This window comes from Apodemus sylvaticus, chromosome 17 (genome assembly GCF_947179515.1).
Source record: "Apodemus sylvaticus chromosome 17, mApoSyl1.1, whole genome shotgun sequence".
Taxonomy (NCBI): Eukaryota; Metazoa; Chordata; class Mammalia; order Rodentia; family Muridae; genus Apodemus; species Apodemus sylvaticus.
The window spans coordinates 6,365,082-6,509,260 of record NC_067488.1 but is presented as its reverse complement, the minus strand read 5'-3'; the positions used below and the strand labels follow the sequence as shown (position 1 = coordinate 6,509,260).

The following is a 144,179-nucleotide window of genomic DNA, read 5'->3' as shown; positions in this document are numbered from 1 at the left end:
AAACAGACACTGAGAGTGGGGTGCAAGGTCTTTGAGAGAGGCATGAGAGCTATGTTTGTGTAGCACCCAGCCTGAAAGGACAAAATGAAGAGAAAGGGGGCTTAAAGAGAGAGGATGGTGGTTAAGGGAGTGTGGCACGGCGGTGTGGGGGAAGGGGGTGTCCAGGCGGGCCCTTGTCAGGGCACCTCTTCCCCCTGAGGGACCACACACACACAGGCATGGTATAGAATAGAGCTTATTCAGGGTAGAGGCTGGGAGTTGGGAGTTAGTTGTATAGTGGAAGTAGAGAAAGGCAGAGAGAGAGAGAGAGACGAGAGAGAGAGAGAGAGAGAGAGAGAGAGAGAGAGAGAGAGAGAGAGAGAGGTGGAGGCTGGCCATGACCATGTGGAGAGAGGGGGAAGGGGAGGAGAGCCCAAGAGGGGCAGGAGAGGTGAGAGTGGAATGAGAGGGAGTGGAGAGAGAGAGAGAGAGAGAGAGAGAGAGAGAGAGAGAGAGAGAGGAGGGGCAAGTAGCCCCTTTTATAGTGGGCCAGATCTATGGGGCAGGGCATACTTGGCTGTTGCCAGGTAGGTGTGGGGTGGAGCTTAGACAGAATACCAACACAGCCCACATACTTAACAGGGAAGTTTACTGCTTCTCCATATTCCCCAAGAAATCTTCACAGAACAAGCACTCAATCTTTCAGAATAGTAGAAAGATTCCAGGCAGAGTATGTGTGGGATAAGGGTATAACTCAGTGGTAGACTTGCCTGGCACGCATATACAAGGTCTTGAGTCCAATGCCCCAAGACAAAAATTAACAGTGATAAGATTGTCCGCATTTGCCAGCATCTATGGTGGAAACACCTCTCCCGGGGCAGATTTCAGGCCACCAACATGACGTCCCTGAGCCCTGGGACCAGCTGAGCACGAGCTGGTTAAGCAGCGTCACCCACCACATCAGTCGAGGCACAGCCAAAGGCGCAGATGGCTGGAGGAGTCTGCAGACAGGTTGACTGCTGCCCTGCAGAGCGTGAGGCAGCGACTGGAAGATGTGGGACGTGGAGAAATAGGCACAGCGTGAGAGACATGGAAGAGCTTGTGACAGGAGCCGTGTGTGGTGAAAGTATCTGGAGACCAGGAGGGGAAGAGATGGCAGAACAATGGATACGAGCAATTCTGTCTCTTGTGCAGTCGATAATGTTCTAAACCGTTGCTGCTTTAGAGAAATAACTCGGGAGACAGTGTAGGGAAGTGGCTAGTGCTCGGGGAGACAAGGGTCCCCTGTGGATGGTAGGGTGACTGACACATCATTTCAACAGTCTCGCAGTGAGCTCTAAGCTAATAGTTGGTCTGTGAGTCATAACCAAGACATTTCAGTGCAACTTGTGCCTACCTCACCTCAGGGGCTCTTTAACTCAGACTTTCAGAATGAAAGGAAGTAATAAAAATAATATCGCTTTTTAATGTGGCTAAATAGAAACCATAGAGTATCCTGCACACTTCATCCAACATAAAAGTGTGTCTGTACATTTTGATGTGGATAACTGGTTTCTGAGTCCCTGCTCGTACACTACAGAGCTGCTTCCTCTGCCCTGCCTATCTGATTGTGAATTCTCATTGCCTCTTCCTGAGTGTCCCATTGGTCCTGTTTAGCACTGGACTCTGTTATCTGTCTGCTTTTCTGTTACAGCGGGGCTGAGCCCCTTCACCAGGGACGTTGTTTTCCACGCTGCAGCTTGCCCGTGGCCTGCTCACAGCCTTTCCCTTGCTAAGCCAGATTTCCAAGGAAGAAAGCATTGGAGCCAAAAAGCTTCATCCCAGCAGCCACCCCAGAGATGCTCTGTCTCCTTGGGCTTCTTACTTCCCTAGTGATACTCTGGTCACAGGGCCACCTGGATGAATAGGAGCCCACAAGATGCTCACAGGACTGCAGCTGCTGCAGTTATGTCATGTGGTTCTGGGATGGCTTTGTGGGCAGCCACCTGGCCTGGTTTCCTTTCTATGGCTGTGATAAAATACCCTAGTGAAAGCAACTTGAAAAAAAGTGTTTTAGCAGGGCATGGGGGGGGGGGGTACACATCTTTAATTCCAGCACTGGGGAGGTGGAAGCTGGTGGATTTCTGAATTCTGGGACAGTCAGGGAAACCCTGTCTCAAACTCCTCCTGTCACCTCAAAAAAGGGAAATCTTTTACGTTGCTTACAGTTCTATATTGTAGTCCACCACTGTGGAGAAGTCAAGGCAGGAAGTCAGCCCATGTTTAGTTGGGCCTTTCTTCATCCATTAACATAATCAACACAACCTCCCACAGGCTAACTTGAACCAGACAATCCTCCACTGAGACTCTCTTCTGAGGTGACTACAAGCTGTGTCCAGTTGACAATTAAAACTGCATGTCACAGTGGCACTGTCCACACCTGCAAGAGATCCTGCCATTTTCCAAAACCCACTCACTCTCCTCTCTCCCTTTCATCTCCTTCTCTTTCTGTTCTGAGCATCAACACCCAAGGTTTGTTACTGAAGTCTGTGTAGCCCGGCATCTTTAACTGTTTTATGCCAGCAGGTAGGACAGCAGGAGAGCGGTAAGGAGACCCACCCCTAGCTCTCTCTTCAACGTAAGCGTGGGTAGAAAGCTACTGTCCACTCTTTTCCTCCCACACCGCTGCCACTCCCTGGCCAGCATCTGTCAAATTGGGATAACTGATAGATGGACAGGACATTGTAAGTTCCCACAAGTCACCTGCAACTTCTACTGCCTTTCCATCTATAGATTTCGGTGACAAGATCTAGAAGTTGGGTCTGGCCTGGTGGTTTGTAATTTTAGGCTGGCAGAGGGTAGAAAACAAGAGGATTTCAAGTTCAAGGCTTCCTTGGGCTACAGATCAAATTAAAGGACAACTCGACAAGATGTAGTGTGTGTGTCCTAACCAGGTTCAACGACCTGGTTAAACCTCAGGGATGCTTATGCCAACAAAATGGCCAAATGGAGCAAACTCAGATGCAAATAAGGAATCTCGTTTAAGCATGAATGTCAGATAAATAATGAGTATCGTATGTGCTCCATATTTGTCATAAAGCCCAATAATAGTTTTAAATAATCATAATAGTTAACAATTAGTGAGCCAAGGAATCGCAGCCTCAAGGTGAGGGGAGAATTAGAACAGTCCTGTCTGTTCCTGTCTAGGGAGACCTAGCAAGGCGTTACAAAGTAACAGCTGTTGGGACTAGAATAAGCTTGCCGTGTTGGAAGAGCAGGTTCTCACCCTCTGCTGCTGTCACAGGGGAAATCCACCAAGGGGAAAGTATTTCTTTCTGGACAGGAGAATGAAACCTCTGGTCTAGATGGAGACCTAGCCTTCTAGTTTGGCAGGGCAATAGCCTGGCTAAGGGCGCATGCTTCAGGAAGGTGGGGGCCATCTTTCCTTCTCTTCTGTCTCTTTCTTTTGGGCGCTGTCCAGAGCCCAGATACACTTCTGGTACCCTGGGCTTCTGTGTTCCATGCTTTCTCTGAAGCTCCCTTCCTGCCATGTGGCTCATCTCCAATGATGTGGCGCTCTCTCTCTCTCTCTCTCTCTCTCTCTCTCTCTCTCTCTCTCTCTCTCTCTCTCTCTGTTAAGTTTGCATCCATGAATCTATAAGAAACTTTCCTCTAAAACTAACTCGCTCAAACATGCCCCAATATTCCTGTACATTGTCTCCTTGAGTTTGTATCAGATAAAATATTACTGATGTCTATGATCTTGTCTAAGTTATATTAACTATAGGCCCATATGCGAACTTGCCATCATTTATCATTTATGAATCAAAGGGGCTGTAGACAAATTAGAAGCAAGACAGAGCAGAAACTCCGAGAATGGCTGTGCCCTGAATCCTGGAAGAGATGGTGGACTAGAAGCTGCCTCTGTGCCGTCTCCATGAGGAGGAGAGTCAGTACAAGACAAAAACAGACTGTTCCAAAGACAGGAAGGGACGAGCTCACAAATTCAGAGGCAGAGCCGGGGCGGTGGTGGCGCACGCCTGTAATCCCAGCACTCGGGAGGCAGAGGCAGGCGGATTTCTGAGTTCGAGGCCAGCCTGGTCTACACAGTGAGCTCCAGGACAGCCAGGGCTACACAGGGAAACCCTGTCTCAAAAAAAAAAAAAAAGGTATACAGGAGGGGCTGGAGCGATGGCTCAGTGATTGAAAGTAAACACAACCCCTGAAGAGGCCCTGAGTTTAGTTCCCAGCACCCACATCAGGAAGCTCACAGCTACCTGTGACTCTGACTCCAGGGGATGCCCTTTTCTGTCCTCCTCAGTCAACTGCACCCACATGTACATTCCCTGACACACACACACACACACCACACAAACACACATACCACACACACAGACACACATACACTCACACACACATACATACCACATACACACACACAGACACACTCACACACACCACACACACACTCATACACACATACACTCATACACACTCACACACATACCACATACTCACACACAGACACACTCACACACACACACACACATACCACACACTCACACATACACCACACACACACATACCACATACTCTCACACACACACCACACACTCACACACACACTCACACACACAGACACACTCATACACACACAGACACACACAGTCATACACACTCACACACACAGACACACACATACACACACACACACACACACACAGAATTTAACAACGTAGAGTAAATCTTTAAAAATCTGTAAGGGAAAGCTGTAACCCCTGCCCTTGAGAGATAGAGTCACTAGAATTGGGGGTTCAAGGCCTACCAGGGTGACATGAGACCCTGTCAAAATGAAAAAGGAAAACAAAAATGTGCTTAGTGCTGCCATACTTGTCTAGCATGTGAGGCCCTAAGTTCAATCCCAATACTAGAAAGGAAATAGTTAAAAGGTGCACTGTAAGACCAAACGATGGCACGCAGGTAACCCTTGCCGCCAAGCCGCATCTGAGTGCTGCCCCTGTGGCCCTGTGCCAACTCGAGGACACAAGCTGGAACCATCAAAAAGGAGGAGAGGACCTCAGCTGACAGGCTGACTCCTTAAGACCGGACTACACAGCCCAGACTCTCCAAACAAACAGAGAGGACACAACGGACAAGCAGGGCTCATATTGTGAACTTCTCAAGGGACCTCCATGAGTTGGAAGCGACCCTGAATGCTTCTGAAAGGGATTTTGATCCTTCTCCAGAAAACAAATGGGTTTGAATGCCTGTCCCAACATCAATCCACGAAGACAGGCCATGTTCCAGGCGCAATGAAAGGGTAATCACAGCCCTCGGCTTCCACGGTCTCACTCCCCGGAGAAACCTGGAGGAGGGAGGATACAGCAACCCTCTGCTAGTGAACAGCCTTGAATTTGTGCGTGGATTAACAATTAGCCTGAGCCCAGCGTCTAGGAAGATGCCTCTCTGACTTGCTATGGTTGCATGTTAGGAATTAACTAGGAAGAATAAAATGTTCTTCCAGAAGGAATGTTCTGGAACCCAAGTCATCTTTACTTGTTTGAAATCCCTTCAGAAAAAGTTAAAAGGAGACATAATCAGATGTCACAGGGAGATTCTAGCCTTAATGTTTCCACCTTTGCTCTGAAGTGGATTAAGTCTGTGGATTTCAAAAATCCTCTTCCTTGATAGCATTATTAATTTGGTAGGTTAGACATAGAGTGGGCAAGAGCGATTCAGGGTTTGGGAGGTGGAGGCCAGAGCATCAGGAATTCAAGACTATGAGAAACTGTCTCAAAAACAAAAACAAACAAATAAATAAATAGAAAAACCAAAACAAAGCAGAACAAAATAAAACAAGATCCAGTGGGTTGGCTCGGCGGCTACAGCTGCTCACCCAGCAAACCTCATAGCCTCAGTTCCAGCCCTGGGGCTGCCATTGGTGGAAGGACAGAACTGAGTCCTGCATGTTGTTTTCTGACCTCCGTAGACATGCCATGGCAATATACAGTGCCCACCACCAAAACAAACAAGACAAAAACATAAAAAACAAAAACAAAATTAGCGTTCAAAATAATGGCTTTTAAATTTTTTTTTAAAATTTATTGTTATATAAGTACATTGTAGCTGTCTTCAGACACACCAGAAGGGGGCGTCATATCTCATTATGGATGGTTGTGAGCCACCATGTGGTTGCTGGGATTTGAACTCAGGACCTTTGGAAGTTCAGTCAGTGCTCTTACCCACTGAGCCATCTCTCCAGCCCTAAAATAATGGCTTTTAAAAATAAAAACTGACATTGTCCTTCAAATTTTAAATACTTTTGCCTCCCAGTCACATACAGACTGTTAAGCCTTGAACCTATTACTCTTATGATCTGCTTTATCTTACAAAATATGCATATTCATGAGCCTTAAATACATTCGATGTTCTAACAGGCTCTAAGGGGAACAGTTTAGCTTCTATTTTTCCACAAAGTGAAAAGTTACCTCAAAGAAATCCTCCAATTCTAGATCCGTTTGTTCTCTCACCCTTCAGCTCCAGAGTCCCTTAAAAGCTGTACGTCTGCCTTGGAGATTCACAAAGTGACAGAGACTGAAATTTTGGTGGTTCCGGCCGAAGCTGCTGGGACACACGGAGGACCAAACAGGATGAGCAGTCTTTCTGGGAGATGGAGTCGCTGTGGCAGTGGTGCACTGACCCCCGCTTGACGCCAGCTTCCGCATGTGCACCCCGACACACACCGTGAGCGCGCTCTTTTTCTCTCTCCAACACACACACACACACACACACACACACTCACACACACACTCACACACTGTGGCACCATGTAACCCAAGCTTCAAACGCACAGCCATCGACCATACTTGTTCCCTAAGTGCTGTGATATACGAGCCCCGCCCCCCCAAAAGATTTTAATTTTTTTTTAATTTTTAATTTTTTTAATGAGTGTGCCTCATTTGGTAGAGTGCTTGCCTGCTATGTGCAGGCCCGGGATTGGATCTCCATCATGACAAACAAGACACAAAAACAAAACGACAAAACAAACAAAAAACCAGCTGGGTATGTTAAAACTCCTTGCTGTAATCTCAGCATCCCAGAACCAAATTGTTCAAGACCAGCCTGGGTTGCGTAAGTCAAATTCTGTCTCTGAAAACCAAAACCAAAGAAAAATGATAGAATTCACGCGCCGTACAGCTCACACTTAAATTGCATTTCGTACACTCACAGGGTGTGAATCACCACCACTCTAAGTTTAGACGGCTCTCATCCCCCCTCAAAGAAACCCTCTGAGCGGTGGCTGCTCTGTTCTGCCTCCCCGCCCCCCTCCCCAGCCCCGTGCTTGGCAACCACGAATCTGCTTCCTGTCTGGGGAAGTCAGAGGACTTTTGCAGTCAGAAGCCGGGTGCTGGTTTCACAATGCGGGGTTCTCAGCCCGTTCTTTCACTCCCTCATCTTTCTGGCGCTGTTTCTTCATTTGGTAGACAACGGATGCTTCTCAGTCTCCGCTACAGACCAGGTAGAAACAGGGTGTAACTCAGAGGTGGAGCGCTTGCGTGAGATCTTCGTTCCACACTGGAAAGAAAGAAAGGAATGAAAAGGAAAAAAGCCAGGCAGTGGTGGCGGCGCACGCCTTTAATCCCAGCACTGAGGAGACAGAGTTACGCCGAGATCGTTTGAGGCCAACCTGCTCTACAGAGCGAGTCACAGAACAGCCAGGGCTACACAGAGAAATACCCTCCCCAAAGTAAACAAATGAGGTCTAAAATTTCGAAAATTTACTGATACTTAAACCCCAGCCTCAGAAATCTTAATTCATTTGATCGGGGGCAGGGCTTTGGAAATTTTAATGAATGTTTTTTTCTTTTTCTTTTTTCCTTTCCTTTTCTTTTTTTTTTTTTTTTTTTTTTTTTTTTTTTTTTTTTGAGACAGGGTTTCTCTGTGTAGCTCTGGCTGTCCTGGAATTCACTCTGTAGACCAGGCTGGCCTCGAACTCAGAAATCCGCCTGCCTCTGCCTCCCAAGTGCTGGGATTAAAGGCGTGTGCCACCACCGCCCGGCTAATTAATTTTTTAACATTAAAAAAATTACATTTATTTATCATCTGTCTATCTATCTGTGTGTGGCTTCTCGCCTTCCATCCTGTAGGTCCTAGCGATTGAGCATCAGGCTCGGCCGCTGGAGTCTCTACCCGATGAACCATCCTACCAGCTCCTCCTTGAACATTTACTTCTTTATTGTGTGAATGCGTGTGGAGGTCAGAGGACAATGTCCAAGACTTTTGCTCCGTGTCTACCTGCTGAAGCGAGTTCGTGGCCTTTTTCTTTCTAAGGGACGTGAAATGTTGGGCTGGAGAGCTTCCTCAGCAGTTGAGAGCGCTTACTCTTGCCGCGGACCTGAGGTCCGTTCCACATCTGAGAAGCCACATCTGGCAGCTCACAGCCATCTGTCGCCTCGGCCTCCGCCGGCATCTGCACTTACACGCGCGTACCTACACACCGACAAGTAATTCAGAATAAGAAAAATAAGTCTTAAAAACGGAATACGTGTCCGTAAGCCAGATGTTTTCCACACACGCTTTCTGATGCGAATGTAAGCCCTGGCCCAGCAGACCTCGCTCCCGCTCTGAGAAGGCGTCTTCCTTTTCCCCAGGTGTGCACACTAGATTCTAGAAAGTGTTACTTTCCGTTTCCTGTCAGTTCTAACAGTCCACAGTTGGGTCATCTCTGCTCTTGCCTTGGTGAGCCACCAGGTGACTTTAATAATCAGTTCCCACAGGCCAGGGTTTACCCACACTGGAAAACTGGCTTTGTCTACTTGCTGAACAGGATACGGCAATTGGCAGAGGCCTTCAGAAGTTTGTTCAGTGATAGCTCGTTACCCAGTGATTTGGAAGAACATCAAGTCATTTAAAGTTGTTTTATCTACTGTTCAAAAGGGAGAAATGCTGTGTGTGTGTGTGTGTGTGTGTGTGTGTGTGTGTGTGTGTGTGTGTGATTTAAATCTCAACCTGTAGGCAATTTTGGAGCATTTTATACACTTTGCAAAAAACTTGTATCAAGCAGGCTTACATTTAAAGTATAACGAGTGAACGGGCATGGTGACTTTAATCCCTGAGTTCAGAAGACAGAGAGAGGCAGATCTCTGTGAGTTCAAGGCCAGCCAGGATTACATACTGCTTAAAAGATAAAGTATAACCAGAGGTGTTCAACTCTGATTGCCAATTAGAATCATCTTATTTTACTTGTTTTTTCATTAATTTGTTTATTTATGAATTTTGTTATTTACATCCTGGTCTCAGCCTTCCTCCCTCCTTTCCTTTCAGCTCTAAGATCACAAATCCCTCCCCCTGTTACCTCTATTACCTTCTCTAAGGAGAAGGGGAACCGGTACCCGCCCCTTTGTGGGACACTAAGTAACAGCAGGATTAAGTGCATCCTTACTCACTGAGGCCTGACCAGGCAGTCCAGCTAGGGGAAGGGGATACAATGGCAGGCAACAGAGTCTGAGATAGCCAGTTATTAGGGACCCTCATGAAGACCAAGCTGCACATCTGCTACAAAGGTGTGGGAGGCCTAGGTCCATCCCTAGCATGCTCTTTGATTGATGGTTCAGGCTCTGTGAGCGCCCATGAGCCCAGCTTGGTTGGCTCTGTAGGTCTTCTTGTGCTGTCCTTGACCTTTCCAGCTAGCTCAATCCTGTCTGTCACTCTGCCACCCGTTCCCCATATTTGACTGTGTGTCTCTGCATCTTTATCCTTCAGGTTCTGGATGAAGTCTCTTAGGAGACCAACTCCTGTGGTGGTTTGAATATACTTGGCCCAGGGAGTGGCAGTTAGGAGGTGTGACCTTGTTGGAGTAGGTGTGGCCTTGTTGGAGTATTGTGTCATTGTGGGGTTGGGCTTTGGGACTCTCCTAGTTGCCTGAAAAACAGTCTGCTCTTGGCTTCCTTTGGGTGAAGATGTAGAACTCTCAGCTCCTCCAGCACCATGCCTGCCTGGATGCTGCCATGTTTCCACCATGGCCATGGACTCTGAAATGGACCTCTGAAACTGTAAGCCAGACCCAGTTAAATGTTTGCCTTTGTAAGAGTTGCCATGGTCATGGTATCTCTTCACAACAATGGAAACCCTAAGACAACTCCTGTCTGCAAGCAAGCATAACAGAGTAACATTAATAGTGTCAGGGGTTGGCTCTCTCCCATAGATGGGTCTCAAGTTGGGCCAGTCATTGGTTCGCTGTTCCCTCCGTCTCTGCTTGATCTTTATCCCTGTTCATTTCGTAGGCAGGATACATTTTGGGTCTAAGGTTATGTGGTTTTACTTACGTTTATTTATTTTATTTTATTTTATTTTTGGTGTTCTACAAGAGCATCAAATACTCTTTAAAAAAAAAAACACATTTTATTTATTTTATGAATGTGAGTACACTGTTGATCTCCTCAGATACACCAGAAGAGGGCATCAGATCCCATTGCAGATGGTTATGAGCCACCATGTGGTTGCTGGGAACTAGCAATATTTGTTATGTAGCCAAAGACTACCTTGGACTTGTGATTCTCCTTCTTCACCTGCCAAGCTCTGGGATTACAGGAATATATAACCACCATTCTCAGTATCGGTCAAGCATGGAACTCCGGGTTCTGTGCATGCTAGCTATTCCATTGGGCCATCTAGCTTTTAAAAAATTGAATAGTTCATTTATATTTTTCTCAGTAGTGCTGAGACTAAAGCCTCACAATGCTTGTGAGTATTCTTACCTTTTTCATCTCTCTCTCTCTCTCTCTCTCTCTCTCTCTCTCAAGAATTTACGTTTTGTTGCTTTGAGACAGGGCCTCATGTATCTCAGATCTGAACTCTCTATATAACTGTTGTGGTTTGAATATCCTTGGCCCACAGGAAGTGCTACTGTTGGAAGAAGTGTGTCACTGTGGGGGCAGGCTTTGAAGCTCTGCCCATTGTGGAATTGTCAGTTTTCTCCTGGATGCAGTCAGATCAAGATGCAGAATTCTCAGCTCCTCCTGTGCCATGCCTGCCTGGAAGCTACCACTGCCTTAATAATAATGGACTGAACCTCTGAACCTGTAAGTCAGCCCCAATTAAATGTTGTCCTTATAAGTATTGCCTTGGTAATGATGTCTCTTCAAAGCAATGGAAACCTTAACTGAGACAGAAGTTGGTATCAGGGACTGGAGTATTGTTGTGATAGGCCGTACCATGTTTTTGTTTGGAGGAATGTGATTTGGGGACTTTGGATTTGGAAAGCGATAGAATGCTTAAAGTGGGGCGTGATGGGCCATTCTCGTAGGAATATGGAAGGCATTGGTGTTGAGGGTGATGTGAACTGTGGGGGCCTGGCTCAAAAGTTTTCAAAGGAGAAGAATGTTAGTGTGTGACCTAAATAAAATGAAGAACATGGCTGCTTTTTGCCTTTGTCTGAAGAGGCTACGTGTGGATAAAGTGAAAAGATTCAGATTAATTGCATTGACAAAGGAAGTCTCAGAAAAGCCTAGTTTAGACTTTGTCCGTAGTTCAGTCTCATGAGGAGTGTTTTGATCAAGCTTAGCAAGCTTAGGAAGGAAAAATACAAAATGTATGTTCAAGTAATAAAAGGGCATCAGGAAGCTACATCCTAAATTTGAGGGGATAAACAGATTAAGAGAGTGGTAACATCTGGGCAAGATCCCACCCAGCTAAATGTATTGTTTACTTGGGTTATTGTAAAAACAATAAAATTTGGACTTTTAGTCTAGAATGAACTACACTCTAGAAATGGAAGACACAGACTTTTTTAACCAGATCTTGAGGATTTGTGACATGAAAAGCTTAGGCCCCAGTGTGGTGGTACACACCACCAGTCCCAGAAGACAGAGGCAAGCCAGTCTCTGAGTTCAAGGCCAGCCAGGTACCGAGCAAGTTCCAAATAGAAAAGGCTTAGTTCCAGAAATGGTGGTTCATGCCTTTAATCCAGGAGACGAGGCATGTAGACCTCTGAATTCAAGGTCAGTGTGCAGAACAAGTTCCAGGACAGTCGAACTTAGGTAGTGAAGGGTGCAATAGAACAAGAGGGCCCTGTTCCAGCTCCAGCAGCAGCAGAACTCTGCAGCTCTGGCTTTAGAATCAAAAATAGACCAGACTACTGGGACAGTTGATGCTGGTTATGTGGAGCTAAGAAATTAGCAGAGATTAAGAAGAGACCAGCATCACTGGTGAAATCTTCTGGGAAGTGTTTTCTGAGAGCACAAAGAAGCTGTGTTCCAGAGATAGCCAAGATTGTACCCAGTGCTGTAGCTGGACTTGGTAATGTGTAAGAATCACCCAAGTGGTACTTACTGGTTTTGAAGGTATGTAAGCCAGCTCCAACTAAATGTTGTCCTTTAGTAAGAGTTGCCTTGGTCATCATGTCTGTTCACAGCAATGAGAACACTAATACTCTCTGCATAACTGAGGATTTTTATAAATATCTCATCATTATGCCTCTGCATCCCAAGTGCTGGGATCACAGGTATACACAACCATACCTGACTCTCTAGACAGCTTCAGAACTCCTGATACCTGGATCCCAATTTATACCAAATAGATCAGAACCTTGGTTTTGTTTGCTTTTGGTTCCTTAGGTGATTCTAGTAGCCAAATTTGAAAATTGCTACTATATCTTACTATTGTTACCCTCTCTTTGATACAAAATAAATCCTTTCTTAAATGCCAAGGCTCTATTCCCCCTTTTGTTAATTTCCTTCAGAAGCCCCATACTGACCATCTTGGTGTCTTTATCAGCAGCAAGATTCCAGATAAGGGATGTTAACAGTGAAGGGACTTCGTAACTGACCAATTCAGCAGAGGCCACGCTGGCACCTGTCACCATGTTGTGAGACACAGGCTTTTCTGTCAGAGGCAGGTCACCTGACAGGGCCTCACATTTCTTGAGCCCACTTTCCTTCTCCTTTGCATCAGTTAGCCAATCCCATCAGGCTGAAGCTGAGCTCCCACCAATAGGCTGAGCTAGAGTCTTCTACCACCTACCTGAGGATAAAAGATGGAAGCCAGCCTGGTCAAATGTGCTTGCTAGACTAGTTTGAGTCGTGGCAGACTGTGTGCAAAAAGATTCGCCTTGCTGAGCTAATTTTGCTTTGTTCATGCCTTTCTTTGTGCAACCCCGAGGTCATTCTTTGGTTCTAACAATGTCTCTCCAGTTCCATGCACACTGCAAATCTACACAAACACTGCAGAGAGGGCCTTCCCTCTCTGCCTGTAGGTTTTAGGAATTATGTCATTGGCTGTGTAGCTTCGACTCACCTCTGGCTGACAAATGCATGAGGTTGGTGGTTATAGCCATGGTTAGATCTAGCCATGGAAGCGTGTTTGCTCCTGTGGTGCTGTTGGGACATGGAGTGACTTTTATGAAGTGGGACTTAGTGGAATGGAGTAGGTCATTAGAGGCATGCTCCTGAGGGGCGATACTGTGATCCTGGTCTTCGTCTCTCTGCTTTCTTTACTTTATAGTTTCGTTCAATATCTCTTGTCCTGGTGCTTGCTTCATGTCAACATACAACAGAGACGAAGGGAATCTTTTTGCCTTTTATGCTGTCTTGCTCCGGCAGTTTCTCCCAGCCCCAGAAAGCAAATACAATGAAACTAACCAGTTACTAAACATGCCGGCTAAAAATGGTTTGGGGCACTTGAGAAAGGGTAGAGAGGAAGACAGAGATATGATAGGTATAAATAGGAGAGCCAGCCACCAGTGCGGGGTAGCAGAGAACTGGAGGCTCTGTGAGTGGTAAAACCCAGAAGGACCTGGGAAGCTCGGAGGGAGAGAAATCAGTACGCACCACGATAGAGAAGCGTCACCGAGAAGGTTTGTTGTCCTTCTTGTTGTTGTTATTGTTTTGAGACTGTCTCCCTTTATATTTCCAAATGGTCTGGAGCTGGCTATGTAGACCAGGCTAGCCTCCAACTCACAGACCTCTGCCTGCCTCTACCTCCCCAGTGCTGGGATCAAAGGTGTGTGCCACCACAGCCAGCCAAAGCAATACACAAATTTTCAAAATTAAAACTATTTTTAAAGACTTGTTGAAGCCGAAAACTTGTGAAGTCCTGTCCCTAGCAGAGCAAAATAAACAAAACCCAATAAGACAAATCTAGCTCAGTGTGTGCAACAAGGGTGTTTCTCAGCACACAGTGAGGATGAAGGAACTGCCATCTATGAAGCAAATAGAGATCTCCACCTTCAGACAAGGGAGCAGACATGCAGAGGCTCAACGGAAGAGAGTGTGGTAAAATGGCTAAGAGCCATCCATACACAGGCTTGGCACTAGGGCACACACCTTTAATACCAGCAATGCTGAAGCAGAGGCAAGTGGATCTCTGTGAGTTCAAGGCTAGCCTGGTCTACAAAGAAAGTTCCAGGACAACCAGGGCTACATAGTGAAACCTTGTCTCGAAAAAACAAAAAAATAAAACAACAAACAAACATACAAACAAGAAAAAAGAAGTCATACACAGAGGGGGCAGTGTCCCGGGTCTTCATGAGTTTGAGATGAGCCTGGGCAGTGGTGATACAGTAAGACACCACCCCCCCTACCCATAACAACAGTCTTGTCCAACCCTGCCACTCAGCTGACCAGGGCGGAGCTAGCTAGGATTTGAACTCGCATCTGTTTCGCTTCAGAGTCTTGCATCTCCTGATCCTTTGCCTCTCAGAACCACGCCTTTCTGCAGCATAGGCACGCTGTGTTGTGATAACACATTTACGCATCTATATTACAGACTTACATATTACATCTATATTTTATTCTTTCTTTGAAAAATATTACAGTTATAGAGAATGGATCTTCCACACTTTAAAAAAAAAAAAGACTGTGTATTTCAGCCCAGTATATGTTCTCAGATAAAGAGACCAAGAAAAGGCTCACAAAACAGCAGTGTTGGGGGCCGCCCGAACGCTCCTATGATCTCCATTACAAGATGGCGCCTACTTCCTGTTCTTGCTGAGCCGTAAACAGGCCGAGTGCGCATGCCCAAGCGGAGTTTCCTGCCACTGAGTCTCCGCCTACCTCGTGGCGTCATATGGGGTAATGAGCCGCAGCCAACCAGGGTACGCCACGTCCAAGGCGGGAGGACTTGCCTATATAAGACTTGGGTTCGCGCTCCCTCGGGGTCTCCGCCATGTAAGCTTATGCTCTTCCTCTCAAGAGGCATAAAGCGTTCTACAGAAGGATCCTAAGTGTGCCGCGTCGTTCTTGCTGGCGAGACGGTAGCGCGGGACAACTGGTGCCGAAACCCGGGAAACACAACCAGACCATCGTCAGCACCACCGGAGACCCCTCGAACTCGGGGTGGATTCAGAACTGTAGGTGAAGTCGCCCAGAGAGGTATGTCTTTTTTGGACTTCGGGTTGAATCTCTCTCCACCTTGGGAAGGCAGTCTTGAGGCCTTGGTCATTGTCCTGAGAGCGCTCCTACTTTCTCTGATAGTTTCCTTTTGCATTCATAAAGGTTGGTGTTAGGTGTGGTAAGGCCGACGTAGATAAGCGGCCCGCACCTGAGCCCACGCCTCAGTCTCTCGTAGATAAGGGAGCAGTGTGCGGTCCTTTTACCTTCGGTTTCTCGTGCTGGTAAGACGGACGTAGATAAGCCGCGAGTGCACCCTCAACATTGGGTTCGTCCCAATCGGTTGTCGCCGCCTTAGAGGCTGTGCTGAAACAACGAGATATCAAGATTGCCAACCGAATGCTTAGGAACTTTGTACGAGAGATAGATCGAGTGGCTCCCTGGTATGTCTGCTCAGGGTCGCTGACATTGGCCTCATGGAACAAGTTAGGTAGCACAAAAGCAATATGGAAACTCATTAAAAACTGCTTGGAGGATAGGGACTGCCTGATTGCCATTGCCGAGGGCTGAAGTGTTCTCAAGAAGTCCAGGACAGCATATCAGAAACTGAGCGCAGTGAGAGGTTAGGTGCACTAAGAAGAAACGGGCCCAGAATAAGGAAAATGGACCTCCTGGAAAGTCTACGGACAAGGGAGAGTATTTTAAGGAACCTAGATATAAGGAAAATGGACCTCCTGGAAAGTCTACGGACAAGGGAGAGTATTTTAAGGAACCTAGATATAAGGAAAATGGACCTCCTGGAAAGTCTACGGACAAGGGAGAGTATTTTAAGGAACCTAGATATAAGGAAAATGGACCTCCTGGAAAGTCTATGGACAAGGGAGTGTATAAAAGAAAAGTTATCTGTGTTTGTCCCAGTGCACTGACTGTTTGTCTATGTGTACGTTTATGTCCTCTCTGTGTTTTTGTGTGAATGACTGTTTGTTTCATGTTAAAAAGAAAAATTGGTAAGGATTTCATCTGCTGGCAACCTCTTGAGCCAGCGGCAGTTTGTGTGAGGACTGATTTAAAGCTGTGCCACAGCAGCACAGTTCACTCACCCAAGAGGCAAACATAGCTGGGGAAAAAGCCACTTTTAAAAGCCCAGAAGCCTCAATTTTTGGGAAAAACTTTGGTTTGGCTTGTGAAATTCCTGTAATCGCCTTATACTTGTTTCTAATTGGTCTTAACGGTATAAGGTTTTACATAACATCTTGACTAAAGAGTTATAAATTAATTGGGTATGATTTAAAAGATACAGTGTTAGTAAGAAAAGGTTAGTTTAAAACTGGTGATTCAGTGTTAGAGCTATCTTAACTAGCTACATGTGGCCCAACGCAACTCATGCTTTGTTCTTGTTTATAATTGGATTTAAAGGTATATTTTGCATGTCTTGACTATAGAGTATTGGCTTAAGTCACTGGACATGATTTAAAGGGTTTATGTTATTAACAAAAAGTTAGATTAAAGCTGATAGTTTAGGGTAGTCGCCATTTTTAAACACGTGGCATGACGCAATTCAGGAAATACAGGCCTTTAAGACGCTCCTAAATTGGCATGGTGTTTTGTGTGAATCTTGGCCTGGAGATTGGATTAAGATGTAAATGTCTCTTTAATAAGTTACACTGGCAGACAAACCTTGTGCTGTAAAAATGTGTTTGTCATTGATTTTAAAGAAAATAGATTGTTTAAAATTGGGATTTGCTTCCAAAATTGCAATTGTGCTCTAATATTACAAGAAAACATTGAGTTACAATAAAAATCAGTGTCATTGGCTGCAGTTTTCAGCTTGCAGGCTCATAATTCTTAACATTTTGTAATTAAGATAATTTTGAGAGTGATACAGCTATGGGTTTTAGAGGCCCATTGCCACTTTTTCACAAGTTTATAGGCTACAATGGTAGGAGCAAAATTTAACCCTCCAAAATTAAAAAGGAGATCTCAGTGAAAATGTATTTGATATCAAGCAGGTTCCTTTGACCATGGAATTACTAGTTTCTTTTGTTTAATCCTCAAAACGTCCTTGTAGGTTTGGTTCTGGTCTTAGATAAAAGGCTCAGATTAGAAGATATTTACATTCTAGGAATCTCATACAATGTCCTTGCCAAGGACTCAAGGTGGATCCTAGGGCAGATAAAAAAATTTTACATTTGAGTTAATGCAAAACTTAGAGCTGCCTCAGGGGAAGCTAGTGAGGAAGTTTTGAGAAATTGTTTCTGCCTTACAGGCCCCACCTAGGGAGTGTTTGGCTTAAAAAAAAATTCTTGACTTATCCTGGTGTGGGTTAAAATGCAATTCAAGTCTATGAAAGGTCAAGGAGGCTATAAAGGCATTAACATTTGGCCTGTCTACTCCCTGCAAAATTATTGTAAATTTAAAGGGTTGGTTTTTTGCTTTACATTCTGATAATTATAAAAGCATTTGCTTCTAACTTTAAAGAAACAAAGCAAAACAATTTCATTAGAAAGTTTTTGCCTCAAGGAATGGCTAACAGCCTTACGTCCTGTGAGAAAAAATGTTTGTCTCTCTTTCAATACAAGAGTTAGGATCTTACATTTTTCAGTCTATAATCATAGAATGTTTGTTACAGGCCTTTGCTCTAACTATGGACTTTTAAAATTTTTTAGGTAAATGGTTTTCAAAGGTTGTTAAGATATATTAATTGGCTTTATCTTATATTTACCTTATTTTAAGCTTGCCACAGGAGGTCTTAAACCTCTGTTTTCAAGAAAACATTTGTTCCTTGCTTTAAGCAGCAATCAAATTAATTATTATTAATGGTTGATCTATTACATGGCAAGCCTTTTTAGGCAAAATTAATTGTTATCCAAAAGAATTTGTACTCTCAGATCACATGTTTATTCCTTTAAGTTTCTCCCTGCTTCAGCACAAATACTATAGCAGCTATTTTTGAGATGTTAATAATCAAGCTTTTAATAATAGTAAATATGTATGGGCGGAGTCGGAACCCTCACCTTGCCATGACCATTGCTAAGACACCCTCGGCGCCCCCTCCTTATGAGGCGCGCCATGGAACCTTCTCTTTCCTACCAGAGAGGGTAAGGAGAAAGCTCTGGATGTCCTTTCCCATCTTTGAAAGCCTGGAGAACACTGATCAGGCGTATGCCCCAGTGGAATATAGTAGGATTAAGGAACTGACTGAGGCCGTTAGAAAATATGGGGTCTCGGCCAATTTCACATTGGGCCAGTTAGACCAGCTGGCAGGGGACGCCATGACACCCACCAATTGGCAGACGGTGGCCAAGGCCATGCTTCTCAGCATGGGGCAGTACAGGATTCCGGTCCTCTCCACGTAGGGCCCCCATACGGGCGTGAATCCTAGGGGGATTTCTCCCCTACAGGTCTGGCAGATGGATGTCACCCACCTGCCCCTCATTTGGGAGACTCCAATAAGTTCATGTGTCTGTAGACACATGTTCTGGCATTCTCCATGCCACACCTCTGACCAGCGGAAAAAACCACACCCTGGTCATTCAACATTGCCTTGAGGCATGGAGCGCCTGGGGGAAACCTAAGTGTTTGAAAACTGATAATGGACCTGCTTACATCTCAAAAATTTAAACAATTCTGCTTACAAATGCAGGTTATCCATATCACAGGTCTGCCTTATAACCCTCAGGGACAAGGCATTATTGAGCGAGCCCACCATACGCTCAAATCCTATTTAATAAAACAAAAAGGGGGAATAGCAGAGGACTTACCCCCTGTACCAAGGGTTGCTATACCGGTAGCACTCTTTACTATGAATTTTTTAAATTTGGACGAGCATGACCAGACTGCAGCAGACCGACCCTGTTCAGAACCTGACAGGCCAAAAGAAATGGTCAAATGGAAAGATGTGTTGTCTGGTCAATGGAAAGGCCCGGATCCTATTTTAATAAGATCCAGGGGAGCTGTTTGTGTTTTCCCACAGGGGGAAAATAACCCATTCTGGCTGCCGAGCGACTGACATGGAGAATTCTGACTCCTGAAGATGACACCTGGACGGATCCCACAGAAACTACTCCTGGCCCTTGAAATTGGTCTGAAGGCTTCGATGAAACTCTCGAATCCTTGCAGGCAGCAGTGTTGGCTGTCAATTCGACTCGAGTGGACCTGTCGCTGACAGAGGGACTCTCTTCCTGGACCACTTCAACCTTTTCCTACTTCAAGGAATGGGTGGGGGTGGGAATGTTTGGCATGGCTGTCTGCTGCGGGCTGGTGTTACTGCTATGGTTGGTCTGTAGGCTCAGAACCCAAAGTAAACGAGACAAAGTGGTCATTGCGCAGGCACTTGCGGCTCTGGAGAATGGAACCTCCACAGAAGTATGGCTGTCAATCCTGAGGCAATAGAAAGCCAGCCCAAACAGCTCTTGCACGCCTGGAGTTAAGCTCATTGCACATGGTAGAGTGTTGGACTGGCGCCTGGGGAAGGTTGTTGAACGAGGTATCGCATGGAGGCTAAATCACCTCCAGGAGGCATATCGCCCAGCATAGGGGTTACCTGCCCAAGTTTCCCCTCCCAAAAAACGGCAGAGGACAGGTCGAGGATACCCCGGACGTAGCAAGGAGTCTAGGGGATATCCCCGTACATGGTCTGATTTCTCATCGTACATGGTCTGATTTCTCACAGGGAGGGACGATCTCTGTCTCCACCTTCTAACCAGGTTATCTGTTAGCCCTCATAGTAAATCAAAAAGGGTGAGATGTTGGGGGCCGCCCAAACGCTCCTATGATCTCCATTACAAGATGGCGCCTACTTCCTGTTCTTGCTGAGCCGTAAACAGGCCGAGTGCGCATGCCCAAGCGGAGTTTCCTGCCACTGAGTCTCCGCCTACCTCGTGGCGTCATATGGGGTAATGAGCCGCAGCCAACCAGGGTACGCCACGTCCAAGGCGGGAGGACTTGCCTATATAAGACTTGGGTTCGCGCTCCCTCGGGGTCTCCGCCATGTAAGCTTATGCTCTTCCTCTCAAGAGGCATAAAGCGTTCTACAGAAGGATCCTAAGTGTGCCGCGTCGTTCTTGCTGGCGAGACGGTAGCGCGGGACACAGCAGCATGCGATCTGCACTGCCAGATCTACTAAAAGAATTAATAAATAACATGTTGGGATTAGTTTTACAGACCACAGGCTGACTGAGATCCAAGTTTCAAGAACTGTTCTTTAGTAATGCCTGAATTATAGTCCATTTTAAGGCAGTTGACCAAGTACCTGTTTATTAATTCAGGAAGGAAACAGCCACATCAGGAGACTCTAATCCACACTGGGTGTCATGACTCAGACCTGTAATCCTAGCTCTAAAGTGTCTGACACAGGGGGCTGGCAAGTTCAAGGCCAGCCTGGACTCCCGAGAAAGGCTGTGTCTCAAAAACCAGCAAGTAGCAATGGTCTAGCCCTTGGTCTAAGGATGTAGTTTATGGGTACGTTGTTTTTCCAGCATGGGCAGGTCCTGAGTTTGACCTCCAGAAGTGTGGAGAAATCGTAAATCTAAGATTAAAAACCAAAATGCCTTTAGGAGACAAATGTAACATAGATATTTAAGATCACTGAGACTCCAGACTAGGAAAATCTCTGGCTACAGATGTGGAGCTACAATCCCAGTTCCTAGGGAAGCTGAGGCAAGAAAACTGACTAAATCCAGCCTGGGCCACACAGGAGATTCTATTTCAAAACAAAATCAAAACCCAAAGAAGCAATAGCATCAAACAAACATTAAAAGGATGCAGTAACATTTTGCTTTTTCCAAGACAAGCTCTTACTTGGCCCAAGCTGCCCTCAAAGTCAACTATGAGGACCTTGATTTCCTCTGGCCTCCGCCTTCCAAGTGCTGGGTTATAGCTGTACTGCCCTCACTGCTGGCTTCTGTGCACTTTCTCCCCTCCCTCCCTCCCTCCCTCCCTACCTACCTACCTTTCTTTCTACTTCTTCTCTTCTCTCCTCTCCTCTCCTCTCCTCTCCTCTCCTCTCTCTCTCTCTCTCTCTCTCTCTCTCTCTCTCTCTCTCTCTCTCTCTCTCTCTCCCTCCCTCCCTCCCTCTCTCTCTCTCTCTTTCCACAAATCTTATAATCTTATGTAGCCCAGGATAGCCTAGAACTTTCTGTGGTTTTGTGCAGAGGATGACCTTGAATTCCCACCTCCCTCCTGTTAGGATCTTGTTAGCCATGTGCATCATGGCTTCTTCTTCTTCTTCTTCTTCTTCTTCTTTGTTTTTGTTTTTGTTTTTGTTTTTTTCGAGACAGGGTTTCTCTGTGTAGCCCTGGCTGTCCTGGAGCTCACTCTGTAGACCAGGCTGGCCTCGAACTCAGAAATTCGCCTGCCTCTGCCTCCCAGAGTGCTGGGATTACAGGTTTGGGCCACCACACCCGGCTTGGCTACTTCTTCGATGTGCTGGGGAGTCAACCCCAGGGTTTCATTCATTCTCAGCAAGCAATCAGTCTCTCAACTGAGCTACAGCATCAGCTCAGCTTCTAGATTGCATGTCTTGAAGTTGGCCAAAGATGACTATTCTGGGATATGACTCAGACATGCTCTCAGAGACATCCCTGGCTCCTCATGTCATCTCTCAGGCCAGGCCCAAAGGTGGACTTTTAATCCTTTCAAGGGAAAAAAATGTGTGAGAGACTAGGCAAGAAACAGGACATCTTTTGCCACCACAGAGCTGGAAGGTGCACAATAACCCAAACCAGCCTGATCTTGCCAGGATTTGGTAACAGTGGAGATCTGTAGGTTACTCAATAGGGTGGTTGCAAGTTGAGCATGTACTGGCCAGTGAACTGGTCTTGGTACCTACAGTAGTAACTCAACCAGATTTCCACTGCACAGTAACCTTGACATGTCTCCCCTGCTCCTTGTGGGTTTGGTGCTGATGCTCTGACCCACTCATTAATTCTGTGCAGTGTGACAGTCTTCAAGTACACAGCAACAAGCACATTTTCAGGAGCCAGTTTCTATAGTAGATGCCCTGACAGATGCTCCTTGTTCCCCACCAAAACCCAAAGGACTTGTTTCCTCAGTGGCTGAGTGGGCTGCTGGCAGGCTGTCAGACCGCATGAGAATTACCTCTGTGGAGAAGAATGTGCTCCCTTAAGGTCAAGCGCAGCTACTGGAGAAGTCTGAACTCGGACACTGGCCAACGTGGCCCCCACATGCTGCTGCAAGACTTCTCACATGGTGCTTAGTTCATTTCAGATAAACGATAATATGTAAGTTGCTGTGAAGCATGGGGCACACGCTAAAAATTACTCATTGTTTGTATAAAGTTCAAGTCTGACTGCTTTTATTTGTTACGTCTGGGAACACCAAACTCAAGGCAACTGCCAGCCCTAGAGCCTTCCATGGTTTAGCTGAGGCTCATGCCAGGACATCCATCGCATGGTAGCTCCTCCCCTGTGACGCCCACTCCACCTCTCCTCCCTCCCCTCTTCAGCCCTCTCTCTCTTTCTCGTGTTTCTTTGTTTGGTTTGGTGAATTCTCGTTATGTAGCCTAGGCAGGACTGGAACCCACTATGTAGTCCAGGCTGGTGTGAGGCTTGTGGCTTTTTTTCCTCAGAGCCCCTGTTCCTTGGGATGATTGGCATGCACCACCTTGATCCATTTCGTTTTCTTCTTCCTGATCAATTTCTTTTTCTTCTTCTTGTCCTTTTCCTCATTCTTCTTTTGATAAGTCTCACTATGCCCCCTGTCTGGACTAAAACTCCATATGTAGATAAAGGATATCCTCCAACACGAAGAACTCTGCCTCTCGAGTGTAGGATGGAGGGTGTGCACCACCACGCCTAGCTTGTTTTTCTCATCTTTAATGGCAATCTCAAGAGCACTTCTTTTTATTGTTTTTAGCTTGATTTTATTTTATATGTATGGATGTTTCGTTTGCATGTGTATCTGTAACATCTGCATGCAGTGCCCCCGGAAGCCAGGAAAGTGTGTAGGATCTCCTGGAGCTGGAGTTACAGATGGTTGTGAGCCACCATGTGGGTGCTGGGAATCCTACCTAGGTCCTGTGGAAGAGCACTCAGTGTTCTTAGCCACTGAGCACTCACTCCAGCCCCTGGGAGCACGTAAACCCACTGTGAGCTAACCTCCACCTCAGAGCTGCTTCCTATACAACCCGACTGACTGGCTCTCTTCCTCACAATAGGATGACTAATGTGTTAGTTTGCCTGTGTCTGAGGGGATTCCTGGGTTGATGCATTTTTGATGTACTTTGCATTTTTTGAGGCCAGATCTAGAACTTGCTATGTAGACAAAGATGGCCTTGAACTTTGCATGCCCCTGCCTCTGCTCTCATGACCTGGGAGTCTAGGCATGCCCAGTTTTACAATCAATAATTCTAACAGATAAAACTCACATTAACCCTGGTGACCAAAATTCACCACTGTTTCTTGTTCTTGTGATGCACTCAAAGTATATTTGGGAACTAAGTATGGTAGGGTCTCAGTACTTGGTAGACTGAGACAGGAGTAACCTAAGTTCAACATTAGTCTGAACTAATAAGACCACGCACACACACACACACACACACACACACACACACCCTAGTATTCAGGAGACTGAGGCTATGAATTTGAGGCTAGTCTGGACAGCGTAATCAGTTCCTATTGCAGAGAAGGCTCATCTGTGGTAAATAGCCCATCTTCTTGGTCACTGCTATAGCTTTTACATTTAATTTGCAAAGTACCTACCACACAACTGGCAATCAGTGTGTTTTCCAAATGTGTGAGTGAATATCCTGCTGTAATATGAGGCACGTAGAACGTGATGGGACAATGCTAGAACAACCTCAGGACTTGTGTGGTTTTCACCCATACTGGACACCAGCTGAAACTCTGGGCCGCTTGTACTTCGACCAGCTCTCAGTAAAGGGATCCTCTTGATCCCTCTTCAAATTTGATGCTATGGTGTGGTTGAATGGAAATGGCTCCTAATGGTCATATATTTGAATAGTCTGTGGGAACTCTATGGTCAGGTGACAAGCCTGACCATAACCTTTTTGGAAGAATGTGGAAGACTTTAGGACTTTGGGCTAGGAAAGCAGTTGAATGTTATGAGCAGGGTTTAGCGGGCCATCCTGATTGGAGCTCGGAAGATACTATCCATGAGGAAAATATGGACTACAGAGGCCCAGCTCAAGAGATCTCAGTGGGGAACCATGTTAGCAACTGGGCTAGACACCATTCTGTTTTAGCAAAGAAAGTGGCTGCTTTCTTCCCTTTTCCTAAAAACTTGCCTGAGATAAAATTGAAGAGCAGTGGACTAATTTTGTTGGCAGCGGAGAGTTCAAGACAGCCAAGCATTGATTGTCGAGTGGTTATCAGAGCTCTCACTTATGCAGCTCCACAATGACAGTGAACACGTGGGGCAAAAAGAAGCGAAAAATGTACATTTTGAGGATAAAAAGAACACCAAGAAATGTGATGTTTGGACCCAGGTTTGTGCTGAAAGAGAGGAGACATGGAGCACAGAGAGTGGAGCCTCAGAGAAAGAGCCCACCCTGCTACTTGTGTAAGGAAAAGGCCAGGGGGGGGGGTTCTGGTTCTAAAAATCATTAACAGATCAAATCTTATGCAAATTAATTCCAGTAGAGAGCCAAGCATTCCGGTTGCAGCCACTTCTGGCTTTAAGAGTCTGTGGAATCTTCCTCCTAGACTAAGAACAGCTGCTGGGGTGAGGCATATGGAGGAGTGTCCTGTGTGGAGACCCAGAGGCCATTGCATGAAGCTGTGAAGGTGAAGCCTGTATTGAGTTGGAGCCCCCAGGATGCTGGAGGCTCCAGAGCCATGGGATACCTGACAAGGAGAGCTGTACACAGGAAGTGCTGCACACAGGAAGTGCTGCACACAGGGAGAGCTGTACACAGGAAGTGCTGCACACAGGGAGAGCTGCACACAGGAAGTGCTGCACACAGGAAGTGCTGCACACAGGGAGAGCTGCACACAGGGAGAGCTGCACACAGGAAGTGCTGCACACAGGGAGAGCTGCACACAGGGAGAGCTGCACACAGGAAGTGCTGCACACAGGAAGTGCTGCACACAGGAAGTGCTGCACACAGGAAGTGCTGCACACAGGGAGAGCTGCACACAGGAAGTGCTGCACACAGGAAGTGCTGCACACAGGAAGTGCTGCACACAGGGAGAGCTGCACACAGGGAGAGCTGCACACAGGGAGAGCTGCACACAGGGAGAGCTGCACACAGGAAGTGCTGCACACAGGGAGAGCTGCACACAGGAAGTGCTGCACACAGGGAGAGCTGCACACAGGAAGTGCTGCACACAGGGAGAGCTGCACACAGGAAGAGCTGCACACAGGGAGAGCTGCACACAGGAAGTGCTGCACACAGGGAGAGCTGCACACAGGAAGTGCTGCACACAGGGAGAGCTGCACACAGGAAGTGCTGCACACAGGGAGAGCTGCACACAGGAAGTGCTGCACATAGGAAGTGCTGCACACAGGGAGAGCTGTACACAGGAAGTGCTACACACAGGAAATGCTGCACACAGGAAGTGCTGCACACAGGGAGAGCTGCACACAGGAAGTGCTGCACACAGGAAGTGCTGCACACAGGGAGAGCTGCACACAGGAAGTGCTGCACACAGGGAGAGCTGCACACAGGAAGTGCTGCACACAGGGAGAGCTGCACACAGGAAGTGCTGCACACAGGGAGAGCTGCACACAGGAAGTGCTGCACACAGGAAGTGCTGCATACAGGGAGAGCTGCACACAGGGAGAGCTGCACACAGGAAGTGGAACCAGCCCAGGAAAGAGAAGCATGCTGTGGTCAGTGAAGCTGGAGGAGCAGAGCATGAGCCCTTTGACATCAGACAGGATTGGAGATGTGTCCTGCTGGGTTCCAGTCTTGCTTTGCTCCAGTACGTCCTCACTGTGCCCCCTTTCCTCCCTTTTGGAATGCCAATGTTTATTCTGTGTCACTGTATGTTAGACGTATGTAATTTGCTTTTTTATTTCACAAGAGGGTTACAATTAAGAGATTCCCTTGCTTCTCAGAAGAGACTTGGGACCTTGTATTGGGACTGTAGACTATGGGAACTTTTGAAGTTAGACTAAATGCATTTGCACTATGCTATGGCTACAAGCCCATGGGGGCTATGGAGTGGAATGTGGGGGTCTGAATGAGGATAGCCCTATAGGCTCATATAGTTAAATACTTTTGGTCCCATTTGATGAAAATATTTGGAAAGTATTAAGAGGCATGGCCTTCTTGGGGGGGGGTGGCACTGGGGGCAGGCCTTGAGTTTTCAAAAACTCATGCCTTTCCATCATCACCCCCTTGAGGCTGAAGATCAGGCTGTGAGCACTCAGCCACTGCCCCAGCACCACACTGCCAGCCTGCTGCCATGCTCCCTGCCGTGATGTCCATGGCCTCACCCAATAGAACGGTAAGCCCAATAAACTCTATCTTATGTAAGTTGTCTTGGTCCCAGTGTTTTAGCACTGCAATAAAAAAGTAACTCAGACAAATGATTACAGGATTCAAGTCTGGAAGTTTATCCCTCAGGAAAAAAACAAGATCAGTCTTGGGACTGAAGAAAGGCTCACTTCGGTGACCAAAAGTTGGAGGAGTGAGAGCTTCGCTCCTGCATCAGCTTCTCGATCCCAGAATGCACTGGGGGTGGGGGGGTTATTAGATGCCCATAGGAATAATGAGACAGGGAGACAGCAACAATAACCAGGCAGAATGTTCTTGTCTTTTCTGGGACTATGTGGAGATCTTCCAGAATGAGGTGTTCTTTCACTCCTGTGGACAGAAGTTTTCATGCACTTTGGCTGGTGATGTCTTTTTAAAAAGTTTTTTTTTTCATATGTATGGGTGTTTCTTCTGCATGTATGTTTGTGTACCATGTGTGTCCTTAGTGGGACATCAGGTCCCCCGAGACTATAGTTACAGACAATTGTGAGCCAGCATATAGGTGCTGGAAACTGAACCCCAATCCTCTGGAGGAACAGGCAGTGATCCTAACTGCTGAGCCATTCTCTCTCCAGTCCCAGATGATATCTTTAGCCTTGGCTGAGGGGGAGTGAGTCTAGGCACGTTTAGGTCAAACTAACCTGTGTTGTAGTTCCAACATGCCTACCTGCAGAGCTGAGCCGGAGCTGCCTCACGGGTTAGGGCAACAAACCAGAGATGCCAAAGAAGTTCATTCCTTTCTACTAGTCCATTGGAAGTCTGAAAGCTGGCCAGAGAAGTCTCTACGTGCATATCAAATAAGCAGGGAGGGGGCTGGAGAGATGGCTCAGTGGTTAAGAGTACTGACTGCTCTTTTGAAGGTCCTGAGTTCAATTCCCAGTAACCACATGGTGGCTCACAACCATCCTAATGAGATCTGACGCCCTCTTCTGGTGTGTCTGAAGACAGCTACAGTGTACTTAGATATAATAATAAATAAATCTTAAAAAAAAAAATAAGCAGAGCAGCTGTAAGCTTAACCTGTACAGCAGAGGTACTACCCCCTGCAGAGCCGGTGGGACAGGGAACGTGCGTTGCTCAGCTGTGGGACCCCCAAAGCCAGCAATATGTAAGTCAGCCGGAAGCTGGAGGAGTTAGGGCTCCACTTAACAACAGTAGCGGGGAGAGCTAGGCATGGTGGCGCATGCCTTTGATCTCAGTAGATCTCCAAATTTGTGACTATCCTGGTCTACAGAGTGAGCTTCAGAGTTCCAGAATGGGGATATTCAGGGAATACCCTGTCTCATGCCCCCAGCTCCCCCCCCCCTCAAAAATAGGAAGAGATCTGTTCCCCATAAAGTTTGGGAAGATAATTTACTGACCCTTATTCATTTATTATAAAGGAAGTAACTCAAGAACTGTCCCCTAGAAGAGAAGCTCAGGTCAGTGCAGGTCAGAGGGGTGTGCAGAGCTGCTGATGCTCCCGGAGGTTCATCACATTATAGTTTGGTGCTGGAGACTGACAGGGACCTTGGACATCCTAAGCCTGTGCTGTGTTGCTGATCTACACACCAGCGCCCCCAAAGGGTTACCTTGCTGTTGTATACAGGGTGTTGCCATATAACTAAGGAGAATTGTGGGACTGAAGAGATGGCTCAGCAGTTAGGGGTGCTTGCTGCCAAATCTTGAGAACTGGAGTTCAGGTTCTGTGCCCCACATAACAAGGCGGACGGACATCCCTTGGATGCCGGTAACCTCAGCTCCAAGGGTGGGGAATGGAAGACTCCCAGGCTTGCTGGCTTCCAGCGTAGCCAGCAAGCAGGAGCTCTAGGTTCAGGGAGACATCTCCAACCCAAAGCAGTAAGAGGGAAGTGACAGAGGAAGACACCTAACACCAATAGTCAGTGACAGGCATTTTCTCTTCCTCAGTGAAGCAGATACAGGCCAGGTTAGACCAGATTAAAAGGAGATAAAGGCGGGTTCATCCGGAGGCAGGTGTTGGGCGTGTTCACTGATCTCACTGGTGGAGGTCAGTGAAGTCACACAGGGAGGAGGTTAGGAGAGGAGTGACAATGTGCTACCCAGGAGCTGGGATTGTGACCACACACGGTCAAGAACTGAGCCCCTGGGAGCACTCTTGGGGGATTGCTGGAGGAGATGAGGAGTGGTGGCCTGTTAGACTGGAGTTTTCTCTGTGCTGGTGGGGTTTCCTGGCTTGTGCAGGGACAAGCAGGAGTTCTAGCCAAGCAGACAGGCTTGACAGGGCACTAGCCAGCCCAAGCACGGCAAACACGGCCCTGGCAGGCCTGGCCTTTCTCCCCCATTCCCTCGGCCTCCCTAAAAACTGCTAGATTGCATTCCTAAAGTAGCCACCAAGGTCCTTTCCCTTATTTGTCCAATGCCTCCTCCTGAGGCTGACTTCCAAGGTCCAGCTATCAAAGTGTTGAAGTCCAGCAATCAAAAGCCCACTTTGGCTCACCTGATTAACACACCCAATAAAAATTAAACACCTCATCCTAACACAAGGTTCCCCTTGCACCTTTGTGAACTGCGGGGTTTTCCTGTGGGCCAAATCTGTCTCCTCTCTATCCAGAGACAGGCCTTCATTGCCCTCCAGAACAAATGCCCCTCCCCCTCCCTGTTTCCCTTCCCCTTCTCCCTCATCCTTTATCTCCTATCTTAGTCTCTGAGTCCTTGCACTCTGTTCCTCTGGGGTAAATATACTACACCACCCTAGCCCATTCTAACACAGACTTCCCCTTTTTCGATCCCTCCCCCTCCTCCCCCTCCTCCTCCTCTTCTTCCTCTTCTTCCTTCTGTATTGGAAGACAGGGTTTCTGTGTTTTAGCTCTTGTCCTAGGACTCACCTTGTGGACCAGGCAGGCCCTGGATTCACAGAGGCCTGCCTGTTTCTCCCTCCTGGATGATAGGATTAAAGGAAGGCACAACCACTTGCCCGGCCCCTTTCCCCCTTCTTAAAAATTACACCTGCGAGGTCATTTGCTTTTGTTTTTCTGCCTGAGTCAGAAAGTACCTACTTCAACGTCTCTTCCCTGCTTTATAAAGGATCTCTCTGTGAAAACAGGTGTTTGGGTGTGGTTTGTGACTAATCCCCGGTCTGAGAAGGAGCCTGTCACCTTCGGTGCAAACATAGAAGGGGGCAAGTTCATGGGACCTCACCCCTAAACAAAGAACTGCAGGCAACTAAGGAATTCTGGGAGAAAGAGAGAGATGAGCCCCTTAACTGGCTATCCAATACCCACTGGGCAGCCCTGAAATTATACACATACAAGCAATACTAAGGGGATTGAGCATCTAATTTCAAAAATTCGGGGAAAAATAAAGAAGAAAATGTAACTGGTACTATCTTAGCTTTGTTATTTGTGGTCATTGTGCTGTTGAGCTGCATTTCCTCACATGGAACTTTCCAGAAGCCTGTTCTTGGGCAGCTGGAGGAAACTAGGAATGCTTGGGAGTTGTTCCCACCCTAACTGGGTTCCTCTGTCAAAGAGTCCTTCTGGTTTGGGATACACCCAGAGGCAGAGTTTAAACAGCAGGGCTTCCCCGTGGGCTGCGGTAATGAGTAGACTACACTTGAAACCCGCCCCACTCTTTTCCACGTTCTGGACCTGCACCTGCGAGTTGCCTTTTTGATATTGTCTCGATACCGTGTACCTGTCTCCTCATCTCAAGATCGTTCCCGAGAGAGCCAGGTGTAAGCAAGTAAACAAGGAGGAGCTGTGCTCAGTCCCTAAAGAAAGGAACATTGTGATCGAGAATCCTGTCGTAGGAAGCTACTCCAGGCTGGGAGGGCGAGCAAGGGGTTCTACGGAGAGGGGTTCAGTCAAGAAAGTCCCAGACACATGAAAAGGCAGGGGAGGGGACTCTACGGCAGAAGGAATGCAGTGGAGCCCAGCATCGTTCAGCCGGGATGAAGACACGAGGGTGCGTGGCAGGTGCTGACGCGGCATGGAAGTTAAGAGATGCTCGGCGGAGTCTTGCGAGCTGTGATAATGATTTTGGTGCTTTCCGCAAGTGACTGGAATACTGCGGGTCTTCAGCTGCGGTGTGATGTGAGATTTAACAAGTAGTTGTTCCGCCTAGTCCATGCAGGGTACGAGTGACAGGAGCCACAGCAAGAGTCACCTGAGCACCACGGTAGCCAAGGGAGAGGCAGAGGTGATGCCCACGGAAGCGGAAGTGAGGGAGAGAGGCGTATTCTGGGGGGATTGACGGGGTTCCATGCATATTAGCAAGGGGCGGCTAAGAAGGATGCATGGGTTTTCAGTTTGGCCACTGAGCTAGGTTTCCTGGATAGGAGCTTTGATTTGGAGACATAAGAGTCTATGTTCAATCTAATTCTCTCGAAACTGAGGCCCGGGGAAGCTGAATGGCCTGCTCCAGTTTATCACTAGTACACACAGTACTGGAAAATTGAAAAGCAGCAGTAAATACCGATCTAAACCAGTACAACGCACTGGGCGGTTAATGCTGAAGGACAGAGAAAAGCCTCTCAACCCTGTAAGTCTCGGCGGAGACCTCAGACTGGCGAGCTTCTTGCCTTGACCTCCCAAGTGCTGGCAGTGTAGACACCAGTCACCATGTCTGGCTTGGAAGTTACTTAACTCGCCTCGCACCAATATGGACTGCAGAGCACTGAATAGCCTCGCCCTGCCTGACAACCAGAAATGCCTCTTCAAAGCCATGGGGAGCTAGGGGAGAACCAGGGCCGGCCCAGGGACCCAGCAGCCTCTTTTCCTAGTTCCCCTTCAGTGTTAGCTCGCCAGGCCCCTCCTGCCCGTGCAGCCCTCACTCCAGCCAGGATCTCTTTGTGCCTTTTGCTGAACACAGCGCGCTCATTCTTTGTCAAAGGCACAGGCTGTTTCCAGTCTGGGGGACAGAGAGCGGGGTTCCTCAGCACCCCCTGCCTTCTGGCAACATCTCGCCTGCCTTCAGTACTCGGCTCTAAAATTAGCTTCCTGGTGGCATCTCTGCTCCCCGGAAGTGTCACTCACCTCCCCGGAAGTGTTCCTCACGCTCTGTTGAGACCCGTGCTAAGGACTTAGGTGGCCCCGCTTCACAGTTAAGGAAACTAGGAGCTTCTACAGTGTGCGTGCTGGGTGGAGACAACGATCCTTGCAGGGATGGAAGTACAGGTGGCAACCTGTACCGGAAGGGCCAGGTCAAGGCCACCTGGGTCACTTGAATTTAATTCTGAAACTTCTCCTTAGTGAGGGTCTTACCTGTGTCTTTTCTTTGGAACTTTAAAGAAGGACCACGACCATGAATGAGTGACTTGTCTGTCCCACCCTGACCCCCATTTTTATTTTTTTCAAAACAGGGTTTCTCTGTGTAGCCCTGGCTGTCCTGGAACTCACTCTGTAGACCAGGCAGGCGTTGAACTCACAGGGATCCGACCGCCTCTGCCTCCTGAGCACTGGGGTAAAAGGCCTGCGCCTCTGCCACCTGGCTTCACCCCCCACCCCCACCCCCACCCTTTTTTTTCTTTTTAAAGATAAGGCCTCACTATGTAGCCCTGGCTGGCCCGGAACTCATCATATTAGACGAGGCTAGTCTCAGTCTCACAACAGAGATTTGCCTGCCTCTGACTCCTCCAGTGCTGGGATTAAAGGCAAGTGCCACCATGCCCCGACTTTGTCTGCCCCTTTAAAAGATGCTCCTTTGTGTAGCTCTTTAGCAAAGTACCTCGCATTAGTGCGACTGAAAAGGTCCTGTGCAAAGCAGACGAAAGAGAACCGCCTCCTGCGTTAGTCGCCAGTGTCATGGAAACTGTGCAGTAGCCGCTCCCGCTTGCTTACACAACGCTTCACGACTCACACGCTATCAGACTGCTTCTTGTTTGTTTTGTGGTTTGTCTTAGCACGAGTTTTCAGTAGTACAGGCTACAAATTCCATATATAGCCAAAGCTAACGTTAACTCCTTATCCTGTCCCCAGCTCCTTCTTGCTGGAGTCACAGGCATGTGCCACTGTGCCCAGTTTGCAAATTCTTTTTTTTTTTAATTTTCAATGCTTATTTTTATTTGATGTGCATTCATATTTTGCCTGCATATGTGTCTGTGAGGGTATTGGATCCCTTGGAACTGGAGATCAGGCAGGTGTGAGCTGCCATGTCGGACCTGGAAATTGAACCGTGGTCCCTTGGAAAAGCAGCCAGTGCTCTTAACCACTGAACCATCTCTTCAACCCCCAAATTGTTGAATTTTTAATTTTCACACAATGGAGGAGATGTAGCTTCCTGGTTAAAGGTGCCTGTTGCCAAACCTAACAACCTGAGATCCATTCCTGGACAATTGGAGAGGATGACTCCTCTGAGTTAGCCTATGACACACACACAAACACACACACACTAATGAGTATACACACAAATATGAGCACACACAGTAAATACATGTTAAAACAAAAATTTCCCACAAAAATCAAGGCAGTTCTACTATAAACCTATGCTACAGATAAACTGAGGTAAGATGGCTGCCAGGTAGCAGAGTCAAGGCCAGATACCAGGAACACTCACCTGCTGCTGACAGTTGCTCCTGGAGACGCAGCTTTGTTTTCAGACTTCTAGTCCTCTAAAAGCTTGAGAAAGTTCCAGTTGCTTGACCTTCAGCACTCAGGAAGACCTTCTTGAGTGTGGTTTGTGTCCTGGCCAAAAAAAGCATTATTACAGGGACTTGCAATTACAGGGCAGTTTGCAGCATGCCCTGACCCAGCCAGGAAGGGTTCTGACCTCAGCTGATAAATAACCTTGTCTATAAAGGAGAGAAGATTCCAAAGAAAATAAACATACATAGCACATCACTCTGTGTATCAGGAAAGCTGTGTGGGAGCAGATGATTTTCTACATCAACTTATGATCTCCACATGCAAGTGTACACATCTACACATACACTCACATGCACCCACATGCATACAGGCAAAAACATATATATGTACACACATATGAAAAATGGAAAATGTATAACCCCATCTAATATACACAGACCTTGTAATATTTTACAGATGGTTTAGATGATAAGTTAAGACACAAGCGATTTAAATCTTTCCCAAGATCTCTCAGCCAGTCGATGCTAAAGGCAGGAGTGAACTCGTGCATTTCACTTTGTTATCTTCAGCCTTGACAGCTTTGACTTATAGAGGGAGCCCACCCCCAAACCTCACACACGCAAGGTTAAAGGTCAGGTCAACCTTTGCATCCAGTGAGTTCCACAGTGACCTTGACAAATGGACTCTGTGTTGCATTGATTAGGAAGGGACAGAAACTTAAGCTAGTTTGAAGGCAAAGGGGGAATAATATTTGATTGTGGTTGACCATAGGCTAAGGGCGGTCTCCTGGAGTCAAGGGTCAATCTGTCAGCTGAGCCTTTGGAGGTCAGCAGAGGAGGGTCCGGAGACTTTAGTCCTAATCATAGGTCCAGTAACCCCGTGACCTTCCCACTCCATGCCACCCTTCTGCTGATGTCATCACATGTGAAGGTTCCTTCCCTGGTGCTGTGAAAGACGGCTGCTGAGCCCCTGTGCTCCCAGACTGAACAACTCCTCGTGCAGACTGGAAGGCCTCTTTCCTTATGGCTGATTTCCCTCTCCTACCCTCTTTGTGTGTAGAAAGTTCTCAGGGGAAAACTGTTTGGTCCAGCCTGGGTTATGTGCCCAAAGGATCATACTAGGCTTGTGATTGTGTGTTAGGAATAAACCCAGGATAGACCCCCTGCATATTAAAGGCCCACTCTACCACGGTTATGTCTCCAGACTTCATGCTGGTCTGTAAGAGAGCTTTCTCCAGAAGGAAGCTACTGGGTAATTTTGTTCGGTTGTTTTTTATTGTTGTTGTTGTTTGAGAAAAGGTCTCATATCGGGCAGGCTGGCCTCAAACCCACTACGTAGCTGAGTTTGAACTTCTGATCCTACGAACTGTTTCTCAGTGCTGAGATGGTAGATGAGATGGCTCAGTCAGTAATGTGCTTGGTGTGAAAGAATAGAAAACACAGCCTAACTCCAGCCTTCTAAGGAGCCCCAAACACTTCATATTCCAGAGCCTGCACTTCGTGCTCTTTGTTAGAAACTAGGTAAAAGGTCACATTCCAGAGCCCGCCCTTTAAGAGCTAAGCAAAAAGGCCTTGAATAGGTGACCCTGGCTCCACAAGGTTACAGGAAATGAGCTAAGCTTATCTTGTTTCTGTAAACTGCTTACGCCATTACCTATCCAGGAGTTCAAGCAGCTATAGACTCCAAGAAAATAGGAAACCAATTGGTCCACTGAGCGCGGTTCTGATAATTTAAACTGATTGGCCTAAAAACTATGGAGTAGTACAAATCAGTTGGCTCACATTTCGCGGGCTCTCCATGCTAAGGAATGATTGGTTGGTGACTCTTGCGGGCTTTGTTGTGAATTTATAAAAGCTGTCCCAATTCTGCACTCGGGGTCCACAGTCTTCTAGCCCTGCACCATGTACGGCTGTGGAACCCAGAATTCTGGAATAAAGAAATCCTCATGTTATTGCATCGAGACCGATTCTCGTGAGTGATTTGGGTGTCGCCTTCCGAGGCGTGGGGTGCTGGGGCACCCTCGGTTTTGGGGGGGTCTTACAGGTGCATAGCATGAGGAAGAAACTTTACCCATGACAAAAGTGCATGGCACACCTATAACCATTTAAAAGGTACATAACACACCTGCAATCACAGAGCTGTGCAGGTTGGGACAGGAAAATTATTCCTAGGACTCACTGGGCAGCCAGCATGGCTGAGTTGGTGAGTTGCAGGATCAATGTGATACCTTGCCTCAAGGATGAAGGGCCAGGTAGGGTGGTGGACACCTTTAACCTTCACACTGCTGGAGCAGGTGGGTCTCTGTGAGCTTGCAGTCAGCCTGGCTTTCATGGCCAGCCAGGGCTACAGAGTGAGAGCCCCAACAAAACAAACAAAATGATAAGATGGGAAGCCTTGGAGGAAGATTCTCAGAGTCAGCCTCTGGCCTCTGTACACCTTCCTACACTCATGTATGTGCAGGGGCATAAACACAGATATATACTATGCACACCGCTCCACACGAGAGCAAGCAGAGCGTTCCAAAGGTAGACAGTATAGAAAGCGCCCACAAAGACAGACAGATAGAAAGCACCCTCAAAGACAGATAGAAAGCGCCCTCACAGACAGGCAGATAGAAAGCGCCCTCAAAGACAGACAGTATAGAAAGTGCCCTCACAGACAGACAGATAGAAAACACCCTCAAAGATAGACAGTATAGAAAGCGCACTCAAAAATGGAGCGTGGTGATGCAAGCCTGTGTTCCTAGCACTTGGGAGGTAGAGGCAGGGGAATCAGGAGTTGGAGGTAACATATAGTGGCTGCATAGTGAGTTTGAGGCCATCCTGAGCTACATGAAACCTGTTTCCGAAAACCAGGGAGGAGAGAGAGAGAGAGAGAGAGAGAGAGAGAGAGAGAGAGAGAGAGAGAGAGAGAGAGAGAGACTCACCATGTAATTTCCCCTAATGTCAGTATTCCATATCATCATGGCACATGTCTCATACTTAAGAAAATAGGAGCAGCTGGGCATGGTGGCTCATGCTTTTAATCCCAGCACACCAGAGGCATAGGCAGGCAGACTTCTGAGTTCGAGGCCAGCCTGGTCTACGAAGTGAATTCCAGAACAACCACGGCTACACAAAAAGCAAAACAAACAAACAAAAAACAAAGAGAAAATTAAAGAAAAGAAAAAGAAGGAAAGAAAAGAAAGAACGTAGGGGCTGAGAATGTAGCTCTGTTGGTGGAGGTCTTGCCCATGACCCACAGCATCCCGTGTTTAATCCCTGATACCACATGAACTGAAGACAGTAGTGCATACCTTTGCTACACAGGAGCGTTGGAAGCCTATCTCAACGCAAAACCAAGCCAGACAAAAACAGTAAGAACTAGCATTGCTAAAAGTCCTTGTAACTAAATCAGTCTTCATTCAAATTTTTATGACATTTTCCATGAAATTGTAAATCACTTTGAAGGCAAAAACACTTGCCTATAATCCTGGAAATTCAATAGCTGAAGAGGAAAGGCAAGAGTTGGTAGCCAGCTTGAGCAATACAGTGAGACCTGTCTCCACAATATAGAAATTATCAGCCATGCGAGGCGGAGCACTGGGGGATAAAGGCAAGAGGATCAGGAAGGAGTTCAAGGTCATCCTTGACTACATAGCAAGTTCAAGTCCAGCCTGGGCTGCAGGAGATGATGCCTCAAAAAGTCAAAAGATAAAACAAGGAAAAAATTACAATCAGCACATATGTCAGCAGAATACATATATAAAGTTCTGAAGAAATACAACCTATAATAATGCTGTTCAGAGCCGTGGGCTTATAATCACTCTCAAGGTGTGCACATAATTTCTCCACCTGTTAGCCAGTAATGGAATGGGTTCATTAGTTCCGGAGCAGAGCACGCTAGTGTCTCTGCCTAACACGGTGCCTTAGTTTAGTTTGCTGAGATTGTTAGTAGAGATGCTTTTCCTTTTCTTCTCTTTTCTCTCCTCTTCCCTCTCTCCTTGTCTGTGTGTGCACAATGTGGATCTAGCCCATGGCTTTATATCTGCTAAGGACACACTCTACCACAGGACAAGCCCCTCCTCAGTTCAAGACATCCCTTTTGGGCCAGAGAGATGGCTCAGTGGTTAAGAGCATGGACTGCTCTTCCAGAGGTTCTGAGTTCAATCCCCAGCAACCACATGGTGGCTCACAACCATCTGTAATGGAATCTGATGCCCTCTTCTGGTGTGTCTGAAGACAGCGACAGTCTACTTCCATAAAATAAATAAATATTAAAAAAAAAAAAGACATCCCTTTCTTTCTCCCTTCTCTCTCTCTCTCTCTCTCTCTCTCTCTCTCTCTCTCTCTCTCTCTCTCTCTCTCTCTTCTCCCCTCCGTCCCCTCCTTTCCTTCCTTCTTTCTAGCATTTTTTCTAAATATATATTTTATTTTAGCTTTATTTTTTTTGTTTTGTTTTTGTTTGTTTTTATTTTTGTTTTTTCGAGACAGGGTTTCTCTGTGTAGCCCTGGCTGTCCTGGAACTCACTCTGTAGACCAGGCTGGCCTCGAACTCAGAAATCCGCCTGCCTCTGCCTCTCAAGTGCTGGGATTAAAGGCGTGCTCCACCACCGCCCAGCCTTAGCTTTATTTTTTAATCATGTGCATGTGTGCCTGTGAATTTGTCTATGGATGTGCACATCACAACAGACACCCATGGAAGCTAGAGGTGTCAGATACCCTAAAGAGAACTAAACTGGAGGCTTCTGGAAGAACGGCAATGCTTTTAACTGCCGAGCCATTTTTTTTTCCAGCCCCGAAGTTTCTTACAGTCCAGGGTCGAGGTGACCAAGATCCCACTGCCTGTATATTCAATGTCCGCTCAGACCCCTTTTCTGTTTCCAGATGGGGACTTTTTCTTTCGTTTATCGCTCGTTAGTCTGGGCCACATGCAGCTGAGGCTAGCCTTGAACTGTTGATCCTCCTACCTTAGCCTCGTATGTGCTAGGATTACTGACATGCACCAGTCACAAATTCTGTGTGCGCGCGCGCATGTGTGTTTACACGCGCTGGCTCATAACTGCTTGGCAAGCATTCTCTCGCTGAGTTGCGTGCCTACGCCTTGATAGCGCCTTCTTGGTGTGTCCTCCCATGGCAGGAGCAAAGGAAGCCTGGATGCATATAAGGGCCCGAATCTCCTCGTGGGGGCTCCACGCTGAGATCTTATTAGCACCGGAGCCTCCGATCTTAGATGCGCTCAGCAAACAGTAGAGGAGAGAGAGCTGCAACCAAGTTGAGCCTGTGCTAGGGCCAGCAGCAGCGTCTCAGAGCCCTGGCTTCGGTGTCTCGGACCATCCCCAAATCAGTTCTACCTGCACCCTAGATCCCGCCGACTGAGCCACACCCCGGGCACCCGCGCCCCTCCTTTTGAAACCCTTCCTTAGAGGTCTGAGCTGGACAGAGCTTCTCTCAGAAAGCTGAGCCCCATCTCAGGAAGTTCTCAGGTCCCAGGAACACCTCCTGGCCCCGGGGCCAAGGCTGCTTCTCAAGGCTGTTAGCCTCGCCTCCTTTGCTCCACGCTGCCTGCTAACACAACCTCCGTGAGGACCACTCTTCAAGCTAAGCTCACTCTGTTTTCACACACTCAACAGTGCTTTGCTTCTGACTGGCTCTTGGCTAAAATGCGGGCCTCTTCCTCCTTTAGAGAAAACCCCACTCTGGAGTTCCAAGGTTGACATTACAGGAATATGCTATCACACCTAGCCTTCTAGTTTCTATATAGCAGCAATGTCTTTGTTCTGTTTGGTTTGACTTGACTTTTCTTGTACTGAATTTTTTTTCATACATTATCTTTCAATCCTATTTTTTCCTCGCCCAATTCCTCCCAGAGCCTCTCCTCTCCTCCTCTCCACCTCCTTACCCATCCAATCTCTCTCTCTCTCTCAAAAGCAAACAAAAACCCCAGAAACCACATATTAAAATGCTCACAAAATGGAAAATAAACAATTAATAGACCAACAAGACCAAAAAATACCCAAAATAAACCAAAGTGAGACAAAAAGTATACAAAAATATCCTAGACTTTGTTTTGTGTTGGTCAGCTACTCCTGGGCATGGAACCTGCTCTGAAGTATGCTTAGTATATCCAGTTAGACTCCATCAGAGGAAACTACTTTTTCTTTGACAGCAAGTAGCTTCTATAAATAGCTTCTTGGTTAGGGGCGGGAGCTCATGTCTACCTCTTCCTCTCAGTCTGGCTTGAACCTGTGCAGGTCCTGTGCATGCCATCACAGTCTCTGTCAGTTCACATGTGCATCAGCCCTGCTGAATGCCAAAGACACTGTTTCCTTAGAGTCCTCCATCACCTCTGGCTCCAACAATCTTTCTGCCTTCTCTTCCACATAGATCCCTGAGCCTTGTGGGGGTGGGGGTGGGGTGGGGTGTGGGGTTAAAGTGGGAGGTTGATGATGACATCATCTGGCTTAGGACTGGAGTCTCTCACTCTTTGCAGAGGGTGGCTCTCTGTGTTAGGAACTGTAGGAGAAAGTTTCTCTGAAGAGGGCTGAAGAGGCACTGACCTGAGCCCCAGCCCGGTGTGGTCACTCGGGGTCCCTGACAGAACGGTGGCTAACACACAAAAGTGTGTAGATCGGCTAGAAGATGAGGCTGAGAGGGTCCCTGTTTCATTTTTGAGATAAATTTTCACTATTTAGCCCAGGCTGGCCTCAAATGCTTAGCCAGCCTCTGATTGCTCAGACTACGGGCCGGCACTCCTATACTCCTATCTTATCTTTTCAAACTGTGACTCGTGTTCCTGTTGTATTGGTCTAGATGCTTGTTTTCAAACCACAGAAAACAACAGTAGTGAACTTTTCAATGGAAGAAGAATTTACTTAGGGTGACTCAGGAACTCAGAGAAGCAGGAGGAACACTGGGAAGGAGACTCAGGATGGCTTCAGCAGCAAACTCTAAACGACTTGCTATGGGCCCAGCCTTTCACCACCCAGATGTCAGCAGACGTCGGTCACTATATGTGGACTCTGTTGCTTGCAAACGCTCATCTCTCCATACTCCAGACTCTACCACAGTCATCCCAAGCACCTTTACATGATGCTGCCTCTCTAGGGTACACCCTCATGACTCAAAGTTCCAGGTCAGACAGAGCACCTGACTGTTGTTCTGAGTGCCGTGGGGGATGGAAAGGTGATTCTCCTTTTCTTCCCTCCTTAGTCTGTCTTTCCTTCCTTCCTTCCTTCCTTCCTTCTTTCTTTCTTTCTTTCTTTCTTTCTTTCTTTCTTTCTTTCTTTCTTTCTTTCTTTCTTTCTTTCTTTCTTTCTTTTTTTCTTTGTTTTGGAATTTCAAGACAGAGTTTCTCTGTGTAGCTTTGACTGTCCTGAACCCTCTCTGTAGACCATTTTCACCTACCCCTGCCTTCCAGGCGCTGGGATTGAAGGTGTGTCCCACCACTTAGCTCCCTCCTTGGTTTTTGCTGTTCTTTGGTTATTTTGAGAGAGTCTCAGATAGCCCAGACTGAGACTGCATTCTATATGTAGCCAAGGTTGGCCTTAATCCTGGTCCTCTGGTCTCTCGTTCCTAAGAGCAGGGTTTATAGTTCCACACTGCCTCAAATCTCTTCCCTTCTAAGCTTTAGTTCTCATCATGAGAACTGGGATCTGGCCTCCCATAAACTTTATCCAAGTAAGAAAGGCTTGGACAGGAGCTGGAGCGATGGTTCCGGAAGCTGGAGTACTCTCTGTTCTTGCAGAGAACTGGGACTTCATTCCCAGCAGCGTGTCAAGTGGCTTACAACCACCATAATCAACTCCAGGGGAGTCACCAAACTCTTCTAGACTCCAGAGGCATTGCATGCACATGTGCATGCACACACACACAGACACACAGACATACATGCACACATACACATACAGATGCATACACACACACACACTCTCTTACTTGCTCAATTGTCGAGCTCAGAGGATAACTCTCGGGAGTTCATTTCAGGAATTGAACCCAGGTCATGAGTCTTGGTGGCAAGCCCTTCTATACACTGAGCCACCTCACCTCCATCCCCCCACCTCACCCCACCCCACCCCCATCTAGCTTTTGAGGACATCTTGTGTCATTCTTCTGTGCTCATGTTCCCATCCTTTGATATTTTTGCCAGCTTTGGACAAAGATGCTCATTTTGGGTCCCGAGGATTGTCCTTTTAGCCTGGAAGACACTTCCATGTTCTCCCAAACTGTTTCCAGATTCCTCACTTCAGCTCTGTGCGAACAGCTCCCACTGAACTTTGCATGGGCGCCTCAGTCTTTCCTCTGAGGCTTAGTTTACAGTGGAAGCTTCCTTTTTCACTGTTTGTTTAAAGAAGTATGAGTGTGTGTGTGTGTGTGTGACTGTATCTGTGTCTGCGTCTGTAGGCACGTTCTCGCCTGTGTGTACCGTGCATGTGGAGATCAGAGAACAGATGCGGTGTCTGGGTGTCAGTTCATGACTTCCACCCTGTTCGAGTTGGTTTCACAGTTCAGTGATGTGCATGCCGGGGGAGCTGACCCGGGAGCTCTAAGATTGCTCCTGTTTCCCCTCTCATCACTAGGGTGCTGAGGTTACAGACAAGCGCTTACCGAATCTGGCTGCCCGTGAGTTCAGGACATCTGAAGTCCTCACACTTGTGAAAGAAGCACTTTAACCCACTGAGCCATCGACCTCATCCTGCACCCAATGCCTGAAGGATTATTTGCTAGCTGTCTGTCTGCTGCTGCAGTACAGACACACGGTACAGCCACCTAGGTCACGCGGCTCAGCGAGGGAGACCAAGTCTCTGCGCAGTCTCTGTACAGGCTCTGCCTCTGCGCAGGCTCTGTTCAGCTCCTCTGCGCAGGCTCTGTTCAGCTCCGCCACGCTCGCCCTGCCTTTTTCCTCTCTCCTCATCTGAACCTGCTCTCTGCTGACAGTGTTCCAACTTTGCATGTCACCCAACTGTGTCCGTACAAAGGGTCACTGTGAGAATAAGTGAGGTCAGACTCACTATTCTGACTCTACTTAATCTCTTCCTCCATCCAACTCCCAGCCTACTGTGCCCAATGTTCCAGAGCCGCAGTTCCTACGTGTTCTGACCTTACAACTCAAAAATCCAGACCCGGGGTTTCCATCGCCAGAATTAGCCCAGCTTGGGGTTCTCAAACTGAATGTTTCAGCCCAACAAATTCACCTTACATTTTCTTTTACTAATGACTCAACAGCTTGGTGTTTTCAGAGAACCTGTTTGTGAACTGGACACTACACACACACACACACACACACACACACACACACACACACACACACGGAATAGTACCAAGAAGTGCACTGTTCTCTTATCCACCATTTGTTATCATTCCTCTCTATTTAGTTCAAGAAACAGCCGCAGAGAGGATGAGGAACTTACTCAGAGGCACACAGCTAACAAAGGTGGGGCAGGTTCCAGCCTAGCCTCTCTGACTGCTGAAAGTTCGCCCTGTACCAGCCTGTACTCCAGACGGAACACTTACGTCAGTCCTATCACAGTTCAAAAGCCGCGTGAGCAGACTCCTTCCTGGTAGTTGTCAGTTGCTGGGTGAGGTGGCTCATGCCTGCAATCCCAGCTCTCTGGACATGAAGATAGGATGATTATTGAAAGTTGTGAGGCCAGCCTGGGCTACAATGAGATTCTGCCTCAACGACAGTAACTAAAAAGTGATCGTTTATTTTCCTAAGAACATTGTGGCACAGTAATTCTATCACGACATTATCAAGAGGCCCATGAAAATGATGTTGAAATTATATATGTATATAGATAATTTTTTATTGATTGATTTAGGTTGCTAGAGATTTGTTCATGTGACCACAAGGACCATGGAAACCAGTTTCCCTAGAGCTGAATTTACTCATGGCTGTGAATCACCAGACATGAGGGTTAGGAACTGAACTCGGTCCCCTACAAGGTGCTCCTAACCGTGGAGTCATCTCCTGACTGGAAACATGGGCTATATTTTAATAGTTTGATTTTTTGTTGTTTTTGGTCGTGGTAGTTTTTGGTTTTCCAAGACAGGGTTTTTCTGTGTAGCCCTGGATGTCCTGGAACTCACTCTGTAGACCAGGCTGGCCTCGAACTCAGAAATCCACCTGCCTCTGCCTCCCAAGTGCTGGGATTAAAGGTGTTCACCACCTCTGCCTGGCAGTTGTTTGATTTTTGCAGTGCTAAAGGTTAAACCTAGCATGTGCTACACAAGTGGTCTGCTGAGCTACATTCCCAGCCAAGGGTTTTTCTGTTTGTTTCTTTCTTTATTTTCTTTTGCTGGGAGACATTCGCTTGTGTATCTCACCTTAGCCTTGAACTTGCTGTGTAGCCAAGGATGACTTTGAACCCCTGATCGTCCGGCCTTTACCTCCCAAGTGTTGGCATGTGCTGCCACATCCAGATCATGTCGAAATCCTACTTGTTACTTATTTTTATTTTAAAATCTTTTATTTTATGGCTATATGTGTTGCCGTGCTATAGTGACGCCAGCAGACAACTTGGGGATCAGTTCTCAGTTCTTCGCTTCCACCATGTGGGTTCCTGGGCTGGGACTCAGGTCTCCATGTTTGTATAGAGTTTACCTCTCTAGTTGGTGGTGTGAATTTGGGAGAGTGGAGCCTAAAAATGAAATGGACTAAAGACTTAGCGATCGCTAATGTTCCTCAGAGCATCAGGCAATTAAGACTCTTAAGGTTAGGGAGATTCTTGTGAGTAAGGTGTGTAACCGGGACAAGCCACATGTGACTAAAGATTGTTCTTCCACAGAGGCGCATGGACAGCCACAGCTGAAGTAAGCGTACTCCTCTCTGCTATGCCTGGGAGGGGGGCAGAAAAACATTCCAAGAACAATTCTATGTTTCGAAGACACTGAGATCACAAGACTCTTGTTCTCTTGGAGTCTTCTCACAAGCGCTCAGAATTCCTCTTGCATGACACTGTGCCTGAACGATGTTCCGACAGCCAGCGAGGGCCTTCATCCACCGAGCCACACCCTCTTCCCCACTCCTGTCCCTGTCCATCTGAAATGTGACTTAAGTCCTGGTTTCATGGGAGCGTGTCGAGCATAAGCTATGGGTCTCAGGCTCCGATCGATGGTGGGCTTAACTCTGTCTTCAGCTAGGCATGGTGGTATGCAAGTGCCATTCCAACACCAGCAGGCAAGGACAGGATCCCCTACAAGTTCAAGTCCAGCTTGGTCTATGTACAGATCCCAAACTAATCAATGTTACATAATGAGATCCTGTCTATAAATAAATAACTAAATTCTGGCTATGGCACTCTGATAGACAAGTGACGAGCCAGGTTCCAGAGCCGCTCGGCCGCACTGGCACACTGTGTGTGGGAAGGTCCGGGGTCAGGCACTCAGCAGGCCTGGCCACGTGTATCCTGTACCTGACAGAAGGTGAGGGCTATGGTTGGCAAGACTCTGAGTCATTAAATGTCAGCCAGAAAACAGGCACCTTTTCTGGCTAATAAAAATTGTAAATAATTTACCAACTGGAGCTTGGCACCTACTCTCGGAGGAATGTGACGTTGGAGCAAGCCGGCGTGCTCCTGGATGGTCAGCTGAAGTTGGTCTAAGGCCCTGTTGCTTGTCAGAGCCCTCTTGCCTTCCAAGCTTTCTGTTTACCACACCCCCATCTCTTTCCCTCTCCCTCTCCCTCTCCCTCTCCCTCTCCCTCTCCCTCTCCCTCTCCCTCTCCCTCTCCCTCTCCCTCTCCCTCTCCCTCTCCCTCTCCCTCCCCCTCCCCCTCCCCCTCCCTCCCTCCCCTCCCCTCTCCCTCCCCCCTCCCCTCCCCCTCCCCCTCCCTCTCGGCTGTGGTTTGTTATCTATGTAGACTGTTGACCAGACCTTGGGTAAAGCATTATTCTGGTGTGACTGGGGATATCCTGATAAGATTAGTATTAGAACGCAGACGTGGTAAGCAGTGAGCTACTGAGAAGCCCTAACGTCTGTGGGCCTATTGGAATCAGTAAAGGTCGGGACAGCTAATGCAAGGGCCCTGCCTGATTAGTCATCTTCAGATTTCTTCTTGCCTTTGGACTCCAACTGAGACAGCAGTTCTTCCCTGTGCCTCTCATTCGGACTTGATCCCTTTCCTCTCCTGGGTCCAACATGCCTTCCTCCCCGTCTTGGCTCCATTTCTCTAGAGAGTCCTAATGACATCTCTGTTCTCTGTTGTCTCTGAGGCCTGCTGTCCACTTCCTGCCAACAGCCACGGCCACCTGTCTTCCATAATGGTGGCCCCTCTAAGGCCACCTTGCCTGGTTTCTGTCCCAGGTGGTGCTGCTGTAACCATGGCCTTGGAGGTCTGATTGCCCAAGTGCCTGGCTTTATCTTCCTGAACCTTGCTCTGCTAACCACCGCTCCGTGTCTCCAGGCGACTTTCTCTCTGCCTATAAATGTACCCTAATCTCCAAAAACTTCCTGTCACTCTCTAGCAAAGGTCACATTTCTGAAATCTCTTCTCCTTAGTGCTCAGTGGTTTGAATTTGGGAAACGCGTTTCTCGTTCTACCAGGTCTGTGTGACGTCTGCCAAGTGGCTTGACTTTCTTGTGCCTGTGTTCTCATCTGCCGGGGTTGTGTCTTCAGTTGCTTTGAGAGTCATGAAGACTGGACAGTAAAGTCAGCTCACACGCTCACCTCCTCCTCCTCCCTGGGTGTCTCAGAACCTGGCTCAGGCCCAGCCACTTTCTGAGAAGCTGCCTTGTGAGTGCCGAGTAGGTGTGTTCAGCCTTGGGTCTCTGCCCAAGTGCAGCACTCGACATTCTAGGGCACTGACTTCCCGGTGCCCGAGGCTCCTTCCCCCACGGCCGCTCGCTGCAGAGCACATCTGCCACCAGTCAAAGATCGAGATCACACACAGGTACTCACATGCTTACCAGGCAGGAACAATCGCACCTGGACGAGCTCGTACTCAGGACTATGGCCTTTTTCTTCCCATCAAGCCTTTGGTCTTGCAGACACTGCTGTTCCAGTCACCATAGAAGGCTTGTCTTGTTAATATCTACTCATTGTGTGAGACTTCTCTTAGGAACCCTTCCTTAACACCCTTTTCCTTCAGAAACTGGTTTAGTCCCTTCTTGGTTCTATGAATGTCCCACATTATCCTATAGTGTGTGTGTGTGTGTGTGTGTGTGTGTGTGTGTGTGTACACAAGACCCAGGGTATCGTGCATATTAGACAAGTGCTCTAATACCAATCCCCATGTCTTTGACATTTTATTTTGAAACAGTCACTAAGTTTCCCAGGTTGGCTCCGAACTTATGACCTCCTACTTGAGCTTTCCCAGAGGCTGGGATCACATGGGCTACCATGTGGTCCCTGTTCTATAAGTCTCTCTATCTGAAATGACTAAGAGACCTTTAAGATGAGGATCCCTTCTTCTTCCTTGAGTTTCTAACTCTTTTGGGGGGGGGGATTTGTTTTTTTTTTCAAGACAGGGTTTTTCTGTATAGCCCTGGCTGTCCTGGAACTCACTCTGTAGACCAGGCTGGCCTCGAACTTAGAAATCCGCCTGCCTCTGCCTTCTAGAGTGCTGGGATTACAGGCATGCGCCACCACAGCACTGAGAGTTTCTAACTCTTGAATCAGTGCCAGATTTGTATTTCAGAACACTGTGTCTAATGACCCTAAGTAACCAGTTGATGAAGTCAACCATCACTCCCATTCCCTGAGTCTTAGCTAGGAGGATGTAAGCCAGAGACTTTCAGGGAGCCAGAGGGTTAGAAGTAAATCAGAAGAAACCAAGCATGGTAGCAGACTACTGAAATTCCCAGCACTCTACAGGTGGAGGCAGGGGGATTTCTGCAAGCTTGAGGCCAACCTTAAGGCCACATAATGACCAACAGGTCAGCCATGTTATAGTGAGACACTATTTCAAACAAACAAACAAACAAACAAGAATTCTGTGCCTCTGTGTGTGTGTGTGTGTGTGTGTGTGTGTGTGTGTGTGTGTGTGTGTGTCAGAAAAAGGAAAACAGTCATGATATGATTGGAGGATGCATTGGACAATAGCCGGGAGAGATTATCAGAGTCTGGCAGGAGTTGGGCGGTTGCACGCATGTACAGAAACTCAGACCAGAGAGAAGGGGCTGCGGAGGCGGCTCAGTGGGAAAGAACACACTGTGAAAACAGGAGTTTGAAAACCCAGCACCCATGTAAAGCAAGGCAGAGCTGTGAGCACACGCATGGAGCATAAAGTCAGGCAGATCCTGGGGTCACCGGTCAGCCAGTCTTGCAGATATCACAAGCTCTCGAACTTCCAATTTATGAGAGACAATAAGGCAGAAAGCAATGCATGGATGCATGCATGCATGCATGCATCCTCATCCCACACAACACACAGACACACACACACACACACACACACACACATTAGAGAGAGCCTAAAAGGCAGTGTAAGTAGAAAGACCAGATTCACTTTTCTCAAAGTTTTGCTGAGGTTTGCTCACAGGGTTGCTATGTCAGATGCAGGAGAGATGGGAAGAAAATGCAACCCAGGGGCTGGGAGAGAGCTCTGCTCACCCAATAAGTGTGAGGATCTGAGTTGACCCCTCAGAGCCCATAGCAAAGCTAGAGTGGTGGCGCCCACTTGTAACCCTCCCCACCCCTGCACTGGATTTGTTGGCCAGTCAGGTGACGTTCAGGTAAAAGTGAGAGACTTTTTCTCAAAAAATAAAGTGAATGGTGCCTGAGTAACGACAGGGAGGCTGATGCTCTGGTCCATGCATGTGCACACACGAAAACCTGCACAAATATGTAAGCGCAGGTCTGAAAACCGACATCCACTATACCTCTTACCACTCCTTGTTGCTGCAACCCTGGTCAAAGCCCTGGGCTGGGGAGGTCATAGGCTCTCGAGGAACCTATGTTATCATTTTGCTATGGTTATGTTGTCAAATTGCCTTCTGACTATTTATGATTAAACCCATAGGTTTGTGCTTCTTTAAACCACAGTCAGAGAAGTTTCCTTTTGCAATGGGCAGCAACTAATGCAGAGACTCGGAACCATGCTGAGAAGTGACAGTATCACTCATCCCTAAAGAGCCGCCTGCGCCCAGGCTCAGGAGCCTCACAGAAGAGGAGGAAGGAGGGACGGAAGAGCTGGAGAGTGAGGAGTGCTGTGAATTTCTGCCTTCTGGATATGGCGTGACCATTGCATTCTCAAGTGTAAAAGCAGCTGTGGTTACCTGGGACAAGAACAGGCCGGTAGACATTCCGGAGAGCCTGCCTCTAGCTGAGGTAGTTTAACAGCTGCTGGCGGAAGGAGGATGGAGAGAGTAAGTCTTGTGTGTGTGAGTAAGTGTGTGTGTGTGTGTGTGTGTGTGTGTGTGTGTGTGTGTGTGTGTAGGGGGGCTGTATGCACTGGTAGGTTGCCTATGCTTCAGGAAATGGCTCCACATCTATGTACATATAGAAAAAAAACATATTGGACTTACTGGGTCATTAAAAGAGAGGGGGGAGGGGGAGAAAGGGGGAGGAAGGGAGGAAGGAAGGAAAGGAAGAAAGAAAGGAAAGAAGGAAGGAAAAGGGAAAGACAGTTTAAATAAAAAGAAAAGATTTGAAGTTGGGAAAACAAGACAGTTTAAGGGTTTAGGGGAGAGCTGGAGGAAAGGAGTGAGATATATATGTTGATATACTAACATATACTGGATACAAGTACAAAATCCTTAAAGAATAAATAAAAATGTATATACTAAAGAACATGGGCTGGCTGGTTTTTTGGGTTTTGTTGTTGTTGTTGTTGTTGTTTGTTTGTTTTGTCAACTTAACACAAGCTGGAGTTATCTGGAAAGAAGAAACCTCAAATAAGAAAATGTCTCCATAAAATTGGCCTATAGGCAAAAAACCAAAAAAAAAAAAAAAGAAAAAGAAAAGAAAAAAAGAAAAAAGAAAAAAAGAAAAAGAAAAAAGAAAAAAAGCCGGGTAGTGGTGGTGAACGCTTGTAATCCCAGCACTTGGGAGGCAGAGGCAGGCGGATTTCTGAGTTCGAGGCCAGCCTGGTCTACAAAGTGAGTTCCAGGATAGCCAGGACCACACAGAAAAACCCCGTCTCGAAAAACCAAAAAACCAAAAAAAAAAAAAAAAAAAAAAAAATTGGCCTATAAGCAAGTCTACCTCTAGATTAATGATTGGTGTGGGAAGACCCAGTCAACGGGGGAAGTTGTCCCCACAGGCAGGTGGTCCTGGGTTATACAAAAGAACATCCAGTAAGCCACACTCCTCCAAGGTCCAGCCCAGGCTTCCCTTCATGACGAACTGTAAACTCTAAGAAGAAACAAACCCTTTCCTCCCCAGATTGCTTCTGGCCACGGTGTTTGGTGTTTGTCACAGCAACAGAGAACAAAGTGGAGGGAACACATCTACCAAAGGCCACAGATCCACCTGCTAGAAAATTAACAACAGAACAGCTGTTGGGATCTTTATGGTTGTTTTGAGATAAGGTCTCTTTTATCTTGGGTTGGAATCAAACTCACTACACAGCCTAGGGTAACCTTGGACTCTTTGGCCTCCTCCTCCTCCCAAGTGATAGGACACTGGTTTGAGCCAGCACACTCAAGTTCTTCTGTTTGATTGGGGTTTTGTTGTTATTGTTTGGTTTGGTTTGGTTTTTGTTTGAAACAGGGTCTCTCTGTGTAATCCTGGCAGTCCTGGTACTTGTTGACCTTCAATTCATAGATATCCACCTGCCTCTGCTTCCCAAGTGCTGGGACTAAAGGGGAGCACTACCAGATGACTACATTCAGTTTCACATGTTGTTGGGGATTAAACCCAGGGCTTCTTCATACTAGGTAAGTACTCTGAACTGAACTACAAACCTGAATTGTCCCTATTTTGGTTAAAGTTTTATTTCATGATTTTTAGTTCCGTGTGTGTGTGTGTGTGTGTGTGTGTGTGTGTGTGTGTGCACATGCTCCAGCCTGTGAAGCTTGGTCTTCAGATCCCTTCAGAAGCTGGAGTTCCAGGTGGCTGTGAGCCACCTGACATGGATACTAGAATCCAACCTCTGGTCCTCTGGAAGAACAGCAACCATTCTTAACTCCTGTGTCCTCTCCAGGGGCCCCGTCTGCACAGTTCTTCTCTTGTAAACTCTGGGGAAGGTGAGCATGGTACTCCATGCTTGTAAGTTCAACACTGATGAGTTCAAAGCCAGCCTAGGATATATGGCAGAATCGTGTCTCAAAAAATAAAAACAAAAGGAGGAAAAAGATTAGAAACCTTCCTTGTTAAGAAGATAGTGATACACACCTTTAATCCCAGCACTTGGGAGGCAGAGACAGGAGGATCTCTGTGAATTCAAGGCCATCCTGGTCTACAGACCAGGATCCAGGACAGCCAGGGGTACACAGAGAAACTCTGTCTTGACCCACTACTAAAAAGAAGATAGTGAGAAGTTCTGTGAAGGTGACTCAGTTGGTAGTGTGCTTGCTGAGTAAACACGAGAGCTTGAGTTCAAACCCCAGCACCCATGTCCGTCTCTTTCTTCCACTGCAGTGATGGGATGCCAGGACCATGGAAGCTTACAGAGAAGACATTTAATCGGGCTCAGCGTCAGAGGGTTAGAGTCTATGATGACAATACAAAGGCACGGTGACAGGTTGGAGGGGGAGGTGGCAGAAAGAATTACATTGGGAATGGCATGAGTCTTTTCAACTCAATGGCCCCCTCCTTCAATAAAGCCACACCCCCAATCCTTCCCAAACAGTTCCACCAACTGGGGACCAAAGACTCAAACATATGAGCCTATGAGAAAAGAGGCATTCTCGTCCTCCTCCTCCTCTTCCTCCTCCTCCTCCTTGTCCTCCTCCTCCTCTTCCTCCTCCTCCTCCTTATCCTCCTCCTCTTCTTCTTCCTCTTCCCCTTCTTCCTCCTCCTCCTTCTTTTTAAAGATTTATTTATTTTATGTAAGTACACTGTAGCTGTCTTTAGACACACCAGAAGGGGGCATCAGATCCCATTACAGATGGTTGTGAGCCACCATGTGCTTGCTGGGAATTGAACTCAGGACCTCTGGAAGAGCAGTCAGTGCTCTTAACCGCTAAGCAGCCTCTCCAGCGGGGGAAGGGGGGCATTCTCATTCAAACCACCATACATGTTAAAGCCCAGTGTGGCTGTTCTTGTTTATAATCCCAGCTCCAGAGAGATGAAGACAAGAGTATCCCTGGGGCTCTCTAGTCAGCCAGCCTAAGTGAATGTCTGAACCATAGGTCTCCTCAGTAAGAGTCCCTAACTCAGAAAACATGCAGATGGCTCCTGAGAAGCAACAGCCTCTCTCCACCCGCAGGCACATGTGAACATGGACGGACACACACAAACACACACACACACACACACACACACACACACACACAGACCACAAACATCATACACACACAAAGAGAAATAATATGAAGCCCAATCCAGTAAAACGTACATGTAATCCCAGCACTTGAGAGGTGAGGACAGGAAGTTCAAGAGTTCAAGATAATTTTTGCAGCAGAGTTTAAGGCCAGCCAGAGATGCATGATACACCATTAAAGAACAGTGCATGGAGATGGGGGGGGGGTCTAAAAGGGCAGTGGGGGAGGGGCAGAATGGTGCTTAGCATTTAGCCTGGGGTCAATGCCTGGGATACAAATGGTAGAAGAAAACCAACTTCTGGAAGTTGTCTTCTGACTTCCACACGTGCATGCTCCAAAGCACAGACACACACACACAGACACACACACACACACACACACACACACACGCATGCACGCACTCACACATGCACTCACACACACACACGCACTCGTATTCACACACACACACACACACTCACACACAGACTCACACACACTCACACACACGCACTCACACACACATACACTCACACACACACATACACACATTTTTTAAAAACCTACTCACCAAAGCATATAATATAAACTCTCCTGTGTTTTCAACAATTCTTTAAACAAGGAAACAAACCTGAACCATGGTGCGTTTCTCTCTGCCTACTGTCCTGTCTGACAGCCCGGCTACTTCCCCTGTCTCCTGGCAGTCTGGATAGGAAGTGTTCTGAACCAAGGAGAAATGCTCTCACCCTGTCTGTTCTGTGCTAGCTCCCCTTCTGTCTGTCTGCTAGCCGCATTCCTATTGAGATTAGGCCCCGGGACTCCTCATGCTGTAGTGAAGATGGCACAGATGCCGTTCCTCACATGCACCAGGTCCAGTGTAACAGTTTCCTAGAAAAGCTGGCTGAGCTAATGGAATGCGCCTTTGTGACTTTGTTGGCTATTGCCAACAAGCTTCCCTCCCACCAGCATTCCTGTGTATACCAACAATAGCAGCGCTGTTGGTCTTTGCCAACTTGGAAGGTGAAAAATAACTTCGGGTTTTGTTTTCTTTTTGCTTCTTTGAGATGGGCTCCCCCCTCACATCAGTAGCCCAGGCTAGTCTGGAATTCACTATGTTGCAAGGTTTGTGGGGAGCTGGGGATTTACTCCAGGACCTCAAGCAAGTGTTCAACCAACTGAACTATATCTCCAGCTCTCTGGATAACATTTTAAAAGTAGTTACTCTGGCTACTAGGAGAGAACAGAGTACAGTGTGGTGAGAGAATGGCTAAGGGGGCAGCTGGGGGTTATCATGGCAGCTTGGACCAGAGACCATGCTGGCCTGTGTCAGAAGAGTGCTGTTCCAACTTTACTGCAGTCTCAATCTTCTGGAGAACCATTCCAGGGTGCTCATTTTCCAGCCCTAGACTGGTAGGCTTTATTCAGACAAAGCTTTGAGTGCACAGCAAGATATCTAGATGCCACCAACTACCAGTCTTACTGTAGAGCTCTGGTGCTGGTCAGAGGTCAGAGCCAGGAGACTTCGTTGTGGAGATAAAGCCAGGTGTAAGATATGCTAGCACACCCTGAGGATCCCAGGAGGTGTAAGGTGTACCAGCACACCCTGAGGATCCCAGGAGGTGGTTCAGACTCGCAGCTAACCATTGGACTGAGCACAGGGTCCCCAATAGAAGAGTAAGAGAAAGGATTGAAGGAGCTGAAGGGGTTTGCAGCCCCATAGAAGGAACAATAATATGAACCAACCAAACCCCTAGAGCTCCCAGGGACTAAGCCACCAACAAAAGGAGAGAAATATCCCCTTTCTAAATTTCCCCCCATGGAGGGACCCACGGCTCCAGCTGCATATGTAGCAGAGGACTTCCTTGTCAGGCATCAATGGGAGGAGTGGTCCTTGGTCCTATGAAGGCTTGATAGATGCTCCAGAGTAGGGGAATTGAGGGTGGGGAAGTGGGAGTGGGGTGGGTGAAGGAACATCCTCACAGAAGCAGGGGAGAGAGGATGGGATGGGAGTTTCCAGGAGTGGGGGGAACTTAGAAAGGGGATATTTCTCTCCCCATCTGCCTCTTAGAGTCTCACTATGCAGCTCTGGCTGTCCTGGAACTCACTCTGTAGATCATGCTGGTTTCGAACTCACAAAGTTCTGCCTGCCTCTGGGTCCTGAGTGGTAGGATTGAATGTGTGTGCCACCCCCACCTGGCCCTTCCTCTGCTCTTGTTTAATTCCCCTCCTCTAGGATGTTCCCTAAACCTTGAAAGGAGAATATGGATGCCCCAGTAGAGCTGAAAGGCAGACAGGATCTCTGAATGTAGCCCAGGCTTGCTTAAATCAGGGAGTCTCTGCCTCGGCCTCTCACGTCCTGGGATTCTTTTTTTTTTTTTTTGGATATTTTCTTTATTTACATTCACATACACTACTCTTAGACACACACCCACTTTCACACACACTCAGACACATATGCACACATACTCATATACACACACACATTCTCACAGGCACATACACACAGACACACACACACACACACACACAGGAAAGGAGAAGGATGACCTGTTAGAAAGAGGAAGTAGATCTGGGGTTATTGGTAGTTGGAGTGGAACAAGAGAGGGTGGTGGGGGTGAACATAGAAAAATACATGATACACATGTATGAAAATGTCCTAAAGAAACCCACTGCTATATATTATTATTATATGCAATAAATTAAACAAACAAACAGGAAGCCCTGGGCAAAGTGACAGGCAGGATTCTGGGTGAGGAGCACTTATAGTAAATGTAAAATAAATAAATAAATAAATAAATAAATAAATAAATAAATAAATAACTGACTGGGGTACAAGAAGCCACAGGGTTTACAGCTGCAGCTGGGCTCCTCAATTGTGCTGAACCACCGACCTGTAGAGCAGGTTTTTCTCTAGTGACAGTAGTGTTGGAGTGGGAGTGGGGTTGGGGGTGACCCTAGAAACACCGTCTCTCAGCCTCTCATCAGTCTAAGCCTTGGAAAGGCAGCGCGGTCTCCCTTGGAGAGAAGTAGGTTAAATCTGCTGTGCAGTCTCAGGAATGACGCCGAGTGCCTTCTCAGACGTGTATCATTCAGGAAATGTTTTTACTTCTTGACTCACAGAAAGAAGCGCTGAATACCTAATCCTATCCAGAAGAGTCTTTTACCCAGGATTCGCAAGCCCCAGTCGGGCGGCGCCCTCCGCCAAAGCTCTCCTCCCTCCACTGTGTTTTTTGATGGTTTCCTCTGGCCTGGCTCCTTCCTTCCCTTCAGACTACAATAATGCCACCCCAGCCTAAACCAAGCCCGTCCTCCACCCTTCCTCCCCTCAGCTCCTGCATTCTTTGCTTTTACCCCAAGCTTCCTTCTCAGCTGCTCGGGCTTCCTCGCTTTCTTTTCCAGGGGCTCCTCTGGAACCCGCGTTCTATCTCCAAAGCGAGACAGCCTCCTCGCCAGCCATCCACAATGACCAAACCTGGGCCTGCTCCCTGCTCCCCGCCGCCCCTCCCCCTCCCGCTCTCTGCTCCCCGCTCCCGGCAGCCTCTGAGGCCTGTGGCTTTAGATACACGCTGGTACCCTCTTTGATCTCCCCTAGGTGGTCCATCACATCCTTCCACAGTTAACTACAACTTTTAATTAGTCCCTAAAGAGTCTGCTTTTCTACTCCTATTCTGTTATAATCATCTCTCCAGCCAGCAGTAATCTAACCCAGAGCTCCTCTAAAGCAGTCTCACACAGAAGTCACTGGGGTCACCGAGTGTGTCTCTGTGTGCATGCACACATGTGCATCCCTGCTGGGGATGAAGCTCAGGACCTAGCGTGCTACGAAAGCTGAAAGCTGTGCTCTACCGCGGAGCTGTGTACTCAGCCCAGAATTATTAGAAAGATTATATTTTGAGACGGGGGTCTGTCTTTGTTCCTGTGCTGAAACTCACTATGTAGACCAGGCTGGCACCTAACACATAGGGATTAGCCTGCTCCTGCCTTTCAAGCACTGGGATTAATGGTGAGCAACATCACACCTGGATCTATTTTAACGATTTTGAAATCCTGATGCCTGATATAGTGAGATGGTGAAGTGGGCAAAAGCGCTTGTTGGACAAGCGTGACAACCCGAGCTCAGTCCTCAGAACCCACTATAAAAGGCTCAGATTGACTTCTGAAAGTTGTTCCCTGACTTCCACAAACTCATCTGTCTACACAGACATACATGCGCACCTGCATGCACACATGCACACACACACACACACACACACATTGAGACGGAGGGGGCGTCAGCATTGCATTGTGAGACCCTAATGGGAAACAAAGTAACAACAAGAAACAAGCAGAGCTGCAGATGGCTCCCCTGTACTGGCTGCCTTCCGAGAGGATCTGGGTTTGAGGGGAGATGGATCACAACCACCAGTAACTACAGTTCCGGGGTCTGAGGCCTTCTCTTGGCCTTTGAAGGTGCCAGGCATGCAGCCTGTGTGTGCTGACATGCATGTACATACACGTAAAGTAAAAATAAACAAATCTCTTAAAAACAAAAACATAAACAAACCTAGACTTCAGATAAGAACACTATAGGATTAACATAACAGCTGATGTACACCGCCATACAGATGTGGAAACCCACAAAATACGCGATACCCACAGTCAGCTTTAATGTAAGCTGCAGACTTCCGGTGATTATGACGTGTCAAAGTAGGTTCATTAATTATACCACATGCCCCTCAGATATTGATGCATGTTGATAAAGGCAACGATGTATAGACATATGTGAAGCAAGAGGCTTACAGAACATCACTTATTGCTCTTAATATTGCCTTAAACCTAAAACCTAAAGTCTGGAGAGATGGTTTAGTGGTTAAAAGCACTCGCTGCTCTTCCAGAGGACCTGAGTTCGATTCCCAGCACCCATGCTGGATAGCTCACAACCACCTGTAACTCCAGAAGATAGAGCTGCTCTTCCTGCTTCCATGGGTGTGCATACAAGCACACATACGTGGTATACATTCATACAGACACAGATACACACCATATACATTCACACACATAGTAGACATTCTCACAGACGCATATAAATAAAATAGAAAATCAACAAGAACCAAAACTTGTTCTAAAAAAAATCATATTTTTTAAAAGCAGGACTCAAGGGGAAAACAAAAGTGGGATTCAGGGCTAATCATGATGATACACACTGGAGAGCTGAGGGCAGAACAGTAGCTGAGGGCCAAGCTGAGGGCAGCACATCCAGTTCAAGTCTAGTCTGAGCTACCTAAGACCCTGCCTCAAAAACAAACAACTAGTGTGCAAAGATAAGGCACTCCCCTTACTAAAAAAAAATTATATATATACACATATGTATATGTAAATGTATATAAATATATATATACATATATATTTAATGTGCATTGGTGTTTCGCCTGCATGTATGTCTGTGTGAGGGTGTTGGATCCTGTAGTTACAGATAGTTGTGAACTGCCATATTGGTGCTGGGAATTGAACCCGGGTCCTCTAGAAAATCAGCTAGTGCTTTTAACTTGAAATTCAATTCTAAGGAATAGTCAAATCCCAAAAGAGTGTGCATAGAGGGCATGTTTATCTGTTCTCATAGGAATCTGAATCAGAAAGATTTTTAAGAGGTTGCCACAGCAACTCATGCCTATAATTCTAATCCCAGCATTCAGGAGGTGGGACGGGTGGATTACTGTGAGTCAATTATCTATCTATCTATCTATCTATCTATCTATCTATCTATCTATCATCTGTCCACCCACCACCCATACATCCATTCACCCATCTATCTACATATATATGTAGATATATAAAATACTCACTATTCAACACTGACTGTATTCCAAGCACTATGCAAAGTCCTTTACATACATTAGCCCACTAATATTCAAAACTCTCTCTAAAGGATGAGTATCACACTATCTTATAGATGATTATTAATAATTGCCCCAAATCAGCAAGTCCATCATGTCTGGCTTCATACCCAATTAGATCTCCTCTTCCAGCTTCCCAGGTTGCAGGTATAATCAGAATTCCTGACATAGCAAGGCAAAGCCCCACCATCTGCCTCGGCCCCTAGCCCAGTGCTTGCCTTCTGCCCAGTGGTCCTTCTCCGGAGGACTCCATGGCGGTCCTCACAGTTCTCATGACCGCTGCCTGGATCACCACTTTGCTGTTCTCAGCGTCCCACTCACAACGCAAGACCAAGTCTCTAACACAATGTCCCTCCTTCCCTACCTCTCTGGAGGACATTGCCACATGGCACAGGGGCATCGATGATAGACAGTGGAGTCCTGTCTTCCCTTGGGAGAAGCAGCCCCGCCACATTGAGTGACCCAATGGGCCATAAAGAGCTCATTGGAAAACAATGTACTCTAGCTGTGCTTTGTACTTAGGAGGGAGGACCCGGGTTTTAACTCCGGGGAGTAGGCCTTTGTCTGGTGAGAATGACGTGTAGGACGTTATGCAGCCAGGATTTCCCTACTGATCTGATAGGGTTATTGTTAGGATTTGTTGAAATAGTTACTTAAAAGCATTCAGCATTTGTTGAACACATGGCGAGGAGAAGGAAGACTGCCTTATTAAGTAGTCTCTTCTCACAGCCACTGGCTTATTGGCCATCCTTGTCAAGAATGCAGACTTAACAGCCCAGCCCGTGTCATCCACTAGCTGGCCACTGCACTGGCAGCCCCTCCCCCTCTGACACAAACACTTTCCTCATTGCTGCGGTATGCTGCACAGCTGAGCGTGCCACACCAGGAAGGCGCCACTGACTGGCTATGATATAAAATCAGTTTGATGAAATGTCTCCAGTGCTTCGACAAAGGGTGAGAGGGAGGAAAGGCATTGTGTATGGTCATGCAAACACAGGTCAGGAAGAAACACCTCAATTCTGATGTTCTCCTGTCAGGCCAACCTTAAAACAGGGCACTTGGGAACCAGTGAAATCAAAGTTGTCTTTTGATGCAAACACTTTGATAGAGTGGCGATTCCATAACTGTGAAAATTTTAGATTTATTTTATGATGTGTGTTTTGCCTGTAGGCATGGATGTGCAGCACGCACATGCCCTTGAAGGTCAGAAGAGGACGCTGGGTCCCCTGAAACCAGAGTTATAGATGATGGTGAGCTGCCCGCTGAGTGCTAGGGCTCCAACTCAGGGTCTCTCCAAGAACTAGTGCTCTTAACTGCTGAGCCATCTCTCCAATCTTCATGATGTTTGATGTGTACAAAGCTTAAATGTTCTCAGACCTTCTAGATACACTCTTTTGGAATGGGTTAGGGGATGAGGCAGGGTCTCACTACACAGCCATGGCTGGCCTGGACTTAATATATTGACTGTGTCAGACTTGAACCTTCCTGGTTTGCCTCCTCATTGCTGGCATTACTGGCACCATGTTTGGTTCTACATATTCTTGGAGTGTGTGTGTGTGTGTGTGTGTGTGTGTGTGTTACAGGCATGTGTGTATGCCTTGGCTCAAATGTGGAGGTCAGAAAACAACTTTTAGAATGGGTTTTCTTCTTCTACCACGGGCTCCAGGCCTGACCTCAGGTAGGCAGACATACTTGGCCAGTGACTTTACCCACTGCACTGACCTTTCTTACTGATCCTGGATTTTTTGAGACAGGGTTTCATGTAGTTAGGGCTAGCCTCAAATTTACTATGAAGCTGAAGATAACTTTGAATTCTTGATTCTCCTGCCTCTGCCTCTGAAATACTGTGATTACAAGTATGCATCACTGTACACGGATATTTCTGTGTATTCCTCACTTTCAGATCCAAGACTGGGTTCTCATATGCAAGGGGTTAGCACGAATCTAACCTTACAATATTCTCTGGTGCCAGAGAAAGTTTTTTTAATTAATTAATTAATTTATTTATTTATTTATTATATGTAAATACACTGTAGCTGTCTTCAGACATACCAGAAGAGGTCGTCAGATCTTGTTATGGATAGTTGTGAGCCATCGTGTGGTTGCTGGGATTTGAACTCAGGACCTTTGGAAGAGCAGACAGTGTTCTTAAACACTGAGCCATCCATGTCTCCAGAGAAAATTATTAAACTAATGATCACATCATTTATATTAAGAGTCATGAACTTGACAGGATCTTGACAGTTCACAAAAAGAAAAGAGACAGGGACTGGAGAGATAACCAGACGCCACTGGCTGCTGGATTCTCAGTGCCCACACGGAAGCTCATAAATATCTAAACTTTAGTCCTAAAGGATCTGACGTCTTCTGGCTTCCATGGACACCAGTCATTCGTGTGGTAGACAGCCATATATTCACTGGAAAGATTTCTCAGTAGTTAAGAGCGCTTATTCTTGGAAAAGACTTGGGTTGGTTTCCCAGTATCTATATCAGCTGGCTCACAACTGGAGTGCCAGCCTCAGGGGATCCAGCCTCTGGCCCCTCAAACAGCCATGCACACCACACACACACACACAATTAAAAATACGATAAATCTTAAAACAACAAAGTGTGGCATATATACTGTCTTAGTTATGATTTCCATTGCTGTGAAGAGGCACCATGACCAAAGCAATTCTTATAAAAGAATTTATGGCAACTGGCATAGAGTTTCAGAGTTTCAGTCCATTATCATCATGGCGTGAAGGATGGCAGTGTGCAGACAGACTTCGGCTGGAGGAGTCCAGAGTTCTACAGCTTGATTAGATGGCAACCACAAGGAGATTGTCTTCTTTGTCAGTCAGGAGGCAGGGCTCTCTTCCACCATGGGTGGAGCTTGAGCAAAGGGACTCAAAGCCTACAATCATAGTGTCTTACTTCCTCCAACAAGGCCACATCTCCTAATGGTGCCACTTCCCTTGGGCCAAGCACATTCAAACCACCAAATAAGCATCATCCTTTTGCTGGGCTGCATATAGCTGCACACGCTGCAATCTCTTCCTTTGGGAGGATGAAAGCAGAAAGATCACAAGTTTGAGGCCAATATGGGCTACATAGAAAGTTCACAATAACAAGAAAACACAACAACAAAAACTATCCTGCAATCCTTCCCTGGAAGAGTTACAAACTAAATCGTGTCTGTGTGTCTGTGCTTGTGCTCAACTGCACACGTGAGAGTTATGGCTACTGAGCTGGCTCAGTGGTACAGCCTCACCTCACATGCCTGCTTGGCTTTCTGATGGCTCACAGCATCTGTAACTCCAGTTCTGAAGGTGAGAGACCCCAACTCAATGTTTTCAGACCCCTAAACAACTAGCCCAGCACAGAGTAACTTATTTTTCTGCTTTCAGCTTGAGAAAGATAGTCCACCCTGTTCTAGTTCCAATGTTTAACTATACAATGCCCCAAGGACGTTTGCTCCAGATAATCTCTAACCTTCCTTAAGGCATAAACTATCTCCTAACTTCCTCTTTCTGTACTTCCCTATTCCAAGCAAGATTTGTCCTCCACCCCTTGCCTTGTGATTTTTCCTCTTTAAATATCCCTGACTTCAGTTGCACAGGTCCCACAGTCCTCTACCCCTGCGTGGTGTATGACTGTGGACCCCAGAGCTCTGGAATAAAAATCCTCTTGCTTATTGCTTCGAGAACGTGACTCACGAGTGATATGGGTGTCACCTTCAGAGGCATGGGGCACCCTCGTCTTTTTCGGGTCTTACAAAGGCTCCCACACCCTCTCCTGGCTTCTATGGGCACTACGCATGCATATGTCTCACAGTTATACATACAATCAAAATATTCACAGACATACATCCAGTGAGAGATTACAAAACAAGTAAAGCAAGTGCTGAACCTCTGTGTGTCTCAGTGTTGTTATAAAACAGGGAAAGTTAGAGCTGTGTAGGAATAGTTTTTCCTGGTGTGGACAAGGTGCATAAACGGCTACATAGTTTCATGGCTCACAGCAAGTAGCAAGTACTCATCACTCAATGGTACCCATTATTACTACTGAAATAGTATCACTGGATGTCCACTGTATATATGGTGCAATGGTAATTTTTAATTCTAAGTTCATTCTCCACATAACTGTCTTCTTCTCACTGGCTTTAAAATATCTTCTTTGTTCAAGTACTGAACTTTATGATGGTTTGCAGGTACCAAGTCATAGCCCCTGAGCATCATAAGGAAAGAAGACACTTGGCTTTCTTGAATTTTTTCTTTTCTTTCTTTTTTTTTTTATATAGTTTTTTCCAAGACAGGGTTTCTCTGTGTAGCCCTGGCTGTCCTGGAACTCACTTTGTAGATCAGGCTGGCCTTGAACTCAGAAATCCGCCTGCCTCTGCCTCCTGAGTGCTGGGATTACAGGCATGTGCCACCACCGCCCAGCAGGCTTTCTTGTCTTTTGAGACAGGGACTTTATATATAGCTGTCTTAGTGAGGGTTTCCAATGCTATGAAGAGACACCATGACCAAGGCAACTTTATAAAGAGCAGCATTTAATTAGAGCTGCCTTACAGTTCAGAGGTTCAGTCCGTTCTCATCATGGCGGGAAGCGCGGCTGCGCCCAGGCAGGCAGGGCAGCGCCCAGGCAGGCCTGGCAACGAGTAGCTGAGAGTCCCAAAAGCAACCTGCAGAAGGCTGATTTCCTCAGGCAGCTGAGAGGAAGCTCTCTTCCACAATGGGTCTTAAGCATAAGAGGAGACCTCCAAAGCCCACGCCCACAGTGACACACTACCTCCAACAAGGCCACACCTCTTAATACTACCACTCCCTATGGACCAAGCCTATTTGAACCACCCTAACTGGCCAGAAACTTATCAAGACCCTCTGTCTTAGCCGGGAGTGGTGGCACAAGCCTGTAATCCCAGCACTTGGGAGGCAGAGGCAGGTGGATCTCTGAGTTAGAGGCCAACCTGGTCTACAGAGTGAGTTCCAGGACAGCCAGGGCTACACAGAGAAACCCTGTCTGGAAAAAACAAAAAAAACAAAAAAACAAAAACAAAAAACAAACAAAAAGACCCTCTCTCTTTGAACTCTGCCTCCTAAGTGTTCTCATGCCTGTAATCTCTCCTCTCAAGCCTCCCCTCGCACCCTGGTCTTGATATATAGGCACCTAATTGGTCTGAAACATATTATATAGTCCAGGCTAACCTTGAATTCAAGGTGGGTTATTTTTGTTTTGTTTTGTCTTGGTCTCAGCCTCCAGAATACTGGGATTAATAGGAATGAGTCACCTAACTCAAGTAGTATAGTATATTCTGCCTGTCTGCTTTTTTTTTCTGCTTTTTTTTTTATATTGAAAAGGGAAGTAAAGGGAAGTAAAAACACTTTATGATAAAATTAAAGATTTACATGGAAAATACTTCAGATAAACACGTGTCTGTTTGTTTTAAGACAGGGTTTCGCCGGCGGAGGTGGGGCACGCCTGTAATCCCAGCACTCTGGGAGGCAGAGGCAGGTGGATTTCTGAGTTCGAGGCCAGCCTGGTTGGTCTACAGAGTGAGTTCCAGGACAGTCTTGGCTATACAGAGAAACCCTGTCTCGAAAAAACCAAATCCAAAAAAAAAAAAAAAAAAAAAAAAAAAAACAGTAGCCCAGGTTGCCTTCAAATTCACTAGTAAACTGTCCTTGAACTCTTGACCTGCTTCTCTCTCCCAAATGCTGGAATTACAGGCATGCACAACCACATTTACCACTGTGTAGTCTCTCAAAGCAGCTGTCTTAATTTATGGAATGTGACTTTCCTTAGTTTAAAAAAAATCCAGGAAAGGGGACTGGAGGTACAACTCAGTTGGTGAGTGGCTCCCTGGTTATCATGAAGCCCTGTGGTCAGTCTTCAGTACCAGCCATGTAAAGCCAAGCAGAGAGTTGCAGGACTGCAATCCCAGCCCTAGGGAGTTGGAAGCAGAAGGATCAGAAACTCAAGGTCATTCCCAGGCATACGGTAAGCTAGAGGCTACCTAAGATCCTGTCTTTTTTGTTTGTTTGTTTGTTTTTTGTTTTTGTTTTTTTGGATTTGGTTTTTTCGAGACAGGGTTTCTCTGTGTAGCCCTGGCTGTCCTGGAACTCACTCTGTAGAGGCTGGCCTTGAACTCAGAAATCTGTCTGCCTCTGCCTCCCAGAGTGCTGGGATTACAGGCAGTGCCACCGCCCAGCTGTAAGATCCTGTCTTAAGAGAAAACAAAATCCTTACTATTTAGCATACGGTCGGAGCTCATATGCTCTTGCCTGGGGGCCTGAAACATGACCACCCGATATTTTAGGTCAACCTGAGCTACAATGAGATCCTGTCTCTATAAAAGAAGGACATGTCACACCCCAACTCCCTAACACTTGTGATTTATGACAGGAAATCAAGGTCATACAGAAGTCTCAAAATGCCTAGAACTGAATTCACTTCCTAGACACTCCAGGAATTTCCTCCTTCACCTTATTATCTATGCATATTACTCACTAAGAAGATGGCCCCAGGCCAGAGATGTCACTAAACAGTTAAGAGTGCCTACCTTCCTGCAGAAGACCTAAGTTCTGTTCCAGCATCCATATGTATGGTGGCCTACAACCACCTCCACTAACTCTAGATATCTAGGATTGAACATTCTTTTCTAACCTCTGTAGGTTCCTGCATACATACGGTGTCATATATGTACTCTGACACACACATGTAACATAAAGCAAGATAAATCTCGAGGACCTTGAGACCGAGCTAGCTGTTCTTGGTATGGGAAGTGAGTTGGTACTTTCCATAGGTACCAACCTGCCAAGAACTCTCAGTATGGATGCAATAACACCAAAATCCAAGAGCTGCCTTTGCCACCGTCCCCTGAACATACAGACAGAAGAGGCAGGCTCAGCGGGAGACAGCATGGCAGAAAAGGACACAAGTGTCTGTGGAGAGTCCCAAGGGCAGAGTGGGGCTTCATTCTAGAGAGTTCTAAGAACAATGTTTGGTTAGCCAGATTCCTGTGGTCCAGCTACCTGTCCCATGGGTGGATCCAGGGAAAATAGCTAAAAACATTAGGAGTACAGGCCCTCTTGGCTTGGAGCAGTAGCCTCAGGGCCTTTCTCTCGTCAACTTGAGGTCAGGGGCATCTGGGATGGTCAAGACCAGCCTGTGCTGCAGGAGGTTTTGTCTTTAAAAAAGTTTTGAAGAGGAATGTTCTGGAGAGATGGCTCAGGGGCTAAGAGCACTGGCTGCTTTTCCAAAGGACCCAGGTTCAATTCCAAGTGCCCACATTTCCCCTTACAACTCTCTATAACGCTAGTTCCAGAGGATCTGACACCCTCAAAAAAATTAACAAGAGGTTAGAGAGATGGCTTAGTCAAGAAAATACTTGTTGCCCAAGCTTACAAATCTGAGCCAGATTCGTAGCACTCACAGAAAGGTCAGAGAAGGCAAGAGGTTGCCTGTGAGTTACTGGCCAGCCTGTCTAACGAATTCAAACAACCAAACTCCAGATTCAAAATGCAAGCATGGCTTATGTCACACCCAGACACAAGCAGGGGTGGAGCAAGATGACGCGCTGGGTTAGACGGGTCTGCTATCAAGCTTGACAACCCGGATTTGATCCCCAGAAGAAAAGAACCTTTGACTTCCACACATGTGAGTTGTGTACCCATACAAACACAACTTAAGTAAACACGCAATAAGAAGAGATTAAAGAAAAGGCAATATAGAATCTAGATAGCCAAACCACATATGGCAGCGGCTAGCCTATAATCCCAGAATTCTAGAGGCTGTGGCAGAAAGATCAATCGTGAGATCAAAGCCAGCCTAGGCTCTATATAAAACCCTGTCTCACGAAGTAAAGGATTTCTTCTCCAGGATCTCGCCACTGCCTCTACCCCTCATCCCTCTACTCCCCCTTATTTCTTGTGTGCCACAAGTCTGTTTGTGGTTTTCAGGCGCAGCTTCCTGCCTCACACTGTGGCTTTGCCTATGCCTCCTTCTACAGGAAATTTCCCTATGTGTTTGGTCACCCTGAAAATTCCATTATCTTTCAGGGTTTGTCACAGGTACCATCTCACCTCTATGACCCAGAATGACCTCTCTCCTTGCTACCCAATCCGGATACCAGTGACCCTGCTGTGGTTCACAAAGGAGCCAGTGAGCATTTTTATTACTCGGTTAGCAGTCAGGGCTGGGCTGGACTTGAATTCATACTCTCAGCCTCCCAAGGGTTGAAACTAAGGCATATGCTACCGTGCTTGCCTTACCTATGCATTTCCCTAGCTTCCAAAGGGCAGGAGCTGCCCCGTGTATATTTTTATAATTCCAGCAAACAGGGAAACCTGAGTTCTAAGCGAATGAACAGTTTCCCCTGAATTGGATCCTCAAATCCAACCACATGGGATGATTACTGGGGTACCCAGAGGTGAAGGTTGCCTTCTAGAACTCTGTTACCTTGGCTCTGTCCCTGTCTAAATAGCAATGTCATTTGAATCCTTGGCTCTCTTCCTGACTAAATAATGATTGTGTTTCCATCTAGCCAGATAAATCTTTAGAGTACCTTTTTGTTGTTGTTGCATAATGCGTAAATGCTTAAAGGAGATGGACCTTATACTAAAGGCTCAAGGAAGGTCTGAGTCCTCCTGTGAATGCATTGGAAGGCAGGGCATGCAACCTTCATTAGTAGCAGAGCACAGTGACAGTAGCAACCTACAAATGTTTCTGTGGGCTTTAATCTTGCAGCAGTTTATAAGCCCATTAACATTCAGCTCACTGCCCCCTGGAGAGGCACACCGTGGGGAAACCACACTGGTTCCCAGCTGGAAATAGAACCACCATCCTCTTCTCCTTGGAATTTTCCCCCAATGAATCTGTCCATACTAGGTTACTGTGGTCCCCCTCCCCATTGCCTTTTTTTAAATATCATTACAATTCCATGGCATTGGAGCGGGGGATGGTTCAATTGGTAAGGCAAGGTAATACCTGGAAAGCATGCGCAAAAATGCACCGTAACCCAGTGAATGCAAGAGGCCACAGGTGGGCCTGGGCAGCTCCTGGCCAACCAGCCTACCTGAAACATGAGTTCCAGATTGAGAGAGATACTAGATCTCAAAGAATCAGGTGGACATGGTTGAGTGACTGAGGAAGACTGCCTTACAGTCCCCGCCCCCACACGGGCACAAATAGACCTGTCATCAGACACACATTCCTTGATTGTTCTTAAACAAAACTTAGTGGCACTAAGTAGATGCCTAACCTCCTCCAACACTGTCCATTTCAGATCACATCTGTCTACAACATCCACTAAACTTCACCTCTCCGGTCGTCCAGTCCCCGATAATGTCTCTTTGGTCTCTGAATTAACCTACCGTGGGTAATTCATACAATGTTTGTCCCCTTGTGACTATGTTATTTCACTTCCATAATGTTCTCAATAGTTGTCCTTTTGTAGAAAATATCAGTACTTCATGCCTTCTTACGGTCAATACTCTCCCATGTGTGTGTGCCTTGTCTCACTAATCCTGTTTTCTGTTGGGGCATTTGGGTGGTTCCAACCTTCTGGCTGTTGTGAGAGGTTCTAAATCCATTATTTTAATTCCATTCTCTATAGACTTACAAGTGGAATTGTAGACATATGGAATCATACGACAATTCAGTTTAACTTCCAGGAAACAGGCAGAGCTTCCCCATCCCCCACAGTGTCTCCATCAGTTTGCATTCCAACCAGGAACAATTCAAGGGTTTCAATTTCTCCACATTCTTGCCAACATTAAAACTTTCCCGTTTGTGTGTGTGTGTGTGTGTGTGTGTATGCATGCATGTATGTATATTAGCAATCCTAATTGGTTTTATGGTTTTTTTCTTTCAGTAATGACTATTGGTATTGAATATATTTCAGTGTGCATAGTTACAGGCTGGAAAGAAAGAAAGAAAGAAAGAAAGAAAGAAAGAAAGAAAGAAAGAAAGAAAGAAAGAAAGAAAGAAAGAAAGAAAGAAAGAAAGAAAGAAAGAGAAAGAGAGAGAGAGAGAAAGAAAGAAAGAAAGAAAGAAAGAAAGAAAGAGAAAGAGAGAGAGAGAGAAAGAAAGAAAGAAAGAAAGAAAGAAAGAAAGAAAGAAAGAAAGAAAGAAAGAAAGAAAGAAAGAAAGAAAGAAAGATCGCTCAGCAGTTAGAGGTACTTAGAGGCAACCTGATCCCTGCCAAGGACCACCCTTGGCTTGGTAAGGGGTTCCTGAGGAAGGGGTTTTTGGGAACAGTGAAAGAATAACTCAAAGTCAATCATGGGTTCAAGCTGACAGCTCTGTGTTCTGCTAGAGCTGACTCTCCAGACAGCTGTGTAGATAGCTCAGTTCTTATAGACCAAAGCCTAGTCTTTTATTTACATATCAATTCAATTATTATCCTAGGTTCTCTTTTGATTATCCCACAAATCAACATTTTATGATCTTAGCCCCTTGATTCTTACAGACAACAAGTATATATTTTTTAACATAGCAAATTAACTCAGAGATCTGCCTGCCTCTGTAAGCACAAACAATAAATTTAGCTGGGTGGGAATTACCTGAGATTACCATTCCCATCATGCCTGTACTTAAACTTACTCTGTTCCAGGCTGACCTTGAATTCAGGAATCTGCCTGCCTTTCTAAGCACAAACTTACAATAAGCTAGGTGGTTGGGATCTGGCTCTGAGACCACCATTCCCCAAATCTCTTTATCTCTTTCCTTAATATCTTTCTAATAAGCTGGCTTATCATCAGTGCAGCTGTTGCTGTCTTTTGAAGTCTGTGAAGCCCCCCACACAATTCATATGCACCCTTATATTTTGCATAGTTGCAAACATTCTTGAACTTGTGTTTTCAGAGTTCTTTCCGACAGCCTTAGGGCTATCCTGAAGTTCACAGCATTTGCTACCTTGTTGAGGAACACAGTCTTGCCTCCCAGACTCATGCTGTTTCTAATTACCATGGAGAGCATTCCCCAAAGGAGGAACATGAAAACATGTACATTATTGTACAAACAGGTCCCATACCCACAGCAACTCAGCAGTCATGGAGGCCCCCACCCTGCTAGCTCTGCTCCAGGGCTGGAAACTGTGTCGCTCCAACCCTTATGCATGGCAGGATTTGGCAGATCCCAGGAACCAATATGGTAGAAGCAGGCAAATCTACAATTTCAGAGTGCACACACACACACACACACACACACACTCAAGCACATGCATACACTCACACACAATAATGTACACACACATACACATACACACAAACACATATACATGAATATACACAAGAGAAATAAATGAATGGAATTTTTAATTTAAAAACATGTACATATTGGCATATATCAGAGAAGGGGCTATTCAAATTCATTGAACATTCTTATTTACAATAGGGTCTTGTGTAACCCAGGCGGACCTCAAACTCTATGCAGCTAAGGAAAAATGACCTTCTGATTCTCCTGCTTCTCTACCTCCTGAGTGCTGGAATAAAGACATGCACCACTACACCCAGCTTTATTCTACACCAGGAATCAAACTAAGTGCCTTGTGCATGTTAGACAAGTAAGCCGCAAACTTAGGAGAGGAGAGGAATCGATATTGAATTCACTCTCCCTTTATTGGTCACACTCCCTCTGAGGCAGGGATCTTTCATTAAACAGCATCTTATTGATTGGGGGTAGGGGATTAGGAGGATCTGCCTATCTCACCCTACCCTTGACCCTCAGTACTAGTGTTACAGATGTGTGTCACAGCACCTGACATTTATGTGGGCTCTGGGGATCAGAATGCAGTTCACAGCTGAGCCATCTTCCCCCTACATATACTTTTGTAAAAAATTGAAAATCTGTATGTATGTAAGCATGACATACTGGAGATCAGAGGGCAGCTCTCAGGGGTCCGTTCTCCCTCCTGTCATGTGGATTCTGAGACCATACACTTGGTGACAAGTGTCTTTATTGAGTGAGACATCTCACCCACTCATATATTCCTATTATTATATATGGTTTATAAGCATTTTACATAAATTTCTAAGCAAAAAGAAAATACGTCCAACTAGTAATAATGTAATCACTAGCCACCAGAGCCAGACTTTGATGTGCATGCTTGTAACCAGGCCTCTGGGGAGGTTGAAGTAGGAGCACTGGGAGTTTGCGGCCAGTTGGGCTACCTAGCAAGTCCCAACCTGGAGCACATAGCAAAAGTATAATTCAAAAGGGGAGTGGAGATGTGGCTCAACAGGTGAGAGCAATTGCTTGCTCTTCCAGTGGTCCTGAGTTCAGTTCTCAGCAGTCACATTGGGAACTATGACTGCCAGTAAGTGCGATGGTCAGAGGGACACCCACACACACATGGGATACACCTATGCATATACATGAAGACAAAATAAACCTTTAAAAACTTTATCTATAGGGGCTGGAGAGACGGCTCAGCAGTTAAGAGCTCTGACTGATCTTCCGAAGGTCCTGAGTTCAAATCTCAGCAGCCACATGGTGGCTCACAATTATACATAACGAGATCCGACTCCCTCTTCTGGTGTGTCTGAAAACAGCTACAGTGTACCTACATAGAATAAATAAATAAATCTTTTTAAAAATTATCTATATATTTTTAAAGCTACCAGAGTGATAGCTAGCCTTGGGAATCTCAAATGACACCAGTGTTGCCAACTCCCTTCCTATCAGCACCTTGGAACTACCCACAAGCCATCACCAGCAGCAGGCACAAGAGTGGGTGGGCATCAGCACGGGCAGGTGTGGGAGGGGAGGCAGAACAGAGCTCCGTTGAGAGGAGCTGGAGAGCTGGAGGAGAAGACCCCGGGTTGCCTCTCCCACCATGCCTGTACCAAGGATATGGTCTGACAAAGCCTATTTTGGTTTTCCTTCCAGGGATCAGTTAGAGACATGCCTCTGAATGTACAGTCTCATGAGTGCCCCGTGCCCTGCCCCCACCCCCAACACACACACACACACACACACACACACACACCTGACCTTGTTTCTAATTTCAGATTCATGCAAAATTGTTTCAGACCAGGTTTTCTGTTCACTTTGTTTCTGGGGCCTCCTTCCTGTGGGGCTGAAAACAGAGACAGTGGAAAGATGGGGGGGGGGGGAGCCACGAATGCTCCCAAGTGGAACCCTAGGGAAGGAGAGTCCTCCCTTTATCAGCGGAGGAGAGATTGAATGAGATGTGGGTAGGGCTTCGCAAGTGCTAGTTATCATTACCCTCCTATTATTACGCCTCTTTGGCTGAATGTTCTTCTTAAGCCCTGGGATTGGCACGGCCATATGAGTGACCCTGATGCTGCCTGCCCCTCTGTGGTGTTCTACTCTGTCTTTCCCAGCTGGCTGACTACATGTTCTACAAATAGGTGCTGATGCAGCCGAAAGCAGCCGACACTCACATTTGATAATGTTAGAAAGTCACGGTGCCCAGATGCACAGGAAAACTGAGTCCCCCAGAGGAAGGTGACTCACTGGAAGGAACCACCCTGCAGAGAATCGCAGCTGCACTCTGTGAGAAGACTCTCCCTAACCACCTAAAACAGCATCCCACTTCCCCAAGAGCTTGGTATAAGTTGGAGGTTGCAGCCAAAAGCCAGGAGTAGCGGCCGTAGCCAGCCACGGACGGCCAAGGCCATCACAGGCAGGGAGAGAGCTGTGCCGGCTCTCCTGGGCCTGAACACCTTGTCAGAGCAGCTGAGAGCATGGGCCGGAGAATTATACAACCTAGATCACTAAGCATCTGCCCTGGGACAGTGCAACTTACTCCATCACTTCCGACCCCAATTTTTAATCATCTATCCAAAGGAGATGGCATTCCTACCCACTCTGTGCTGTTGCACAGGTATGAAAAGTTAACACGTGTTCACGGCCTGGAGCAGTGCTCGGCTGTGCCGTGCAGTGAGTACTTCTCAACATGTATGACAGGGTGGCAGCTCCGGGGGACCAGGGCCTGCCTAGCATGACCCTGGGTTAGATCCAGTAAAACACACAGACACACACACACACACACACACACACACACACACACACGAAAGATTTGGAATTTCATCCACCACTAAACACATAGCAGTAGAAGAGAAATGCAACTATCAAAGAGAGACAGATGTCCAGGGTGACCCCAAATCTACCAAGCCCAGCTTGTCTGGCTATGTGGTGAAGGAAAAGATAGCTTGGTGCTGTGTCTCACTGCGGTGCTTGACGGGAAGGCCGGCCTCCTATCGCGTTGAGCCACCTGCAGCCCGCAGCACAGGGAGCTGAAGTGATGGAGCAAGAAGGAAGCCTGAGTGGAAAAAGGACACTCATTCCACTCAAAACATTGCCGAGGAAAGCCAGGTTACACTGGCATGTGACTTCAGGACCTTCAGCACCATTATCTTTGCCTAGCAGCCTTTGGCTCAGAGATCACATTAAAATAAATTCTCAAATCCGTCATCCATGGCCTGACACACCGCTGGGGCTTCCAGACTGAGTTACTGGCAGGCAGTGGTCCTCGGGTCTCTTAGGATTCTAGCCAGGCAGAGTTCACAGTCTGTGGCCCCACTCAGAGTACCCCTACCTCGCGCTTCAGTTTCGTGGCAGTGAGCTGCTATTTCTCAGGTTTCAAATGCCTTTTGGCTTGGCATCTTGGCAATGGCTTCCTTCCTGTCTCGCTGGCATTTCCTGGCCCCACTATGATTAAACTCACGGGCTTGCAGCAGCGGTCCACTACGTTGAATAAAAGGGCAGGGGTGGAGAGAATCTGCCTGAGGTCAACCTGTTCTCAGCCCTCACTGGCTCTGAGTTAAGGCAAATTCTTCCATCTCCCGGAACCTGCTCTCCTCCTCATCAAAATGGGAATCGCTGGCATTTGCCAGCGCTGTTTGGAGGAGAAAGGCGATAAAAAAGGGCTTAGCACAGACCTGGCAGGGCTGCACTAGCTCAGCCTGAGCTATTATTAGCAGGCAGGGAAGAGCAGGCCCAGGCCTTGCAGCTGCTCACTACACCCCTCCCCAAGCCCCCCACTTCCACTCACCAGTTTGAGTGGGATAATTACCGACGGGCTGAAATCTGAGTGGAGCTTAGGTAGATCTAAAATGAGAAGCCGACTGCAACTACTTCAGCTGTTCGGGTCGTAAGGGACCCTGGAACCGGAGACACTATTATTTTGCTTTTGTGTGTATGTGAGGTAATTTGAACTAGGGGATGAGGGTGAGGGTGGTATATATGGAGAACACCATAGCAGAATCCCAGAGGCTGGATCTGCGGTAAGAACTCTTAAGTGAAGGAATCAGCCCAGGTCCTGGTGTTATGATGTAGGCGGCCGGGATGACCAGGATCAAAAGGGATGGTACTAGTATTTATTTTGGACCCCATGGAAACCAAACTCTAAACTCTTCACTATTCCATGTTTGCAAAACAAAACAAAACAAAACAAAAACGATCCAGCAGGGTGCCACCCGCCTCCTACCCCAGGCAAGTTCAGAGGAACAGTTACTACAACAAGAGCTAGGGCATTTGGTGACCTTTTCCAGGGCTGGAAGGGGCTCTATCAGCTCCCTGGAAGAAACACAGAAAAGAGAAACTCAAAGGAAAAGAGACCTTATCTCTTTGAGGTTAGCTTCCCCAACCCCTTCATCTAGCGTTCAAAACCAAATGGAGGCCAAAAAAGGGTCAACGCGGCTCAAGCTTATCTCAGAATGCAAGTCCAGCCGTCCCTGCCTGAGGTCCAGGCTGCTCTCTGGCCAGGAATCCCCTAAAGCTTCATGAAAACCAGTGTCACATGGCTGAATCCTGAATACAACTGTCTAACCCATCCTAGAACTTTCTGTTGAATGGGGGCAGGGTGCAAAGGGAAAGGGGAAAACAACCAAAATCTCTGTGGCGTATCTTTGTTTTGGCACTGAACTCAGGGTCTGTGTTCACCCCTGTGTGACACCAACACTGAATTCTGCCCCCAGACACTACCCTCTAGCTTGTGAATTTGTCTTAACCTGCTCCCTAAACAAACTTAGAGATCTAAATTCATCCAGATCAACTTTCCTGTGAGAAAATACAGTTTCTTTAGTGTTGGTCCCCACTCCTACCCCTATTTATTTGTGTATGTGTGTGTGTGTGTGTGTGTACATGCTTGCACACACACGTATGTGTGCATGTGTATTCATGTGAGGCTAGAGGTTGACTGTTGGTATTTTCTTCCATTACACACCACCTTCTTTTCTGAGACAGGGTCTTTCAGTGAGTCTGGAGCTTGCCAGTTTGGGTAGGCCGACTGACCTTCGGGGATCCTTCTGTCTCTGTGCACCCCACCCCGGGAGTTATGGATGCACATGCAGTTTCACAGGGGTACTGGAGATCAGCTCGGGCTCCTTCTATCTGTTCCCTCTAATGCCCAGCTCCTTGGAAAGCTTTAGAGGGCAAGCAAGTTCCATCACAACTGTAGGGCTCCAGGAAAGGAATCAGGAGGGTTCACACCACCAGGGCTTCAGTCCTGCAGAGTACCTCCTCCACCAGCCAGAGCCTCTGAACAGGGATGGATGACAAGAGACATCTGGAGCCGCCCACTGGCTGAACTGTTTTCTTGGGGTTAACTTTCAAGCCTGCAGAGCTGGTACCAAGGGAGGAACAGGGGTGCAGTTCAGAAGGGCTGCGATGGGTTGCTGACATAGACTACCAGCTCTCTGCAGGGTATGATAGCGCTAAGGGAAACAGATACTCAATCCAGTCCTCTCTGAGTGACCCTCTACAGTGACCCCAGGAGTGGCGGAATCAAGACTGGAACAATTAAACCAAGGCACAAAGACCTTTGAGCCTGTAGCTTCCAGTGACCATATAGCTTTGCATGCCAGACCAGTAGGACTAGGAAGAGAATCTAAAGGAGCAGTGGGAGACACTTTGTCCACAAGTCCCAGGCTGGAAATCAACCATACACCTTCCTTATGAATAGGAACTTCGCCTTGGCAAGGTTGGACTGTACCTGCAGGATTCCCTACTTGGCCAGAAGGTTTGAGACTCTCCTGTGTAAAAGTATCAGAATTAGGAGACGGGGTTCCCTGCTGGGGTCACCCTCTCTTAGCTTAGCTTTGAACTTGTGGAAGAATAGGAGCTTTGGAAGAGAAAAATGGGACAGCTCCCTCCCCAGATACACACACACACACACACAAACACACACACACAAACACACACACACAAACACACACACACACACACACACACACACACAAACACACTGATGCTTAGGAAAAGAAATTCTTGCCAGAAATAGTGCTCATATCAGTAATTCCCCAAAAGGGGATAGGGAGTTCGAGGCCAACCTGGACTGCATAGTAAAACCCTGTCTCAAAAAAAAAAAAAAAAGAAAAAGAAAAAAGAAAAAAGAAAAAAAGAAAAGAAAAGAAAGAAAAAGAGAAAAAAAGAGAAAAAGAAAGAAAGAAAAAAGAAGGGAAGGAATTGATCCCAGCAATGGAAAGACAGAGGCAGGAGAATCTCAGTGATTTTGAGGCTAGCCTGGTCTACATAGTGAGTTCCAGGATAGTCAGGACTACACAGACCCTGTCCTGAAAACAAACAAACAAACAAAGGAAAACCTTTCCTTTCCTTCCAGATGTTTTTTTTTTTCTTCTGGCCCTGATATGGTTTGACTTCATCTTTGTTTGTGTGTTTGTTGTTTTCCTGACTGCGAATACCAGACACAAGAGCAAGGAGAGTTCCCTTGGCTGAGACTGCATGGAGAGACTTCTCTCAATAAACTCCTTTCAAGAGTCTTAAAATGTCAGTCCTTGAAAGATCCCTGCACTGCTGGTTTGGGGAGGAGAAAATTCCCACTTAACATCCAGCTTGCCCTCTGCACCCGAGAGATTCCTGTCTTCTATTTCTGCCTCCTACACACACACCAAAAAGACAATATGCCTTTCGGAGTTCAGTCAGAAGAGAGAGCATCCAGGCTGCGGAGGAGCCTTGACTAATTGCTCTAATGCACTAACTGCTAACAATGCTCAGTATGCAGGCGGCCTGCCCTCACTATAAACAGATTATCCACTGGAGTATCACAGCACCCCAGGGAGGAAGTGCTGCACACAGCCCCACTTTATAAGCCATGGCACAGATGTCAGTGCAAGAAGGGCCGTCCCGTGAGTCAGCTGTCCAGTGCTGACATTTTCTTTGCCTTTTTTTTTTTTCAAATAAGGTCTTAGGTAATCTAGGCTGGCCTAGAACTCAATATGTAGCCACTGATGGTCCTTAACTTTTGATTCTCCTGCATCTACCTCCCCAGCCCCAATACTGACATTCTAGAGTTGACCAAATGCTAATCCTACCAATGACACTGAGCAAGCTACCTAGAGATCCAGTGTCTCGGTGTCCTTCTTTACACATTAGAGATGATACTGGTACCTTGAGTTTATGTGACAACTGAGATGAGACACAAAGTGCTGAGGACAATTCCAGGTATGTCAGCAATTTTATTTTATGATCCCATTCGAGCATCTGATCCAGGGTTAGACTATGGTCCTAGCCACTAACATCTCTGGCTCTCCCCTGAGTGGTAGGAAGTAAGATTCTAGGAAGCCCAGGGTGGTGTATCTGTTTCCTTGCTCACACCGATCTGGGGTTTCTCTCACATGCAGAGTGGGCTGTAGCTCACACCCTCCGACACATCTATGGGTCAGGAAGAACAAATGAACAGATACAAACTGTAGGTCCCCATCTGTCATAGCTCTGTGATTTCCAGGTTTTGTAACACAAAGCACTGCTCAGAGAGGCAGTTCTGAGAGGCTTTGATGGAGTTCTCGGACCTGGTGTCCTGCCAGGCACTGGGCCGGCCGGAGGCAGTCTCTTTCTCCAGCCTGGCCTTTTGGGCACTCTTTCCCTTAAACAAGTCAATGAGCTCTTTCTTCAGCCCAGCCATGCATCAGCAAGGCATGACATGGGCTGGCCCACCATCTCCACCCAGTGAGATTTCTGGATTGCAGTCACCAGCGAGGCTGGCCCTGCCCCGTCAGGTGCATTCATCCTGGTTTGCAAAGAGATTTCCCAGATTGATGATAAAGCCACAAACGCCAAGGTCCACACTCCAAATTAAGCAGTACTACATACCCCCACCTCAAGCATAGGAAAGTAGGCTCAGAATGTAAAGTCACATGACTGCTTAGTCAAGAAACACAAAGATCCACAGCTCCTATGTACAGCCAAAAAAAAAAAAAAAAGTTTTGTTTTGTTTTGTTTTGAGACAGGGTCTTGCTATGTAACCCTAGCTGGCCTAAAATTCACATGTAGCCCAGGCAGGCCTTGAACTTGGGGCAATCTGCCTTCTTTTCAGCCACAAGAGTGCTGGAATTAAAAGCATATGCTATTATGCCCTGCAAAAGATACTGCTTTAAAATTTTTATTTATTATTCATTATTACTACTATGTGTATACATGTCTGTGCATGTATGCACATGTATGTACCTGTGCTCTAGATCAGAGGACAACTTTTGGGAGTAGCTGCTCTCCTTTTACTATTGAGTCTAGAGAATATATATCTAGAAATATATACATATATATACATATATATATATATATATATATATATGTTAAAGTAAAACAAAATTTGGGAAAGACTTTTACTTAAAATTCTAGGGACTAGGTCTGGAAAATAAATACACAGATGGAACATTTTACTTATGAAATCACAATGAGAAATATAACCAAGAGACACTAAGAAAATAAATAGGCGCACACACAATCCTTCGAGTGAGCACAGGAGTCAGAAAGTTAACCGTTTCCCCTCTAGTCTGCTGTCATTTTAGTTTCTTCACTGAGACCCAAAATCAAATTATGCACAAACTTTAACGTTCTCTGTACAAGATACAAAGAGTTGAGGCAGGGAGGAAGAATAAAGGTTTATTCCAGAACAGGTTACCTCCAGATGGTAATCACAGAGAAATACATGCTTCCGGGACCTCATGTTTCTTCCTCTTTCATTTGGGGCACCACGGAACTAAGGAAGGAGACACTGTGCTTTTTGTCCTGTTGTGACGAGTATCGAAGAGGTTTGAGTTTATCCTTGAGTTTGAATCCTCAAGGTTTTAAAATCTTTCTTGGCAGAGAAGTCCCTCGTCTGTCCAGGATAAGGAGCGTCGACACTTGAGTTTTTAGAGCAGACCTGGCTTCAAAAGTTCAATCACGTTGGCCAGTGTACCAATCTGGTTCGCTAATCCCTGCTGGTAAGCCAGGCCTGAACTCCAAGTTGTGCCGATCTCTTCGTGAGCTTGGAAAGAGGCTCTTCCTCGGTATCGAACTCTTTTCCACAGTTAGATGTACAAAGTCCCTTTGAAGAGAGACCAGACTTGGGTGTTCAGTGTGAACCATGTGCTGGACCCATTACAAGTATTTCTAGTCCTGCTGGCAATTCTATATTATACCCATTGCTGTTCTCACTGAGTAGTTAAATAATTAGGCTCAGAAAACATAAGCAGGCCATCATTTAGCAAGACGTTAGTTAAACTAGATTAGAATACATATATGTAAAAAAAAAAAAAAAAAACATGCTTCTATGTGTCCCAGAGGCCTAGGTGTGCCAATAATACAATTTGTGCTTTCTCTTAAAAACATTTTAATTTTATGAACATGAATGTTTTACTTGTGTGTATATAAGTATTTCACATGCATGTCTGGTGCTTTGGGGTGGGGGGGTGTTGGATTCCTGGAACTGGTGTTACAGGCAGTTATGAGGCAATGTGTGGGTGTCGGGACCTGAATCCAGGACCCCTAAAGAGCAGCCAGTGCTCTCCTCAGTTGAAGCATTCTCCAGTCCCTCCATAGGTGTTTTGTTTTGTTTTTTAATGAAATACTACAGGCAAAGGTTTATACTTGGTGTGGAGACACACACCTGTAATCCTGGCACTTGAGAGATTGAGGCAGAAGAATCAAGAGCTCAAGACCAGGGCTGGAGAGATGGCTTAGTGGTTAGGAGCATTGACTGCTCTTCCAAAGGTCCTGAGTTCAAATCCCAGCAACTAGATGGTGGCTCTTAACCATCTGTAATGAGATCTGAGGAGTGTCTGAAGACAGCTACCGGGTACTTACATATAATAAACAAATCTTTAAAAAAAAAAAGTTTTAAAAAAAAGTGGCCGGGCAGTGGTGGCACAGGCCTGTAATCCCAGCACTCTGGGAGGCCAGCCTGGTCTACAGGGTGAGCTCCAGGACAGCCAGGGCTACACAGAGAAACCCTGTCTCAAAAAAACCAAATCCAAACCCCCCCCCCCCAAAAAAAAGAGTTCAAGACCAGCCTTGGCTACATAGCGAGTTTTAGGGCAGCCTGGACTACATGAGACCCTGTCAGGAAGAAAAGTAAATAAATGAAGAGAGGGGAAGGAGAAGGAGAGAAATGGGGAGGGGAGAGGAAGAAGAGGAGGGAGAAAGAGTAGAAAGGAAGGAGGAAGCGAGGGAAAGGGAGGGGCAGGCCAGGGGCAGGAAGTGGAGGCGAAGGTAAGGGAGGAGCAGAGGTTAGGGGACCTAAGGGTAAGTAAACATAACCAAAGTTGTCACTTTGCTGTAACACCATCACTTAGGAAGGCCCAGGCAAAAGGACAGGAGCTCAAGACCAACCTAATCTAAATGATGAGACTCTGTGTTAAAACTGAATGAAAGGATGAACGAACGAACGAACAAATGAACGAACGAACGAAGAAACAGCTAAAAGAAAGAAACATAAGCTAACACCACGATGAAGTGGTGAGCAGTGTGTGGCGCACCACTCCGCTGATGTTTGCTGAGCCTTTGAGTTGTGCAGGGTAAGCTGGTAATGGCTTTACATACGGTGCACAGAAAGGATTTGACACCACGCATGGCAACACACAGGCCCCGTGTTATATTAGCATTATCTATGGATCAGTGGATGCTAGCTATGACGGCTACAGCAATGCTGAAACTAAGGACCTCTCTTCCAAGCCACAGACCCCAAGCCACAGACCCTGCCTCAGTACTTCTCCTTACCGACTGTACAAACCGGAGGAAGCCCCTCAGCACAGACCAGCCCCACCCCCACCCCGCTCCCCCGGGGCTCTTTGCCACAGGTACTCTCCGGGTTACGTAAAGAGCCCCCACCGTGCTTCTTGCTTCTTGGTGGGAAGGAGGGGGTGGCGGTCTCCAGCTCTTAGTTTGCATAATATTCTCATCTCTGTCAGAGTTGAGAAAGAAGCATGTGGTCTGGTGGCAGCAGCAGCAGCGGATGGGAGGAGCCATGACTCAGCAGGGCTCGGAAGAGATGGAACAGGGTAGCCCTGGGGGGCAGTAAAGACCCCATCTCACCCCACTAGTTGCACTGCGCTCTGGTAACTGGAACTGGAGGGAGTACCCTTGTATTGCTAAACTCCAATTTGGGGCTGGGGAGATAATTCAGTAGTTGCCCTGCAAACATGAAAGGCTGAATTCTATCCCTGAACCCATGTTAAATAAATAAATAAATAAATAAATAATCAATCAGGGTGTGGACAAGAGAGGTGGCTCCGTGGTTCTGGTCCAGGACCCATGGCGGGCAGCTCATGGCGGCTGTAATTACAGCTCTAGGATCACCCTGTGCTGGCTTCCCCGGATATCTGTACTCACATACACATATACATAATTAAAATGAATTTTTTAAAAATCCAGGCATGGCGATCCACACATAGAATCCCAGTGTAAGGGAGGTAGCATGGGCTGGTATCTGGGCCTAGATAGATTTGCAGCCAGCTTTAACCTAACACTGAATTCCAGGCCAATAAAAACACAAGCAGAACCAAATAAATTCCAACTTTACATTTAAAAGTGAAAAACCAGCTATTTGTGGTGCTGGGGTGGTATGGCTCAGTAGGAGAATCCTTGCCTAGTGTTTACAGGCTCTGGATTCAATTCCAGCACCATAAACATTTATTCACCTGTTAAAGTTACATAATGCAATATAAAAATGAATTGATAATTATATATGTATTATTTTCTAGAATTGATTCCTTGTAAGATGTGTGATTTGCAGTTATTTTCTCTCATTCTATGATTGCCCTATTACACTGTTCATAGTGGATTTTTTTCCTCTTCATTTTGTTTTGACTGAAGTAAATGTCTTACTCATGTAAGGAAAGTGCTTTTCCACTGATAGAAGTATGCCCCAGCCTGATAGGGTTTTTTTGTTTGTTTGTTTGAGATAAAGGCTCAGGGTAGACTTGAACTCAGTAAGTAGCCAAGGATGACCTAAAACTTCTTAGCCTCGACTCACCTCCCAGGTCCTAAGGTCTCTGGCATGTTCGACCATGCTCAGTTTATGAAGTGCTGGGGCTTCGTGTGTTAGGAAACCCTCCCCCAGCAGTGCTCATCCCCACGCCCGACTTCTATTCTGCGTGTATGGATATCCAGTGTTCCCTGGTGTCTTGTGTTGAGGACTGTTCTCCTGCCCAGTGGATGGTTTTAACATCCCTTCTAAAAAGCACATAATATTTATGAAGATTTATGTCTGGGCCTGCCATCCTATTCCACTGATTTATGTGTCTGCCTTACAGAAAAATTTCAAATTAGGAAGTAAAAATTGGGCATAGTGTACGTGATCTCAATTCCGGCATTGGGGAGGCTGATGCCAGGAGACTGAAGACTTGAGGCGAGCGTTGGGCATACAGCTCCGTGACAGAACACTTGGCAAATAAGCGTGGATTTAAGAAAATCAAGTTTGAGGCCAGTACAAGCTACAAAATCACGCACAAGCTCTCCGGGCTTCGATATTTTGTCTTGTTGTGTTGCTGTTATTGTTGTTTGTAGGCCACGCCTGTCTCTTTTCAGGATTTATTGTTTTTATTTTATATTCATTGGTGTTTTGCCTGAATGTATGTCTGTGTGAAAGTGTCAGAAGGCCTGAAATTGGAGTTACAGACAGGTATGAGCTACCATGTGGGTGCTGAGAAACGAGCCTGGATTGTCTGGAAGATCAGCCAGTGTGCTCAACTGTTCTTAACTGTAGAATCCAGAAGATTCTATCCCAGAGATCCTTTATACCAGAACTTCTACCTCCTTATTTCCTGCCTAAACTCATAGGCCAACAGCCTTTTATTGACAGGCAAAGCTTCCACACCTTGCACAAAAGAATTCCTCTACATTTAACCACTGAACCATCTCTCCAGCCCCTGAAGTTTTGCTCTTAAGACAGTTACACTCTCAAGAGTGTATATATACATTTTTGATATTCCTGCTTCTACCTCACGGAGGATTATAGGCATGCACCACCATACAACAACTTCCGTTTTGGTTCTTTTTTTGATTTTTGGTTTTTTTGTTTTGTTTTGTTTTGTTTTGTTTTGTTTTGTTTTGTTTTGTTTTGTTTGAGACAGGGTTTCTCTGTGTAGCCCTGGCTTTCCTGGAACTCACTCTGTAGACCAGGTTGGCCTTGAACTCAGAAATCTGCCTGCCTCTGCCTCCCAAGTGCTAGGATTACAGGCGTGCGCCACCACTGCCCAGCCTCTTCCATTTTTGTTCTTATTTAAGGTAATCTCTTGAGATTTTGTATGAATTTTAGTGCAGTCTGCAAAACAAAAAGAGCAACCATGATTTTGATAGTACTTGCTTAAGGGAGGCTGCAGGTAGAGGAAACCGCATTGAGTTCTAAACCTTACTCAGTACAGAATAGCTTAGGGTAGCTGGAGTCCCTGGAGTCGAGCCAATAAAAAATGTGAAGATGGTGAAGTGCCCCAAAGGAACCCACAAAATGCCTGATTTAAGGGAGACGAAAACACTGTTAGGAAGAACTCACATCCAGGAAGTGGTGGCACATGACTTTAATCCCAGCACTCAGGATGCAGAGGCAGGAGGATCTCTGAGTTCAAGGCTAGTCTGGTCTACAGAGTGAGTTCCAGGACAGCCAAGGATACACAGAGAAACCCTGTCTCAAACCAAAACCAAACAAAGTCCAAGAGGAAGAACACACATTGACCTGCACCTGGTCATTCCTGGAATGGGGTAGGGACAGTTAGAATCACTGAGGACTTTAGCGACATGCCTTTTAAGGATAACAGATACAAAAGATTGCTTGTTTTTAGCTGTAATTCAGAGACTACTTCTGAAGAAGAGATTTAATATTAACCAGGTGCCCTGCCCTCTCTCTCATACTCTTAATAGTAAATAGTAAGATGCCAGCTGATACAGGCATGGATAGATTGGGGTGGAAAGCTGAGCAGGCTGGCAGTTGGCTTAACCTCTGTCCCTGCTGAAACCGGACAAAGCCACCCCCGTGGTCCAGGAGACCCTCCCTCCTGTCTCTGTCGCACTCAGCAGAAGCACCTGAAGTACAGACACCTACACAATACTGCCTAGCTGCTGCTGCTTCTCCTTTTTCTTCCTCTGTTGTTTTTCCAATACTAGGTCTGGTTATGTAGCTCTGACCAACCTGCAACTTGCTTTGTAGATTTCTGCCTCTGCTCCTCAGCTGCTAAGATTAAGGTGTATGCCATCATTCCCAGCTTCTCTGGCTATTTTAAGCAGATGGTGAAGATTCAGACGTAGTTCCTCATACTCATGCAAGTCCTGTTACCCACTGAGCCATCTCTCCAGCCCAGAGCGTATTGTTTTGAGGATTTATTTTTAATTGCATATTTGTGCCTGTCTATATAGGTATGCATATGAGAGCAGGTACCCACAGAGCTACCGAGACCAGAGGTATCAGGTACTCCAGGAGCTGGACTTGGGCACTGAGAGCCACTGGTCATAGGAGCTGAACTTAGATCCTCTAAGCTATTTCTCTGGTTCCCTCACCCACCATATTTGCATTTTAACTGTTGATTTTACTAATTTTGTGGGTTTCACCCGAATTCCAGTTTTGGGGGGTTTATTTTTGGTTTTTGTTGTTTTTCCCCCCTGCATTCTGCATGCTTAGCATAAACAGGATGGAAGAATTTCCAATCAGGCAAGCTTTGTAGATTGCCTAAGGGTCAACTGTGTCAGAACAGGTTGTAGGCTTTCTTTTTTCTTTTTGTTTTTTAAGTCATAGTGTCTCTGTGTAGCCTTGCTGTCTTGAAACTTAGCCCAGGCTAGCCTTGAACTCACAGAGATCTGCCTGCTGAGAGCTGGTAGAGTGATGTACTGTCACCACCCGGGGTTTGTTTACAACAATGGCTTCTCTGCCTGTGAGAAAGCCATCAGTGAAGACCATGTCCCGCAGTCTGCCCTGCCACGGAGTTTACTGTCTGCAGCTGTCAGATCACCTTGCCCTGTGTAACCAGGCTGCCTGAGGTCTGAGCAACCAGAGGGCAGGGCCACGCGGCCAGGAGGCGGCCCTGAGCATGCCAGCCCCTCGTATTTGGAAGAATATTGAATTTGACTTTTGACCATGGTGATTTAACAATTTAGCTCATTATTTTACAGTGCTTCTACGAACCACGTTTTGGATGCCAGTGTTCAGTGGTCCTGTGACCCTCCTACCAATAACCTTTCTATCAGGGGTTTACAGCGCTTGGGAAGTGGAGATACACCACAACCCAGACCCCCCTCCTCCTGCATTAAATCAGCTCCCACGCTGGGTGGCCGCTGGCAGCTGGAAATTTGATTTAGGACCCAGTTTACTGTTAAGGCCCATTGTTCTTGTGTACAAAGAACAATGACCCAGGCTCCTTTTTCTTCTTCTTAAGCACTCTAGATTTCATACTATTAGAATGTCCCTCGTTTTCATTTACTTTCTTTGATATAGCAAACACACTTAGTAATTAGGGACAAAAATAAAACCCCACTATTTTGGGCGGTTTTGTTGGTTTTTTGTTTGTTTTTTCTGGTTGGGGGGGGGGGGGCGGTGGAGCTGCTGGAGAGTGAATTCAAGCCCTGCTGGTGTAAAGCATGAACCTCGACTTCCAAGCCACAGTCCCAGCCGTGCGACTCCTTAACTTTGAGGAATTTCTTCCCACTGTATGACTAAAATTTAAATTTTTTAAAAAAGATTTATTTATTATATGTAAGTACACTGTAGCTGTCTTCAGGCACTCCAGAAGAGGGTGTCAGATCTCATTACGGATGGCTGTGAACCACCATGTGGTTGCTGGGATTTGAATTCAGGACCTTTGGAAGAGCAGTCAGTGCTCTTAACTCCTGAGCCATCTCTCCAGCCACCCCCCCCCCCTTTTTTCTTTTTGGTAATTTATTATTACTTTTAAGGATTTATTTTATGTTAGTACACTGTCTCTGTCTTCAGACACACCAGAAGAGGGCGTCAGATCCCATTACAGATGGTTGTGAGCCTCCATGTGGTTGCTAGGACTTGAACTCAGGACCTCTCGAGGAGCAACCAGTGCTTTTAGGTGCTGAGCCGTCTCTCCAGCCTTTTTTTTTTTTAAAAAAAAAAAAACCTATTCATTCTTCTCAACTTATACCAAATGTTTTTCTTCTTTTATTATTATTATTGGTAGCAGCAGCAATAGTGTGTGTACGTGTGGGTACACTTGTGCCACAGCTTATATCTGAAAGCGGGAGGACAACTTTTGGGAGTGGGTTCTCTATACCTTGTTTTTGAAGCAAGGTCTCTCTGTGGTGGTTTAACTAGGCTGTCCCCCACATTCTAGACATTTGTAGACTCGGTCCCCAGTTACTGGCTGTTTGGGGGAGGTCTAGGAGGTATGGCCTTGCTAGAAGAAATGCCACTAGGGGCAGGCTGTGAGAGCTTAAAGCCTGGTTGTTTCCAGTTCGTTCTCTCTGCTTCCCATTTGTAGTAGGAGATGTGGGCCCCCAGATGGTCCTGCTGCCATGCCTGGAGCTTGCTGCCACAGTTCCCTGTGATGTGATGTGATGTGATGTGATGTGATGTGATGTGATGGAAACAAACAGCTCTCTGAAACAATAAGCCCTAAATAAAACCCTCTTTCTATGCATTGCCTTGTCATGGTGTTTATCGCAGCAATAGAAAAGGAGCAGGGGGGCTGGTGAGATGGCTCATCGGTTAAGAACATTGACTGCTCTCCCAAAGGTCCTGAGTTCAAATCCCAGCAACCACATGGTGACTCACAACCATCTGTAATGAGATCTGACGCCCTCTTCTGGTGCGAGGCCCTCTTCTGGTGCGTCTAAAGACAGCTACAATGTACTTACATATAATAATAAATAAATCTTTAAAAAAAAAAAGAAAGAAAAGGAGCAGGGATGGGTTACTGCTGCTGTAAAGAACCTGGCCATGGTTCTTCCTTCTTTCCCTCCCTCCTTGTCTTTCTTTCTTTCTTCCTTCCTTTCTTTCTTTCTTTCTTTCTTTTCTTTTCTTTTCTTTCTTTCTGTTTTCTTTTTTCCTTTTTTGTTTTGTTTTGTTTGGCATGCGGAAGGCTTTGGAACTTTGGACTGGAAAAGTGGTTGGACATTGTAAGAAGAACGTAATGCTTCCTCCTGGTAGGGACAGCAGAGCTTGGAGCAATGCAAACTGTTTTCAAAGGGAAACCTTTCAAGAGGTTTCAACGGGAAAGAATATCTGTCAGCAGCTAGGAAACCCAGAGAGATGTCTTGTGCCATCTTGGCACAAGCGGCTGCTTTCTGCCTGTGTCCTGAGGACTTGCCTGAGGCTAGGTTAAAAAGTAATGGATTCATTTCTTTGGCACAAGACATTTCAAGACAGCCTAATATTGACTCTGCTGTGCTGTTATTAGTAATCACTCTTATGCAGGTCTACAACAGAAAAGAGAAGGGGGCCAGAAAGAAATACAAACTGTATAGGTTGAAGAGGAAAAAAAATAGCACCAGGAAATTTAGTGTTGCAGTTAAGGCTTGTGCTGAAAGAGATAAACCATTCTGTAGCAGAATAAAGCAGTGATTCTCCACCTTCCTGGACCTTCTAATACAGTTCATCTTGTAGTGACCCTCAACCATAAAATCATTTTGTTGCTACTTCATTACTGTAGTTTTGCTACTGTTATAAATCACAATGTATTTCTGAAAACAGGTGTGCCAAAGGGGCCCTGACCCATAGGTTGAGCACCACTGGAGTGAGGGGAAGGTTGTATTCAAGGCAAGACTGCACCTAGCTAGGTGAAAAGACCTAAGCAACTGTCTGTCCCTACAAATGAACACCAAACTTCCACAATGCCATTTTATTTATTTATTTGTTTGTTTGTTTGTTTCTTTGTTTAGGTTTTTTTTTTTTTGAGACAGGGTATCTCTGTGTAGTTCTGGCTGTCCTGGCACTCACTCTGTAGACCAGGCTGGCCTTGAACTCAGAAATCTGCCTGCCTCTGCCTCCCAAGTGCTGGGATTACAGGCGTGCACCACCCTGCCCAGCTTACAATGCCATTTTATAAGGGCTATGTATTTAGCCCAAGCTGGCAGCTGAAACTGGAAATGTTGTCCATGTGTCATGAAGGATACACAAGTCAAAGGGTTGCAGGATCTTCATGGTCTCAGAGAATCACTGAGGCCAGTGTGTGGCAAGTGAGTCCCTGCATGGAGCTCCCTGAGAACTCATCATATGAAGCTTTGGAAGGGAAGCCTGGTTTGCATTCTCCAGTGGGACCTCAAGATGTCAGAGTTGCCATAGCTGACAGATGTCTTCCAAGAAGAGCTGCCCATAGGGAGGGGAAACACCCTGTCTCAGTCAGTGTTCTATCAAAGTGAGGAGGCACCATGACCTGGGCAACTTATACGAGCAAACATTTCACCGGGGGCTTGTTTATAGTTTGAGAGGATGAATCCATGATCGCCATGGGTGTGTGTGTGAGGGGGGCCAAGCTAGCAGTCATGGTGCTGGAGAAGAGACTGAGAACTAACATCTCACATGCAAGTTACAAGGAGAGAAGGAGGGGAGGGGAGGAGAGAGAAGGGAGAGAGAGAGAAACAGACACAGAGACTGGCTTGGGCTTCTGAAACCTCAAGGCCTATCCTTGAGTGACATACCTCTAACAAGGCCACAGTGGCACAAGGCCACATCTTTAATTCTTGCAAAACTACTCCACTAACTGGAGACCAAACACTCTAACATATGAGCCTATAGGAGCCATTCTCATTTTGAAAGTATGTTACAGACTGCGTGCGAAGCTGGACGTGCGAAGTGAACCTTATACTGCAGGGAGGGTTGGTCTTGCTTTGGTCCAGTATTTCCTGACTATGCCTTTATTCTTTCCTTTTGGAATTCTAAGTCTACTCTTCTCCAATAGATGTTAGAAATATATAATTTGCTTTTTTATTTTTCGGGGGCTACAATTATTGTCTTGATTGAGTCTCTGACAAGACTTTGGACTTTTTTTGTTTGTTTTTTGTTTTTTTGGATTTGGTTTTTTCAAGACAGAGTTTCTCTGTATAGTTCTGGCTGTCCTGGAACTCACTCTGTAGACCAGGTTGGCCTCGAACTCAGAAATCCGCCTGCCTCTGCCCCCCTGGTATTACAGGCGTGCGCCACCACCACCGGGCTTTTTGTTGTTGTTGTTGTTGTTGTTGTTTGTTTGTTTGTTTGTTTTTAGAGACAGGGTTTCTCTGTGTAAGCCTGGAACTCACTCTGTAGACAAGGCTGGCCTTGAACTCAGAAATCTGCCTGCCTCTGCCTCCCAAGTGCTGGAATTAAAGGATTTAAGGAGTGTGCCACCACTGCCCAGAGGACTTTGGACTTTTAAACTGTACTGAAATTAACAAAACCATGTGGACTTTTGAAGTTGGACTAAATACATGGGGGCAGGAGTGAAATGTGGGTGGTTTGAATGATAAATGCCCCATAGTCACTTGAATACTTAGTTCTCAGTGGTGGCTTAGGAGATGGCTTCCTTAAGGAAGCATGTGGGTTTTGAAAATTTAGCAGCATTATTTCGTTTGTTTTCTGTTTTGTGCTTGCTGCTGGAGGTGGGCGCTCTTAGTAGCTCCTGATGCCACTCTTGCTGCCTCTGGGCCACTGGACAGGTACTTGATGCTTGTCGGCTTGGGAACGTGGGAGCGCCCCAGCCATTCTCCTGTCATTACCTCCCATCTCTGTGCAGGGATTACATATGTGTACTTGCACATCTGGCTTTTTACATGGGTTCCAGGCATCAGGACACAGGGCTGTCCTGTGAGCACCTTCCCCTGCTGAGCCATCTCACCAGCACCTTGTTTTGTAGTCTGAGATATGGTCCCATACTGTAGCCCTGGCTTCCCTGGGACTCACTCTACAGCCCTAGCTGTCCCTAAATGCACAGCAATCCTGCCTTGGTATCCTAAGTGCTGGGAATATATGTTAACTATAAATGCAGGGAAGCCTCCTCCTCCCCAAAGTAAGTAATAATTTTCCTAGAGAGGAGGAGTCAATCAAATGGTCAATCACTGGTTAAAAGCATCCTAATTTTAATATGGATAGACAAAGAAATACAAGATCTTTTTATCATTGGGCAGTAGTGGCGCACACCTTTAATCCCAGCACTTGGGAGGCAGAGATAGGCAGATTTCTGAGTTTGAGGCCAGCCTGGCCTACAGAATGACAGAGTGATTTCAGGACAACCAGGGCTACACAGAGAAATCCTGTCTTTTTTTTTGTTTGTTTGTTTTGTTTTTTTTGGTTTTGGTTTTGGTTTTTTTTTTTTTTTTTTTTTTTTTTTTTTGGTTTTTCGAGTCAGGGTTTCTCTGTGTAGCTCTGGCTATCCTGGAACTCACTCTGTAGACCAGGCTGGCCTCCAACTCAGAAATCCACCTGCCTCTGCCTCCCAAGTGCTGGGATTACAGGCGTGTACCACCACCGCCCGGTGAGAAATCCTGTCTTGAAAAAACAAAAACAAAACTTTATCAAACTGTGCATTTAAAATGTTGCCAAATTCTTTTTTGAAATATGAAATAAATACACCATGATTAAGGGCAATATCCAAGAAACACTCCTGGTCCCACATGCTCTCAATGCAAACATTCCCTCTTGGTAAAGTCCAGCGACAAAACAGCCATCTGCTGTATGAGACATTCTGTGTCTGTTAGCAAGTCATTAGAGATCATGCAGATGACTGCCCTGAGCGTTCTGTACAACTGAAAAAGAAAATCAAATATAGGGTGGACTGGAGGGAAGAAATGGAGTTTGGTACCATCGTATTTCATTGTATACATGGATTAGATCCTCAAAATTACAATATTATACAAACAGAAAACAAAGTTCTTGTCCTAAAGAAAATACCTTGTTCACAAAGTTCAGACAATAATTGTTACATCAGACAAGACATTCAAAGTCCTACAGGAAGACACAAACCACACCTAATGGAAACTAAGGAGGTACTGACTCTGTCTGGCTGAGAGCTCACCGACTTTATCTCTGTCCCCACTGTAATGCCTCATGTTTTCACCTTGGCTCTCTATGTCATATGCCTTATTTTAGCTGGGGGTGGGTGGGTATGGTGTGGTGGTTGTCGGGGACAGTGTTTCAATCTGTAGCTCAGCCCAGCCTGAAGTTTACTATGTAGTCCAGGTTGGCCTCCAACTCAGGAGCCTCCATTCTCAGCACCCCCAGTCCCCAATTGCTGGGCTCATAGGCCACATCAGACTTTTCAGAACATGAGTCTGATCCTCTCTGTTCAACCAGGTGGTCTTGAGTAGGCAAGGCAAGTGGTACAACCTTATACTACTGTTTTCTCTTATGTGAAGTGAGTTTCTAATTTTGATGAGCTATGCAACAAGCTTACTGAAAAATTAATAACAAGATACTTTAACATGTGTATAACACCTCTGTTTTAGTTAGGGGTTTCATTGCTGTGAAGACACCAAGACAACAGAGACTTTTATAAAGGAAAACATGTAACTGGGGCTGGCCTACAGTTTGAGAGGTTCAGTCCATTATGCATGGCAGGAAGCATGGCGGCATGCAGGCAGACATGGTGCTGGGGGAGCTCAGGGTTCTACATCTTGATACACAGGCAGCAGAAGACGACTATGTCACATGCTGGGCATAGCTCAAAGCCAGCCTCTATAGTGACACACTTTCAACAAGGCTACATCTACTTCAACAAGGCCATTATCTCCTAATAGTATTACTCCCTATGGTCAACCATTTCAGCACAGGAGTCTATGGGGGCCATTCCTATTCAAACCACCACAACCTCAGATAGTGTCTTAGACACACACACACACACAGACAGACAGACAGAGAGAGAGAGAGAGAGAGAGAGAGAGAGAGATGGCTATTCCTGGTTGTCAACTTGATTATATTTGGAATGAACCAGAAATGGAGGGCATACCTATAATCCAAATCTTGAGGCTGGAAGACAGGTTTCTGACCTGGATCTTGACATGGAGATCTTGAGGCACAGTGGCCAAGAAAAAGCTTAGGTCCAGGCAAGGTAGTACATGAGTACTAAGGCAATCAGATCTCTGAGTTCAAGGTCAGCCTGGGACAAAACAAGTTTTAGATCCACGTGTGGCACTACACACCTTTAATCTGAGCTACAACCTCTGCTGGAGGCCTACATAAAGACTTTGGAAGAAGGAAGATTTTCTCCTTTGACTACGTGCAGTTACTTGCCAGCACATCTGCTGGAACCTACTTCTACAGAAAGCCAGCTGAAACTAGCCTGGTGGGACTGAGCAACTACAAGATTCTTGGACTTCCCATTCACAGCTGCCCATTGTTGGGTTAGTTGGACTGTAGACTGTAAGTCATCACAATAAATTCCCTTAAACTATAGGGACATTCTGTAAGTTCTGTGACTCTAGAGAACCATAAGACACTCGCATACACACACACACACACACACACACACACACACACACACACACACACACACGCACTTCAGCTGTGGATCGCTTATGTCTCTGCCTAGACTAGCCTCTAACTCCCAATCTTCTACTCAGTCTCCAGTAACAGAGTAAGGCTGTGACAGTGTAATTACATTTTCCATTTCCTTTTTCCATTGCCATTGTTGCTGCTGTTGTTGAGACAAGGTTTCTCTGTATAGCCCCGGCTGTCTTGGAACTTGTTCTGTACAACAGGCTCAAATGAAAAGATTTATCTACCATTGCCTCCAAAGTGCTGGGATTAAAGGTCTATGTCCCCGTGTCCCCATACTTGGCTATTATTATTCCTAGTAGTAGTTTCTTTCTTTCTTTCTCTAAAACAAATATCTTAAGTGTCTAAGTGTTCTGCTTGCATGTGTGTACGTGCATACTGTACGTGTCGGGTGTCCGTGGAGGCCAGGAGGAGGAATTGGATTTCTTGAAACTGCAATTACACATTATGGGATGCTGTATCGGTGTTGAAAAATCAAACCCAGGTCCTCTGGAAGACCAGCAAGTGCTTTTAACCTCCACGCCGTCTCTCCGGCCCTCTTTCTTCTATACTTGATCTTAACCAAAAGGCTGAAAATCACTTCAGCCTCTTCCATTCCCTTCTCTCTTCCTCCCCATTTTCTTCTTTTGTTGTTGTGAACAAATCCAGGGCCGCCTGTATCCAAGGTAAACATTTTACCAGCTGAGGTACACCTTCAGCCCCTGAGGGTTTTGGGGGTGCTGTTTGTTTTGTTTGTGTGACTATCAGAGGATGACTGGGGGGAGTTGTTCCGCTCTTACCATGTGAGCCCCTGAGACTGAACACAGCTTCTCACAGCTGTGGGAGCAGATGCCTTTACCAGCACAGCCACTGGCCTTGATGCCATTATTAAAAATCATTTCCGGCAGCAGAATTAGTTCATGAGGCTGGACTGCTTATTAAAGCACACAGAGCAAACCACAATTCAAGCAGAGAAGTCGGTTTCAGAGCTCTTATTTTCTAAGCCACCGCCACCCATGTTAGGCTAGCCCAGGCTACTGTTTTGAGATAAGAGCTATAAACCTTTCTGACTATGCATTGTCCTACCCAGCAAACAATATACTGCCACAAAGACAATGCATGGCAGCAGAGTGCAAATGAAATTAATTTTCCAAGGGTTTCCTAACTTCCAAAGAACACAGGGAGACATAACATCAGAGTCATGGGTCACGTAAATTGCATTTAACTTGTAAAACTGATTATCATTTTGGCCTCTGACGTAGACTTCTAAATCGGTCCTCTTAAATTAACAGTGAGTAATCTGTTGTTTCTTGAAGTAACAGAAGACGTCAGAGTGTTGCTTGTGGCTTCTCGGAAACCATCCAGGTCACTCAGGAAAGTTAAAATGCTGACCTACATCCAGTGACACACACAGCTACTGAAATAAAATAGGACGTTTTGAACTTCTCACGCTCGGAGCTGACCCGGGGCTCTGGTCCCCTTGGTTTGCCGTGCACCGTCTCTAGGTAGACATGGCCCTGGCTGGTGACTAGTGCAGGGCACCGATAGCCTGGAAGGCCATGGAACTCCACTGGCCTGGTCCTACATTGTGTATAAATGTATAACAAAAGTATTCCTTATCCAAAGTGAAACCCCGGGACTGGTGAGAAGGCTCAGTGGTTAAGAACACTGACTGTTCTCCCGAAGGTCCTGAGTTCAAATCCCAGCAATCTGGTGGCTCACAACCTTCTGTAATGAGATCTGACTCCCTCTTCTGGTGTGTCTGAAGACAGCTACAGTGTATTTACATATAATAATAAATAAACCTTTAATAAAAACAAAGTGAAACCCCACCCAAGAGAAGGAATTGCATTTATAAAATAAAGGGATACTCTTCACATAATCATTTCAGAGGGAACAGCATATAATCTGAACTCTATACTTAGCAAAGAACTGTTTTAAGTCTTTACTTTTTACTATAAAATAACTACTAATTATTTGTGATATATGTGTGCGTGTACATACATAAGTGTGCACACGGAGATTAGACGAGGACAACCTGTGGGAGTAGGTTCTAAATGTTACCTGTCACACACACACACACACTCTACATTTCACAGTCTCAGGTTGCCCACACTGGCCTCGATTGACCTTTACAGCTAAGAATGACTCTTAACTCCTGGCTCTCTGGTTGCTATCTCCCAAGCAGGGAGACAACTCATGCAACACTATCCCTGACTATCAGATATTTTTTGTTTATTTGCTTGGCTTTTTTGCAGAACTGAGGATCCAACCTGGGGCTTGCCCAGGCTAAGTAATGCTTTACCTCTGAGCTGCACACACTGACCTCATGTTTCAAGATGTAACTATTTTACTTAAAATACACATCTAGCAGACTCCTTTAGTAATAAAATTTTGCATTATCCCCCTCCTATATATAGCAGGTCTTGCTATATAGTCTAAGCTGGCCTTTACTTCTGAGACTCCTGTTTTATATTGCTATAACATATGGTCCAAGATGGAGGGCTGGGATCTAGTAAGGACATTCTTGCTGTGAGATCTCCTAATAGAATAAGGAGGTCGCAAGAACAAGAGGGAGGGAGTGGAGAACTGGACTTGCTCCTGTAGAAGGAACTCTTCTTCATAATGGCCTCCAGCTAGTCCTTCTACCCACAGGATCTAATTACCTCTCACTAGGCCCTACCTGCTGATACTGTTATATCAGCACATAAGCATTCAAACCAGAGTTCTTATTAACTGAGATTTTTTTCTTAATTATTATTGGTCATATTTACTTATGTGACTGACTGACTACATGTGATTTTTATTAGACACCAGTGATTTTTAGGCTTACCTATTTTTGAGTGACTTACCTTTATCTATAAATTTACTCTATCCTTTCTATCTTTTGGCACAAAAGCAAGTAAGTTTGAATCAATGGATCAGAATGACCTAAGTGTAAATATAATTATGATTTTAATCTTGGGGCTCTCTAATAATATTTTCACTGGTACCACCTGTGGATTTGTGTATGAGTAACCTGACTTGGCAAAATAACCCAAACTCCAAACCTCAAACATAATTAAATATGCTGTTCTCATTAGATAGTCATCATTCCATTAGTTCTGTACTATGTTGTCTATTTCAACCCTGTACAATTTTCAAGTTTCTGTTGTGCTCATTAAAAAGTAACATTGTTCTTTCAATTTGAATACACATGGCGACATAGTTTCAATTAACATTGCTGAATCCTTCCTGTTGTAAATGTTGCATTAGGCTCCAGTCCAGTACCTTACCACCCAGAGAGGTCAACATTCCGGCCTTAAGCTGTTCCTCACTTGAACTTCCGCAACCTCCTGCCCTCCTACACCACTGAAACTGGGCAATGGAAAAATCTCAAGTAACTTTTCAGACCCTTTCTCCACTAATGACTGTACTTGGTTCTCAAATGCTCTTTCTGTCAAAACTCAGGGGTTTTGTTTTTTTTAATTCCCACCTTTATAATATTTTCTTTAAAGGGATTAACTCTCAAGATTGTCTTTCCCAATGCCTTTAATAAAAAAACCAAACATGAGGTTGGAGTTTGCCAACCTCCCATTTCTAACACTAGAAGCTATTTTTCAGCCTATTTCAGGGATATGACAGTCATTCTGTATTGGAACAAACGCCCCACTCCTAAATGACCTGATATTACACTTTTTTTTTTTTTGGTTTTGTTTTGGTTTGGTTTTGGTTTTTTAAGACAGGGTTTCTCTGTGTAGCCCTGGCTGTCCTGGAACTCACTCTGTAGACCAGGCTGGCCTTGAACTCAGAAATCTGCCTGCCTCTGCTTTCCAAGTGCTAGGATATTACACTCTTCTAATTCTCTACTTATCATCAGTCCTCTTGGCATTTTCTGCCCATGTCCATGCTCCCTAGCATTTCTCTAAGTTCTCTGCTTAGCTTCCATGTCTTATACAGTGCAACATTTCAATCGTGTCTATAGTAAAGGCTTCCAAGCTCACACCAAAGAGCTCTACATCTCGCCATTTCTGGGGGACCACCTGAATTGGGGTTTCTTTTGAAGAAGGAGGTTCTCTTATCATTCAAGCTGAACTAGAAATGGTCTAAACTGTGTGGCAATCTTTCTGCTTTGTATTCCCTCTCCCCTCAGTGCTAGGATTAAAGGCATGTACCATTACATATGTTTTGGGATTTTTTTTTCTAAAGGGGGAGGGTAGGAGTGAGGATCTCTATTGTTGTGAGTAAGGCTCTTACTGGGTAGACTTGGTTAGACCTGGAATTGACTCCTGCCTCTGCCTCCCCAGTTCTGATATTATATGCATGCTGAATTTCTTAGTAAGATTGTGCTTGTTTCTGCCAAACTATCTATCTTCTTTGCCATCCACTAAATAATCCTTTAAAACATCTCTTGGTGTTTAGTGGTATGCTACTGTAATCCCAGCCATAGGGAGGCAGAGTCAGGGTGACTGGGAGGTCTGGGCTACAGAGTGAGACCACGGATCAAATAAAAATAGTAGCATATCATGGGTATTTAGTCATATGTTTATGATATTATGATTATGATATTCAATACTGTGTCCCTATTTAAAATGTTTTTAGAATGAAGGGTAAGTTCTAATCCCTTCTCAGTCTCTCCCTAATAGAACTTTTTATTTATTCTCCTTTGCAGCCATGCCTCTAGAGTGGAACCAGAAAAGCCACTCCCAGTTCTTCAACCCACCCATTTCTGTCCTTTTTCTCATCAGCTTTCTTTGCTGGAACACTGGCTCTCAGAATCCTGTTTCCAGGGAACACAGGCCCTAGCTTCACTCTGAACAGTTTCCTAGGAACATTTCTCAGGCAAAGCTATTTCTTCCTCCTCTTTAGTTCCTGCAGCATTCACCTTATCTGCCAACAATTTGGTTATTTTACAAATAATGCATTTCTCCTGCTAGACTGTAAACAAAATGTCAGACGGTGTGTTCACACTGGCAGGAGCCTACGTGGGAAGGTGCCGTGGTCTGAATGGATCAGAACTTCCCAAGTGTTAGAGGCTGAGCACAGTGGACCATAACTCCGAATCCCAGCACTCTAGGACATGACTGACATGAATTCAAGGCCAGCATGGGCAACATTAACTTCCTGCCTCAAAAAAAGAAAAGGAGAGGAGAGACAGGGATGGAGAGGGAGGAGGCAAGAGAAAGCTAACATATGTCAAGAAAAATAGGGAAAACACAAACCAGAAGTTGAGCGTAGAGCTCCCAACCTGCACTACTCTCTACTTCTGAAACATGGTGGCCTCACTGAACCTCCAAGGGCAATTCCTTCCTCTCGGCCTTGATCATTTATTAGTTACTGTACTGATTGCAAGAAAAATGGAGTTAACGAATGTGAAGTGGGGGAGGGCTCAGGGTCTTACGTTAAAAGATCATACTTTGGAGGGGGCATCATAAACAGGATACAAGACTGTAATCTCAATCCCCTGAAGCTGAGGCAGGAGATTTGCCATTTGGAGGTCAGATTCAGCTACAGAGAAGTACTCTGTGTGCCTGACATTCACAGTGCTGAGTCTGGAGTTGCAAAGATTTAGCAGGCTAGGACTGACAGCTAGAGCTAAAATGGCCTTTGTTTTCTCCTTTTTCCACACAGTCTCACTATGTGTGGCTCAAGATGTCTAGAAACCAGGCTAACTTCCAACTCAAGAGAGCCACCAGCTTCTGCCTTCCTAGTGCAGGGATTAAAGGCATGCACCACCACATCCACCTAGAAAAAGGATTTTAAACATGAAGGGGGGAAAGGCTACATAGGCCATTTTACTTTAGTAATAAAGGTTTATTAAACAATAGAGAAAAAAGAGCCTGGTGTGGGGGCACATACCTTTATTAACAGCACCTATGAAGACAGAGGCAGGGAGAGTTCAAGGCTAGCCTGGTATATAGAGTTCCAGGACAGCTAGGGCTGCACAGAGAAACCTTTTCTGGAGAAACAAAAGAATACAAAATAAATAAAAATGACTTCCAAAAGGGAAATACAGAGGATTAAAGAGATGTGCCTTTAAAGTCATGTTAACTTCAGCCACACTGGCCCCGTTTTAACTGGGCTGGGTCTGACTTGCATCAACCCATTTTGAAAATGAAGACAAAGAAAAGTCACATTTAAAAAAATTCTACTGCACCATAGTGCAACACGCGAACACTGAGGAACATTCTGGTATGATCAAAGCCTCAGTAACCACACCGGACTGGTTCTTGCTGGCCACGGGGAACTCGTTTTTCCTAACGGAGCTCCGCACCCCGTGGAGAGGCGGGAACCTCTCCCTCGGAATACAGTCCCCAGGCATAGTCTACAGTTGTTACATAAACTAGTGCACGGAGAAAGCCCCGTGATGGCGCGCGCCCGCCTCCCCTAAAATACTGGTGTCGCTAAGCTGAGGACCCAGGATGGTCCCGAAGGCTGCCGTCAGCATGGACTAGCCTAGGCGGCTCACAAAGCGGGTCGTTCGCTGCTAGCGTGGAGCGCAGGCGCCGCAATGGCGAGGGAGGGCGCGCTCTGCGATCCGCCCGGCCGCGCGCCCTCTGCCCCGCCTACGAACCCAGCAGCCCGCTGGGGAGCGGCGGGCAGCGCGAGGCGGGAAGCGAGCGCCTGGCCAGCACCTGCAAGGCCCAGTGGTCCCGCCCTCCGGCCCCTAAGTGCGCAAGGCTGTCCTTCCTCTTCCGCCCCTCCCACATTCCCCGGCGGCACAGGCCCCACCCCCCCTCGCGCGGCAGACCGGCCGTCTGTGACGTCAACAGCCCCCGCCCCCTGAGTATAAATACTGGCGTCTCTGGCACCGCCTTCCCACACTCTCTGGCTCAACTCTCGCCGCGGTGTTTCCGTTTTTCTCCCTGGTTTGTCGCCTGCTCTGATCTTCTCATCCTTCTCGCTCTGCTGCTCTGCGGAGTGACGAGGCTGAATCCTCTCCCCACCCAGTTCGCGCCTTTCTTCTTTTTCTCGCGCCGCTCCATTTCTCCAGTTCGGCTGCCGCCGCCACTGCTGCTCAGCTGGTGTCGGTGCCGCGCGTTTCCCCCACGTCGTCCCCGCAGCCTATGGCCCAGGCCGCCTTGGGTATTTCTGCTCAAGGTAACCACATCCCTCTTTAAAAATTCCGCCGAAAAAGAGAAGACGCTTTACCCGACTCTTTGGGCCGTTATCTCACGTGAGTACCGGGCTTAGGGGCGCGGGAGGGTCGGGCGCCTGAGCTGGGCCACGCCGCCCTCGCTGTCCCCGCAGTGCCCCGCAGCCGGCGGCCTCGAACATGGCGGCCGGCGGCGTGTGTGGCGGCTGTCGGTGGCCCGGGCGGCGGCCGGCGCCTCGCGACCCTGGGCGGCAGCCGGCAGCCGCGGTTGAGCGAGGGGGCGTGTGCGCGTGGGGCCGCGCTCGGGGGCAAGCTGGCGGTGGTCGCCGTTCCCTCTCGGCGGCGTGCGGCCCCCACCCCACTCCCGTGGTGCATTGCTGTTTCCGGGGAGGGGGCCCGACGGCAGCCTTGAGGGCTGGGGGGTCCCATCGCCCTCTCCCGGTCTCAGTGCCTGCAGGGGGTTGTGGTGCGGAGTGGCCGGGCTGCGGCGGCCGGGGCTCCGGGTTATGAATGGAGCGGGGCGGGCCTGGAGCCGGCATCTGGTGACAGCTGGGAGGAGGCTGGATTCTTGCGGGCGGGGGACGGGGTGCGGAGTGCGCGCTCCCCCTCTGGTGGTGGAAAGTTGACCTCACTCGGGGCCGGCGGCGGGGAAGCCCCGGTGTCAAGTAGCAAGCGAATAGGCCTTTGGCCCCTTCTGGAAACCTCGGCGCTGCTGCCCCGCCCCTGCGGCTCTCCTGATTGGGCCAAGTCGCTTTCACTTACCCCAGTCACCTCCTGAAGCCTGGAGATTAGTCACCATGGCTTCGTTTTCTGGACCTCGCTGTGATCGCGGGGCAGAAAGAGGGCGAAGGGTAGGTTGATGCGGCTTATCGAGGACTCTGTCGGCTGCCAGCATTTAGTGGTGGTGAAACGTTTTACGGTATCCTGTATCGTGAACGTGTGTTAATGGTTAAACGAAGCAAGCTGTCGGGGGACACCTTTTACTGCCCTCAGGATAAACAGATTGAACTCAGTTTTGTGGTGGATATGTTAGATTGTTCTTGTTCTGTCATGTTTTACCATAAATTAATATATGCTCAGTCTGGGTGAGAGCTGATTAACTTACTCAGGATTATGTGGACTATGAACTAACTAGCCTTGCAGAGAGAGAGGTCTGACAGGAGAGCATGCTTGGTACCACCAATAAGCCTTAAGGAATTCACAATAAGTAGGAAAGGCTGTTTAAATAAAATTGTAGGTAATAAGGATAAATGGAGTATTTAATTTATTTCTCTAAGGTTTTAGTATGATTCCCAACAAAGAACTCAGAGTGCTACTTTCAATTTAGATTCCCCAGCTAACATTTTGCTGTACTTAACTTCCAGCCATCTTACTAATCTGCATTATAGACATCAAAATGCTTCATAACTCTAACTTTAGTATTTCTATATATTAAATTCTAACTTTAGTATTTCTGTGTATTAAATAGTTTCATACTCTAATTTTTAGAAATTGGCAGTAAAATTCTCATTACTTATTTGTACTGTTGGATTAGTTTTGTTGTTTGAGACAGTACCTCACTTTGTAACCCAGACTTGAGTCCCTGATTTACCTCCCTCTTCAGCCTGGTGCTATGATTACAGGCTCAGGACAAGTCTGGCTTGTATTTAGTAAGTTTTAACAAAGTCATGCAGGAAATTGTGCTCCTAATTCCAAGAAGTTCTTGAAGCTAGCCTTGGCCACATAAAGCAAAATCCTGTCTCCAGAGAGGGGAGAAATAACTTTATAATTTAAATCTCTGTCAAGATATAGAACATTGTTAACAGCCTCACCAAGCTCTCTTGACAGTTTACAGCAGTTCTTGTGGCCCAGACTACTTCCTTTCTTTCTTTTTTCTTTTCTTTTTTTTTTTGTCTTGTTTTTTAAATCAAGGGACTTAAATGGAATCAATTGATATGTATGCTTTTTGGGTAAAAGACTTATTTAGCATTGTTTCTGAGTACATTGTTTGTATATATGTGTATATATGTGCCTGATTTAAGAAAACAAAAACAAAGGCCCTTTGCTGGGAGGTTGTGCTGTATCCCAGCACTTGGGGCAAAGCAGATCTCTGAGTTTGAGAACAGCCAAGGCTGTACAGAGAAATCCTGTCTTAAAAAAAAAAACAAATTTGTTTTGGAAAAGTTGCAAAGATAGTAGAAACATTTGTAAAGTAATGCCAAGAGGAAAACAATTTTGAGGGGTGTCAAGGTAGAGCTAGATTTGTAGTTGGTCAAGTGCTTGCCTAGAATCTCCAGCCCTGGGTTTGATTTCCAGCACCCTATAAACCAGGTGATGCTAATCCTCACATTCATTGTAATCCCAGCACTTGGGAAGTGGAGGCAGGAGGATAAGGATTTCACTTCTTTGGCCACACAAGAGTTAGGGCCAGTCAGTCTAAGCCTACATGGCCTTTCTGCCCATCTCCACCACCTCCCCAATTTACACAGGTCATTCAAAAGGAGAGTAATCCCTCCCTTTGTTTTTGTTTTTTTTTTTCCTCTTTTTCTTTCTCAGTTATTCTAGACAGAGTTTCAAAACTGCACACCTGTCCTGGAACTCTGTGGTTCCAGCCTGGAACTCACAGATTTGACTGCCTCTGCCTTTCTAGTGCTGAGATTCAAAGTGTGAGCCACCACTGCCTGGCTAGGAATTTGTTTTTCAGTATTGCCTTTCATCCACATTTCACTTACTCTTCCTTTATACTTTCTCCTTCCAGATAAACATTTGCGTTTACCCAGTATGTAAATGTCCATCTTGCCCTATGCACCGCTTTTAGCATCTATTAAAATAACTTTAAAATCAGGGAGCCTTCACTTCCTAGTAATCTCTGTTAAATGAAAAAGTTTAGATATCACTGAAGGACATTAGTGGATGTCTAAAGTTTAATGTCCTCAATGTTTCACAGAATTGATCTTGGATTGTCATAAACAGCAAAATAATAGCTGTGAATAAAATAGGAAGAAAATGTTTTATCCGGGATAATGGTTACATTCCTTAGAAGAGTTCAGAATGAGCTAATTCTCACCATGAATTAGTTTTTAAAAACTAAGTGGTTCAAGAAGTTGAATGTTTTAAAGATTAAAACATGGGAATATAGCTTGTTGGTCAAGTGCCTGCATCCACGATGACTGGGTTCAGTACATAATAAAGTAACAGAAACGTTTTGAGATAACATCTCATAGAGCCTAGACTAGTTTTCACCTCCTTATGTAGGTGAGACTGGTGCTCAACTCTTGATCTTTCTGCTGTTATTTCTCAAGAAGTGCTGGAGAGTACAGCCTTGGGTCACACATTGGTTATGAGTTCTCAGCAAGTAGAACATTTTTACTTTGTTTAAATTTGCCACGATCCTGTTTAGGTCATAGAGTACTTCTGAGAACCTACAAAGTACAAAGGTACTTCTTGACCTTGTATATAGTTTCTAGTCTACTATTTGTGGTTCCCTTTTTACTACCCCTTTCTTAGGAAATATAATCAGGATGTAGTACTTTATAAAGTAGTACTACTGTAGCACTAGTGGCATTTTCATTTAGGTTGTATATAGCACTTTGTAAATTTTAACTCCACCCAGTTAAACCATTATTAAAATTACCATTTCTAAAGCATTAAATTTAGCACTTTTTTGGTAGTATGACAAGCTTCATATTCATTTGCTTCTTGGTGATAGTAAAATGAAATAGATCTAGAGGGACTAAATATAAGAAGAAAAGCTATATAGACTTGCACAGGGCTTTTCAAGTTACTTTTCCTTTGGAGACAGGGTCTAGTGTCTCCTAAGCTGGTCTCAGGCTCTTGATTTTAGAAAACATGACCTTGAACTCCTAGTTCCTCATCTGCACAAATCCTGGGATTTACCTGGGTGTGCCACCTGGTCTAACTTTTTAGTACTCTAGTAGGAATTTGTAGCAAAGGATAGTATGAACTTGACCAAGTAGTTGCAAGATTGTGCTAGAACATTTGAAGTCATTTTTGTCATTTTGTTTTTTAAGACAGGACTTAGCTATGTAACCTAGACTGACCTTGAATTTAAAATATACTGCTTAGTCTCCTGAGTGCAGAGATTAAGTATATTACCATATACCATAAACAACTGGAATGTCACTTTAATAGAACACTATTAAATGAGCTAAAACTTATTTAAGTCAACCTGTTTGAATTATGACCTAATTTTTAAAACACAGAACTTTATATTTTTATTTCTTTAGGGCGAACTTTCTGACCGAGTATACAACTACCCAGAAGGCCTAGGAGAAGTGCTGTATAGAGAGCAGTTCGACTTCAACGCCGAGCCACCTTGGGAACCTAGCTGATGATAGGGGGTTCCATCTCCTAACTTGTCCATGTAAGTATCTTCCTGTCTGAGGAGATCTTAATACAGTTGAAATGCTGCTTCAGGGTTTCCCAGAATTTGGGATTGTGTCTCCTCTTCAGATTTTTAAAATTAATAATCAGACTAGTTAACAAATGTTACTGGTAAGGTTATATGTATTCTTTATCAATAATAAGATCATTTGTAACTTTGACTTGAATGCATAGTGAATAGTACTATATATAGTGTATTTAAGGTATTTTATTGAGGTCTGGAGACAAGTCTCAATGGTTAAGAGCACTTGCACTCCATTTTTGTTCTCAGCACCCATACTAGGTTGTTCACAACTGCCTATAACTCTTGCTTGAGAGGATCTGACTTCCTGGCACCTGCATACACACACACATTCTCATACGCAGAGATGGACATACACATCCAGATTATATATCCAGATAAGGAAAAATAAAATCTCTCTCAGTCTTTTTAGTTTTTTCGAGACAGGGTTTCTCTGTGTAGCCCTGGCTGTCCTAAACTCGGTAGACCAGGCTGGTCTCGAACTCAGAAATCTGCCTGCCTCCCAAGTGCTGGGATTAAAGGTGTGAGCCACTACCGCCTGGCTCTCTGTCTTTTTTTTTTAAGGATTTATTTATTATATGTAAGTACACTGTAGCTGTCTTCAGACACCCCCCCAAGAGGGGCATCAGATCTCATTACAGATGGTTGTGAGCCACCCACCATGTAGTTGGTGGGATTTGAACCCAGGGCCTTTGGGAGAACAGTCAGTGCTCTTAATTGCTGAGCCATCTCTCCAGCCCCCAAAATCCTTTTTTTTAATTGTACTAGTCCAGGTTTTAATATATTTTGGAGAGTGGATTTAGACTTTAGAATATGATTTCTCATATTCAATCACCTACCTAGTAGGTATTGGCTGAATTAGAAAAGACCCAAGACTTTGTAAATTGAATTTAGGGCTTCCTCCACGCTACATATGTTCTGCATTGAGTTAACATTCCCCAGCATCAAAGACATTTTAGAAAACATTCCGTGTGTGTGTGTGTGTGTGTGTGTGTGTGTGTGTGTGTGTGTGTGTGTGTGTGTGTAAAATGAGGGGGCATCTTGTAGGAGTCATTGCTCTGCTTATACCACGTGGGTTCCAGGGATCAGCTCCAAGTCTTAAGGCTTGGCAGGAATTTCTGTTACCTGTGAAACACAAGCAAAAGATTCTGCCATTGCCTTTGGTAAGGTAATGTCTTAATAGTATGAATGTGGAACCAGTTCTAGTTCATTTTCCTAGTAATGAACATCCTGCTGGTCAAATGTTCTGTTTTAATGTTTTTTTGAAAGTTGTATATTTCTTTTATAAGTGGTTACATCTATTAAGCTTGTAGAAACCAATGGTTTGAAACTCCCAGCATGCCACATTCCAGATAGTCGAGGGCATGGATTATTTTAAGACTGTGGGAACTGTAATTTTCTCAGTAAGCCTGTTTAAGTTTAAGAGGCCCATTTATTTATTTTTTAGAGAGTGGGTTTTCTCACTGTAGTTCTGGTTGGCCTAGAACTCACTGTATAAAGCAGGCTAAATGTGTGCTCACAGATCCACAGTGCTATACCACCTTTTCCAGCTGGTAATCAGTGCTGGGACAATGGAGATAAGAATTCTGGGGCTCACTGGCCAGCCAGGCTAGCCTAATTGAGAAGTGCCAGGTTCTCTTTGAAAATGTGAATGATTCGTGAGAAACAACATTTGAAATTTACTTCTGGACTCTGTATGTACACATGACTTGGCACATACAAATAATAATTCCATCTCCAGGTTTAATGGGATTGAAATTTGAGGCTTTGAGACTTAAATGGGTTTTACATGGGAATAAACAGCAGTACTAGGAAAAATCTCAGATGGGGCAGTTTTAAGTTATGCCCCAGTTCATTGCTTCCTTCTAGTAAGTATTCCTTTGAAAAAGAGAAAAATCAAGTCAGGTGGTAGTTGTGCATGCCTTTAATCCCAGCACCTGGTAGGCAGAGGTAGCTAGATCTCTTCTTGAGATTGAGGCCAGCCTGGTAGCAAAGATTGGCAGGGTGGGGGAGAGGAGAGATATCTTAGGAAAACTAAGAGGTCAAAGTAGTGTTTCTTATTTTGGTTATAATATAGATTCTATTGAATAAAAATTGTTCCAGAGCCATGCAGTCTACATAGCCCAAGCTCTTGGGAGGAACTCATAGCTTGTTTGGGCCACATGAGACCCTGTCCCATTTGTGTTGTTTCTTTTTAACCAGTTGGGGTTTATTTTTTACATGTGTGAGGTGGGAAACATAGCTTTGCACACTTAGGGAAGTTGGTGGGCAGTTTGTGGTGGTCACGTTTTCTTCCTCCATGTGAATCCTAGGTATTGAACTCAAATTGTTAGGGTTGCATGGCAAATACCTTTTCCTGGTGCGTCATATTGTCATCCTATTAAAAGATTTTTGTAACAGATTTTAGTTAAGGTAGGGGTGAATAGAAATGAGAAGTGCTCCAGGGAAGAGGAGAGATATACTCGAGTATGCCTATAGACCTTTCAGGGGGTAGTAACTGTAAGGTAGAAATAAACTTTTTTTGAGACTAGTCTTAGCTGACCAGGAACTCAATATGTACACCAGGCTGGTCTCAAACTCACAGCTCAAAAAGATCAACCTATCTCTGCCTCTCAAGTGCAAGGATTAAAGGCTTGCACTGCCAGAGTTGGCAGTTTATTTTTACTGAGGAGACCACAAATAAAGATAAACCTAACTCAAATTTTTTGCTTCATTAGTATTGGGCTTTGATTATTATTATCATCATCATCATTATTATTATTATTATTTTGGTGTTTTGGATTTGGTTTTTTCGAGACTGGCTGTCCTGGCACTCATTCTGTAGACTAGGCTGGCCTCGAACTCAGAAATCCGCCTGCCTCTGCCTCCCAGAGTGCTGGGATTACAGGCGTGCACCACCACTGCCCGGCTTTGTTTATTGTGTGGACATTAGAGGACTATTTTATGGCATCTGTTCTTTTGTAAATATTTACATTTGTTTATTGAGGGACATGTGTCTCTGTGTCTGTCTGTCTGTGTCTCTGGACATATGCCACAGACAGAACAACCTGTAGTGGTTAGTTCCTTGGAATCAAACACAAGTTTTAGGCTTGCTGCAAGTGCAAACTAATTTGAGAGAAAATTTTAATTTGAATTTGTGCTGAGTTGAAGTTTTTATTGTGTCTAGTGTTAATGTTCTTGAGTTTTGTTTTAGAAATACTATGATTACAGGGAGCTAACTCAATCTCTTGTAGGGTGTTAAATAATATCTAACATGATCTTAAAAAAAATCCAGAGATACATTGCTTCAAGGGTTTCTTTAGAATAAATATTGTGCCTCAGAAATACAGTATCTTTGTATATGATACTTGTGTCACTATAATGGGAGTGGAGATCATAGGATTAATCTTCTACTGGACAATAATTAATATTGGGGAACTTTTGGAAGAACTTAAAACATTGCCCTTATGGAAATACTTGGTACTTGACTATATGAACTATATTTGAGCTATCTCCAGTACTCTACTAGTATTTTTGTGCAGGTATTAGACTCTAGGTTAGGTCATCAGGATAGGTGTTCTTTTCTCCCTCTCCTGGCATTTATTCATTTATTTATAAATAAAAGTCAGGGTCTCACTATTGTAGCCACTGGAAATCACTGCAATCCTGCTTCAGCCTCCTAAGCATTGGAATTACAGGCATATGCTATTATTTATTACACTTGGTTTCAGGATAAGGTTTTAAATCAACCATTCCATTAAGTAATTTTTTTATGTAATTGTTTTTTTTTTTTTGTTTTGTTTTGTTTTTGTTTTTTATTTGGTTTTTCGAGACAGGGTTTCCCTGTATAGCCCTGGCTGTCCTGGAGCTCACTCTGTAGACCAGGCTGGCCTCGAACTCAGAAATCCACCTGCCTCTGCCTCCCAGAGTGCTGGGATTACAGGCGTGCGCCACCACCGCCCTTTTTTATGTAATTGTGACTAACCTGGAACTTGCTACATAGACCAAAACTAGCTTTAAACTCCTAGAGATCCACTTACAGGTAGGTATGTGCCACCACATCCAGCCAGAAGCAGAATTTTGGCTATGTTTTGCTCTGATTTTAGTGTGACTTTATTGCTTGAATAGTTTTGAATGTATATTCATGACATTCTATGGAGTTGTATTACTATTTAGTTTTAGTTTTGAAATACAGTTTAATTCTGGATTCCCTCTTGTCTTGGAACTAACTGCTCTGGGATAATTACTGGGAATGGAGTAGCATTAATAGACGTAAAACAGCTGTTGCCGTGATTATCACTCTCAAATTCACTGTGGGTATGATTACCCGAGTAAGACCTGTATAAGATCATTCAGCAGCACTAAGTGGACTCGGTGGTTCTAAAAATGGGCAAGGAATATTAGAGAAGAGGATGTGTTGGGGAATGCCTAGGTTGATTTGGATATGATCAATGTAATTTATATACTTGTGTAGATTGTCAGGAAATAAATGAAACATGCTTTATTTCCGTTTAAAGCTATTAGGCATGGTGGCACACACCTTTATCTCAGTACTAAAGAGGCAAGGCCAGGTGGATTTCTGAATTGGATGCCATCTTGGTCTTATAACAAGTTCCAGACCAATCAGGGCTACATAGTGAGATTCCACTCTCTCTCTCTGTGTGTGTGTGTGTGTGTGTGTGTGTGTGTGTGTGTGTGTGTGTGAGAGAGAGAGAGAGAGAGAGAGAGAGAGAGAGAGAGAGAGAGAGAGAGCTTTTGTTAACAAAAGCTGTAACAAAACAAAACAAATCACTATTCTTCCCCTAAACTCCCTCAAGTTTTTTGATCTATGAGGGTTTTCGGTTGTATATTCTTGTTTGGGTTTTAAGATCAGCATTTTTAGGATACAGCACTGTATGACTGTTGTCATGTAGACTGAAACCAGTATTAGCTGTATGTTGTAAGTTAAATTTTTAATTTACTTGTTCGTTACTGCAAAGATCTATCACTAAAATTTTAAAATTAAATATTTAATTTTGGGCTGGCTCAATGAATGGTTCAGTTGGCAAGTGTGCTTGCCACTGGAAATACAAGCCTGATGGCCTGAGTTTAATTCCTGGAAGCCATAAAGGATGGAGGAAACAAACCGACTTTAGACTCTCCTCTACATGCCTGCAGGACACATGTACACACAATAATGAATAAAATAAAACTGTATAGTTTTCCTTTTTGTTCTTTGTCTTTGTTTTTGAGCCCAGGATATATCTGTATTTGTGCAGCTCTGGCTATCCTGTGTAGATTAGTAGGGTGGTCTCAAAATCATAGTGATTCACCTGCTTTGTTCCCTTTCCTAGGATTAAGGATGTGTACCACCACGTCTTGGTTCTGTGTTTTCTTAGCTCAGTATCTAAGCTCAACATAACATGCCAAATTTGGTGTAAGCAAGAATGGGTTGATGTTTTCTACTATGTTCTACATGAAAACCATAATAATCCTGAGACAGTTTTTTTGAGGGGGGGGGAGGGAGGTTGGCTTTTCGAGACAGGGTTTCTGTGTAGCTCCAGCTGTCCTGGAACTCACTCTGTAAACCAGGCTGGTCTCGAACTCAGAAATCCTCCTGCCTCTGCCTCCCAAGTGCTGGGACTAGAGGCGTGTGCCGCCACCACCTGGCTAGTTGGGTTTTTTTTTTTTTTTGTTTTGTTTTTTTTGTTTTGTTTTGTTTTAGGATTTTTAGGATTTATTAATTATATGTAAGTATGCTGTAGCTGTCTTCAGACACTTCAGAAGAGGGTGTCAGATCTTGTAATACTTGGTTCTTGGGAGATTTGGTTCTCAGCAGTTTAGAGTATATGTTGCTCTTGGACAGGACCTGATTTTGGTTTCCAGAAAGCATCTGTGACAATCACCTATAACTCCAGCTCCAGAGCATCCTTTTTTCCTAGCCATCCTGTACACCTATGTTTGTGCACAGACAGCTATACTATACACATAGGTAAAATTAATTCAGAGGGTGAGAGGTAAAGGCAAATGGGGTATTGCCCAGTGGTTAGAGCACTTACTGCTTTTGCAGAGAATTCAAATTTAATTTTCAGTAACCACATCAGGTTGTATTTATAACAGCCTACATCTCCAGCTCCAGGGGATCCAGTGCCCTCTTCTGGCTTCCATAGATAGGCATATGTACGTGTATATGCATACAATACAAACATAGACATAATTTTAACTGTAGACCAGGCTGGTACTGAAGAGATCTGCCTGTCTCTGCCTCTCAAGTGCAGAGACTAAAGGTGTGTTTTGCCAGTCCTTGGAAAACAAATCTTTTAACAAAGTTTTAAATGTTTATTGTGAATCATCTCATATTTTAAAATAAGTAAGCTGTGCTCTTTTCCTTAATCTCTTATCTCAAACCTTCTGCTCATTCTTGTTCTTTTTTAATGTAACTCTTCATGGAAATGTTTTTTGTCTAGGCACAGTGAGTTGTTTCATCCATTAAAAAATGTTTTTAAATTGTGGTTTTTTAGCTTTCTAGTTACTGTCTGTTGAGGCAAACCCTGTTCTTGATATCATGAGTGCTCTGTATAGGTGATTTCTGGTCCATTAATGGCGAAAGTACTGTTAATCTTTTTACCACTCATTGGCTATCCCTTTATTTAGAATGTACTTCCTTTATGTAGAATGTAGTTTCTTGGTGCTTTTTTCCTCCTGGAGGTCTTTATAGAGCAATCATTCTTTAGAAGTTTCTTCTAGTAGTTTTTAGTCAGTTACTTCCAAAGTTATCTTGTGTGGTAACATTTTTCTGTTGGCAGATGGAGTGTAGAGAGGCGCTTAGACACGCCTGTGTATTTTGAAGCTGAGTGTTGAGCCATCTAATGCTTACATGAGATACAGTAGAATGCTTGTGAGGGTCTTTACAGGAACTATAGTGTACATTTCAAAATACATTGTTTTCATTTTTAGTGAGTAAAGGTCCTGTTGAGCAGTGGTTGGCTTTATTTGTTAAGGTTGGGTTTCCTGTTGAGGTGTCTGTGAAACAATACTCTCAACCTTTCAGCTCTCCCTGTTCTACTTCCAGGGAGCTCTTCACTTCAGAAACCCAGGACTCATTCATCCAGCTTGGTGTCAAGTGGGCTGTTGCTGCCAGGATTATCTTGTGATTATATGAAAGATGTATCAGTTTCTTCTGAAGTGCAATCAACTATATAGAAGCCTTTGTAGCAGGTGTGTAACAAGGCAAGTGCACAGCTGCCAGCAGCCGTTACTCTTGGGAGTGAACATGAGGACTCCGCCACCTCGTGTAGGACTCCAGGGAACAATGTGTGGTTCTTTGGAGCCATTGTTTCTTTTGGCAGCTTCGTGGAAAATGTATTATCAAAATCAAAACACCAACGTACAGGCGTAAATTAGAAATGTTACAGTTTTTTCTCCAGCCATGAGTTCAAAAGGAAATTCCTTATAATAGTGGTGTTGGGATTTCAGCAACAACACTAAATGGCCTTTTAGTCATACATTAATAGGTATTTGGTTGCTAAAAGTAGCGTTTAATATGGTAGTCAATAGAGAATGCATTTTAGTAATTGTTTTTTACTTTTGAGTCTCACTGTACCCTGTGCTCGCTTTTAACACTTGAAACGGTCTTCCTGTCTCAGACTTTCTCCAATGCTGGGTTTTACAGGCCTGCACCACTGCATCCAAGAAAGTCTGTTTTTAGTGAAGAGAATCGAAAGGTTTGGAAAACAGCCTCTTGTGGATTAACTTGAAGTTCTGGCTTGTGGTATGAACTATTCCCACTTTCTATCACCACATGAGCGCTTCCTCTCTTCCACCCCCTCTCCTTTCCTCCCTTCCTTTGATTGGTTGGTTGGTGTTTAGTTTTTGTTTTTGTTTTTTTTCTATATAGCTACTGGCTATCCTAAAACTCAGTATGTAAACCAGGCTGACTTTGAACTCAGAGATCTGCCTGCCTCTGCCTCCTGAGATTAAAGGCATACTCTATCATACCTGGCTTTATTAATACCTCTTAAAATACATCTTTACCAGCAGTAAGCAAAATTTTTTTTAAATGAAGAAAATTGCTTAGCAAGTAAAGTTGTGTGTCCCAGTCAAGCTTCTCAACCTGAATTTCTGGAATCCATGTGGTAGAGAGAACTAACTCCTTCCAGTTATCCTTGAACTCCACATATGTGCATGCAAAGGTGTATACACACACACACACAGGTATTTTTTAAAACTCAAAATTGAAAGCAAGGAGTTCTGGAATCTTAATGCTTTTTTAGGGCCCCTTCAGTAAGGAATAGTGAGGTAGGAAAGGCAAGAGGTCAAGCTACCCCTTTCCAATTGTTTGAAATACTGTGCTACCAAATTACTCTTTGAGACAGTGTCTCGTTTATTTAGCCTAGGCTGTCAAACTTATATACTATATAGCCAGCAATCACTTAAAGTTCCCAACGTTGCCTTTCCTTAGTAGTGGGATTATGGGTGTGTATCGTCATACCTTGTTTGTGCCAGGCCATGATTGAGTCTGAGCCTCAGGCAGGGTAGGTAAGCACTGTACCAATTGAGCTATATCTCAGTTCTGCATCCTGCCCCGCAAGCCCAGTAAAATTTTGAGTTTGTTGGCTTAGAGGACTATGTAGAGGTCTCCTGAGGATATGTGTTGCATATTCTTTATCAAATCAAATTTTTCTGGATCTAGCAAATTTTTAACAGTTTGTCAGTTAGTTGTGTGGTAAGGCTGCAGGGCCTTATAACAGTTTTAAGATGGATTTAGTTTTGGCTTTTGTATTTGGTTTCATGTATAACTTGAACTCATTGTATAATTGGGGAAAGAAAGATAAGCTTTTGGTCCTTCTGCCTTGGCCCCACCAGAGCTAGAATTACAGGCTCTTCAGCACACAGTTTATGCTGTGCTGGGGAATCAAGCCAAGGCCTGGTGTTTCTTCCTATGCTAGGTACTTCAATCTCCTGAGGGATGAACTTGATACCTGTAGGGACTTTGTTGTATCACCATATATTATAAGAACTTTCCATGCCGGGCAGTGGTGGTGCATGCCTTTAATCCCAGCACTTGGGAGTTAGGCAGATTTCTGAGTTTGAGTCCATACAGAGTGAGTTCCAGGACTGTCAGGGCTATACAGAGAAATACTGTCTTGGAAAAAAACAAAAACAAAAAACAAAACAACAACAACAAAAAACCCCTTTCTTTCCATTACATAAGGCACTGGGTTTGATGCCAGGCTACAAAAGTAAAACAATCAGGGGTTTTTTGTTTTGTTTTGTTTTGGTTTGGTTTGGTTTGGTTTTTCAAGACAGGGTTTCTCTATATAGCCCTGGCTGTTCTGGAACTCACTCTGTAGACAAGGCTGGACTTGAACCCAGAAATCCGCCTGCCTCTGCCTCCCAAGTGTTAGGATTAAAGCCATGTCTTCCTAGCTCCAGTATTTTTTATATGGACTTTATTGTCCATATGTCTTTGACTCAGATGTGGGCTTGTAATTTGTGGGAATCTCAGAAATGAAGATAAATACAGTAAAGCTTCTATAATACTGATCTTATTTTATTGTGGGTCTCAGTGCAAGGAAATCAAATAGCATGTATCACATTACATTTGTTTTTGTGTCTTTAGGTATATGATATTGGGGCAGGGTCTCGAATAGATCAAGCTGCTGTCCTTGAATGCAGAGTTCAGATTACATCTGCCTCCAGAGTGCTAAGCTTAAGGTTGTTTGCCAATATATATATCATCCTTCTAACAAGTCTCTGTCAGGCAGCCAGGGTTCAGTTAACAATCCTGTAGTTGCTTTTTTTTTTTCCCTGTAGTTGCTTCTAAAGTGACAGTTGCATCTTACAGATGAGTGGACACATTCCTAAACACTCCCCCGGCTTCTTTCGGAGCCAGGTTATGCTTTGTTCATATTAGTACATTTTTATTATCAAACAACACCATTCTTTGTCCACTGTTTTGGTTTAGTCAGTTAATATTTGAAATTTAAAAGGTGTTTGGTTGATTGTTAAAGGGACATAAAAAATTACTTGTATGAGTGGCAACGAGTATATATACTAATATAGGTACATATTGTTGCACATGTGTTAAAAATTCTTGGATAGCCCCATGATACTACTCTAGAAAAGTCTCTGAAGAATTACATTGACCAAGTAAGATTCAGCCCATGAGCCTGATGTTTTTGCAAATACTGAGCCTCTTTTGAGCCATGATATGTTTTCATTTGGTATTAGTTACTTGTAGTGGTCCACAACCATCCCAAGAAACCCAAGTAATGCAATGTGTATAGTTACAAAATAAAAAGCCATATAATGAGATTTATAAACAAAACCAAGTTTCAGATTATTTCAACTTCTAAATTCTGTCTTGTCCTTGAGTGCTGAAATTTTAGATAGGCAATCCTACCAACCTTGGCTAGACTAAAGATCTTGATTATAGTTTTTTTAAATGTGTTATATGTATATATAACTTTATGTGTTATGTGTATATATGACTTTTCTTTAGTGTATGTATGTGCATGCCTATAAAAAGTAGGGGTAAAGAACTTCAATTACATTTTATATCACTTGATTGTTAAACAGCCAGCTTTATTTAATAAGCCCCCATCCACCCATATGTACACACACACACACACAAATACATAATTAAGTGGCTAGAGAGATAGCCCAGCAGTTAAGAGATCTTTTGTTTTTAGCTAGGCACAGTATTGCATGCCTTTAATCCTAGCACTTGGGAGTTTTGAGGCCATCTTGGTAATCTATAAAGCAAGTTCCAGGAGCACCTTGGTTACTACACAGCAAAATTCATTTTGGGGGAGAAAAAAAGAGGAGGAGTCAGGTTTGGTTACCAGAACCCACATGGTAGCTCACAGCCATCCTCAACTATAGTTCCTAAAGATCCAATGCTCGATCTCTTTTTTTTTTTTTTTTTTTTTTTTTTTTAAGATTTATTTATTATATGTAAGCACACTGTAGCTGTCTTCAGACACTCCAGAAGAGGGAGTCAGATCTTGTAACGGATGGTTGTGAGCCACCATGTGGTGGCTGGGATTTGAACTCAGGACCTTCGGAAGAGCAGTCAGTGCTCTTTACCGCTGAGCCATCTCTCCAGCCCGCTCGCTCTCTTCTGACCTTGAATTGTAAGTGGTTGATTTTGATGTAGCCAGAAAGTTAACTAACATTGCTTAGGAGCCATTGAAATGGTGTTCAGAATAAAGGGCCATCGTCACCCTAGGTGGTCTCTAGAACAGGCTCAGAAGCAGCCAAGCACCTAAGAAAGTCTTGTCCATGTCTGTTGTTTTGTCTCAGTTTTAATGTCTACTGGCATCTGTTGCATGAAAGTAAAATGTGAAGTTGGGCATGGTGGTGCACGCCTGTAATCCCAACACTTGGGAGGCAGAGGCAGGTGGATTTCTGAGTTTAAGGACAGCTTGGTCTATAGAGTGAGTTCCAGGATAGTCAGGGCTATACAGAGAAACCCTGTCTTGAAAAACCAGAGGAAGAGTGTGGGGGGAGGGGAGGAGAGAGAGAGAGAGAGAGAGAGAGAGAGAGAGAGAGAGAGAGAGAGAGAGAGAGAGAGAGAGAGAGAGAGAGAGAGAGTGTAAAATGGGTCCTAAATGGTTATATGATACAAAGATATATCTTTTAGATTTATAATGAAGGGAATTTTAACTATTGCATGGAAAATACTCATTTAAACTTCAGAGCCACGGCACTTAAAACCATGAGCCTCCTTGGATCTGTCATTGCTAGGCTAATCTAGGAATTGGCAAGGGTTATTACATAGGTCACTAGCTGGATTTTCCATATCTTGATTCTAAATTGCAGGTAGGCTATAAGAGTACCGTTTTAATTCGAAGTTAAGACCTAGAATAGCTGCAGATTGTCCTTTACCTGCCCTTCTTTCTTTACCTAGAGTGTGTGTGCATACATGTGTATGTACACATATGTTGAAACAGTATCTCATTTTGTATAGTCCAAGCAGTAATCTCTTCCCGTGGCCCAAGTGCTAGGATTAGTAGCATAAGCTACAAAATCAACTATTAGAACAGGAATATTTATACTTATGTTTTTTTGTTTGTTTGTTTTTTAAAAATTTATTTTTTTATGAGTATACTGTAACTGTTTAAGACCAGAATAGGGCATCAGATCCCGTTACAGATGGTTTTGAATCACCATGTGGTTGCTGGGAATTGAACTCAGGACCTCTGGAAGAGCAGTCAGTGCTCTTAACCACTGAGCCAGTTTTTTGTTTGTTTGAGACATGGTCTTTACATAGCCTTTGCTATCGTGGAACTCAACTGTGTCTACAAGTATCTATACTTTACAATATTAGGTCATATGATCTATGTGTGAGATTGCCTTTTTAGTAAGTTATATTGAGCTTACTTTAAACATTTATCTGCATTTATTTATGTGGTAAATAGGGAGATAGGAATTTAAGTAACTGAACTCTTGATCCTTCTGTGCTGGGAATGCTGGGATTATATGCCTGGATACCTGGCCTGCTTGTGTCTATAGACATGTGTTGCTACATAGGTGATAGGTCAACATTGGCTATCTTGCCAGTCACTGTCCATCTTACTCTTTTTGAGATAAATTCTCTTACTAAATGCATAGCTCACCCATTAGATTAACTGCTTGTCCAGCCTTAGGATGGATGTATCCATTATCACACTTGACTGGAGTGTGGGTGCTGGAGATAAGAACTCATGCTTACATAGCAAGCATGCACTGACTAAACTGTCTCCCCAACCTCCTCATTTAATTTACTTTTAAAATAATATCAAAAGTCCAGTGTCTTTGGAAGTATTGAGTGATCACATAAACTCCTCACAAAATTGAATACTTGACAATTTTAGTGAGTCACTCAGTAGATTCATGTTTTAATTACTGAAATAATGCTGAGTTTGATCTAACTTATGTTTTGACAGTTTGTTGCATATTCTAAGGACCCAGACATAGGCTTGGTGGCCCGTCTCTTGTTTTTCCTGGTTTATGACTTTCGGCTTTGTGGAATACGGCTGAGATGAAAGGATTTATTGACGATGCGAACTACTCCGTTGGCCTGTTGGATGAAGGAACAAACCTTGGAAATGTTATTGATAACTATGTTTATGAACATACCCTGGTAAGTGTGCCATATTACTCAAGTATGATGTTGGTAACTTTCCAAATTTGAAAACACATGGTTATGTTTCTCAGACACTAGTGATTAAAAGAACTTGACACAGGTAACTCATTTGTCCTTCCAGTATGTGTTGATACAGTTTGATCTCTTAATGCTAGTTACTATCTACTACCAGGAAATGACCATAGAGCCCTGTTTATTACTACTTTTAAGTCATTTATTGTCATTTTATTAAAAGATCATTTTCATTTATTTATGTGAACAATGTAACACAGTTTTTCTTTGTGAAAGCCAGATTTCTTGTGTTCTCCAGGTTTCTTTCTTTCTTCCCCCACCCCACACCCAGACAGGGTTTCTCTGTAGCCTTGGCTGTCCTAGAACTAACTCTGTAGACAAGGCTGGCCTCAAACTCAGAAATCTGCCTGCCTCTGCCTCCCAAGTGCTGGGATTAAAGGCGTGCACCACCACCGCCCCACGTTCTCCAGGTTTCTTGAACAGCTCTAAAGTTGCTCAAGTTTTCATTAGAACATTAGAAGTAGCTTCTTGACCTTCAGTATGCACATATGACCCAGCCTCCTAGCAAACGTCAGTCACATATTTCTCTACTTATCAGGACTCTTGAGAGGGGGAGTAGCACTTGATGCTAGACACCCCTGAAAACAAACTATGCATATTCTTTGGACACTTTTTTTTTTTAAAGATTTATTTTATTTAAGAGTACACTGTCGCTGTCTTCAGACAAACCAGAAGAGAGCACCAGATCCCATTACAGATGGTTGTGAGCCACCATGTGGTTGCTGGGATTTGAACTCAGAACCTCTGGAAGAACAGTCAGTTCTCTTAACCTCTGAGCCATCTCTCCAGGCCATTAGGGTACTCTTAATTAAATCTTATCTTGCTTTTCTCATGTCAGGTAGAGATACAGCTTAAATCCTTTCTATTTGGCATTTAAAGTCATTGCATATTTAGTGACAATCTGTCCTCCCTCCTTAACTCCTTAAGCATAGTGAGTATATTCTTTCCCATGTATCTTTTCAGAGGTTTTTTGATTTTTTTTTTCTCTTTCATTATCATCAATAGACAGGAAAAAATGCATTTTTTGTGGGGGATCTTGGGAAGATTGTGAAGAAGCACAGTCAGTGGCAGAACGTCGTGGCTCAGATAAAGCCATTTTACACGGTGAAGTGCAACTCCACTCCGGCTGTGCTGGAGATCTTGGCAGCTCTGGGAACTGGGTTTGCGTGTTCTAGCAAAGTAAGTAGTTCTCTTTTCCACTAAAAGCATTTTGAAGTCACTAAGACCTAGACTTTGTAGAACAAGAAGTTTGATGTTTAAGTTTTAAAATAACTATGTAAATGGAGTCTTTTACTCCATTTTAATCATGGAAGTCTACTAATTTTTCAAGTGTATTGATGAAAGGAATGTCACACTGGTGAACTTTGGAGAAAGAATGTTTAAAAACAGATTTTTGTTTGTTTGTTTGTTTTAATTCTTTTGTATATGTATATATATGTATGTATGTATATATATATGTATATGTATGTGTGTGTGTGTGTATGTATGTGTATATATATATATATATATATATATATATATATATATATATATATATATATATATATACATACATATATATATATATACACACACACACACCACATTGTTTACCTGCTATGACAGAGGCCAAAAGTGGTTGTTGAATTCCCTGGGATTAGAATTTTGGATGGTCGCACATTTCCATGTGAATAGTGCTGGTAATCAAACCTAGCACTGTTCTCTGTGAGAGTAGCAATGTTCTTTAGTGTTAGCTGTAACAGTTTAATTCCAGCATTTTGGAGCTAGTCTTAGTGATATAATGAGTTTGAGCCAGGTTAGGGTATTGGAACTCATTCTTAGGCCATCTACTCTTTTTCTCTTTGTACTTTTCTTTTGAAACAGCTCAAGATGGTTTTAAAGCTTTCTATGTAGCTGAAGGTGTCTTTAAATTTCTGCTCCTCTTTCCTCTACCTCCCAGGTGCTGGGACAGGTAGGGCCTCTACACCCCATTCCTGTGGTTCTGTGGATCAGACCCAGAGCTTCATAAATGTTAATTAACCAAACACTCTTTAACAGTTGAGCTATATCCCCAGTCCTGTTCTAAGACATTTCTGGCTACAGTAAATATAACCTTTGAGATTGTTCCTGTTTAAATGTCTTTTTTGAGGGTGGAGGACATGGCTGGGAAGTTAAGAGTGCATGCTACTTTTCCCAGCACCCAGCAGGTCCCAACCACCTACCTGTAACTCCAGCTTCAGGGGATCCAGTGTGTCTAGCTTCTAAGATCACCTGTACTCCATGAAAGAGGGGGAGAGGGAGAGCACACACACAAATACATGCACATAAGTAAGATTGTATTTTTAAATTTTAGTGTATTTATGTGTGGATGTTCACAAGTTCCATGTGCATCTGTGAAAGTCAATACAGCTCTTTGATAGGTTCATTGTTCTACCACATAGGTTCGGGGACTGAACTCAGGTAATCAGACTTGGCAACATGTGCCCTTAGACTGAGCTAGCTCACTGGTCCTATTTGTTTTTAAAACATGAGTAGGGAAGCATTACCAAAATGTGAATTCTGTGACATATAGGTTTAATTAAAAGATAAAAATAATGTATAGACTAGTTTAGAAAGTACGTGCTCTTGGGTTCAGTCCTCAGCCTTTGGCAGGGGGAAAAAGGATAAAGTACTTTAAAAGTAATTTTAAAATTTCCTGTTAAATGATTGTGTTAAATCTTTTACAGAATGAAATGGCTTTAGTGCAAGAATTGGGTGTATCTCCAGAAAATATCATTTTCACAAGTCCTTGTAAGCAAGTGTCTCAGATTAAGTATGCAGCAAAAGTTGGAGTAAATATTATGACATGTGACAATGAAATTGAATTAAAGAAAATTGCAAGGAATCACCCAAATGCCAAGTAAGTGTATACCTAAGTACTTGGAGATGCTGTTGCTACTTAGCATTAGTTTGTCAAGCTATTGAAGGGGAGAAGTAATGGCAGAGCTGGTATGTGTTGTAACAACATTATTTGGAATTTATGAGAAAGGCTGGCGTTTTATTTTCTGCCTACTTGTGATCATTTTTATGGAATTAAGATACATTCTGGGATCTGACTTACTAGCTCATGGAAGAAAATTCCATGGTGTGATCATCAAATTATGGTCATAGCTCTGAGTGTTTCTAAAGTTTATATATGCTAGAAGCTTGTATATCTTCTGCCTGATTCAGCATTTCTCAACTGCTGATTCAGCCTTTGGGGATCAAGTGACTCTTTCACAGGTGTCTCCTAAGACCATCAGAGAACACATCTATTTACATTATGATTCATAACAGTGGCAAAATTACCATAGCAACAAGTAGCATCAAGTAGCAACAAAAATATCTTATGGTTAGGGTCACCACAACATGAGGAACTGTTGCAGCAAATAGGAAGGTTGAAAGACCATTGTCTAACTTGGTGGTTTTAGTGGTATTGAGGCATTCATTACCTTGAAAATATTTGAATAAAGGTCTTGGGGGGAAATTACAGAGAAACACTTGTTTTTCCTCAGATAAATAAATATGTCCAATCTTCAGAAAACAGGCAAGCTTTGGCTTCTTTAGCTCACTAGAAAACTCTAGGAACTTTGATAATTTTAAAGGCCCTTATTACTATTTTTATTGAAAGACATTGATGGCATTGCTGTTGAATTTAGTCTTTTTTGGTGGATATATGGACTGATGGACTTCATTTGGAAGTAATGTCATCTTTCATTCCAGAGCCCAACTGATACTCATGCTGCTACAACAGAATTTTAACTTGCTGCATTTCCATAATCCCATCCTTGCAAGCTTCATGCCTTAGGCCCTAATTGCTAGTTTTTTCTCTATACAGGATTGTTTTTCATTAGGTTCACTTGATTCATCCATCGCTGGATTTGGGAACACTGGCAACATAATCAACATACTTCCTACAATCTTCAGGCTTCACATGTGCTGATGATGATGTAAACCAACTCTGCCCCAATCATCTTCCCCTTCTCTTAGGGTCTTACTACATATTGCAACGGAAGATAATATTGGAGGTGAAGATGGCAGCATGAAGTTTGGCACTACACTGAAGAACTGTAGGCATCTTTTGGAATGTGCCAAGGAATTTGATGTCCAAATAATTGGGGTTAAGTGAGTACTTATAACGTTTTTTTAATACAGAAAAGGAACTTTTTTTTTTAAAGATAGGGTCTCTCTCTGTGGTCTTGGAATTAGCCATGGTGCTGTGTAGATCAGGGTATCCTCAAACTCAGAAAGATCCACCATCCTCTGCCTCCTGAATTATACTGTTATAAGTAAGGTTACATATTAAAGCAACAAGATAACAGAGTAATTAAATCTGTTGGTTTTTGTTTTGTTTTTTGTAGTGGTAGGCATTGAACTCATGCCTTTGCTTTATCAAGCTGTATTACATACCCATCTTCCTGCACCATCTTCTCTTTTATTGATTTTCTTTCCATTTTTTGAGACAGTCTTACTATGTAGCTCTGGTTGGAATAAACCCAAGATTCTGCTTTACTTTCCAACTGTTGGGTTTGTTGATGTATGTGTCACCACCTTAATTTGAATGAGAGGAAATTTTTCCCAATTCTAATACTTTTTAAAATGGCATTCATCCTATAAATTGTACAGGTCATTTTGTATGTTTCTAATGGGTGTGGGGGGGGTTGTTTTGGTTTTTTGCTTTGTTTGCTTTGTTTTGTTTTTGTCTCTTAATCCCTCAATGGTACTTCAGTGAATCAGACTTTGAAGCTTGGAATGGTGATGTCTGTGATCCCAGCATTCAGAGATTAGAGACAGGAAAGAGGATTATGAGTTTGAGGCCAGCTCTGGCTACATGAGACTTTGTCTCGAACAGCAGGGTAGGGGAGGTAGGCTTTGCCTGCCTGCCTGCCTCTCCCCCGCCCCCTTCTTTTTCTTTCTTTAATGTGAAGAAACCAAGACACAGTTGGGTGTTTTGGTGCTGAAGATTGGAAGAGGTTCTGAGAGCAATTCGCTGCAACCACATGGTAGCTCTCAACCATCTGTAATGGGATCTGATGCCCTCTTCTGATATACATGAAGATAGAGTACTCATATATGTATATTTATTTGGCTTGATTTGGTTTGGTTGGGTTTTGTTTTGTTTAGGACAGGGTCTTGCTCTCTAGAACTCTATTAGTCAAGGTTTAAATGAAGGAGTTTGTGATGGTGCTTGTTAAATTTGTCACTTACATAAAAGTAAGTCATGTTTTAATCCATGAACTATGACTGTTCTGTGTTAGCTTTCTGTTGCTATGGAAAACAGTTGGGGAAGAAAGGAGGTTTTGGCTTACAGGTCCATTAAGGAAAGCCAAAATAGGGACTCAAGGCAGGAACCTGGATGGAGGAACTAAAGCAGAGACCATAGACCAATGTCTCTCTCTATGGCTTGTTCAGCCCGCCTAATACTGTCCATATAAGTAACATTATTCATACTGGGCTTGGCTCTCTCTTCCCCATATCAATTAAAAGAATGTGCCCCATAGACCAATCTGATGGAGACAGTTTCTCACTTGAGGTTCCCTTTTCCTAGTTAACTTTAGTTATATGTCAAGTTCAGGAAAAAAACCTAACCAGCATAGTAATTGATACCTGACCTACTAAAATGCACTTTTGTTTATAGAGTTACACTATTTTTCAAACATTGTAGCCTAACTTGGGTAATTAGATTGTGCTCTTGTACCAAATATTTGGTAAAGTTAAAAAATATACTTTCAAGGCCAGCCTGGTCTACAGAGTGAGCTCCAGGACAGCCAGGGCTATACAGGGAAACCCTGTCTCGAAAAAACAAAACAAAAAAAAAAAATATACTCAATAGTATTATCATACTGAGTGATAACTGAAAGGAATTACTGAAAGTGCTTTAAAGCCCTGCTTCTTTCACTTACTCCCTTATTTCTTTCAGATTTCATGTTTCAAGTGCTTGCAAAGAATATCAAGTGTATGTACATGCCCTGTCTGATGCTCGGTGTGTGTTTGACATGGCTGTAAGTGCTCTGATTATTCTCCTGTTTTCAACCAGGGTGTTAATTCATTTCAGAATAATAGTTTTTAACTAGTATGAACTAGTTGTTGGTTAAAATTCGTATAGTATATACATAATTTAAAAAGTTTTACAGTTTGTGTATGTGTTTTACCTGATGTATGTACATGTACTGTGTTCATACCTGGTGCCCACAGAGGTCAGAGCTTCTAGAACTGCTGTTAAGTTGGGACCTGAACTCAAGGTCCTCTGCAAGTAGCAAGAGCTCTTAACCCCTGAGCCATTTCTCTAGTCCTCAGTCCTACATACGGGATTTTAGCTTTATCTATCTATCTATCTATCTATCTATCTATCTATCTATCTATTTTTAATGTTTTTTTTCCCCAAGTAGAGTTTTTCTGTGTAGCCTCTGCTGGCCTCAAACTCTTAAGTCCTTCCTGCCTCTGCCTCAGTGCTGGGATTAAAGATGTGGGTCACCACACCTGGCTTCTTCATTTTAATACTGGAAAGATTAAGGGTTCTTATACAATAATACTTTAGGTGGGCAAAAGGATGTAGTAGAAATTTAATGTCTTAAAAGAAAGCACAGGCAAGATCAAGGAGATAAATACATAACATTTAATCTCTTCCTGGTAGTAAGAATCAAAGAAGCTGGGTTTCGATAGCTCACATGTGCTAGTAACTTGAGTGCTAATAATGCTGAGGCAAGAAAAGTTTGAGGCCAGCCTACATAAAGACTTTGTCTGGAAAAAAAAGTAAGCAACAAAATATTTAAAAAGAAAATCAAAGTTGTTGGTATCACTAAAAGTCAGAAATATAATTAGGAAGATGGCATTTGTTTTTGTTATTTTTATGTACATTACAATGTGAAAACTTGAGGTTTTTGTCTCTAGGGAGAGTTTGGCTTTACAATGAACATGTTAGACATCGGTGGAGGCTTCACAGGAACTGAAATTCAGCTGGAAGAGGTAATTTTTTTTTTTTTTTTTTTTTTTTTTTTTTTTTTTTTTTTATGGGTTGCCTACTTTGGGATAATCTGCCTTCTTTGCTACATAATTGGTGGGTACCTAGGTCAGATTTTGCTTTTTCAAGACAGGGTTTCTCTGTGTAGTCCTGGCTGTCCTGGAACTCACTTTGTAGACCAGGCTGGCCTCGAACTCCCAAGTGCTGGGATTAAAGGCGTGTGCCACCACTGCCCGGCTGATCACAATTTTTATAGAAGCATAAACTAAGGCCTCTGACATACCTGTCTTCAAATTTCTAAGAAAATAATAAGCAGGAAACTAGATCTAGTTACTTTAAAGTTTAAACTTCTATGCACACAACCAAATCATAAAGCCACTTAGTGATTTGCTGATATGCTATAAGCATCAAATTTAGTCTCATAAGCTAGGTAGATAATCAGCTTCTAAGCTACACCCATTTTTTTTTGTATTAGGATCTGTCACAAATGAACTCCCAACTTAGTGGCTACAATAACAAGATGCATATATCACTCCTGCCTCTAATCTGTGATGTCTAGAAGCGACCACTTGAGATTTTACTTTTCTTTTTGTACCAATTAGGTACAGTATTAGAATTGATTTTTTTTTCTTCAATGAATGCTATTGTTTCCAAATAGGCTTATATAAAAGCTTGCTTAATTCAATCCCTGCTAAGTTGGAATTGAATAGTTTTCTTAGGGAGCTTTTAGTAGCTTTTCAACCTAGCATTCTATAATCCAAAATTGAAATTTGAATCCCATAGGTTAATGATGTTATCAGTCCTCTGTTGGATATTTACTTCCCCGAAGGATCTGGCATTCAGATAATTTCAGAACCTGGAAGCTACTATGTATCTTCTGCATTTACACTTGCAGTCAATATTATTGCTAAGAAAGTTGTTGAAAATGATAAATTTTCCTCTGGAGGTAAGTAAATTATAAAGTTTGTATCCTGTTTTAGATAAAACTACACCACCTTGTGATTTTTACTCTAAAAGCCTGTATTTTGTTATGATTTTGTTATATTTCTCTTGTCTTGAGTGGAGAATCTATCTCTTACTTTACTAGAGGGCCAGAACAATTCTTTAAATCTTCTCTCAAGTCAAACTAACAAAAATTGCCTGTGTCATTGTATAAATAATGGCTTACATTAATAAAATCAATTATATTTTTCATTATGGAATAATCTTCCGTAGAAAAGTTAGCTTTCTCACTATTGTTCTTTACCAGTTCTCCTTTTTCCCTAGAATTCAGTCCAGGACCACACTGCATGTGTTGTTTTTGTTTGTTTTGTTTTTTGTTTACTTTGATAGTTTTGAAGGGTAGGCTGTTTTGATTTCATTTGATTCTTTGTCTTGATAGGGTGGAGTTCAGGAATTCCACCAGAGTTTTGGAATATTCTTATCAAATTAGGAAACATATAATAATGGTCTGTTCTAATATTGGTGATATTGTGTTTGGGGTTGGGTGATGGGTACTTGACTGGTTTTTGTATTATGGGCTTTGTTTTAAGATTTTGAATCTTGCATGTGTGTGTGTGGGCTGTGTATGCTTGTGAATGTGAGTACAGTGCTAAGAGGCAGAGGCGTGGGATCCCTTGGAGCTGGAGTTAGGGGCAGTTGTGATCCACTTGACAAGGTGATAGAAATTGATCTTGGTGTCCTCTGGAAGAGCAGCATCTTTCCAGCCCCCTCCCTGGGTTTTGCTCTTAATTATTTATTTAGATCTTATTCTTGGAAGTACGGGTTAGCTAGGAAGTGACATAGAAGTTTCCTTCTATGTGTAATGTTGGGATTGTAGACATGGACCACAACAATAGGCCTCTGTATGCTTTACCTTCTGGTACGTCAAGGTGTTTTGGGCCCATTGTTCTTTCCCAGTCTCAATATTGTATTGAGTCATTTTCTCCATGGAGACCTGGCTTGTTTTCCTGGTGGGGAGAATTTAAAACCCAAGAAGAGGGTGTTGATTCAATTGAGAGTAGGATTCCTATGTATTGAGTAAGGTGTGTTCATTTGTTGTTGTTTTAAATTTTTTTATTTCAGTAGAAAAAAATGGGAGTGATGAACCAGCCTTCGTGTATTACATGAATGATGGTGTTTATGGTTCTTTTGCGAGTAAACTTTCTGAGGACTTAAATACCATTCCAGAGGTTCACAAGGCAAGTTTGTTTTTCCAAAATGTTTTTGGCAGTTTGAAAACAAAACAAAATACCAAGCCTGCTGAGTGGTTGAGTGGGTAAGGCACTAAATCCTTAGGGTCTCCATGGCAACAAAAGAGAACTGATCCGTGCAAGTTGTCCTCTGACCTTCATTCATGCAGTCATGCATGCCTAAAGAAACACAAATATGCATACCATATTCCATACAAATATACATACAGAGAAATGTAACAATTTTTTTTTAATCTGTAGGGACTTGAATTGAGGTCAGAGTCCATTTTCATTATGTACAAGGTCCAGGATTCAACTGCCAGGAATCCCGACCTCCTTAAACCTTGTTTGTTATATTCAGCATGGTTTTTGTTTTGAGTGTTTTTCCTAGGATTCATGTTCTGGTCTTTTGTTTATTTCCTTGTTGTGGAGTTGATGATAATAATTGAGACTTATGCCTGACCCTTGATAAACTAAAACTGCTTTTTACTCACCTACTTAAATACCTTAAAGAATTTGACAAATTTTTCTATTCTACAGAAATGCAAGGAAGATGAGCCTCTGTTTACAAGCAGCCTTTGGGGTCCATCCTGTGATGAGCTTGATCAGATTGTGGAAAGCTGTCTTCTTCCTGAGCTGAATGTGGGAGATTGGCTTATCTTTGATAACATGGGAGCAGATTCTTTCCGCGAACCATCTGCTTTTAATGATTTTCAGAGGCCAGCTATTTATTTCATGATGTCATTCAGTGATTGGTAAGGTGATTGTATTGAAAAGCAGATGGGATATATGAGTGACAGTGTAGATTGGCTAATACCCTGTATAACAAACCAGGTGTATGACTTCAAGTACTAAGGAAAAGAAACGTTCAAATGAGCATTTTATGTAAATTTCACAGCATGACAGATAAAGGTAATAGGTTCCCCCCCCCCCCTTTTGTTTTTTGAAAAAGGTTGTCTGCATATATAATCCTGGCTGTCCTGGTTAGGGGTATGGGGATATACACACACACCCCAGCCTGACCTTAAACTCACAGAGACACAACTGTCCTTTCAGGATTAAGTCAACTGGAATTAATGACATGTGCCATCACACCCAATGATCGTTCCTATTTAATGTCTGTTCAGCCTCTTTAATAAAAGTAGATAAGTCTTAGGGCTGTGGGCTTTGGAGATGGCTGCCACACGGGCAACTGAATTGGGGAGACTAGTGTGGAATTGAGTGGTAAGAAAAAGGGCAGGAAATGGGTGCATCTCTGGAGCTGGCTGTTTGATTTTAGGCTCAGGATAAGAGGCCCTGTCTCAGAAAGATGAGACAGAGAGCAGTTGGAGGAGATAGCAGAGGGTGACTGCTGGCCCGGCATACAAGCACTGACACACGAGAGAGAGAGAGAGGGAGAGGGAGAGGGAGAGGGAGAGGGAGAGGGAGAGGGAGGGAGGGAGAGGGGAGAGGAGAGGGATCCTCAGGAGATCCTCTTGTCCTCCCATTCTGTTTATCCTTATATTCCTGTGTGTGGGAATGTGAAGAATGCGTGCTGTTCCCACACAAGTCCGATCCCCTGGAACTGGAGTAACTCCAGTCAGTGTGTACTCTGAACCAGTGAGGCATTCCTCCAGGCCACCAAACTCTAAGTAACATGGGTTTCAGAGGCTAAATTTATTACCTATCAGGCTTATATGAGAAGTTTTACCTGCCATCTCCCTGGCCCCAGAAATAGACAGTGTTTTAATGGGGACTGGAAGACTTCATTGTTACCTGTTTCATTGTATTTGTGTGAAATAAGTATTTGAATCCTGAGTTTTGCTTATTTCCTCATAAATACAGGTATGAAATGCAAGATGCTGGAATTACTTCAGATGCAATGATGAAAAACTTCTTCTTTGCACCCTCTTGTATTCAGCTGAGCCAAGAAGGCAGCTTTTCCTCTGAAGCTTAAACAGCATTAACGCTTCTTTAGATCTGAAGTCGCAGGTTAAGCTTGTCTGGTCTACATTCCAGTGTAGGGGAAAAATTCAATCAATCTTTATTCTGTTAATTTTCTTGGAAACAAATTCATAGTAATAGCTACTTGGGACCAGACAACATCAGCTTTCATCTATAATTCATTGGGGCAATAGGGGATTTAGATAATGTATCCAGATTTAAACATACCAGTTTAACCCACCCCTTAAGCGTTTAAAATAAAATATGCAACAAAATGGATGACTTAGTGGAGATGGAAGCCCATTAATTGGGTTCCCCATCAAATCGTTTACATACAAGTACACAGTTTTTATAATAAGGATTCCTGTTAAAAGTCTTGTAAAGTTGATGTCTTTCACCCAGATATATCACATGTGAGTGGAAGACCAGTGTGACTTCATTAGATACGTTTAGTGTATTTAGAATGTGTAAATTTGTGCTTTTGAACTGTAGTTTAATAAATGTAAAATTGCATCATAGTATTTGTTGTATTTGACCTAATGTAACCCTTGTATGATTGCAATAAAACTTTGTGTAGATTTTACTGTTTTTTCAGGCTAAAACTTTGGGAATGGGGCTAGCTAGCAAAGGTAGTTTTGAACTAGTTGTGTGTATGGTCTGTTTTGAGGGTTAGTTTTCTTTATAGCTCATTTAAGTTTGGTTTGGCTCAATATACTTCTTAGTTATTTAATTAGTAATTTAAGTAAAAGTGTTTGGTAATCATTGTGAAGTTCAGATTTATTATGGAGAGTTGATGTGCAGTAAGCATGATGTTTAACAATTTTAACACCAAAAAATGTTAATCCTGCATAAACCAATTGTAATAATAATAAGTGTTTCTGTATAGATAGGATGCATAAGCGTACCTTAGTAAATCTTTGAATCACAAATCTTTTGACTGATAGAAAAAATTATATTAAACACTGAGAACTTGGTGGGAAGGGGAAAGAGACTGCAGAGAACTGCAGAACCCTAACCTTAAAGAAGGGCTATGTCTGTCTATTTCCAGCATCCTGATGCCCCTTCGCACAGAGATTTAAATCCAGAGGGCTTTAGGGTGGTGAAGCACACTTTCTCACTTGTAATAGTATCAAATTGGAATTTTTTTTGTTGTTGTTGAATTGGTTTGAACCTAGTCCCTTAGTTTCTTGTTATTTCCCATTTGTTCAAGCTTAGTAAGATTCTTCCTTCATACTAAAGCTTGGTGGTTGGGGGGAGGATTTAGCATCATTAACCTGACACTGTTGCCAGGAATTTTGGCTTTGTTCACTGCTGGTGTGTTAGTCCTAAGTCTCAGAATCACAGTAGTAATGAGACAACTTACAGGGGTCACTTTTCCTAACTTACTCTATGTTCACAAGTGGAATTCCTGTCCTCCAAGAGGAAATGGGACTTCACTTTGGTGCCAATGGACAGAACATTCTGCCTGTGCTACATAGGAGAAGTGTGGGATGCACTTGAATAGCTAGCTGGACTTTACACCTTGATTTCAAGGTGGAAAGAAATTGATCATGAATCTCTAATTTCAAATCAAACCAGTAGGTGCTTAATATTTTTGATTTGAATATTGCCCACTTGAATATCATGGGTTCTATTAATTATAAGAATAACTAAGGACCCTAGTCTGCTGTCACCTAGTTGCCCTTGGACTTTTTTCCAGGGTATAATACGGGGTTTTATGCAAAATTCCAAGCTACCATATGCATTGTTGTGGTCCAGAAATGCCAAAACGTAAAGGGTGGTACAATTTGAGTCCTTGGCTTGACTGTACAGGCTTGGTCTTTGTGGTATATCAGTTTTGCCATCTGCATAGGAGAGTGGTTGTATGTAACACAGCCAGAATTGCTAATCTCACATGTGAATGATAAACTTAAGAATGTCTGTATTGTATTTGAAGACTGTTTGCCATAAATCTAAAATCAAACCTATGTATTTCAATTTGGTATGCTTATGAATAATTAATGTAAGATCTTTTTTATATGATATTGTAATCAGTTCAAATTTAATTGCAAATATAAAACCCAAATGATTTCTATATATAGTAAATTGAACTGTGAAGGTAACTTGTGTGTGATTCTGAATACACAGATAAAATGTTTTTATTCCTCAGGCTTTACTTTGATGGCTTCTATCATGAAATAGACATGAAATTTTATGAATTGATTTTTGTGTATATTGCCCACATTCTTTCAGGATCTATTAAAAGTAAAGTGATCTGGGAATTGCCTAGCACAATGAAACTTTTGATGATTGGATATTCATGAGACTACCTTTTAAAACCCGGGCGATATTGAATCGCTAGGTTTAAACTTAGATTAAAAAAAAAAACAACATAATTACTAAGCTGTTTTGGCCTGTTGAAATGAAAATCCATCCTCAGTTGTTTGTTACTGGGTGGCATGATAGTAATTTTATTCTTAGTATTTTCTTCCCAGGATACATTAGGTTTAAACAGTGTTATTCAGGTAATAGAGTAGTTTATAGGCTGGTGTTTAAAATTAGAGGTAGACTTGTTTCATACTGTCTGCTTCTAACCTTGCTTCTGGCACTGAACCATTCTAGCAGAGGCAAGACATAACCTTTCTATACTGATAATACGGTGCATAGGAACTCATGGGATCTAACAGCTGCTAAGGTGTCCATCACTGGGGTTGTACTTGCTTTGTCTGACAAATGGTTGAAATGACAGAAGTCATCGTATATTCATTTTGCTCTGGCCTACTGTACATTGCTGCCACATTAGCTGATTTAACATTAACTTGGAGTGTTGTCTCAGATTACAGTTGTTAAGCCGTGTGTTGCCTGACAGCTAGGCAGTGTGTTGCATGAGTTTGGAGTGCGGCTTTTATAGTGAGGGTGAACCGTCCAGGAATTAAAAGCTCTTGGCTAGACTTTGGCTGGTTGTTGTTTGTTTGACATTGTAGCCCAACCTGGCCTGAAAACCACTGTAGCTTCAGGCTCGGTAGTTATGTCTTAGTCTCGGCCCCCTGAGAGTGCTAACAGAAGATGTGTACTACCATCTGAGTAAACCGAACTGGCATTTGCTAGAGGCTGATGTTTTTTTTTTTGTTGTTTTTTTTTTTTTTGTTTTGTTTTTTTTGTGTACATTTTCCTTTGTTTGAAAAGTCTAAGTAACTTTGAAGATGGCTATTCAACCAATTTAATTTAATGAGTTTCCTTTGAGACATTCCTGGAAAAGCCAGACTAGAAGACATCCAGCCTGGGGTGTAACCACACTGCCCTTTACAAGAAGACAGTGCCTGTGTGTGCTGGGATGCGTGTAATTCCCAGCCACAGGAAACAGTAGGTGCATGCAGTTGACCCTTCAGAAGGCCTCACACGGCAGGATGTTCAGCTAAGCCACACTTCCCTTCCACCCAGCCAGGGGTGCAGTATTCTTGCCTACTTTCTGGAGTGTCAGCTTTAAATTTCAAGGCTCCCCCTCAGCCCTTTTAGAACATACTTGGGATTCAGTAAGTTGCCCATTAAATGTTTCTCAAATAGCTGATAACCCTTTTATCTGAATGGGTTTTAGATAATTAAATAGCAGCCAAAAGTATGATTTGTCAACTGGGGGAAGAAATCTGCCCTGGCAAATTAATTGGTGAACACCGTGCCATTATTGTGAAGTCTGCTACTGTCACTAATGGGCCATCTGGCGGCCTTCTTGGAGCCCAGCAGGGTTAGAGGGTTGGTTGGGCCGAAGGTCTGCCACTGTCAGCAGAGCACCCCTGCTATTTCCCAGTCCACAAACTCAGGCTTGCCGCGTGTGGGGCAGTGCTAGCTGTGCAGTTGTGTGGCCTGCTTCCTGCCACTTGGCAGTATGTTCCTGCCTGTGGCGGTCAGGACACCTTGGAGGCGGTCTCGTTCCTATGTGGGTCACAGGAGTCCAGCTCAGCAGTGGGAAATGAATGTCAAGGGCCTACTGTCCTGCCTACATAAGAGCAAGGCCAGGCGTAGCGAGACACTTCTCAAGGTGGATGTACACACTCAGTGCTAGTGTCTGGCTCCACATAGGCATATACATAGATACATACACATAGAAATGCTCAGTTGCAGCAGCTTTAAATTGCGGAGGTTGAGGTCAGCCTCGTCTACAGAGTGAGTTCTGGGACAGCCAGAACTGCACAGAGAGACCCTGGTCTTCAAGCATAAAAACAAAGTAGGAAAGAATAATTAACCTTTGTGGAAGGATGGGACTCACAGTGAATTGAAGTAGCTAATAGACCACCCTGACCACCAAATCTTGTAAGGGCATACAGGTAATCTCTGTCTTTGAGGGACCAGCCTGTGCTACATAGCCACGCCCAACCCAGTCAGCTCCATAGAATGTCAACAAGAGTGAACAAGTAATGAACTAGTAACAGGGGTGGGCTTTAAAAGTTATATACAAAACAAGCGGACATGGCAGTGTACACCTGTAATGCCAGCATTCAGGAGGCAGAAGCAGGTGGATCTCTGAGTTTGAGACCAGCCTGTTCTACAGAGTGAGTTCCAGGACAGCCAGGGCTACATGGAGAAACGGAGTATGAAAACAAGTTGAGTTTTCCTTAAGTTCCTGCTAAAGATGACTACTGGCTGGCCTTGGGCCTCAAAGGAGTATTTATGTAGCAGCTGATAATTCCACTAGGTGGCGCTCCCAGACCACACTGGGTACTACAGCACCTGGACCCATTCCCTACATAGGTCCTTTGTGAAGTTTTACTGATATGTCACAGTGCCCTGCTTTGCATCTGTTGGTTTGTACCACGTGGGGAAGTTTCAGGGGGAGGAAGATTTTGGTCTCATTTCCCTCTGCATCCCAAAAAGCACACCCCAAAAGTAGCAATAGCTGTTGCAACTCAAAATTGCAAACAAAGGTTTCCCTTTAACCAAGAACTCTATGGAAACTCAGCTGTACTGATCCACAGGGCAAGTTTGGGAAGGTGTCTGCGTCTGAAACAATGTAAGCAAAGGCTTTAAAGTCAAGCCTAACAATTGTGTGCGTTCTGTGGTTGGGGGAGGGGGCGATTGCAAAGCAAGAAATAGCATTGTTCGCTGGGGGAAAGGGGAATCTGGCTGATTCAGCCAGGCAGACTCATGACTGGTGGAAAAGTCCTTTGACTTTGGTAGTGCAGGCAAGTTAACAGGGTTTGTAGGAGACCAAGTCAGACAGCATTTAGTCTATTTCCCAACCAAACTTTAGATGTTTGTTTCTTCCAAGCAGCTTCTTCACATCTAAACATAGCTTCATCCAGATGAGGCGTTCCCTCTCCGTCCTCCTTCCCAGGATGCTTTGCTCTTTTAGTGGTCCACATTTGCCTGTTGCTTAGGAGTGAATTTCCTATTGTACTTCACTCTTTAGGGCATCTAAAAGAAGTTTCTTGAGCCAGGCATGGTGACACACATTTAGTCCCAGCACTGAGAGGTGGAGGCAGGCAGATCTCTGAGTTCAAGGGTACCCTCTTCTACAAAGTGAGTTCCAAGATAGCCAGGCCTACACAGAGTAACTTTGTCCTGAAATATTAAAAAAAAAAAATTTTTTTTTTTTAGAAAGTCTCTTTTTATGTTGCCCAGGCTGGCCTTGAACTCTTGGGCTTAGGCTATCCTGCTTAGCTCGGCCTACTGTATAACTGGGCCTATAGGCATGCATACACGGGCCAGCAAGGACTCACTGTCTCAGGGCTGATTTACTGTGTTCCTTTCCCATCCCCAGGTTTTTCTTTGCCCTGCCCACTCTCTTGTAATTGCCCCTCTTGATACTGCCTAGTCTTAGTACCACCTGCTCCCTGCCAAGTCTCTGATGAGGCTCTTTTTATCTATTTTTTTTTTTCTCTGTGTAGCCCAGGCTGTCCTGGAACTCACTCTGTAGACCAGGCTGGCCTTGAACTTAGAACTCCGCCTGCCTCTGCTTCCCAAGTGCTGGGATTTAAGGCTTGCGACATCACTGCCTAGCCTACCATCTTTCTGAAGTCCTTGAGGGCATAGGCTGCAACTTTTTAAAATATTCCAAGGGAGTTGTACGTGTTGGGCCGGGCACTGAGACACATCCTCAACTCATTTTGAGAGGCTGAGTGCAATGCATCCTCTCTGGTTCTATCCTCTCCTGGTTCAGGGCTAGCAGGCAATGGGATACCTTGTCCAAAAGAAGTTTGTTTTTTTTTTTGTTTTTTTAGGTGGGACTAGAACTGGAGAGTGCTCTAGTTAGCATGTGCAAGGCACTGCCTTCAAGGTACATAAGTCATGTGCTGTGATGGACACTTGGCACCCTAAGAGGCTGACACTGGAGGATGAGAAGTTTAAGGGCATCCTCTACTCCATAAATAGGGCCAGTCTTAGCTACATGATACTGTCTTTAAAAAGCCGGGGTCTTTGGCCTGGTCAGGAGCTTTTCCTGGGAAACTGGCCACTGCACTGAGATGTGAAGAGCCAGAGCGGGGTAAGGGAGAATTCCTGGAAAGAGTGTGTGTGTGCTAAAGCCCTGGGGTGGAAGCTGAGCCTTTGAGAGTCAACGCCACGGTGTATTTAGACTTGTCAAAGCATTGTTAAGGACCAGCAATCATGTCTTAAAGACTGTTCTACTGCTGTAACAGAACACCATGACCAAGACAACTTATAAAAGCATTTACTTTGGTGCTCACCATTCCTGAGGGTTGGAGTCTATCCATATCCATTATGGCTGGGAGCATGGCAGCACACAGGCAGGCGTGGGCTGGAGCAGTAGCTGAGAGCTCACGTCCATACGCACCAGGCGGAGAGAGACGGCAAGTGAGAATGGTTTCTCTGAAACTTGAAAGCCAATCTCTAGTGACACACCTTCTCCAACAAGGACATACCTAATCCTTCTCAAACAGTTCCACTAACTAGGAACTGAGCATTCAAGCCTATGGTTCCATTCTCATCATGGACGTTCAGTTTTAACCTAAAAGAAATGGGGGTTGGTATATTTCAGAGCTGCCTCGTGGTTCTGTAGACTGAGCTGGGGGAGCCTGGCTTGGCTCTCATGTTGGAGTCAGGTGGGAGGAAGAGACAGGAGTGCTTCAGAGCGACATAGGGAAGCTAAAGGCGGAACTAAAGAGGAGGGAGTTCCTGCTCCTTAGGTGACTGATAGCCTCCATTGCTGCTACAAATAACAAGAAAACAGGTCCCCAGGGGAGATGCATGGTGGTTGAAATCCAGTGGGAGTGCTAAGGTCAGCCTGGAGATGGGGCCGAGGCTCACAGACGTTGCTGTGAGGACCTGCACCACGCATGACCTGAGAGGCCCGAGCTGCCTGCTTCTCATACTCTGAGAAATCCTAGACACTGGCCATGCAAGCGTCAGGTGTGCTTGCTGTAGAACGCTCCTTCAAGCACCACATGGCTTCTGCTCTACACAAGCCCCTCACAGGGCTGGGCACAAGCATTCTTTCCAGGAAACAGAGAAAAATGAGGACACATGAAAGGGTACAGGAAGACATCTCCTACAGGGAACTTGTGATGTCTTTAGAGAATGTGTACTGTTTGACATGGCTTTGCCATATCAAGGACCAATGTCCCAGCCCCGCGAGAGTGGCAAGGCCTTCCCCAAGTGTGGCTCAGGGGATAGCAAAGTCTTCCTCTGGTCCAGGTGCAAGTATGAACTGTGCAGAAAACAGTCACTGTAGTCTCCACCCATCCGCCCTGCCATGTTCACAGCCTGAATAAGTATCCCCATACAGAGACTACTCCCACTGAGATTAGCTATACCTGCCTCCTGGCTTAGCTGTATAACCTATACAGCTGAGATGACCTATAAAACCCTGCCTCGATTGCCTGCATAAAGTGATTCCTTATTCAGTTGCATGCCAGTGCCTATGATAAATATGTCGAGCTTCTAGGATCCTTCAGCCTCTCCACCAGAGAGCACAGTCCACCTAGTCCCGGCTTGTCTGGGATTTGCTGTGTGTTTGCCCTTTACTCCCTCCTTGCCCTTACGTGAGCCCAGACCATGTCAGAACTTGGCATCTTCCTACCTCAAGAGTAAAGTAGCAGCTAGCCGTTACTGGCGTAGAAGTGCTATCTATAAAAATGGCCCATCTCCTTTAAGTAACCGGCTACCTACATTCCTGTAAAACCTCAGGAACTGCACTGGCTCACCAGGCCAGACTTGGGTAGTTTATTTGATCTGTTAGTGCTGTACCTGGGGTGAACAGACATCTGCCGATGTGTCCCTAGAACCCAAGCAAGGACATCACAGAGTGGAAGATACTTGGGCAACCTTGAGACATGCAGCCGCCAAAGCACAGCAATCCAAGAATGGAGTTGTCCACGCAGGGAGCTCATGGTGACCATCTCCTATGTGGCACAGAGTGACACGCTTCCTTGATAAAGGGAGGTCTGCCACACAAGCACGTGCCTGGCGTGCTAGAGATTATTTTGCAATATCTGTAACTTGTATGTATGGGAACAGATTATAGGCAGGTGTGGCATCTGTGTTGTGGCCTTTGCTGTGGGAGAGAAGACATGCAGCTGAGGCTCTCCGAAAAGCTTGCTTAATGTAATGAGAAAAGACGTGCAGATGCTGTTGTCTGCACTAGCTTCTGGGTTGGAGAGGGACAAGGAGGCTGCGCTGGAGGTGTTAGCTTGATGATTTTATGCTTGGGGGGTAGCGATACAGATTAGAGCTGTGCTAAACAGTCCTTCTGGTATCCAAAATCTTGAAACCTATGTGAAGAACTGGACACTGAGGAGAAGAAAAACAGGTAGCTCCTCAGGTCAGGCCCTCAGTATGAAGACAGGGCTTGCGGAGCAGACCCACCGTATAGGAATCTATGACAACCAGGGAGACACTCTGTCCCTGGACTGCTTGAATTGGGAAAGATATTTGTTTGTTTGTTTGTTATTTATACTGGGTCTTTATTTTGTAACTTTATTTTGTAACAGCAGACAGTGTTGGCCTTGAACTCACAGAGATCCCCCATCTCTGCTTCCTTCAGTAGAGAGCTCTGGGATTAAAACCTTGTGCTGCCCAGGAGGAAAGAATTTCAACAAAACGTGCAAGACCCTCTTGCAGCCTAGTTAGTAGGGTGTGGGACCTGGGAGTGGGTGGGGTCAGCCTGAGCGCCGTGGTGGTGAAGGACCCTAGTAAAAGCACCACTTAAGAGAGGTGATCTGAGTCAGGCTGAGGGGAAGTTAGTCTTTGATGGGCTGGTTCCTGTGAGCTGTCGTGGTTTGAATGGGAAATGTCCCCCATAGGCTGAGGCATTTGAACACTTGGTCCCAGGTACTGGTGCTGGTGAGGGAGGGAGGTTTATTATAAGCTGTCCTCACTGGCAGAAGTGTGTCACCGAGGGTGCGCTTTGAGAGGACATAGCTTCACCCTACTCCTGGTTCATGCTTTCTGCTGCTTGTAGTTGACGCTGTTACTTCTTTAAGTTTCCTGCTCCAGCCACGGGTTTGTCTCTAGAAAAGTCCATCCCAATACACAGTCCTTCAAGCTGTCCTGATGGTCGTGCATTGTCACAGCAACAGAAAGTAAACAACACAAGCATACAGACACTTGGTTGTCACAGACCGAAGTCCCCATGAATGTCAGGGGCTGGAGACACCAAGGAAAGACGGGACTTACTGTGGGGACTACATCCTCATAGTGGCTGTGGTATTTGGCCAGTCGCTGGTCCTGGTAGGCTGTTTTCAGAAGAGAATTAAAGAATGTTCACGCTGGTGAGGTGGCTCAGCGGGCAAAGGCACTAGCCACCAATCTTGACCTGAATTTGATCCCCTGACTCACATGGTAAAGGGACAGAACCAACCCTAGTAAACCACTCCTCCCCTCGCATGCACCATGACATAAAGAAATATTTTTTTGTTGTTATTGTTTTTTGAGACAGGGTCTCTCTGTGTATCCCCTGGCTATCCTGAAACTATGTAAACCAGGCTGGCCTTGAACTCAGAAGTCTACCTGCCTCTGCCTCCCAAGTGCTGGCATTAAAGGCATGCACCACCACTGCCCAGTAAGAAATGAAAATTTTAAAAGCAATATAATTCACCAGGGACGTCAGGGACTATATGGAGCCACTCGTGGCTTTGCTGAGTCCAAAAGTAGGCCATGAGCTTTGCAAGGTAGAAAAGGCTCTGGCGGATTCGAATGATTTCGACTGGCATGAAAACTATAGGTTTATATAGAGCTAATGTAATGGAAAGACAGGCACAGCCGGTCACTCAAAAGCAAGTGTGGCAAGATGTGTGTTGAGTCAGAATTCCTAAAGAAAAATGTTGACAGAAAGCCAGACTGGACACCTGTGAGCCTCCTTACCACCTGAGCGAATGTTTAACAGGGTTACAAATGATAGGACAGAGCAGGGCAGGAAGATTACATCTCTGTGTAAGCTGTGTTGGGGAAAGGCAACTGTCCTTCAAGAGTAAGCTGTGTTCATGTCTCCCCTACAAGAAAATGTCCTGGGGAGAGATTGTTCCCCCAAGTCCAGGCCTTCCAGCAGCCAATGGAGAGGCAGCAGCTGGCTTAGGCTGGTGCAGGGTCTGTCAGATGCGGGGAACCTGGAGCCTGGCTCTACTCCTGTTTCTCTCTGGCGGGATGTGTAGAGCCAGCTTCCTGTCCTGAGCTCCTAAGACCGAGGGGGAGAGGAGGTGGGGCCTAGGACACGAAGGTGGGGCAGCTGGTGGGGAACAGTTGCAGCTCACAGTTGAATAAAGTAAGTAATGCTGTGTGGCTGCACCCAATCTTACTCTTTATAAAGACTGATTTTATTTGTTTTATTTACTTTCAATTTTTATTATTTGCATTGCCCCCTTTCCCGGTGCCCTCTCCCAGCTCTTCACCCCATCACCTCTTACCCCTCCCCCACTCACCAACCCCTTATTTTTAATTGTGTGAATTTATGTGCATCTGCGCATGACTTTGTGCATGTGGTACCTGTGAGGGCCAGAAGTTGTTGGATTCCCTAGAGCTGCAGTCACAAGCAGTTGTGAGCCACGTGGCTCCAGGGCTGGGGAGCTGAGCTGGGAGCCTCTGCAGGAGCCACCGGTGTGTGGCCTTACCCACTGAGCCATCTCACCCCCAGCGGCACCCAGTTGAAGCATGTGACGGAAGTGGCGGGCTCATCTCCTTAGCTGCTGGGTCCCAAGACCAAATGGCACTTGCTTGGAATGACAGGCTGTCAGACACCCTACCTAATCTTTTCTGTGTGCTGAAGCTCTGCATAAGCATTTGAAGATGTACAGTCGTCTAAAGAGAAAGGTCGGGGATCGTTTGGCTCAGCTCACGAGGATCAGACATATCTGTCAAACTCTTGTAAGTGTTAAGCTTGGGTAAGGTATAGATGATACCCAACAAGGGGACTGAGGGAAAAAAATCTATGTCTAATAATGTAAGGTGTTTCAGTGTAGAGTGCTCACCTTGAGTGGAAAGGAAAGGCACACAAGGAATGTGTGTGTGTGTGTGTGTGTGTGTGTGTGTGTGTGTGTGTGCAAGCTGGGTAAGCCCCTGAGGCTCCCAAGCAATTTGAGATATGGTCATTGCATATGAGAACGAAGTGGTAACACCTATTACAGGAGACCCAGGGCAGACGTGTTGGCTGCTCACATGGAGAAATCAAGCTGGGCCTGGGCTGGAGTCAGTTGGGAAAGTAAATCACGCCGCTGCTTTCCTTCAAAAGCCCATGCAAGCGCTCCAGTGTCAAGGTTAGACCCAAAGGGAATCCAGGAAGAAGGGCAAACCAAAGTGGCAGACCGAGAGAGAAGGCAGTCTGTCCACATTCCCAAACTCCAGCCAAGCCCTGCCCTGCACCAGAACACCAGAGGCAAGTTGAACAGCGGAAACTGCGCAAAGCCTTGTTCATCCCATCTGCCTCTGGGGCACCTGGGCGTGGAAGTTAGTGCAGGTCCACTCGCCAGTTCCAGTGCAAAAACACTCTGGAAAACAAAAAGACTTCTTTATTATGAAAACCCCTTTGCCCTAAACTGACATGCACCTGGCTCCTCAGTGTGAACAGTCATACATTCTTCTGTAGAAATGGGTGTTAGATTACAGGGTGTTGTCCCAGACTCTGTTAGAAGGGCATCTGATGGTAGCTGTGAAAAGTCGTCCATTCCGATCCATCCGACCTCAAATTCTAGTTAACCTGGCCAGTGCGCCATTTTACTGTCAGCTTTGTGGGTGCTCACAACCAGGGAACCACATCGGAAACAAAGTATGGTTAAAAAATAATGGTGGTCCTAGCTAGGTAAGGCTTGATCCTATTTCTATAGAAACAATTGTTTTCTTGAGCGTCCACATGACTAAAAACGTTTCTGCATTCTTCCTAAACCAATCATCTCGGAGTGTCCTATGGCAAATACCTGTAATCACAATGCTCAGATGCTGAGGCTAGGAGGATCCAGAGTTGAAGGCCAGCCTGAGCTAAGACCCTGTATAAAAACAAACATTTGAAGAGAGCTTTTTCTAGAAACAAAATAGGCGTTATAGCTTCTTCACATTTCAAAATGCCTTGTAACGCGCAAGATTTTCTTCCTTTTTCCCTAAGACAGGGTCTCTGCGTAGCTCCAAGGCCTCGCCAGCAGAGGGCGCTGTGCCCGCGGGCTCGGGGCGGGGCCGGGCGCGCTTTTCTCCCCAGCAACAGGGGTCCGCGGCGCTCGGGGGCGCGGCCTAAAGGCTTCCCCAGCCCCGCCCCTCCCTCCCCTGCTGCCCCGGGAGCGCCCTGCTGGGGCGTTGCCTGTCTCGCGGCGACCTCGCCCCTGCCGACCCGGGCGCGGCTGGCCTGGGGACCACTCCCGTGCCCGCCTCCTGGCGCAGCCTTCCCACGGGCTGGCCCTGCCGCAGCTGGCTCGCACTTTGGAGCCGGATGGAGAGACGTGACCGCCGAGACTCGGGCGCGCCAGGGACGGGCGGGGGAGGCTGGGCTTAGGGGCACCTGGGGCAGTTCGCGTTCCCCGGGGAGGGGAAAGGGAAACGGGCGCCCCAGCTCCCGGCTCCGCGTCCCCACTTGCATTCACCAAGGACGAGCCTTCGGTTCCTCTTCCCGCTTCAGAGCCTTGCCTGGGATGGGGGCCAGGTCACAGGTCCTGCCCACAGTCACCGGACGAGTAAGAATTATTGCACTGGAGTAGATGGACTTCATGCATTGCCCTAAATCTGACGGTGGGGGCCGAGTCCCTCAATTTCCTAATCTACAATATGAGAACCTGGATTACCCCGCCCACCCGGAACTGCAAATCCAAATCCAAACACTGAGAGGCTTTTGGAGCGGGGACAAGGCCGGGGTGGGGGAGAAATCACAGTAACAAAATTACCAGCAGTTTCTAAGGAAGAGTCTAGCTATAACTAGGCATTGGCACCACGTAGGTATTCCCTTAAGGACCTTAGCAGTTCCCTTCCCCTCTACCCTCCCTACCTCTCTCACACCTTCAGGGAAAAAAAACAACAACAAAAAAAACCCTCTGCTTTTCAAACTTAGGCTTTCTGGAGTTCAGCACCAAACCCCTTAGGATTAAGGACCTATAGCCAGCAAAGCAAAAAGTCCCAAGACCTTAGAGCCAAAGGTCACAGTTGTCCTGTTTCTTTTAATACTGGCTGGTCTTTCCAGTTCCAATTCCAGCTTTCCCACTTGCTGCCCCCCTAGGGTAGTGCTCCCCTAGGGTAGTGTCTCAGCCTGTCTCTTCAGCTGACAAATGGAATCCACACTGCTTGCTTGTGACTAGATCTAGGACTCGTGAGAATTTCCCTCCATTTGCAGACCATGAGTGCTTTCAATAGGTCAAGATATTCGCTATTTATGTCAAGAACAGCCTAATTAAGCCACACAGAAATACGACATCCATGTCTTAAGCCCAGTGGCCAAGAAGTGGGGGTAAATAAACTCAGGGAGAAATCTTGCCCAGATTGGGAGTCTCCCTAAAATTTCAAAGTTATTAGTATATCAAGATCACGGGAAAATTGTCCAACCCCGTGCTGAACGCTGATGGGGAATTTATTGCAAGATTCCCAGCCCCCACCCTCTGTACCTACACCTTTGGTGCCTGGCCAGGAATGCTTGGGGGGTGTGACCCGACTGCCGTGGCCTTAGGGGGTTAACCCCCCAGGGAGGCTATCTGCCTCTACCTATCTTCCTGTTAGAACCTTTGGCCTCAGCAGCAGGGCGCATGCCTGGCAAACACAGAGGCTCCCCCAGTCATGGGGAGTCCAAACCCTCCAGTCGGCCTCCTAGCGCCCCACCCCACCCCCAGTTCCGTCATATCAGAGATCAGAGACAGGACTCTGGAGATCCAGCTCTGAGTTCCGGGCTGACAGAGACTTGGTGGTGACCCATCTCAACCAGTGTGAGGCCACATTTCCAGGAGGGGGAGGAGTCTCATGCTAGACCTCTCCGGTCGTTCCCCAGAGCACCGCTAAGAGCTGTCTGAGTGGAGAACTGGTCAGCACCGTGCCTGAAGGCCAGAACAGGAAAAGAATGTGAAGTCTGGACTAAAAAGGATCGATCTGCAATGCGCACGCCGTGCCAAGTCTTAAAAGACATCCGAGGCCAAGGCTTCTGCAGCTGTGACTGAGCAGGGCCGTGGGATTGTTGGAAGGGACCCATCTGGGATGAGCAGGACTGCATGCCAGGAGCAGTGGGCAGACTCGAGTCTGCTCCCGGTTCTTCTGGGCCACCGAGCCTGATTCTAAGTGCACATCTGTGCTGCCAGGCTGGAGCAGCCAGAGCTCTGGGTTTTTCCTAGCGGAGAGAAACGGCTGATTATAGAATGTCCCCTCCTGTTTCCTAGGGCGTTTAGGTGTTTGCAATGCCTTTCCCGGATCTGTCCACAACACGTCTACCAAAGTCCCCACCCTCACGCCAGCCCACTAGGGTTTCTGTGACCCCACCCCTTGCCACGACTCCCTCGGGTGCACGTTACCCTGTATGTGCATGCCTGTGAAGTCCTATCTCACTTTGCAGTATTTCTCTACCTGGGACGGAAAGCTTTGCACAGAGGAGCCTCAAATATCTTTAAAGAAATTGTCCCTGTTTTGGACAGGGTGGACACCAGACAATCCCTCCAGATCCACACCCTTTTCTGAGAATTCTCTGACCCCTGGCTGCATTTCCTGAGTGCCACAGGGCCTTGCGGTCAGCCATCATTGACAGGAAAGATCTGGAGCTAGGCTTTGAGCCAGCAAGTGGTGTCCACAGCCGCAGTGTAGCTTCCCTAGAGAGGGCGAGGGTAAGAGTGAGGACAGGAAGGAAGGGTTCCAGTCCCCGGTGCGGTGCTGGCGGATGCTCTGTCTGCTCTTCCCAAACAGACCTTCAAGTCTAAAGACGGAGCAAACACCAGCGACCTCGGGTAACACCCCAGCCAGTGGCCACCTAGGAACAGTTGTGTGTCTGTCGCTCGCAGGAGGCTGCGCTGCAGGTGGCTCGAGCAGCTGCCAGCCACGCGGCTCCCCGCTGCAGCACCTCCTCCCCACCCCCGCGCCCCAGCCTTTTCATGGGGGGTTTTCCGTCTCCGCGCGCCCCAAAGCCACCCCGGCCGCGCACAGCTTTCTGATGAGTCAGCAGCAGCCGGGAGCCTCGAGCCGCCGTGGGCATCTGCTCGGTGACGCACCGTGAGTCACGGGCGCCCGGGCAGCCGCAGCTCCGCCGGCTTCGCTGCAGCGCCGTCCCCACGGCGCCCACCGGGCCGGGCGCCCGCACCCGCACCCGCGCCCGCACCGTGCCTCTCCTTGGCTTCCCCGCGGCGGCCGGGCTCCAGGCTGACATCAGACGCTGGCCGCCAGGCCACCCTCTGAGTCAACAGTTTCCGAAGCGCAGCCTGCTGCCAGGGCGGGGGACCGCGCAGCCTCCCGGGGAGGGGAGGCGCGGCCCGCACCGGTCGGTCCGCGGCGGAGGGCGGAGGTGGGAGGAGGGTGGGGACTAACGGGGCCTTTCCCAGAAGTCACGAGGCCGAGCGAGAAGGGAGGGCCACCGCCACCCCGCGGGGTAGCTGGGCGCCTAGGAAGCCCGCCGCCCCCGGCCACACGCTGCAGCCCGCCCTGGGTGGCAAGGCTAGACCCGCCCCGAGGGCGGGAGGAGAGGAAAGGCGGGCCTCTGCTGGGAAAGGCCCCAGGCCAAGTTTCTAGAAGCAGGAAATGCACCGCCCTGGAGACCTCTCTCAGCCCCGGGGTGCCGGGCACGGTTAAGGCGGAGACTCAGCCTCCAGCCCTTTGGTGGGATCAGCTTCGTATAAGCCCTACTGCTGGGGGCCTGGCCTCGATTGTTAGGGAGCGGACCAGAGGGGCCTCTAGGGCCTCTCCTTATCTCAGTGGGCTGCCGACCCTGTAGTCAATTCGGGCTGGGGAGGTAGGGAGACAGCCTTCCTCAGCTAAAGGAGATGTATGTGCAAAGAGAAATGGCTTCCAGGGCCCTGGTATTAGCTGGCAGGTGGCTTTCCGGTTAATCGGGGGGGGGGGCGGTAATGCAATGAAGAAAGGCATGAAAAAGAAGAGAGTTATGAGAATACGTAAAAAAAATCACTGGAGGACTTAATTCTTCATTTCTTCATCACAAAAAAAGTTTCAGCTGTGTGTGGGGGAGAGTGGGGGGATGGATTGAACTTTCCACCGAAGCCCCACATTTGTAGTGTAATCTGGCCTTCTTCTGTGTAGCAAGGCCAGGTACGTCTGGGTGCTTTGAGCTGCCTCGGTGTCTGCGCTCTGAGAGGCGGTCTGTGTCTAGGAGGCCCACGGAAGGCAGAGTGTGAGCTCTGGGGACTAACAGTGATGCTAGGGGTAGGATGCTTACCCAGAAGGCACACGGTCTAGCTTTCTCCAGCCAGAAATGGAACAGTTAAGGAAACACACACACACACACACACACACACACACAAGAAGGATGTTCCATCAGTGAGCGCCATGGCTTCTGGAAGCTTCTCTAACTCCAGCAGTTTCCCCATACCGGGCAAACAGGATGGCAAGGGTCAGGAGGACACGGAAGGCAGCAAAGGCCCACAGGTGCTTGGTTTTTTCTTCTACACCGTGCCTCTGTGATCCATCTGTGACCCCAGGATGAGGAAGCCGGTGGGGCTCCCCCTGGAGTTCATTCTGGGTCCCTTTCCTGGATTTTACTTGCTGTTTTTTCCCCCCCAGAGCCACCGCTTAATTAATGGTGCCAGTCTGGGGAGGGAGGTGTCTGTCTCCCCTTGAAAGCAGGAGCCAGACAACAGCTGGGCTTTCAGAATCTGTCCTTGCTATTCCTCAGTGTCTTGACAGGGACTGTGTGAGTGGCTCCTTGCCCTGGGTGACCTTCACCTAGACAGGCAGAGTGCACCTTTTGAGTTTGGGCAGCCTTTTCCCCAGTGCGATTTCAAGGGTGGGCCACTCATTTCTGCCAATCCAATCAAGTTGGAAATAGCATAGAACCGGACTCCTAAGA

At 45.3% G+C, this 144,179-nt stretch overlaps 1 protein-coding gene and 3 long non-coding RNA genes across 9 annotated transcripts; 2 read left to right on the top strand and 2 right to left on the bottom strand.

Annotated features, from left to right (window-relative positions):
- Positions 1-7,380: 7,380 nt before the first annotated feature.
- On the top strand, positions 7,381-48,583 carry LOC127667982 (uncharacterized). The gene is made up of 3 exons (XR_007973970.1): positions 7,381-7,477; positions 10,855-11,039; positions 48,226-48,583. It is a non-coding gene; the product is annotated as an uncharacterized LOC127667982 (long non-coding RNA).
- LOC127667981 (uncharacterized) lies at positions 7,445-33,370 on the bottom strand. 2 transcript variants are annotated; one of them, XR_007973969.1, is made up of 3 exons: positions 33,259-33,370; positions 8,254-8,448; positions 7,445-7,533 (listed from the first exon to the last, which is right to left on the bottom strand). It is a non-coding gene; the product is annotated as an uncharacterized LOC127667981 (long non-coding RNA). The 2 variants fall into 2 exon arrangements; XR_007973968.1 differs by lacking the exon at positions 33,259-33,370 and adding an exon at positions 8,571-8,719.
- Positions 48,584-77,316: 28,733 nt separating the features above from the next.
- On the bottom strand, positions 77,317-79,717 carry LOC127667731 (uncharacterized). The gene is made up of 2 exons (XR_007973931.1): positions 79,543-79,717; positions 77,317-77,761 (listed from the first exon to the last, which is right to left on the bottom strand). It is a non-coding gene; the product is annotated as an uncharacterized LOC127667731 (long non-coding RNA).
- Positions 79,718-98,163: 18,446 nt separating this feature from the next.
- Azin1 (antizyme inhibitor 1) lies at positions 98,164-129,729 on the top strand. Of its 5 annotated transcripts, XM_052160294.1 has the most exons (14): positions 98,164-98,261; positions 102,407-102,543; positions 109,616-109,761; positions 110,216-110,314; positions 115,476-115,672; positions 116,753-116,926; positions 118,453-118,625; positions 119,735-119,869; positions 121,665-121,746; positions 122,636-122,710; positions 123,489-123,651; positions 124,770-124,885; positions 125,417-125,631; positions 126,701-129,729. In XM_052160294.1, exons 5-14 carry the CDS (start codon positions 115,571-115,573, stop codon positions 126,810-126,812), a joined length of 1,347 nt encoding a protein of 448 aa, XP_052016254.1. In that variant the 5' UTR covers positions 98,164-98,261; positions 102,407-102,543; positions 109,616-109,761; positions 110,216-110,314; positions 115,476-115,570; the 3' UTR covers positions 126,813-129,729. The 5 variants fall into 5 exon arrangements, with proteins under 5 accessions (XP_052016254.1, XP_052016256.1, XP_052016255.1 ...); XM_052160296.1 differs by lacking the exon at positions 109,616-109,761; XM_052160295.1 differs by lacking the exon at positions 110,216-110,314.
- Positions 129,730-144,179: the final 14,450 nt, after the last annotated feature.

Bases quoted from the DNA above. Each gene is read 5' to 3' on its own strand.
- Azin1 (XM_052160293.1), top strand. From the start codon at position 115,571: ATGAAAGGATTTATTGACGATGCGAACTACTCCGTTGGCCTGTTGGAT. The intron at 119,870-121,664 runs GTGAGTACTTAT...TATTTCTTTCAG, and splicing joins GTCCAAATAATTGGGGTTAA to ATTTCATGTTTCAAGTGCTT. The intron at 124,886-125,416 runs GCAAGTTTGTTT...TCTATTCTACAG, and splicing joins CCATTCCAGAGGTTCACAAG to AAATGCAAGGAAGATGAGCC.